General features: G+C 34.4%; 1 protein-coding gene across 49 annotated transcripts; it reads right to left on the bottom strand.

The window, feature by feature from the left end:
- Positions 1-30,058: 30,058 nt before the first annotated feature.
- Positions 30,059-122,293, bottom strand: LOC310908613 (uncharacterized protein). Of its 49 annotated transcripts, none has more exons than XR_014589889.1 (11): positions 122,029-122,293; positions 121,073-121,192; positions 110,590-110,668; positions 108,229-108,283; positions 107,233-107,373; positions 104,494-104,562; positions 88,143-88,285; positions 85,553-85,637; positions 59,048-59,177; positions 45,970-46,019; positions 30,059-31,458 (listed from the first exon to the last, which is right to left on the bottom strand). XR_014589889.1 is itself a non-coding variant. In XM_083859810.1 (9 exons), exons 6-9 carry the CDS (start codon positions 104,522-104,524, stop codon positions 31,352-31,354), a joined length of 321 nt encoding a protein of 106 aa, XP_083715936.1. In that variant the 5' UTR covers positions 104,525-104,562; positions 107,233-107,373; positions 108,229-108,283; positions 110,590-110,668; positions 121,073-121,192; positions 122,029-122,293; the 3' UTR covers positions 30,059-31,351. The 49 variants fall into 49 exon arrangements, 17 of the variants coding, with proteins under 17 accessions (XP_083715936.1, XP_083715944.1, XP_083715937.1 ...); XR_014589890.1 differs by having other exon boundaries at positions 88,143-88,202; XR_014589897.1 differs by lacking the exon at positions 88,143-88,285.
- Positions 122,294-144,179: the final 21,886 nt, after the last annotated feature.

The raw sequence follows: 144,179 nt of genomic DNA, 5'->3' as shown, positions 1-144,179 counted from the left end.
CTTAAGTCCAGTTGCCAGGGCATCATTAACCATTTGTTTCGTTGTTTAATGGTGCTGGCTTGTAATCTTCCCCAAACAAATATATAGACTGCTTGTTGAAGTTGGTATTTGTGATAACCATTTGGTTGGAGCAATAAAACAGATGAACCAAATAACATTTTCTCAGTTACATCACAGAAACAAAAGAACCACAAAAAAAATCCCAACCAAAAAAAGATCAACTGTGGTTGGAAACAATCGTCACTTGAGAAATTAATTTAATTTTGTCTTAATCTGTGACATGAAATATTGATATATCTACCTTAATGGGGAAAGAAAAAAAAAATGCTAGCATATATAAAAATGAAGGAGGCTAGGAAATTCCAAGAGCTAAATCTTTTTAAAATAGTTTTGTTTGAAGTATCTCACTTTTTTCCTCAGCTTAATTAAGTAAGATGAATCATTTATCATCATTGATTGTATCAACAATGCTTTCAAAATGATGGAATACCAGTACTAGAAAGCTTGGAGAACATGTATCATCATCTCACCATTCTGACTGAACATTAAAAAGTGAACAAGAGAATAGTAAAAATTAAAGTCTAGATTTCCAAGGTCTTTACTCTTTCACAAGGGGAATTAGTTTCTATTTTATTCTACAAGGTCACAGAACTTTCTTACACATAGAATGTGTGTTGTTGCAAAATATCTTTGTAATTTTAACCCTTGGGGATTAGAAATAGGATGATAGTTGAGTAAAAATGTTGCTACCAGTATAACATTTTAACTTCTCAGGGAACAATATTTAATGAGCATAACAGAAAAATACCTCATGAATTACCTTTTATTGTACTGTCAAGTTTAAGATATCATTCGTATATCAGTCTTGGAGTTCATTACAAATAGAAACCAAATTCTTCCAGGACCAGTGCAGTTTGTGGTCTCAGGCAAGAGAACATTATTTCTTATTGACCGTCATGGAGTTAAATAATATGGTATTCCTTCTTGCTGAGGTTATTGAGGGGAACACTGTGATCATGGTACTTGTCAGTACTGACTTCAGGATCTCAAAAGAGATGAGAAAACTTGTAAAAAGTATTACAATCTCTCTCAATTATCATTGTATGTGCAGCTTTTAAAAAGCCACATATGCATTTTCTTGTACACCATTTCAATATGAAGTTGTAAAAAACACATCATGTTTTGGAATGCAAGCTTCATACTATATTATAGAATATTATAGAATCTGAAAAAAAACCCAACTTTAGTTCAGGTGGTGCTGGGATTAAAGGGTTAAAAATGGGAGATTGATGAGGAAAAAAGGGGTTTTTTTGGAATTCTTTTCACTCAAGATGACTTAGCAGGTGGGAGATGCTAGAAATATCCAATCTGGAAATTTTTTCATAGTTTTCTTTCTGTTTTAGAAGTGGAATTCCTGTAAAAGATAATAAAATGCTACAAAAGAGCTAAAAATCGTCCTCCATAGGCCTAGGCCTCCAAGAGGGGAAAAGAGAGATGAGAATCTCAGAGATTGTAAAATCACAGCCTTGCATAGGAATGTGCATGTGCCAGGCCAAATGTAATACCAAAGCAGGGAATGGGCATGTCACATTTTCTTTTTGTCCCTGTTAAGTTTGGGTTAAGTTGATAGTGTAATGTACCTGTTTGACAGTGAAATAATGAAATCAATACTTTATTCATACTTTGGCTGTGGATAGTGACTGTCTTGGTGTTACCTGCATATATTTACCTCACATGGATGGTGCTTCATTTTTCAGGAAACTCCAGCTCAAACCCAAGTATTTTATTTAAAAAGTACTCGATTTGGGCTTGGGTTGTTTTGGTTTTGTTTTTTTTTTTTTTGGGGGGGGGGCAGGGCGGAGGTTGGTTTCCTTTATTCAGTTGGGTTTATTTTCTACAAGGTAAGACCTTTCTATTTTTTAAGCAAGACTTGTTTAGAGCATAGTTTTGCCATAAAATAGACTAAGAAAATCTTCAATACCTTTTTGTATTGTATTTGCTTTGTTGTGCCACAGCTACATACTGCTTTTATGCCTCTGCAGGAAGCTTCATATAGAGGCAGTGCTTGAAAGGTTAATGGCAGTTACTGCATTGCTAATCTATTCTTTAAGCCACTGATTAGCATTGAAATTGATTCCCAGCTCCTGGTGGCTGAAATGACATTAATCTAGTCTCTCCTATTAAAAATGTTACACCTTTCCTATGTTACCAGGTGATAACACATCATTAATTTGATAGCTTCCATTGTTCCACCCTTCATTGGAACACCTATAAATGTGAGCAATGAACAAAAAATTTAATGTATTCATTCAGAAAGAAAAAAGTAAAGTAATTTTTCATCAAGTACATTTGGGATGTGAAGGACGAGTATTTTTTGTAGCTGTCAAGTGTCCAAAGGTACTCGTACAGGCATTAAGTTGTGGTCAGATAGATGCAACATTATTATAGTTATAAAACTTGCAAATGCAATCTACTGTGACAATGTTGAAAGGTGAGTGGACAGTACCCAATTTTTAACTATTAATGTGCTGTCTCCACATGTCATTCAAACTGTAAACAAAATGGTAATTTCTTTTTTTATTCATAAGAACAAACCAAGTTGCACAATTCCACAATGAAAACATTGTACATAGAGGAACGTATACTCTTTAAAGATATTTTCAGTTTCCACACAAGCCCAACCTTGCCTTTATACAATTCGTTTAGATTCTCACAGGATGACATATCTTTTGGGTATGTAAAATCCTGTGGCTTAGCGGTCTTGTCCAGAATCCTACTTTCATTATTAAATTAAATGGCTTGTAAAGCCAGACTCTATTCAGCAAGATGGGGTTTTTTTCTGCCAATCCTGATTGGTATCAAAAGTAAAAAGCTTTCATAACAATTTATTCATGAATCTGCAGCCTCATTTTTAAGCTGTAGAAAATAATCTGTCCTTGATGGAAAGATAGGTGATAAACAACATGTTGCCTCTTTACAAATATTCACACCTGGCTTATGAATTTTCTGGCATAAGCTTTTAATCAAAAATTATCACAGAATGCAGAAGAAATGAACTTCACACTATTATGAAAAAAAATCTGCTCTAGGCTTTCTTCACTCTAGTGATCCAGCTGAAAAAAACGTGATGATCTCAGTGATGTCTCTGAGAGCGTATTATAAATATCTAATTCAAGCACTTTGATAAGGCAGATATATGTTCAACTTGAAAATAAAATAAATTATGACAATACTTCTGACACATTGAAGGTTAAAAAATTAGAAGATATAGCACATTAAAATTTCAAACCAAGCAAAATTTAAACAAATAATAAAAGCATTCATAAGACTCATTTGCATGTTATGAAATGCAGAAGAAATTTGTACAAAAAACAGAAAGAAAGTGAGCTTCAAGGTCAAGAGAGTTGTAGAAATCTCTCAATAACAAAAATGTTTTATTAGAAATAAGAGAAAGATATCATAATTAATAGTGTTGAACTATTGTACTGAAAAACAAAACTACTAAGAGTTTTAAAAATACTTAAGGAGAGTCAGGACTAAGAAAGGTCTGTAATTTAGAATGTGATATAACACAAATGTCATCAAAGTAAAGAAAGAGGAAGGTTATGAACTTTCTATAACCTTTCTTTCTTATGAAGTACTATCCCGGGAGGATCCTGTTCCTCTAAAAATGTTATAAAAATGTACTCCACTTGAGGATTAAAAATCTGAAAAGAAGTAACAAGATAGTTCGAATTTTGAGGGATAAGGCAAAAATGTCCATAAAGGCATTAAGACTGTAGGTCACTACAAAGTGTGTGAATATATATTAAGCATCATCCTGCATTCTATAAAAAGACAAATTTCCACAGATTATGGTGCAAATATGTATGTACAGAGTGGAAAATACGTAGAAGTTGATGGAGAGGCAAACAGGGAAAGATGAATCTGAGAGATTAATCTGTACATATTTGTATTATCTTTTTTTATAGAATTATGTCTTTTATATTTATATTAATTCTTTTTAATGGAATTATATTTTTAAAAAAATATTTCTTCTGTCAGTATTAAGAATCAAGAAGAATGAGAGAAAAGTACAAAATAATGTCTTTTTAGAATAAACAGGATTCATATTAATTCCAAATACACTTTTTTCAATGTCTGTTTAGTTGAACACTGTGTTTTTAACTACTCTGGGTTATGTCTATGCCTGCATGTACTACCAAACCCTTTATGAAGTCAGTTTTCAAAGATATTTAGGAACATACCAAAGAAAAGTGTTTGTTCCATAAGCAAGTTCTGGTGCTTACCGGAATAATAATTTGTTGTTTTCTTTTGACATCTATCTGTCAATTTAGTTGATATTCTCTTTTACTTGAGATAAAAGAATGCAATCTAGCTCTTGATGACAGAACTGTAATTTACTGTGTCACTTTTCAAAATAATTCCTAGTATTTTCAGTCTTTTTATTGCCTTTTAGTTTGGGGTCTGTTTTGTTGGATTTTTTTCTCCCGGATGTCTTTGCCTACTCAGAACACACTTCGCTGAACTTCTTCAGCTACTCAGTTTCTGAAAAACATTTCATGTGAACACATACTAGTGGAAAAAATATTTCAAATTTCTTACCAGAACATACTAAGTCACATTCCCCAACCGAATAGACAAAAATTCTGATTCAAATAGGAAATACAGGACTCCATTCCTACAAAATACTTACATTAAACCAAAATTAAAATTATACAGAAATCAAATGTTCAAAAATAAATGTTTAAAAATAAAAAATTAAAATTATATGTTAAAACCTCCTAATATTAAAGACAAGAGAACTCCAAGTTTACCCAAAACATTGCTATTGTCATAGAAAAGAAAACTCAAATTCTTAAAATGGGAGAGATTAACAATGAACATGATCAATGAGCACGAACAATAAAGTAATCAAATAGAATATGGTAGAAATATATGGTTTGAACAATAAATTTTATTTGTGCAAGCTTAGTACTAATTCCAGAAACAAATTTTTGAGCCATAAAATGAAGAAAAAATGGAGTGTCTTAGCAATTTAGATTTCTAATTTCCAATAAGAGATTTTTGAGCTACCTCTGAGAAATATTTTTTACTGTTTCTTCCTGTATTTCTATTTCTATGGAATGAAGGTATATAAATAATCAGACACATGAAGAGATAAAATTTCTTAGCAGATGGTGGCTGAGAGGTCAGATAAAGTAACGACCTGTTTCTAAACAGCTGAGGAAGAGGTGATAGCCCAGGGGGCATCTTTTAAGAGAATTAAAACTAGACAGATGGTCTCTGTTCTCACCCATAGCTGAGGGTGTTACAGTAATATTATGTCATTACAAATTTATAGCTGAAACTGTAGTTATGCACCTTTTCTGCTCCTTTAGTGATTCTGTGAAGAGTAGAATAAAATAAATCCAGTGTCTTTGGTCATATTACCTTTTGCTCTTAATATCTGATACCAGAAGCATCAGATATTGTTGCTTTCTAATCTTCATATTTGCAGTAAGTTTTAAAATTCATCCAGATTTGTTATAATCATAGAATATGCTGAGTCAGAAAAGACTGACAAGGATCATCTTGGCCTGCACTCCTGGTCTTGTGCAGGACACTCCAAGTCACACCAGTACCTGAGAGCACTGTCCAAACACTTCTTGAGCTCTGTCAGGATTGGTGCTGTGACCACAGCCCTGGGGAGCCTGTTCCAGTGCCCAAACACCACCTGGATGAAAAACTGTTTCCTTATTTTTAATCTAAACCTCCCCCAACTCAGCTTCATGCCTTTTCTTTGCGTTCCGTCACTGGTCATGAGAGTGAGGAGATCAGTGTCTGGCCCCCCACTTCCCCTCACAAGGAAGTTGCAGTATTAGACCAAACCAGGCCTTTAACTGAATGTGATCATGATTTTTTTTGGCAACTACATTTTCTAAAATCCAATTTTTTAGTTGTTATTGAATATGAACTATGTAAACCAAGCACTGTGATTGAAACAGCTTAAAAAGTTAGAACAAGCGTATAGAAATTGTCTTTTGTACTCTTGGAAGCAAATTTATCATCTGTTTTGGTAGTTTGAGATCTAAAAGTTCATACAAAGTTAAGGACAGCACTGTTGTTTGCTAAGTAATCAGCACCAATAGCAGTCATACTTATTCATCCTCAGCTCTCTTTAAGAAACTTCACATTTTCTGATTTGCTAGATAGGCTCTTTAATGCTGCTAGCCTAACACATATGTGTAAATTTACCACTTTTGAATAATAGTAGCCTGAATACAGAAATAGTTACAGTTGAAGCAACAAATTGTTCAGACTCTTCCACCAGGAGAAATGTTGTTTACTACCAAAACCTTACAAAATTTTACAAAATACATAGTCCCTTGTTTTTGTTTCAGATATTAGTGGTAGGTAGGGGATTTTGGCTAATTAAAATAGTGGTTTTTGTGGATCTCTCAAAATATTAATAACTTTAATGGAACAAAGAATTAAAAATAAAGAAGGCCTTTTCCCTGTGTAAGCAATTTCATAATATGGATATTATGGCAGCTCTGAGACATAAATGTCTAGAATTTAATGATTTATTTAAGCTCTATGTAGTAATTCTAAGAAAAAAAAGTATCAATGTTGTAGTAATGCAACATTCTATTTTTTCTCCTTTTTGTCTTACCCATGGCATTTCATTTAAAATATTATTATTTACTTAGTATTACCTGCATAAATGAGCAATGAAATCTCTGGAGTTGTGACAGCTTTGAACTGAATCTAAATTAGTTCACACTTGGAACAAGATATAGAATATATTGTGAAGATTCTTGAGCTTGTCAAAAGGAGATGGAACATATTTCAAACTTCAAACTCAGTGTCATTATGCCTTCATTATAAATATAGAGTGCTTTTGTGTACTCAGACACTTCTGTAGCTCACATCCTTTTTATGTTTGGTTTGCTTTTTTTTGTTTTTGGTGTTGATAGTGCAGTAACAGGGCCAGTCAATAGCAATCTGGAAAGATTGCCAAGGTCATCCACTTAAGAATAGCTGAAAGTGCTAAGAACATCTTAATTCCCATAAAAATAGATTTGAAATCGTGGTCTGTATCCCTATGGACTGAACTATCCAGGAGCATGTACAGAAGCAGTATTTTCTGCATCCAGGGAGGCTTTGAAAAAAAAAGACACAAAGAGGCATGAGTGGCGTAATGTTCTGTATCAGAAATCTCAACGTATATAGGCAAGTGTTTCCAAGACCTTGACATAAATATAAAAGAAAACAAAGAGGTAGGCTCTGAGCATTCCACACTACATACTGAGCGTTCAGTCATATAAGGAATATTTTTATTTCTGTCATTACTCAACAGCATGTGGCACAAAGTCTGGTGTTGCATAAAAGCACGGTGGATGGCATTACCTGCTAGGCATTGATTGCCATAACAGCATAAAATACAAGGTAATTCTTAATCTAGTATTAAATAAAAACAGTGTTAACACAAGTATCTTTAGCAATAAAAAACTAAATTGTTTAACCACTTTATTGATCAACATAATTGTATTTGTGTAATATAAGACATGTAACTCCATGTTTTTCTCAATACAATAAATAACCTGACTGTTTACCGGACTGGTTCAGAGATTGTCAAAGAGTACAGCTGCTGAGAGAGAAATAAAATAGATTTTCTACCTAGGGGCTGTTTCATTATGCCAGACAACACTTTGTATTGATCCCTCTCCATTTATTTCTAATTTTGTTTTCCCTGATTGTGCAGAGCTCTAAATCTTGTGATGGCTTACACAGTGTTAGGATGCAGCACTGCAACGTGAAGTGCAAGGTAGCAATGTTCTCGTTTTAATCTGCAATTTAGTCTGATTTGCAACAAATAAGACTTTCTAAAGTAGCACTTTAGGGCAGAGAGACAAATTGTTTTATATGTTTTTCATAGCAGACATAGAAATTTATTTGAACTCAGTGAATATTTTTTGTTAGTTTTGCAGGATTCTTGGGAATTGCCTAATTTTTTTTTTTTTTTTTTGAATTAGACTTCATACCAAAATTTCTCACTTTTTAAACCAATATAAAAACTATTTCACATAATTTCATAATTTTATTAAGTCACAGAGAACAGAGAAGAGTAAAATCCCAGGTTTTTCAGGGTTTTCTTGATTTTAAATATATCATCAGTTGGTTTACCAGAATGCTTTTGGTTCCTACTTTTGTACATCATGACTCCATTGCCTTATAAAGAATTTTCAAGATAAGAGCAAGAATGGAGATTCCCTTATCAGAGAAGACAAACTACAAAAAATAAAATTGTGTGATAATTCTATGGAGATCTTTATGCGTATGTTAAAAAAAAAAAAAAAAAAAAAAAAAAAAAAAAAAAAAAAAAAAGAATATGTTACTAATTTAAAGAACTGTATTTTTCCCTTAATGTCATCAGTTTTACACCCTTTCTTGGCAAAACACATTCCTAATGTACTCATGCAATATATCTGGCTACATAAGTGAAAAAAGAAAATTCAAACATTTGTTAATGTTTGCTATGAATTTTTAAAAGGAGAAAAGCCGAAGAGGTGAAAAAATTTCATGTAAGGTATATAATTTCCAATCTAATAAACCTCATTCTTTTCTTTACAGATGACACAGATAATCACCCTGGGATGAGAAGTCAGCTAGCTAGCATTTTAGTAAGCTAATTGACTTCTTTGAACATTTCATCCAAACTGAAAGAAATACATGCTTCTCAGGGGGGTAAAAAAACCAGCAGAAAACATTCTCAAAGATCAGTGTTAATAATTTTAAACAAAATTTAGAGTAATATATTTACACCCTTTCCATACATAAGAGATAGATTCATGCTTTTAACTTCATTTGCCAATCATGGCCTCAAGTTTTTCAATCACATAAAAACAATGCTTGAAAGAAGGTATTCTCTTAGTAGATAAAAGTTTATAAAAGTCTACAGACTTAACAGGTTTTGTCTTCTCCTTCTGTTGACATAGTTTAGTTATGGATGAATAAATAAATCGCTTTTTCTAAAAAGAGGCCACATTATAAAAAAATATTATCTAGCTTTATGTACTGTTATCCTTACACTGGTAAGAAGTGTAAACTTTTTTCATTTTTAATTGACCAGATGGTAAGACTCTGAACGGTATATTTGGATATTTTTAATGTGGCTCAGTTAGCTATGCTTAGAAGAAAAAGATTTCTAATATCTTGTGTGAAATTGGGTAAGGGGCAATTTACTGTCCAAGCTGTCCTATTTTACTACACTTTTACTGAAAGATTAGATGGGGAGCTAATTCAGTTCTGCCCATCCATGCCCATCCATGCCTACGGAATGTGAAGCGTCACAGTTCAGAAAGGAGCTGCCTGATGTGGCCTGAACCCAGTTTATGTGCAGGCTGTCTGTTAACACTGTTTTTTAATATATTGTTAGCTATAGTAGAAGGAGATTAAAAAAAAAAAAAAAAAGAAATCTTTACTCTGACCTTAAATCTTACTCTGACCTGTAGACTTCTACAAACTTTTATCGACTAAGAGAAGACCTTCTTCTGGCATTGTCTTTATGTGACTGAAAAACTAGAGACCATGATTGGCAAATGAAGTTAGAAGCATTAATCTATCTCTTACCTTAAAACAACAAAAATAGTAATAACCTAAGCTCATTCAAACTGATTACAATTAAAGCCCAAAAATTTTTTAATGAAACACTCTCTTAAGCATTCATTTTGACAATACATTGCAGGCTGAAATCCACTAAATCTTCCCTTCGAAGAGAGGTATAATTTCAGGTATGAAATTCTCATCTGTACACAATGATGTCTCTGTTAACACCTTCAAGATATGTGTAACTCTTTTTAAAATTATCTCTTAAAAAAAGAAAAAAAATGAAGATTTGATTGCTGCAAATCAGTCTGTATTTTATAATAACTTTGAAGGCCATTCAATTAAACAGTATAATTCAAGCACAATATATTCTGGAAAAAAGTTCTGAACTGTAGGGAGTCACAGCTAAGAGACTAGGAGTGAAACTCCCTCAGTTGGGGAGGTTTGCCACTGTGGCCAACAATCAGCATCATATCATCCAAAGCGTCTGGTGGATCAGAAAAAATAATGTAAAGGAAACTAAACAATTAGGAAAAATGCCAGCATTTTAAAATTCTGAGTGAACAGATGCTCTTGGGTCAGAAGAGATTGTTCTATAAACTTGATTTGGTTGGTGTTTCATCTCTTACCTAGCACTAGTGAGTTTAGTCCAAACTCTTTCACATATATTCTGCACCTCTTGGACTTAATTCAGCTTAAGCTTTGGGTTTTACACTACCAAGCTCAGCTGTTTCATTAAATACAGGCTTCATAAAAGAAAATAACACCGTGATGTCTAAGAGATGGCTACTGGAGAAATGGGATGGTCAGACTATGAGTTCAGGATGTCACTTGAACAAGGAACAACAGTTTGGTATCAGCAGACAAGAAGCAGAAAAATATTAAGAAATATATTAATTCTTTTTCCTGTCCCATTTTCTATTCATTCTGTGCTCCTCTTTTTTACCTTTGCTATTCTTAATTGTCATTTATATCCCTGTATTTTCATACCTTTGTGTAGCTAAGGAAAGGAAGTCCATCTCTGTCTAAAGGCATTTAAACTAAATGCTGTTTTGGAATGTAAAGATGAGGAGATTTTGATGAGTAAAGTATTTTGAAGGGATCACTAAATTTTTGAGAGAAGAGTACAATTTGACCAGCATTGGTATCTTCTTGTGGAATTCATGGCTCATGACAACTATGCAGACCTGCAGCTGGACATATGTTCTATAAAAACGTCTATTAACTATGAGATACTGCATTGTACCACCTGTTTCCAGGTTACTCTGCAGCTATTAATGCAGAGTAAAGTTACCTTGGGGAAGGTGACTTATGTTACTTGACTCTGCTCTGTGGATTTTGTTAATGATTTGAACCCATTTTACACACAGACTAAAGTTAAGAGGAATTTTGCCATAAGAGTTAGTGGGACAAGTTTTCACTCCGCCTCAGTACACACAACAAGACACACTTCCAGCATAAATAATTCCTCTTTCTGCTGGTGGAATGATCTTCCCACATTTGATTTCTTGCCAAGTTCATAAATCTTAAATCATCCATTTTTTTGTTTCCTTTTCTCTCCTAACTTCATCTTTCCATGCAAAATGTAACACACAAGGACATAAAGTCTATGAATCTTTTTCCTTCTTTTTCTAAAATGCCTGATTTTGACCATTGCTATCATGCATATGATTGCACAGCAAATACCTAAGCCTGTTCTTCTTTAATTTTCCCCAATTCCTCTGAAAACAACCAGGATTTTAAGTCCATGCTTAGAATATAGCAAAGCAAAGTTTTGATGTGTAAATGGCAATGAAACCAATGGCAGACCTGGGAAATGTGACTCTGTAGCAGACTACAAGCAATTAGACTCTTCTTTTCAGTGGGATTGCCTCATATAAATGACATTGTTTGGTTGGGGTTTTTTCTCTTTTTTTTTTCTTTTATTTTGTTTACTATTTTCCCTAACGATTTTGTGAGATTTGGGGTTATAATTGTTAAAGTTGTTAAGGCTTATGTTCACCAGAAGACCCCATGTGAAGATACAGCTGCAGGAGGGATGCCTGGGGACTGAGATATAGCTATGACTCATGGACAGTAGACTGCAGCTGAGCCAGCCAATGGATGCCCTTCTTCTGTTAAGTTTTGGCTATGTCTTATTGAGATTAAAGCTATAAAAGGGGGGTAACTTCTAGAAAAAGTGAGTTTCTTTGGATGTGAAAGGGAGTCTCTTTGTTCCATATTGCTACAGGAATTCATCTGAAAAAATTTAGACACATCTAAAAATCTTAGACACGAAAGACAAATACCACTTTCTTCTTTGCAGGTATTGCCTGGAATGTACTGTCTCTTGATCTTCTCTGATCAGAGTGAAAATGGAACTAAATTGTCAAAATCTTCCCTTCCGGTAGAGAAGTTAAAATGTAGATGTAATTTATGATCTTTTTTTATGAGACTATGCAGAATTTTAACCTAGGAAAAAGAGCATTGCAGAAAGATCATTTAAAATTTACACTGCAAAAATTCACTCAGGTTAACAATAATGTGCCAACTTATAGAGAGTGGGACTAATCACAGAAGTGGAATAATTCACAAAAGAATGTAATGAATTTTTTGTTACTGCAGTTCTTGAGAGAAATTAAGTGCTGTTTGAAAGAACATGGTCATTTTTTGTAGAGAACACAGCCTTATATAATTTTTTCTTCAACTGGAATTCCTTGTCACATTATGCAATAGGTCAAACCAAATTATCATAAAAGTTCTGCTTTATTTCTAAATCTGGGAAAGATGCCACAAATAAATTAATAAACTACTATATTCCTTAGGAATTTATATTCCGCTAAATTTTGAGCATGAATTATAAGGAGACTATTTATGTACAAAACCCAGATATACTTGTGCTCTCCTTTTCAGGTATACTAACAGCAGCATCCTAACAACATATTCTTTGGTTAAATATGCATCCATTTTGTACTTTTAATTGTAGAGAAATTTATACTAATTAATATTAATTTTTCTTCATTTGTTTTTCTTTTTAAAGAAAAGAATCCTATTGCTCTCTAAGAGTGTTTTTTCATGGAAGGGAGCTAATTTAATAAAGTAAAAATCACTTCTATTCTGCTATCTCAAATATTACTATTTTGATTATGGATCCTCAACTCTTTTATCTGTTGTGCATAGTTTTTAGCCACAGATTTACTGGAAAATTTGTAAGAAGCTTTAATTCATGATCATAAAAGGTATTTTAAAAAATGATTTAAAGATGAAGCATTTGAAATGGCTTGTAATGTGAAAGGCAAAATTTTGAAAAAAAATTTCAATGTTACTTCTATCTCCATGTGTACCTCATTGAAAAACTGAGAAATAAAAAATTAGTTGGCCAAAAAGAATTAAGTTACTGAATTTGATGAGTTCTGTGACCACTGTCCATATCTTGACCATGCCATTTTTGTCCATTGTATAAAAAAGATGCATAAACTTGCTGCATTCCTCCAAGTGCAAATATGTAATGAAAGAACACAGGACAATTAAAGAGTACAGACCAAAGGAGAGAAGAAGGTGGCTTTCATGTTTTAGTAAATGCATATAGCCTATATCAGCTATAAGTAAGCCTTGCTACTGATAAACCCCAAGATTATTTAATGTGTCAAGTTTATCACATAAAATACTGATTTTATTAAAATGAAATAGTTCTAGTGATTTTTGGGGGGCTTATATTTAAACTGCTTTACTGCTGCTTGTTTCATAATTTGGGGGGGTGGGGGAAATGTTGCTTCCATAAGGGCTTTTCTATGCCCTGTATCAGTAACCTATTCAATAATATGACTAGAATCTGAGTCAAATTATAAATAAAATGAATGATTGAAAATATTTTCAAATTACTGTAGCTGAATTAGGCATGTAAGAGCTATTAGATGTTGTATAACCTTTTGTATCAATAGGGGCAAAATCCAAGTCTAGTGTCAAACTTTGTTATGTGGGTTTCATTTTGTGGGTACTTGTATTATACTATTCTTTTATTCTTCTACTTTTTGAGTAAAAGAAGAAAGAGTGTGCTTGACAAGAATTTGAGAACTATTTATAAGAAATATTGAATTCCTGAATTATATCCCAATTCTGTAACAACTCTGAAATCTATAAATATAACTAGTGTTACCTCACAGGTTTTTCTACTGTAAGTTTTGTATGGTAAGTTTTTCTACTGAAAGTCTATAGTAATAATTGCTTAAATATGTATGGAAGCTGATCTTAAATCATGGCATTGAGAAAATGTCCATCTATAGTTCTGTAAATGGCTTAAAATGGTTTTATAGAAAGGGGTTCTATATTTTAGATTTTTTTTTTTCTTGTGAAATCTCCAAATTACTACTGTATTTACCTATAGATATATAGTTATCAAAATATAACCAAAACCAAAAATATGTACACAAATCTATATATGTATCTGAAATTTTTCTTGGAAGAACAACACAAGAGTGTACATCACTCACAAAACTTTATTTTGTTGAAAATTTTCCTCCCAATACTGACATGGCAAAGCAAAAGAGAAACATCATTTGGTTGTATCCTCAGGGACTGTTATCTATTTAAGGCTGCCTAGCATAGAAAAATTCCTGAGTAAGCATGGCAAAATATATTGGTTTTAATCTCCCAGACACCTCTAAGGCTATATAAAAGGATTATTATTTTATAAGCTTCTTTTAATACTGTATCAATATTGATCTTATCATATAATTATAGAAGATTCCCCTACGCTGTTTCTCTGGGATGGAATGGAACTGCTTCAGAGTTATATGTAAGTAGTTTAAAATTTGTTTCACCAGAATTGAATGTGCTAGAATAAACCATGAGTTCTGATTTTTTTTAGCTCTGGGCTTTTCATGTCCTCCAACCCTAGTCACAATGAAAATCTAATTTATTTTCTGTAAGTGTAAAGTAAGGACCAGGGTAAAAAAAATTGCTTTCCAACATAGTCACAGACACTGGATAAAAGCAGGCAGAAGGATTTGAATGATTATATTTGCATTTAATTACAATTTGGCAGCCTAGCTAACTCTCTGATGGCTAGTACATGGATAATGTCAGATCTCCACTTCCAGGATGGAAAACTGGTTCAGTTGAGGTGATCTTCTATCTTTCCAAGTTGAAGGCCATGACACACAGCTGAAATGCAGTTAAAACTGCATCTTCTTTCTGGAAGTCTGCCATCCTGTTGTGATCTGTTACTATAAGTTATCATCTTCCTCCTGCTGCTGGATTGTAACATTTTAGACTAGTATTCCACACAACCATGGGCTAGAGTGCCCATATTAAAAGAATAAAAAAAAAAAAAAAAAAAAAAAAAAAAAAAAAAAAAAAAAAAAAAAAAAAAAAAAAAGTTTTATTATATGGTAATATGAAAAAATGGAGTAAGAATACCAAGAGTAAAATAACGGGGTTTTGCAACAATTCTTGTTTTCCAGACTTCTGCTGGAAGACAAGGGTGTCAGAAATATCAGCCTGTCAAAGACAAAAATAGGAGGAAAAATATCTAAGGGAAAAGCATGTCTTCAAAATTTGGCCCGTGATGAAGCATAGCTGTCAGTGCCCCAGGACCATACAGACCGTTTTATGGACTGTATTAGGTAGCTTTCCTCACAGCTTTAGGAAGCCTTTAAGCTTTCCATGTACAAAACACACACAGATACAAATAAACACAGAGCTCAGCAAGAATCTATCAAAAATTAAATGATATTCTGATATCAAGTAAGCCTTATATCTGCAACTAAAATAATGGAATGCTTCCTATATAAGTATTAAACATTATAACAATACAGTTCTACACAAATAAATGTGAGGGTTGTTAGCTGTTCGTGTTGATCTCTTCAAACTGGTAAAATATAATTTTACGTTGTCAGGTGCTTAAGTGAAAGAAGAAAACAAAATAAATCACACAGCAGTTTTGTTCAGAAAATAATTTAGTTTAGTTTAGTTTAAAATAAATCTGTAGATAACTTTTTCATTATACTTTATGCTCTTCTCTTATCCTACATTAATGGAGAAGATGCTGAGTATACAGTAATTGCAGTCATGGAAATGTCAGACTTTTCAGGTTTTGATTACTGATAGCAAAATACAAATACAAATTTCCATGCATATTGCAGCAAAATCAAATTTCACATATTTGTTGAGAGAATAATTTTGGCCCATTCTTTGCTTGGTTTTTAAACATTCTATCAGTTGCTATAATAAATGTTCCATCACTCTGCTAGGTTTTCAAGTATGTACTCTATACTCACATGTCCAGGTAACTTTTAACTCATGTTGTCAAGTCAATGTGCTGATCCTATATTAATATATATTTTCAGTTGAAGTTATTTAAAAAAAAAAATTCAGGCATTTCTTCAATACAAATAATCAGAATTTTAAACTCTGAAAGAAACATGGCCTCCTAAATGCTGGTGGCACTTCAGTGATTTCCATTATTAAATATAAAACTTATTAAATATTTTAAGAGTGCTAAATAAATGCATTCAGTCTAAGAAACCATTAAAGTAAGGTTATTTGTGTAACTTAATACCTATGGATTCTTTTCTTCATTTAAAGATAAGCGGTGAATACACAATCTGTTCATTACATTGACTTTATTTTTCTCTTTTTGGCTCTATGTATGGTAACATTTATGGCACTGGCCAGGAGCTCATATGGTTATTTCCACAAGAAATTGAGAGAAATGTTAACTCACTTTATGTAAGTAGCTGAAATGACATAAAATATCATTAAACATAGGCTTCATCCCTTAATTACAGCTATAATCTTCTATGAAGAGGTGAAAATGTCATATGTGAAATAAACAAATGTCAAAAACCTACTGGAAGCATTATTTAAAATATCTATGATTACTGACTAAAAGAATCCCTGATTATTGTTTAAATTCAGTTGCAAATTTGCTATAAGCAAGTAATAATAAAGCACAGAAAAGTCAGGGGGGAAAAAGAAACTTATGCATTATTAAAAAGCAACTCAGCTTTCTTCAATTGAAAAAGTATTCAAAATCGTAACATGTTTCATGATCCAAACATTTCCTTTCCATTTTCTTTAGTTTTTTTGAGTATGGAAAAAATCAGACCTAACATCAAACTTGAAGAAGTCACCTTTGTGAAAATCATTTTGCAGCTGATACCTAACTGAAGGATGAACACATTCTAGGAAAGGACTGCACTTTGCAGTTCTTTATCATTACTCAGGAAACAGACAGTTCATTTGGGTAGGGAACCTATTGAGGACATTTTCATTTGTCCTGAGTAACTCTGTAAAAAACTAAATTACAGAAACTTGTCTGCTGTACTTACATGCAGAAGAAAGTTATGAGTCAGTATAGTTCATTTTCAGTCCCAGGCTTCAGCAGATGAGATGCTGAAGACTGTGGAGGGAGATGTCTGTTGGAAATCTGAATTTCATAAACTGTTGTTCTCAGCCTAATATTTTTAATTGGAAATATCAACATTTATGATTCTTACACTAGTCTTTGTTTCATTGCAAAATTACTCGAATATCCCTGTATTCCCTTCTGTCTCAATTTCTGTTATTTGCTTTAAACATAGAAGTTTTTACACTTATTGCATACACTTATTTCTCTACAAAATATTTTGCTTTTAAGAGAATCTAGGCGCTTGAGAAATGTATTCTCAGGAAAGGTCTGTTTAGGAGAAGAGTGAAAAGCCCTTTCCAGCATATTCAAACACCTCAAAAGAGGAGAGCGACTTTCAAAGGTAATCTCTTATGCAGTCTCCAAATCTCAGCCCCCTTGTATATTTGTCTGCAGGTTAGGATTAATGAAAAAGACTTTGAACAGCAGGATTTGCCTGACTTAATTCATCTGGGATTTTTTTTTTTTTTTTGGTTGTTGATGAAAATGTGTGCATAGAAGCATACTGGAGCTTCCTATGAAGTACAGTCTTACTCCTAAGCCTTCAAAGGATGTTTTTCAAATATTGATCTTCCACTTCTGTGGTTGTGCAGAAAATGTGATTTCAAATTATTTTTTTCAGAATATTCAAAATGTAAAATAGTGGATCAATTTTTTCCTTTCAGAAAGTTTTAAAGAAAATAACAGAAATTTTCACAGGCTGTCCCTTGACATAATAAAACATCTGCAGGCTTTGTTGCTATTTTTTTTTCTGTATGAATTATAGTTCACAAATTGAATCCTACACTATAGAGATAGGAATGAAGACACAGGCAATCCACTGTTAACCATCTCTCAAACATTAGTCCTTTAAAAATGTGAATTTATCATGTAATTAGTCAGCTTAGTCTATTTTCATGGATAGTTTATATTACAGACTCACAGAAGTTCTGCCTAGCTCTAGATATCAAGTTCACAAACATCAGAACAATTAACCCTTGCTTTCTGTCGATCTACAGTCTTCTACTCATCGTCTTCATTAATTTACCACTACCTGGAGTTGGTAGGGAAGATATCTCTGGGATTACATCATCTTAGCATTCAGTGGGCACCATTTATAGCAAAATAAGTGTAATGAATTAGCAGGAAAGGAATGAAGAATAAAATAAATACAGGAAATAACTGTATCAATCAATGGTTTACCCATACCTTAAACACTGTGTGCAGTTTTGGTCCCTTTATTTCAAAAAGGCTAAAATGTCACTCAAAAAAACCTAGATGGCATCACTGCAAGTAATGAAAGGTTTGAAAATGAAAAAGTAAGCTAGAATTCTTCAGATTGTCAAAGACAGAACACCAGATATCCATTTTAACATATTATTCTGTCATTCTAAAATATGATAAAGAATAAATCCCAGTGGGGATTATAGCTTCAATGTTTCTTCTTTCCCCAAGATGACCATTTCCCCTGGAATTTGTAAAGCCTTCAAAGCTTTAAAATATTTTATTTCACTACACCTGCTTTTCTACACATCAGTGAAATTTTGGCTGAAATTTGTATAAGCGTAGTTTATACAAACAACTCACAGATGGACAGATGTATAGAAGTGTTTAAGTGAAACAGACAGTAAGAGGTTTTTATATTTCAACTACAATCTACTCTTGAAATAATAAAAAATGCTGAAAAGCCAATGTCACCCTGGTGAGCCTGCGGAGGGAAGAGCTATTTAGAAAGTGACAAATTCCATGTGTGCAACAGCACTGTAGATTATCCTGCTTCTATAATGAGTAAATATTTTAAAATTCTCTGCATGCATTTCTTTTCTTGCATTTCTAAAGTCAGCAATTCAGCTTGTGTAAGAAGGATGAGAGAATTAGGTTAACTCCAGAATTATTTCCTGCTGGTTAGATTAACTTAATTCATTTCAGACAGCATGCTTTAGATGCTGATTTTCTTGCCTGACTAGGAATGTGAGTTCAATGACTGAAAAGACACAGCTAGGTAAATATAGTTTTTTATCTTACCTCATCAACAACTACTCTATTCCCTGGCTTCTTTATAGAAAATCTCTTGACTCCAGGACTCTTCCCTTGAGGCAGTGTGGCAGGGTATCTTTCTCTTGGAAACATTTATTCTCTAAAAAGCCTGGTCTCCTGTTTTAGTTTCCAAAATATTTACATCCCTATTTCTTTCACGTTTACCTATTATCTAAGGTTTTTCATGCCCCTTTTATTCAAGCTATTTAAGCTACTTATCTTATCATATGGTGTTCAATCATTCATTGTTAAGAGGTGGTAGTGAACCTACAATTCTGGCTACATCTGCAGGGACTTTGGGGGATTGGGATTTGTCAAGTTTTTTTGTCCTTATGAATGAATCATATTCCCCAAAGCTCTAATAAAACCTTCAGATGTCTCATCTCTCTCACTGCCTCTAATTAAGACCTATAAACATCTACTATGACTGCTGGGGTGTTATAACGATACATTAGAAATTAAAAGAAATGTAAAATCTGTTCTTTAAGAACTGTAGAGTTGTAAAAATATTCTCTATGGGAAAAATCTCATATTATATTTTTTTAAAACAGCCCTACAGCCTTTCTTGTATGCCTTTTTTGTGTCACTCTTAAAATAATGATCATCCTTAGGACAACCAGCCCCTGAGCCTGTAGAGAGGGACCTCCCATGTAATTCAGGAGGAAGTAGTTAGTGACCTCCTGAGCCACCTGTACACTCACAAATATAAGGAGATGGATGAAATTCGGTGAAGGTACTGAACGAGGTGGAGGAATAGTTTACCAAGCCACTCTCTATCATTTATCATCAATCTTAGTTAACAAGGGAGGTCCCCAGATGACTGGAGGTTGTCCAATTAAGACATTCATCCACAAGAAGGATCTGGAGAACTACAGACCTCTCAGTCTGACTCCAGGGCCAAGAAACATTATGTAACAGATCATCTTGAGAGCAATTGCATGGCAGGTACAGGGCAAACAGGTGATCAGGCTCAGCCATCATGTGTTTAGGAAAGGCAGGTCCTGATTGACCAACCTGGTCTCCTTCTTTGACCAGATGACCCACATGCTGGATGAGGAAAAGTCTGTGGATGTTGTCTACCAGGACAGCAAAGCCTTTGACACAGTCTCCCACAGAATTCTCCTGAAGAAGCTGGCAGCCCATGGCTTGGACAGGTGAAACCCCTGCTGGATTGAAACTGACTGGATGACCAGGCACAGACAGCGGCAGTGAATGGTTGTGCATCCAGTTAGGGGACAATCACTGGTGGGATTCCTGAAGACTCACTATTTGGGTCAGGCCTCTTTAATATATCTGTTGATGATCTGCCCCTTATTCCTCCTTACCAAAGAAGGAGGCTGGGTGTGCACGAGAAATTGGGAGGGGACACAGATGGGGCAGGTGGCCCAAACAGATCAAAGAGATATTCCATATTGTATGACATCATACTCAGCATATAACGGGGGGGAAGAAGAAGGAAGAAAGGCAGACATTGGGAGTGATGACATTTGTCTTCCCAAGAAACAGATGTGATGGGGCCCTGCTCTCCTAGAGATGGCTGAACACCTACCTGCCCATGGGAAGAGGTGAAGGAATTTCTTGTCTTGCTTTACTTGTGTGTGTAGCTTTTGTTTTCCCTAATAAACTGTCTTTATCTCAACCCAGGAGTTTTCCATCCTTTAATCCCTCTCATTCTCTCCTTGATTATTCTGATAGAGGAGTGGATGAGAGGTTGTGTGAGATTTGGTTGCTGGCTGGTGCTAAACCACAACACATAATTAGTTTTTGTGCTTATATTTATAATTCATGGAATTATATTGACAATGTGATAAGTAATTTTTTGACCTTCACCCTGGTTGAAACATTATACTGATGACAAGAAGACAACTTTTTCTGTTTAACCAGGACTTATCAAAATTAAACAAATTTCAAATCTAAATAAATCACAAAAAGAAATCAGTTGGTAATGTGAACCTGAAAAGAAAGAGGTAGAGAACTTCTCTTGCATTTACTTTAACTCATTATCAGTTTTTCAAAGTACAACATAGTCGGACATTATTAATTCTAGAACTAGCATCAAATTTTACATTAAAATTACCTCTAGAGGGAGAACAAAACCTGTAATTCTTCCTATCTAGGGTTAAATCATTAGTCAAATAACTCCCTCCTACGGGTACCCTAGGAAAATTCATAAATATATATGTAAACATCCAAAGGATTTACTCATCTTAAGTCTTAGTATTTTTGGGTTTTCCCCCCTTCCTAAATACATTTAATAATAAACTAATCTTGTAATTTAAACAAGTGAGATTGTATTTATGTTATCACAGGGAATAAACAGAAAAAACTATAATATTCTTGTTTCTCATGCTTTTTGGATAATTTAACATCCACAAAATGAAACAAGGTTAGAATAACTAAGCACAAACTATGTATTCCATTTTTGCAGGTTATCACTCCTTGGTAGGAAAAGTAATAGATTTTAAGTGCTAGTAAATTGAAAAAGAGGATTTATTCTTCATTGACTGATGGGAACAAGGACTGGTTGGAACATTAAATGAAAGGCCTTACCAGATCCTTTGATTTATCATTCATTGAAGAAACATAGTTTGTTACTCTTCTGACGCAAATTGATGAGAGGTGGTTTAAATTAATCTGGTTTATAATCTCCAAAATGCAATTCAACATGTATTTAAGGAGTAATTAAATGGTTCCTATGTTAAACTTATACCTGGCTACTAAACAATTGGGGTTACGTGAGCACATTCAGACAAAGCACAACTAACAAAATTAATTTTCTCCTTGAGTTTTCAAACCCAAATGAATACAATTTTCTCCAGTGCAGAACTTTTTTGTATGAGAAATGTACATAATCCACACGTCAGTGTACACAGAATATCAATGGAACAACAAGTGAGGCATTCCACACACTGCATATCACTCAGCAAAACATATTTTTTGCTTTCTTTGAGTAATAGATTCATCAGCAAAGAAGGAAAGTTGTGGCAATGAAGAAAAGTACTTGAAATGCTGTTATTTTTAGGTCCTTGAGCAGACCATGTCTCTGTAACTTTTCCCCACCTGGGCTGCGGCTGCCTGTGCTCAAGGCCAGCTTTGCTAACAGCGCAGCTGAGCCACCATGAATCAACCACTGGGTGTAATCCCTGTGAGGAGGCTGAGCTTTGTCCCATGCCTTGTGTAACTAGCACTTCACCCTGGCTGGAGCCATGTTGCAGGTATACCTGTGCCCATCCCTATCCCTGGCCTGGCCAGGTGGAACTGGCCTGACTTTGGATGCTGTCTGCTGTGATTGTGCTCTTGTCTGGCTCACACCAGGCTGTGGGTGACCTTGGTGTCCCTGCCAGCTCTGCTCTTCCTCAGGTTGTGGCTGGCTAATCAAGTGCTTGATCACTATATGATCATTAAAAATGGAGTCTCTGCCTACAAGAAAACACAATTAAATCACCAAACCAGTTATTACTTTGCTAATGATGAACTGAGTTGGAGAAAATTTATGTCTCTAGTCTTATTATTTTCAATTATGATATGACTCCAATGACACTCAAACTGATTGTTGTAGATACAAGGGATATATATTTCAACATTGTGCAACTAGGCATACTCAGGAAAAATACATTTTTGGAGATGCGTAACTCATTTGTCCACCTAAAAAAATGTTTAAAAACAAGTTCCTAAACCAATGCATAACCTTCCAAAATGGTTAATTTATCCAGGATTGTACTGCAAACAGCATATTAGTTAATGCAGAGCTAAGAACTTTCAGAATTTAGGTTTAAAAAAATCAGTGAAAATTCAATGTGAGTCTATTCTGAAATTCAAATGAGTCTTAAATTTTTTTGTTCCATTCATGTGACTTTTCAAGATCTAAATTCTGCTTTTTTTCCTAGTACTGAAACCAGTGAGATGATTTAAAGAGCAATGTTTAACTAGTACTTCCGTAAGAAGTGATACTAACTCAGTTCAATCTCTTAAGAATTTATTTAGTGAGCAGAGTCCCAGATGAAAAGATAGCTTTCTTTAAAGAGGACTTTTACTACTGAAAAGTTACCTCATGATGGATTAACCCTTGTCAGAAATCCTCTCATACATACAAGATGCTCTAACTGAATAACTAGATCTAGACCAGTTGTTGATTGAACTCCCTAATTTGATTCTATCAAAACAGGTAATTGACTTCCTAAATTAAATCAATAAACAATTAAGATCCTTTTCAGTGATGTACCCAACAAGAAATCTATATCAAAGGGCAGGCATATGAAAATCAATAAGAATTACTTTATTTTTTCTTTTATTTCTTCTCTTTTTTTTTTTTTTTTTTCAGTTACTTAATCTTTCAGAATTTAGTTGACATGCAGATTCAATTTTTAAACTGCATAGGAATTCCAAAAAAGGAATTATTGGGGAATTAATATGTTAATGCATTTGCAGTGGCAAATACTATGTCTTTTACTACTGGCATGATTTTTCTTTCTTTTGCAATTTTATAAAAATATTGAAATTTAGAGAAGAAAGCATCACTGCTCTTTATAACTTACACCAGAAAAAATAGGGTAACTCTAGGGTAACTCTGGATTCCTTTTTTTTTTTTTCCAATCCTGTTTTAAATAATACAGGAGTTTAATAAAAATTTAATAAAGACATTTTATTGTGGGGAAACGCCCACACCCCCGTTTTTCATCTAACAAACCAATATCTTACACTTTAAACTATTACATTACCAAATTCTTTATACTGATTTTACTGTCTTATTATAAAGCAGAATGAGCACTTCTGCCTTCTTAAAAAAATTGCACTCTTAAATCTAATGTGTTCTAATAGCTCTATTTAGAAAGTTTTTGATGTCTTAAGTAACTAAGTATGTTCTCACTGTAGATAATTACCACAAATCCCTCTTTCTGATTGACCATGATCAGAGGAAAGTTTTAAAGTTGCACATAGGATTTCAGTAATGAGTGTCTGATGGGAATTAGTGGTTTTGAAAACCTTTTGAAATCTCTAGCATTTAACTTGATTTAGGTAGAAGTTTCAAGGGTCCATTCTAAGCATGAACAGTTTTGTATTTCAATATGTTCTTGGCAGTCTAGAAATATTCTACTTAAATGAAAGCAATTTATTCTTTTTTTTTACTTCATTTTGAGTAGGCAAATAATGATAGTTTCAAACACTATTTAAAATTTCTTACAAAGAACTTAAGTACACATATATAAAATTTAAGTACGCAAACCATGAATGTTTTCCTTGACTTCAAATTTCAATACTAAGTTAAACATTTTGGTGAATTAGAAATGAATTTTTGTCTAAACTTTAATTTAAGTATGAACCTTTGCAGAAAATATCTCATCATAAACCAGTAACTGACCAGATGCATGGTGGACCTGTGTTGATTTTCAGCTCCTCTTGTTTTACTTGAAATTGTATGTCCCCAAATCCTGTGAAAAATCAGGTCATAGTAGGGGATGAAATTATTTCTGCTGGGTAATACTGCATCAAATATTTAATATAAAGGTATTTTTCAGAGGTCAAGATTGGGACCTACACTGTTAGACTTCTTTGCTGGCAGCATGAACAGCGTGATTGAGTACACCCTCAGCAAATTGCTGATGACACCGAGCTGTGTGGTGCATTGACACACTGGAGGGAAGGGAGGACAGCCAGAGACCTTCAGAGCCTTGGGATCTGGACCTGTATGAGCCTCAGGAGTTTCAAGGCCAGGTGCAAAGTCTAGCAAGTGGTTTGGGGAAACCTAAAGCACAAGTACAGGCTGGGCAAACAAAGGATTAAGAGCAGCCCTGCCAAGAAAGACTTGGTGGTGTTATCTGACAAGAAGTTCAATATGGCATGGCCATGTGCTCTTGCAGCCCAGAAAGCCAATTGTGTCCTGTGCTTCAGGAAATGCAGCCAGCAGCTGCTTTTGTAGGCAGTTCTGCACTCTAATCTCATTAGATCCCACCTGGAGTACTGTGTCCAGCTCTGGGATCCCCAACGTAAGAAGCATATGGACCTGCTGGATTGAGTCCAGAGAATGGCCATGAAGATAATCAGGGCACTGGAGCATTTCTCCTATGAAGGAAAACTGAGAGTTGGCATTGGTCTGACCAGAGAATCGAAGACTCTGGGAAAACCTGATAGCACCTTCTGTTACCTAAAGAGGAGTTACAAGATAACTGGAGAGGGACTTTTTACAAGGGTGTGTAGCTACAGGACTAGGGGAAATGCCTTTAAAGACTGTAGGTTTAGATTAAAGAAGAAATTCTTTACTGTGAGGGTAATGAGTCACTGGAATATGTTGTCCAGAGAAGCTATGGATGGCACACCCCTGGCAGTGTTGAAGACCAAGTTAGCTGGGTCTCTGAGCAACCTGCATAAACTGTCTCTACCCGTATTACAGGGTTAGAACTACGTAACCTTTATGATCCCTTCCAATCATTCTGTAAGATGATATTTTTTTAAAAAATATAAGATTATTTTAAAACATCCTATAATGTCTTCCTATGTAATGAGTGCTTTTTCTAAAATTATTTTAGAGTGAAATTTGAGAGAAGGAAGAAAGGTGAATTCCCTCTTTGAGGAAGATAAGTATAGTTATAGGTGATAACAGCTGAGAAACACAAACACCAGTAGTTTTCAGGCAAATTTACCAAATGGCCACTAGCACAATTTTTGTGCTTGAACAATTTGGCAGAGTAAAAAATCAAGTACTGTGACCTTCTTATCATTTTTGCATTAAGGATAATTTCTGTTGAATATAGTTGAAAATAATCAGGGTACAAAAATATAGAGTATAGGTATCTGATCTCATTTCATCATTATGGTACAAGTAGTGACTCATACGGATATTACACTTTGATTTTAATTTAAATGGATTTTTCTGGTAAATTGGATTTTGTCATGCTTCATAAGAATATATTTCGTAAAGCAAGCTGAATTGCCTACCTTTACAAATTGATATGGATCAGAAGAGAAACTTCATTTCATGCAAACTTTGAAATACCCATACAGAAATGTAAAATTTACTCTTGCAAGTCATCTGTGGTTCTAATGCCTTAAAAAATATTTTGACTTAACCAGATGCAAAAATTTGCTTTATATTTATCATCTTTGTTTTATCTTAATCTCCAACAACAAGCAGGACCTTAAACATAATCTGTGCATTTCCAAAAATATTAGTATTAATTTCTCAATTCTACCCATTGTAAATATACCTCAATTTCCTGCTTTATTCCTATGCGTCATTCAAGTTAATGTTTTTCAAAGTAATTTGAAACACTTCTTCAGTCATAAGATACTGAGTGTGAACTTTTTACAAAACCAAGCAATACAATTTACAACCAATAACTCTTTTTTTCTGCAAATTTCAATACAGCAGAATATTCTTGGTTTGTTCTGCAATTCCCATAGGATTCTGCGCGTGACTTTTTGCATGGCTTTACTCATGCCATAAAACATATGTATGCAAGTAAACATTCTAAAATTACGTTGTTTTTAATTACATATACATTAAACATAAATGCTCTGAAGAAGTAGGAATTGAAGAAGTATTAAACTTGGTATACACAGGTATCTAATTTTCCATATATACAACAAAAGCCCCTAAAAATAAAGACATTTTAGTTATTGTAGAAGTAAACTGGTGAAAAATGTTTTCATGTTGTACTTAGAAAGCCATACACAAAGAACTCACTCTATTTGCTTAAATTAGTAGTTTTTATAAACTAGGGAGTACTATTTGTATTTAAGTTCCCTATAATATTAATATATTTTAGTATATTATATTCCTTTATACTATATTTAGTTACAGTGTATCGATATTTCATGGTATTAACAGTACATTAACAATCTACTTGTAAATCATCTACTGACAAAAATATCATAATACTCCCACATGTATTTATCTGGATATATAGTCTGAAACTGTATATCCAGAACGTATCAAACAAAATTATGCTTCAAAATGCCTAAACTGTAGTTTTCAAGGTATACTTTTTTTTTTAAAAAAAGGCCAAGGTCAGTTCCATGCTGAGGCCAGATCTCACTCTTGTTCAAGATCACACGCAGAGCTGGGGTAGAATTTGGGGTCAGTTCTGGCTTTAATGATCCACAAAGCTTTCAAGTTCAGGGAGACTGGGTGCAGGTAATCATAAAAGCTATGTGTGTTTGGGTGATTTTACCTACACATTTTTTGACTTGTTTTTCTATAACAAATAGCCATACTCTAATCCAAAGATGCTTTTTCTCTTCCACCACACAAGATGATGAAAGAATTTTACAAAGATCAAATTGAGCAAACAGTCAAACATAAATTAAGGTGCATTTTCCTTATACCAAGCCCTTCCTGCACTAATAATGGTCTTGTAGCATTGTTATGGAGTAAAAGCAGGTATCTTACGTGAAGAAATTTTTATAAATATTTGTTAGTTTTGTCTTATTATTATTATATCTGTTTCCAAGGAAATTAAAGTTAATATTTACCTTCCCTTAATGAGAAAAATGAAAATGCATTCTTCTTTCAGGGAACACACAGAGCTAAATTTCTGGTCAACAAAAATATTGTGATGCTGTTGCCTAGCAACCTTCATGTAAGGAAAATTATATTTCTCAGCACAATTTACACTGTAATATATGATTGTAGGATACCTATAAAATGTCTAAAGTTGCAACATTCCTTCTATAAAATGAACACTGCATTCTATAACATATAGGTTGTCAATTTCAATTCTCACTAAGAGTATTATTTGTTCACTAAAAAAAGACAAGATATGTAAATATTAATTAATGTGGGAAAAAAAATGTAAAGAATCACATCATTAGTCACTAAGGAAAATACACTCAACTCCATAATTAACACTGAGTTCTTATTCCAAAATCTATGCCATGGTGTTTGGGATTTTTTAAATTAATGATGAATGTTGCTATCTTAAAAAAAGAGACTATTTTGTTAAGGTATAAGAAGAATTTTGTATCACTGTGTGGCAAAAAGTTCACATGTATATTTTTCAGTAATGTTAAGGCTACTTATTGGATGAATTTTCCATCCTACCCAGCTTCAGGTATTCACAGAGTGGCTCCATTAGAATGTAAACTGTGCTTGCTCTATATGAAGGCTTTTTTCATCTCCTATTTCATTTCAGATAAAAATAATTAGGATAGGTATTTGAAGAATCTTGGTATAGAAAGTGTCACAAAACTTGGTTTTGTCCTCAAGTGTAATCAACATATAGAGGTTGCCTAAGGAAATTTAACACTGCAATGAATGTCTATTCAACATAAAGCAACAATATTCAAGCAATGCTTCTTGAAAAATCTGATGATGGCCAGTGAAAACAAAGTACCATGAAACAAATTTCAGAGCATTAAAATTTAAGAGACATGATCTTGGGTGTCTGACCAGCCTAGGACTGATCATTCTAGAATTGCCACACCTGCCAAGAAGAACCTGGGCAGGATTCAATGGCTTGCTCTTCCCCAGATCGTTAAGGACTTGGGGTAGTTATTTCTTTTCAGTCTCTAAGTTTCCCTACAAATTCCTGGAAAGTTTAGGGTCTTAGATGACACCTCACACCGAAGGTAAGAGTGGGAGGAAACTTATTTTTTAATAGTATGTATAGATATTGCCTGTTTCTTAAATTTTGAACATCCACCACAGCCAAGAATTAAATTCAACTTTAGACACAGTCAGAGAATTCCATCTCACTGAATTTTTTCTACACTGAAAAGCAAAAAAGGTAAATTTATGCTCATTGAAAATATTATAAGATGCAGAAGAGAGTGGTTTCATTTTTTGAATTTTTTTTTTTTTTTTAATTTAGGTGGGAATTGTGTTTTGGTTTTAGATGGGATTTTTTTTTTTTTAAGAAAGAACAATAAACTAAATCGGCCATGTCACCAGATAGCAAAATCAGAGAAAGAAAAATATTCATTGCAGCTCCCTGCTGTCCTTTGATATAACACATGCATAGCAAATTCTCTCAAATTTCCAACGTACAGGTTCCATTTCAGAAGCTTGCCCATCGTCAGGGAAGAGCTGTTCCCCATGACTGTAAATAACCCTTCCCTCTTGTCAGTTCTGCTGCTGCAGAAATACTGCCAGAAGACATAGGCCTCAAGGTATCTCCGGTACAGAGGCAGTGAAATTTTTCACTGTGAATAATGTATTTTGGCAGATGCTTGATCTTATCTCTTAAAAGTAAAGCTGAAAGTAGACTTCCACAGAGTTCAGACATTTCATCTTTTTGAAAAGTTCCCTTTGACAAAGTAATAGATAGCTGGCTATCCTGTGTCTCTTTTTCTCTTACTGCATCAAGATATTAAGCTGTAGAACTGTGATGAGCATGCCATTCCTTTAAAAAATCCCAGAAAAATATTTCAAAATATCTATTAAAAAGGCTGTCTGCAAAGGTTACCTCCTTATATTTCAGATCTCAGCTAACTGTTCCATCAGGTTCTGTTCTTTATTTTGCAGCTGCAGAATCCCACTGGAGCTTGAATTTGAGAGCAAGACCTGAATCAATTTAGTATTCAGTATGTACAAGACTGAAAAAGGGTCACTGGAATTTGAATACCTTCAACATACAATCTCATGATCTATTCATTAGTGAAAAGGGCAATCTGAAACACAGGAAAATAAAGGAAAACGCATCTGAAGTAAAACATAATAGGAAAAACAGAGGCAGTATCCAGGAGGAAAAAAAGAGATAATATCTGTATAAATGTGTGTGTGAACTGTATGTGGAAGAAGAATGAAAGACAGAGAAATGAAGAAACGCAACTAAAGGTATTGGACGGAGAAAAGATTAAGAGGAAAAAAAGCTAGAGACCATTTAAATTAGGAAAAAAAGAAAAACTATTTTATTAGACATGGAAACAAAGATATAGGAAACTAATATACATTTAACAGGAACAAAAAATGAATAAAAAATAAATGGATAGAGACAGCAAATCATTTATAATGAGACATATTTAGAAAACAGAAGGCAAAAGAAATTTGTGAATTAAAAAAGAACACAGTACAAAATAGGTTAAATAAAATCTAGAGTAGTGAAATACTTTTTTAAAATATGGATAAGTAATAAGTTGAGGTTATTTTTTTAGGGTTTCTTTTCTGCATGTGGACATCTAAAATTTTCAGTTCTGTAGCGTACATAGACCATTCCTCTAAAAATAAGCACATTTAAAAAAAAATCCCACTAATGCACAGAAATTTTGGTCCTGAACTGTGTTTGAATTGGTCAAGTAATTGGAAAAGATTTGAGAAAATAGAGAAATAAACCCCAATAATGCTTGTGAGATCCATTTTACATCTTACAAATAATATGAGGAAAATATATGTCTAATCTTTTTGTGGTTAAACTTTTTAAACATGCTTAAACTTTTTAAATATTGAGTTTGTTTAAGTACAATCTTCCCTTCTTATTATTTTTGCTCATTTCTTCTGTAAATTATGCAGTGACATATGCTTTTTATAGCCAATATAATTTCTCATTGATATAATTTCTAGAAGCAGATATTAAACTTTAGGAGGACTCACATCTAGGTTAAAAATCCAAAATTTAGGTGTCCAAGTTTTAGCTGTGTTTGAATCAACTCTTAAGTCTCATGCTGCATAGGTGGATTTCTAAGTAGGTATTTCTACAAAACCCAATGAAGTGCACATTAGTAGTCATGGCACTATTCTTCCTAAGTAACAGTGGCCCATGCTAAGGCCATGACTTCCCCAAAATGTCTAAACATCTGCCTGCTGCTAGGGAGGAGGAAAGAAATTCCTGTTTTGTTTGGTTTGCATTGACAGCCTAGCTTCATCTGTTGAACTGTCTTTGTCAGAACCCACAAGTTTTCAGCTTTCCCCCTTTGATCCACCCCTCCATCCTGCTGGGGCAGAAGTGAGGAGTAACTGAGTGGTTACACAGGTGCTGGCTGGGATCAACCCACCACAATAAAAACTAAATAGAGCCCTTTGCTTATATAAAAATACCTACACAAAGACATAGCAGTGTTTCATATAATATTCTTTACTTTCAGAAGTCATACTGGACTTTCTGCATAGAAACTATTTCCTTATTCAGTTTTGAAACAGTTAATTCAAGAACTCTAAAGGCTTGGCAGATTTTCTGAAGGTTGTAATCTTCTCCTACTTCACTTTTTAGCATTGCTAGTCCTCTTCTTACTATTGAATATTTCACTTTCCAACTGCTTTACAGTGCTGACAAAATATATCACATTTATTTTTACACACTCCTAATGCTGTTATTGCATGATCTGATCACTGAAAACTGTGCATAGGCTGGACAAAAACATAAGTCTCGTGGGCAGAAAGGAATGCCTAATTCAGCATTTATTTATAGCAGCAAAGCATTGAACACCTCACTTGATTATGAACCCAACATTTGACAGCCAGCAGGATCTCTGAGTCAATAAGTGCAGCAGTACTTTCTGGATAGATGAAATCTTGGAGTGGACGGGGGGAGAAACTGTGGAGAGAAAGATAATTGAATGAAACTAAGAAGTAAAATCGCAGTCACTGAAATACACTTAATTGAAAATTCCTGTTAAAGTATATGTGGGGCATAAAATTACTAACACTGGAAAATTAAACTGACTTCTAGGCAGGTTAGGGTAAGAAATTTTGTTCTCAATTGCTTTAGTCAATTATTCTATTCATTGATGCAAATCAGCTAACTCTAGGATGGCTTTGACATAAATGAGGGCAAGTAGATTCAGTCGTTCAGAGAATGACTTTACTTTTACTTTATTTATTTTTGATTTTTTTTGGTAGTAAAAACTTTAACCTATAGAAAAAAATATTAATTAATATAGGAAAACTGAAATAGATGAAAAAAGAAAATCTTATGCCATTAAATCTATTTTGAATATTCTATTATATATTATAATTACATAATACACACATTAAATTTTAAACAAATTAAATCTATTACTCGTATATATAATATATTTTATATATTTATGCATAAAAAACCTCATGTACCTATATATAATCAACTTTTTTATACTTTTAATACACACAAATGTAAAGCATTTGATAAATTGATAAATAAAAAATAAATAAATTGATAAATAAATAATTTGATAAATTGATAAATAAAAGCTACTTTTGCTCCTCAAAGCATTACCCTGCTTTCGTTTTGAAAATGAGAAAAATCAAATACAGCAAAGTCTATGCTTTTTAAATAAAACAGGTCACCAATGTGCATTTTATGATAGAAAACTAGCTTGGCGGAAGTGTTTAAAACACTTAGGAACGTACCTTTTTTACCAACTGTAAATAAGTGAAATGTGTCCTTAATATTTAGCCTCCTTAGAGAAGTAATTCTTCTTGAATTCAGAGATGAATGTTAAAACCTAATCCCTATTCCTTCTTTTTTCCAATAAAAATTCTGGAGGGGAGGTGTGGCAGACTTTTTAAAACTATATAAAGTTAAAATTCAGTTCATTAAAATACATTAGTAGGGCATTTGCTGAGCATCAGAAGCATTTTTCCATACAAATGAGCCAAAGAAAAAACTTACACTGTGGAGCTAATCATTAAGAATTCTAATCATCTTAAATTCTTCACTCCATGGGTGCTGATCTGATGGGTCCATAATTCAGCACATAAGAATAGGACTACATTAGAATTTAAAAAGAACAGTCTTCATGGTCACAGAGGGCCAGTTTTAGACCTTCATGAATAATACATAGACAGTGAAGGAAAGAGATTTCACTCAGCATTTTAACCTGAACAATTATAGAGAAGTTTTGGAATAAAATGAGTTTCTTTGATTCTATTCAGCTTTAAAGATTTCACAATCAGCACATTCTAAATTTATTACCAATGTATGAATAAGCTATAAGTACTGGATAGCTTATTTTCACCAAATGACATTGGTCCAATAGAATGTTGTATTACTTCAATTTAATGAAATTAATTAAGATTTCTGCTTATAATTATTACTGTTATAATCACAAAATGAAACTGGTTATGCAAATTAGTAGTTGTGCAAAACACTACTTATGTGACTGGAAACTGATTCTGGAATATCTTGTTACTTCTCCTTGCCCCTTGAATTTCAATGAAATTTAAATTGTCCATGCTTGACCAGAGTGAGAAAGTTGGTATTCTTAGAAGCATTATTTCCCGAGTCTCTCTATAAATGTACAGCTCTGAATTACATAAAATCCTATTGAGAATTTAGAAAGAGCAGTGCTGGTTTCATCTAGAAAGGAAGAACAAGGAGAGTAGGAGCACAGAACCCCCTCAGAGACAGCAGCATGTGAACAGCTCATAAAATGTGGTCCTACCCTTTCAGGAAAGCCATTGCAGTGGAAACTTCTGAAACCCCTCTGATACCACGTCTATCCATCATCTTTCACCTTTTAAAGGAGCCCATGAGATTGTTATGAGCAAAATTACCATTGTATTCATTAACACAAGTACTCCCTTTACTTTGGAACCTGATCAGAAAAAGTTTAAAACAGCAGTTGTAATTATGTTTTATCTTTTCTCCTAAAGCTGTTTTAGCTTCTAAAATAGATACAAAATTTAGTAATCTATTTTTAAAAGAGCAACATTTAAATCAATTCATTCCTTTTATGGATGGTTAAGGAATGAACAAGAGAGGAAAAAAAAGAAAGGAACATAGTAGTGTCAATGTCAGTTTAAATACACAATAATTTATTCTCTTCAGAGAAAGAAACTTATTTCCAAAGCTAATATGTGGCAACACAACTCTAGAACTTTCTATCCAATAACAAATACCTTAGAAAAATAATGTTGGCACTGCATCTTTCTTTTTGTCCTTTCTCTATCCTATCTTAGTGCCTGCTTCCATTCTTCCATTTTCATTGGCAAAGGTGCTTGCATTTCCATTTACTCTTTGGTTTTGCTATACTTTTCAGGTCTGTGAACGCCTCTTTAAAAAATCTCCTATCACCAGTGAGAAATGTGTCTGAGAGAGAGACCCAACATTTTTTTAAGAAATAAGGAAGGTTTTTTTTATTCAATGCATCACCAAAATAATATTTTCTGTTCTTTTTCTTTCAGACCAAAGCAGCATTATATACATCATATGTTAAATGCATTATTCTATAATAAAATCCTAAATTACAAGGATAACATAATAAAAGTGATATTGAATCTTTGTCTTAACATTGTCTGCACTTTGATTTTCATTAAAAATTGCCTCAATTTTTTTTCTTTTATTTGTAATACTTGTTTCATTCACCCTTTGGGCTTCTGCTATTTCTTTGCACCATTATATTACACTCTTCATCTGCATTTCTCTAATCTCATCACTGTCTGAATATTATTTCTTTTTGATATGAAACATTTTAGGAACAAGCAAATGAGTTCAGGAAAGAAGAATAGAATAGTTCATTGTTCACATAAAGTAACATTGCTGGTAGCATCTTGATATCCCTTTGGAGCAAAACTGATAAAATAGAGAATGTAGATTAGGAACACTTTCTCATTAAAAGTAATAGAAAAATGGTTAGTTATGGAAGTCAGAATGTGATTAAAAGTTTAGAATTTACAAGTAAATTGTTTTCTTTCTAAAGAAAAATAATCTGTGGTAACTAAAGATTTGAATATAAAATATACTATATACCTCCTTGATTATCTCATTTAAAAAACAGGTAGCGTTAATCTGCTTTAGCTTCATCCCTTTGAGGGATGAGAAGAGACTTCCGTACAAGAATTTAATGCTCTTTAAATTCACATAATTAGTTAGCAGAACTATCCTAACTGTAGAATAGACTTGCCCTAAAAGACAGAATGATCAAGAACATTGAAAGTTGCACTGGGATTAATTTAAATAGAAGATTCCAGGGAATCTGCTGCTGAGACATAGTTTACCAGCTCATGTCATTTTACTGACTACTTAGGAAAGGGCAGTCTCAGCACTATTAAAACAACTTTTCAGCAATGAAAAACACTTGCTTTGAGCAAAGATAGTTCATAGAAGAGCAATTGTTCAGAGAAATGTGCATTAAGGCATTAAGGATTCTGGATAAAGTGAAGGGTGTAGCAACTGAGAGTTAAATTCTTATTAGCATTTTTATTTTAATATTTTTTCTGTTGACTACTTATAGATAAAAATAACTTTGGTTTATTGGGGGCAAGAACAGTTCAAAGAAAACAACTATGTCTTCAGAGGCAAGCATCTGAAAATAGAGGAGTGTATCCTGGAAAGAAATTCTACATAGTAATTTGTAAATGTAATTGAAAGAATTAAACATGTGTATACTCAAGGGACAATAAAGACAACTGCCCTGAATAATTCCTGTAGCAAATAATCAATAATGACACTTCAAAGGAAAGGTTGAAAAACCAGAGAAGGGTCTTTTTTATTCCCATTTGCTTTCCAGTATCTTCTTATAGACAGCACAGAAAGATTTCTGCATATTCAATACTCTCATGGTTTATTTTCAAATTTTATACTGTTTTGTCAAGGAATCTATAAACCTGAAAGGATGCTGCTGAAACTTCCAATGTACTACTTAAGACATAAAAATGTGTTTGCCTTTGCTATTTGGCATGCAGGTACAAAACAGAGCTCTTACATTTCCTACACCCCTTCTCATGGATTCTGGGCCAGCTGGGGAGGGGGAGTGGGGAAGGACCTTTTTTCATATAAATGTATTTCCATATTTATGGTCAGTTATGGCCTTTTCTGCACTCCTGCTTCTATTTCAGTCTATTTTTTGCAGCACTGTCTTTCTCCTCCTTCCCTCCCCTGTGTGCTGCCATCCCAAGCTGGTCCAACATGACTAGAGCGCAGACGGGGGTGCAGTGTCAGGGGGCCATTTGTTTCCTGGATTCCCCTAGATGGCAGCACTGCTGCCTCTCCTTCTGTGCTCCTTCTGGCCAGACAGAAGAGATTTTGTTCTCTCAATTTTTGCAGTATCCAGGAGGAGGCAGAGACAGGACTCAGAGATTATTCCATACCACCTCATGTCATTTGCCTGGGATGGGAGAGGAGCAAGGAGGGGAGGGATCTCTTCCAGGGAGAAGGAATTCCTTCTGATTGAGGTAGTGTGGCTGAGGTTGGGTTGGGTCAAGCTCTCTGGTGAGCATTTTGGATGTGAAACTAAAATAGCTGGTGTATCAAGGACCACTTCCTGCATTCCTGACTCTTACTTATTTAAATTTTTAATTGACATGAATTACATAAAATGTAATATAATTACTTAAAATGACTGGCTTTCATCCTGATTACATTCTCATTCCAATGCAGAAATTGGACAAGAGGAATACATAAAAGATATACCAGTGCAGTTAAGTCCTTCACGTAAGTAAATAGTTAAACACTTGATTAAGGAAGCCAAATTAACATCAGTAGAGCTACCCGGCTGATTTAAGTTAAATGTCTGTTTACCAGCTTTGCTGGACTATAAAGTAATTTTTAATCTCACTTTTTTTTTTTTTTTTTTTTTTTTTTTTTTTTTTTTTTTTTGTACACAGGCAAATGATAAATCTTGTGACTCAAAATGCTTTTCTTGTGATTTTATGAGCATCAAGAACAAGGTGGTGTCATCCATCACAGAGATAGTGTCCCTAACAAAGTTATTTTTTTAATGCTTTGAGACTTGCTGTTGTAAGGAATGTAAGGAGTGTCACAGGCCTAACAGCCTCTCAGAAGAATTCATGATAAGACACAATAAGTTTCCTACCAAAGTAGATAATATCAGACTATCCAATACAGACCCAGTGAAGCTACGAAGCCATGTAGTTTTACCCCAAATAAATGGATTTGAACCTCTTCCACATCCCAAACATAATTTTGGACTAAAATTCTGTCAATGTCTAGTAGAATACTTAATTTCAGGTACAAATTATTTTTTTTTTTAAATGCTATCAGTGAGTACTTACTTTTGTATTCAGGACAGTTTACTATATGCCTATTACCTAATTTGCATTACAAAATAAAACTGGAGTACTACTCAAAGTAGCAATGTAGGTAAGAACCTATTATAATGCGCAACAGTTTGCGCATTTAGTACAAAAACTGACATCTGAAAATCTTTAGGAATGTCATTTAAACCAGCATTGGGTTTCTATCTATTCCCACTAACTAATGACATTCAATTTGTCAATCTTTTGGAAGGCCAACACAAAGTAAACGATTGCAATATCTATTTAATTTTTAGGGAAATATTCACACAGTTGATCAATTGAGAATGCAGTATTGCTTTAACAGGAAGAATAGCAAGTTTTTGACTTATATTCCTAGGCCTGCCCAAATAAAACTGAATAGGGAATACTGACTTTTTAGGTCAAATTATAAAGTCTGAGAAATCTCTTCTTTTCTCTTCTGTTTTGTTTCATTTTGATTCTCTTTTTCCCATTTAATTTAAATCAGTCTTTCAGGATGATGTCCAGTTCTGCAAACTTAATTTGAATCCTGTTGCAGTTCATGTTCATGCAGTTCACATGGTGGCATTGATCAACTACAGACCAAGAGAAGTAAAAAGATAAGAAATATATTTCTTGATTTCTTATCTGTATTTGAAATCACAGTTATTCACTTTTTCTTTCATCACTAAAACACTCAGCTATAGAAAACAGAAAATTTGTCCTGCCAACCAAACTGGGACCATGACAGACAATGGATTTGCAAGATTCCACACTTGAATACACCGTTTCCCCCCCTTTTTTCCCATTAAACCTTTATCATATATCAACACTACTGTCAAAATTATATATTTGGATGACATTATGCTTGTAATATAGAAGGCTGTACAAATCCTTAAAAAACCTCCAACCAATAAAAACCCCACAAAGCCTCATAGTTCTAGTGACTTATGACAAAGATTAGGAATTGAAACCAAGTGCTTTATGAGGTTGCATTATCTGTATTCCACTTGAAGAAGCAAAAGCCATAAAAAGCCTCACAATAAATTTCTGTTACAAAAGACTAAGGTAAATCAACAACTCTCCAAAGTATCTTGCAGCTGCACAATAGAAGTCCTAGTCACCAAAAGCAAATGAAAGACAGAAGACCAATAAATATCATGAACAAGCCAGCATCTAGTACCCAGATAGTGATACTCATCCCCTAGGGGTTTAAACACAGACATTAATTATGTCTTCAGCAGAGCACTGCTGCCATTTACTAAAGCAGACCTCATTTCACACTAATAACTAAAATCTCACTTAAAGAATGGTAAGTGATGAGCTAAATTCTGTTCTGGATTCCCTGGGTGCCTACTGTCAAACACTGCCAGCAAGTATCAGACATGAAGGTCTGATGCTATGCAAGCAGGGAAAATTGTGACCAATATAAACCTAGTAGTCTGTAATTGCATTAATGATATACACAGTGACTTAAAATTCTGAATGTATTACTAGGTCTTGCCACAGAACAGAAAGAAATCTTGAAATGCAAGGGGAAAAAAATAGATAAAATGAAAAAAAAAAATACAAGAAACAACAGGGATTTGATATTCCAAAAAAGGACAGTCTCAGCTTCCATAGAATCAGTATAAAGACTGCAAAAATATTACAATCCATTTTTTTGTTTTATATTGTACTGCACTTAGTCATATCCTAACAATTCAGAGAAGTCATAATTATTCTTTACAGGAATAGAGCCACAAAGTTTTCTGTATTGCAACCATGACAAATTGATATTATCACTCATATGTAAGTATATGTTAGATGCAAAAGGCTTAACAGGAATTCATAAAGTCCCCTCTGGCTCTGTTGAATGTCTCCATATCCAGACTATGAATTTATCATCTACTATTGCTTCTCAAAATACCATATGCAAGGGAAAGAAACCAAAGATAAAGGGCATCAAGACACACACAAAAAATTTTTTCTCAGATAAGGTACCCCGATACATAGTGTTAGATACAGATAGATCATTCACAAGAGTGTAGCCTCAGTCAGGGGAACTGAAACTTAAAGTTTAAAATTTAAGGGAGACTACAATATCTGCAGTCTGCATGTATTACTGTAGCCTTTTCAATATTCTGCATTTTGTGGCCTGTTTTTTTCTGTATTTGCTTACAGATTGCTAAAACTGTAATCATGAAAAATTGTCACTAGCAAATGAAATTTCCAAAAGCTAACAAAATCAAAGGTAATTCTGTTTACTGTTATCTTTCAATGACTATATAACAGTTTTGGCAGTTATTGCAGCAAATGTGAAATGTCATAAACCTGTTATCATAACAAAGATTTTCACAGAAATTGAAAATAGTATCAACACTGTGCAATCATGACTATATTTTGAAACAAATTATTCTAGCATCATTCATCATGACTGACAGTCATGAAAGGATGTAAACCTGGACTGCAAGATTTGCTTCGGATCATATTTCATCTGTGGCTAACACATAGCCTCTAACCTTCAGCTAAAAAGTTTGACAATGTTGGATTTTAATGAGGGAGAGGAGAAGGGAAAAAGAATGAAAAGTAGTGAGAGAGAAGGGAATGGTTGTTTTGAACATTTAAATGCTTTTCTTCTCTGCTGTTAGAAGAACCATGACAAAGTAGTTCAGAACAAAGCTGCTCTTTTTGTTTCTTATACAAGTACAAAAAGACTGTAACTATTTTTGAAGATCTGTACATTACAACTGCAACAGGATTAAGACAGGATTGCTGAAAACCCCTTAGTGATTACAATGATAAATTTGAAGGGAAGGATTTTTGTTCCTTGTCAAGATTCAGTGAAATTCCCATTGTGCCAGAAGATGGGGAAAAGTTGGATACCTTCCTTAGATAAATCAAGGAAACGCTCAAATACCAATAAAATACAAACTTACTAATTAAATAAACTGCAACAGTATTGCAAAGAGTATATTAAAATGTTGGCTAGTAATTGACTGGCACTTTTTTATACAGCATCTAAATACTACATAGTTTCACAAAGATTGTTCTGCCTTTGAAATTAATGAAAGTTGTTGGGAGAAAGAAACATCTAAAATAAACTGATCAGAGAAACTGAAGCACAGATTCTTATTTTCATCTTGACCATAACTATGACATTTTAATCAAAATGCAATAATCACAGTTCCTTCATACTTACACTATTTATACCTTAGTGCTAGAAATAAAAGCTACTGTTCAGCCATGTTTAAGAAAAACAGTAAAATTTTTGACAGAAGCAGTCCTGAGAAGCAATCTTTCTCATAATTTCCAAAAAAATGACCCTGAATGCAAACTATTTTACTCTTTTTAACAAGTTTACCTTGCTCTACTGTAACTTCTTTTTGCTTGCATAGCTCCGCATCACTGTCAAAGACATCGGGAGCTGTGCTAATTCCTGTGTGTTCTATTCTGATACATGCAATTCCAGTACAAGTTCCATATTGCAACACATCAAAATGTGTATGAATAGCACTAATATATTTCACTCCTCATCTGAACCAAACCAATATTCGGCTACAAACTTTGTTCATCAGTATAGCAAGACATTGACAAATGATATCTGTACACAGCAATAGCTTTGGGTTTAATGTCATTTGGCAACTTCATTCATTTTCAACCCACACTATATGAGTTTTATTTCCTTTAGAAATTCATCAAGTAACTTTATGTTTATATATGCATGCAGCACTCTCTTAATGGAAGCTATATTATACTTTTCCATGTTCCAAGAAAAACATATTCATAAACTGATCATAATTTTAGCTTCACACTAATTACATCTATTACAGGTCAACTTGACTAATGACATGTTTATCTAATAGTTCAGATCTTTGATTACCACTTCTGTAGATATATCTGAGTTATCCTAGGGACTAATGATAGCATATCTATGATGATATAAGGACTAGTGTAGGCTGAAAATTCAACCTAGGCACCAGAACATTTTGTTTGTACTTAGTTCTGTTCAGAGTTGGCTACACAAATTAACTGCCTGTTTTCTAGTTTAAAATAAATCTCATGGCTAATTATACTCCAATCTACATTTGAATTACAGGGTGAAAAAATGTTTCAGCCAAACAAATACCTTTGGAAGAAGAAGTTACAATATTTACCTGTTTGTTTTCATGACAAAAATCAGCACAAATGCAGTGCTTTATCACAGGCTTCACTTACAACTTGTGTTGTGGGGCTTTGTACAACCAACCATCATAGCTGTATTTAAAAGAATTTAGCAGAGATATCCTAAGTGATATAAGGGAGGGGAGGGGAGGGGAGGGGAGGGGAGGGGAGGGGAGGGGAGGGGAGGGAAGGGAAGGGAAGGGAAGGGAAGGGAAATGTAGCTTGGGTGTATAAATCTGTATTGTTAGTGATTTCACCATCAAGCAGTGAATATTTTAATATTGAAATATTTTATCCAAAGTATAAAACAATGAAAATATAAATTGCTTATGAAAATTTTCCATTCAAGACTCATTTACTGTATAAATATTCCACTAGATCCCTGCATCAGTGTAACAAGATTTTTGTGTGCTCTTTTAGGATAACAGCAAGAAATAGAGAATAAGTTGCCCTTATGATCGACTCGTCACAGTCGGTGAAGACAGTATGCATCTGATGTCCTTGTTGGTTCAATTAAGAACTCTATTGATGTGACAAATGATTGGACTCCATCAGTTTCATTTGTGGGTTTGGCCTTCTACAGTAAATTTACCTCACTTCTCTAAAGCAAAAAAAAATGTCAGCTTGGTATACAGTAACTTAAGCATTCAACAAGACATAACCCTCTAGTGTTTACCTCTCATTCCTTACTCCCTTTCCCCTCTTCAATACCTAGTATCTGCTGTACAGAGTTCAAATTTGAACTCTCTTAACATAGGAAAATATATGACTCTTCTTAAGTCCTTAGATTTGAATTAATCTCTTCAGGGAAAATATCTAGGAGAGAGCAAGAGGTGGCATAAACACGGTCACAACTCTCATAGTCGGGGTGATTTTATTCCAGTGGAAAAATTCCAAACCTGAGAAAAACTTTTCACAGTTTGTTCAATTAATGACTTTTTTTCTCATGTCTAAAACAGGAAAAAATACGTAGGAAATATTAAATTATTTCAGAGAGAAATAAATACTTTTTGTGTTGCACACATTATATCTACTAATAACTTTGAAAGCAAAAATTTGATTTGCAAAGTAGAAGAAATGAAGGTATTTTACATAAAAATCTTTATGCAAAGAGTTTTTATTCCCACTGGAATGTGATGGCTAGGAGAAAAAAAGGATTTAGTCTACATAATTATCTTTTGAAAACTCAATGTAAGATTGATTTTGTACTTTTTTCTTTAAAATACATTAGATATTGACTTTTCCTCACTATGTAGAAAACAGTATAAAAAAAAGTTTCATTATTTCAACCTTGTTCACTTCATCAACAAGAAAAAGTGTACAATAAATGCATGGGTTTTTTTTAACTTTTCCAGAAATTTTTTGTTCATATGCTTGAAATAATTAAATATTGTCTTACTGCAGAAGCAGTTCAGATCTGAAATTTAGGTATTTGGCTGAATGAAGAAAAGAAGGCAATTAGTGGGATTTGTATGGGAAAAAATCACATATATATACACACATCTATATATACACACGCTATATAGAGAGAGAGTATATATATACTATATACATACTCTACATATATAGTTCGTATATATATACTGATAAAAACAGGATGTGCAAAATGTGGCCTTTTCTGTAAACTTCATGTGTAAAAATGAAGAACAAAGAGAACGATATTTTTCGTTTATAGACAATTACATCCTATCTAAAGAAAGTTGAAAGGATTAAATAGGGGGACTCCACTTTAAATATCTCAGCATTAAAATCTAAATTTCAAATTTTACCAGGAAATTTGAGCTCTTTTAATCTTACTAAGAATGTCTGAGTCTGAAGCAAAGTTGAACCAGGCCTCCTTGCGCCAAAAGGGTTCCCTTGCTATATAATTCTCAGTGATGTTATCAGAACACACATGCTGTGGAGATGCTATGCTCACACGACTAATTCCAAATGATGTTTTCTTTAGTAGAAGTCTTAGATGGACAGCATTATTAGAAGACACTTTCATACTCTGTGTACAGATATAATGAAACTCAAAACTAATTCTTCTCTTCACAGACTGTCTTACAAATTTTCCAAAGTTGCTCCACATCTTTTGGACATGACATTAGCAGAGACTATAGCAATGTGAGCAGTTGCCTAATCACATTGATAAGATTTTGTAAGTCAAAATGTAAATTTGGAGGAAGCAATAACTATGAGGTCAACTGTAATCTCATCCTGGGGTCATTTGCCAGTTTCAGGCATAAACTGATCACGAAACTGATCCAAGTATCCAGCACACTCACGATCACTCCAAGGCTTCTCTTCATATACAGTCCCAACAATGAATTTAATATCAAATGAAAGGAAGAATCTGAGGAAGCTGACTAAGATTACATTTAAATATACAATTTAAATAGAGAACACCTACTATTCAAAATGAAATTTATATACTCAAGCTTCCAAACACTCAAAAATACAGTGCGGCTTATTTTGAGCATAATGGTGAAGTCTATATACAGAGGTCAGTGTTGGTGTGCATGTATCTAAAATCATGTTAGAAAAATGAATTTAATTCTAATGAAGACTTTACGAACAAATAAACTATAAATGTGTATTAGATGCTGGGAAACTGCTTTGAAAACAAAGTGCACATTTACTCTTCAAGTCTGGAAACTTTCAGTCACCAAGAATTAAGGAGCAAAACAAAAATTTACTGTTATGAGAGCGGTATAAATAAAATCCCATTCTCTCTCTACAAAATTCATTCATGCACCAGAATCATACAAAAGCTGAAGGCTATATGTCTGTGCTTGGATTCTGTGGCTTAAAACTACATTCAGGATATGAGGTAAAAACAAGTTTCATTCCCAATATAAACATTAAGATAGAAACAATATAGATTTTTCAGACCTCTGTGGAGATAAAATGTTATATATAATTGCCTATATAAAGAGAGTGATAATTTTCTCCTGCATTATGAAATATATATATAAAAAAATTAGCTACACATTTACCTAGTAAAAAGTTGTTCACCTCACACAGCAACAAATATTATTCACCTAAAATATTTTCAAAACATATTGCTTGAAATATACATTTTCAGAACAATATCAATTTGACTGATCATTTCACTCCACCGATCGTTAAAAACCTTAGTACCATGATTTCTTTGACATAAATTTAAATAATAGTCTTCTGAGCTCATTTAGAAAAGAGTAAATGTCATTGTCAAAATAAGAGAATAGCCAGTTCTATTATTTCTGCTCCACCAGCCTTTACAAAAGTGAGACAGACATATTTTTACTTCATGAATTTAATTTCCCCTTATAGAGATCATTATACAAATAATCTTGTTGATTAAGGAAAGTGGAGGAAGGTTGATACACACAAAGCTGTATTCCCAGTCCTCTGTTAATGGGATATATCCTGTTCAAGATCATCTTGCAAAATAACAGAAATAGGAAGAGGTCATATGGGAAGTAGCAAAGGCCTTCCAATATGATGCTTCTCCTGGGTTCCTTTCTTCTGCAGCAAGAGAATTGGAATTGAAATAACATCTAATCCAAACAAGAAATACCCTGGCACTTCTTCCTCCATACAATAATACTTTCTATTGACATTCAATTTTTCTACTGATCTTTGTTTCATGGCACAGCTGGGACTAATATTTAACTAGGTAAAATTGTTGTGTATGACATGGTTTCTAGATCTTACATGTGTTTCTTATTTTCTTATTGTTTAATATATATATACTAGATATTAAAATTACTATTGTTTCTTATTATCTATTTAATTTTTGTACTATAGAACAACAACTTAGAAGTCTGCAGCCAGAATGGTGAAGGAGAAGATAGGAGCATTGTGAGAATCTGAAACTATAAAGAAACACAGAAAGAAAAATGTGGGCAGACAGGATGTCTTAGACACTGAAAGCATTCCTTTCCTTGGGTTAATCATAATGAAGACTCACAAAGCCACGGCAAAAGGATCATTTGAAATTCCTAGCCAAGGATTGATTATCCATTGCCCCAGAACAGAACCAGGATGTGGAGGTGACAGCTTTCAAGTGGAAAAACAGACTGAAAACAGAAATGGAAGTCTTCTATCAATACAAAAGTTTTTGTATCCAAACAACAATATTCATATTGAAATTTCAATGCATTTCTTTCTGGATGAAAAAAATGTGTTAGATCATCTGATTAAATTAAATCTGATTATTTGACTTGTCTCATCATGGGAATAAATAAAACTAGCCAAAGCAAAGTAATAAAGGATATCAGTAAATATGTATGGGGGTTGTGGGGGGCAGTCGGGCATGGGGGGTGGTTCTTCTGTATATTTAGATATGTAAATAACATCTCCACCTTCAAAACCATTATAGGAGTATTATATTTGAACACAAATAAAGCATGCCATTTCCACTCTCCCTAGATGGATGCCACTTCCATGACTAAGATGTTTGTCTATAATTATTCAAAAGTACTCTTAAATAAGATGTGAAGGGAATAGTGTTGGGGAGGTTTTTTTCCAAAAAAACTTAGTTTTCAGATTTTGCAAGCAGACCCACTTTGCAACAAGAAAAACACTTCTTAAAGTTCTCATAGAAAAAGAGGGAAGCTGACAATAATTTTCAGGTGCCCAGTCCAATTCAAGTTGAGTAAAGGGTGAAACTCAGGTTTCCTATGTACTAAGTTCTTCTTTTACTTAATAAGGAACAGGACACACAATAATGTTTCACATGTCCTAATCGTCATAACAATAATTTTGAATTTCTTCCTGTTTGATATGAACTCAACTAATATAAAAGTCCTTACCAATTAAAATACAATTGAAAATAGAATAGTCCCATGAAGAGTTTTAATGACAAACTTACTGAACTATCACTTGAAAACTAACCATATGGGATTATATTTATTAAATATATTTCTTAAAATATTGTGATTTCTTCCATTACATTAAAACAGATATTTGTGTTTAGCAATATTGATTTGATTTTAACTACTGATTTATTCACACTTACATGAGAAATTATGACTCCAAGTCTTTTGTAATTCTACAGTGGTGCAGTACCTGTGTGAAGTGAGCAAAAAGCATTTGACATTCATTCATCAATCATGCACATTGATTGTCCCACATGCTGATGTAATTCTGCATTTCTCATCTCTGCCTCTCTCATCTTGTCTGCCTCACTTCCTAGTTTATTTTCCTCTTTTCAAAATGTGAGTTCCAATTCATTGACTATACATGTACTAAAGCCAGTAGTATATTTCGTCAGTACAAACAAAAGCTGACTGCCTGAGATTTCGTTTTATGAGAGAGAATGAAAAATGTAAAAACAGCAGTTCTCTTACAGGTTGATTAGTATTCTTTATTCATAATCTTACTCTCCTACATAAATAATGTATACATATCTGATGTATGGACTGCTCTAAACAATCTAAGATAAATATATGACATTTTGATCTACCTTATTATCGAGCACATGGGAAAGTAAGCTGTCATAATCCACATGTATACACAGAAATGGAATACAATAGCATAAAATGTGATTATTACTTCTAAAATATGAACTTTTAATTATTACTCAAAAATATTAATATATGTGAATATCAAAAATAAATATATAATTATAGTTTAAAAGTTTATTATTGTGAGATTATTTGAGTGAGACTGTAAAGGAAGATAATTTGTAATGTGATTTTATTTGAATCACAGAATCAGAAAATCATAGAATACCAGATTGGAAGGGGCATCAAAAATCCTCTGGTGCAGCCTTTCTTGGCAAAAGCACAATCTAGAAAAGGGGGCCTAGCATCCTTCCCAGATGAATCTTAAAAGTGTCCCATATTGGGAATCCACTGCTTCCCTGGGCAGATTATTTCAATTGATGGTTGCCCTCATTGTGAATTTTCCTTTGCCTAGTAGAATGTCTTGCACCTATTATCCCTCTTTTTTTCCTTATAACTTCCCATAAAAATGGAGTCTCCATCTTCTTTGTAGCCTCCCTTTAAACAGTGCAAAATCGTGATAAGGTCTCCCCTCAGTTTTCTTTTCTCAAGGTTGAACAAACCCAGTTAACCCAGTTCTCTCAGCCTTTCTTCACATGGCAGGCTTCCCAGCCTCTTGATTATATTTATGGCACTCCTAGAGACCTTCTCTGGCCTGTCCACAGCTATTTTGAATGCCAGGGACAAAAAAAAAAAAAAAAAAAAAAACAAACAAAAAAAAAAACCACCACACCCACACCAGTCTTTCAGGCATGGACTGACCAGCACGGAATAGAGTGTGATAATGACTTGTTTATCACTGCTGGTGATGCCCTTGTTGATGCAGCCCAGCATCCTGCTGGCTTTCTGTGCTGCAGCAGCACTGTTTCCTCACATTGAGCTTGTCCACCAGCACCCCCAGGTCCCCATTTGGGAAAATCCCAGCCGCTTCTGCATTCCCGGGTTATCTTTCCTAGGCTTGAGACTTTACACTTTGTCCTTGTTGAATTTCATGAGACACTTTCAGCCTATCCAGGCTTTTATGCAGAGGGCCCACTCCTTTCCAAAGAGTCCACTTCGCCATTCAGTTGATATTAGTCAGCTGTATCAGGGTACACTCAATCCTGTTGTACAGATCACTTATGGAGATTATGAACAGCATTGAGCCCAGTATCAATCACTGGGGTATCCCAACTGTGACAGGATGCCAGATTGAAAGGGGGATATTTACCACCAACTTCTGGGATATTTAGATCACTTTTATGACTCTGACTTGTAAAACATTAAAAATTGCTGAAGTATTTGTTGTTTGACAACAGGAAAGATTATTAAACTGTAGGTTTCCTTTAATTGCAGGAGAAATGCTGCTCAGTAACAGTCATTTTCAAAGAGCAACAAATAACAAGGATCAAGGTTACAACCCAGGTAATTACTGTCCTTACAAGTAAGAAAGGAATTAGATTATTCCTCCTGTATCTTGTACAGACTTTTATTATGCAGCAAACTGAATTATGCCACCCATCTGCAATGGAGTGTTACAGGATTATTTACATGATAAGGTCTTGTCCTACTCAAAAGTTATTAAAGAATCTCTCAGACTTCCCTTTTGAAAGATATATGGAGCAGTCTATCTTTGATAAAGAGTAGCCAGAAGTGAAATATGTACACGCATCTGATCCCTGGACAAGCCATTACATATAAAGTGCAGATAATGTTTCTTTCCAATTGCATTGCAGTGCAGTCACCAAACAGAATATAAATTCCACACTAGCAACCTTTAAGTAGCATTTAAAAGTTGTACAAATATTTGTAAAACTATACCATATAAAAAAGCTTTATATTTCATTATGACAGTCGTATAGATACATGAGGGATGTTATTTTATCCTTCAACTTATAATCAAAGCACTGCAACTTATTTTAAATGTTTTTTCAGTTTTGTTTTGTTTCTTGGTTTATCTTTAGCCTTTTACTGCTCAAAGGGAGGAGTATTTAAGTTACATAGATCAATCTATGATCATAAATTACAATGAGATCAATGTATGATCATAAATTACAATGATCATAGATGCCTTCAAGAAAACTTTTACAAGTGAATCTGATTTTTGGTTGTCTGGGAAACATTTTTGAGAGTTGCATATGAAAAAGAAAAGGAATAGCACTGTGTTACAAATAATAGCAATCTAAACTAAATTAAAATTTAGAGGTGTGTCTTTTATGTTTTTAAGGTTTATTTAATTGGCATCACTGAAGCATGCATTCATCAGCTCAAAATTCTTGCATACGAGCCTAATTATATTCTATCATAAAAAGTCGTAACAAATCATAACAAAAGTGCTAAAAATTTAATGAAAATGGCAGATTTCTAGTAGAAATTTTGATGTGTCCATCTAACTAGGACATTTTGACATATTAGTTTCTTTAAATAATGCTTTAATAACTTTTAAAATAAGAATACTAGGTATGTGAATCTCTATTAAAATTACTAATAGAATTACAGTTTTAAAACTACCAGTATCAGACAATCCAGTTAGCTTCCAAAACAAAACAAAAAAAGAATTAGAAATATTAGTTTTTTATCTGTTCTAAAATTTTCAGGACTATTGCACCACCAGTGATGTCAATATGTCTAAGTATTTACACATTCCTATTGCACATTTTACAATGTTAAGGTACCATTCAAATGTTAGTTAATAACAGTTTTGACGGAACTTGGACAGGATAGAGTCAGAAAGTATTCATTTGATGCACAATATAACATTAATGGTGACTATTGTGGACAACTTATTCCTCAATATTAGTACTTGATCAGCATGCTGGAAGACTCATTGTTTTTACTGGTGTTATAAAATCACTAATAAAATCATCATATGTAACTAGATGGGACATGATTTAATAGTGGACTTGGCACTGTTAAGTGGGATGGAATGATCTGAGAAGTTTTTTCCAACCTGACTGATTCTAGATTTCTGTGTGACGGAGAGCTCTAAGCTAATGCATAGCTAAACTTAACCATTTGCACTTACCTTGGAAACTTCATCTAAAATTAAATCTTTAGGTAAAACTAAAGACATAAACCATGGTGGATTTTATGTATCTGCATTCTCCTTACTTTTCAATATCCTGTTTTAATTAAAATCCAATTTATTGTTAACTGATGTGAAATTTCGTGTGTTCTGAGCAGTATTTTGTCACATAGTGATGATATCAAATCCTAAAGCAACTCTTTCAAAACACCTTGAGAAATGGGAATGAATGTCGCTGGAAATAATATCTATGTAAACTTCTGATGTCTCATGCAGTCTAACTCTAGCAGTGCACTAATCTAAATAACAAGGTAAATTGCATTCATATATGTAGGCATGGTAGAATACACAGATCTATGGATGACACAAATAAATAACTAAATCCAGCTCAATAAGAACAAAATGGTGGCTTTAAATTAACAGTATTATTGTATTCTTTTCCTCCCCAAGAAATCTCTTCTTTTTGCATTTGTGGCTTGTTTATTTGGCAAAACATAAAGAAAAATTTAAAAAAAAATCAAAGAATGTGGTGGTGCTTAAATTCAATTCCAATTGGGTTTTCACTGCTCCAGTTTGGTTTTATAAGTTGTGTTTTATAATTTTGTAATTATTACTATTGTTTAAGATGGCCTCTCCTTCCCTCTCCTTCTCTCCTTCTCCCCTTCTCTCCTTCTCCCCTTCCCCCAGACTTTCCCGCCAAACCTTGGTTGTCCTGGTAACCCTATCCCATAATAGTTGTTTACCACTTTTCTGTTAAGTGTCAATCTTTAAGTTATATAACTTCCCCACCCCCTCATCATGTATTCCTCCTCCCCAAGTTACTTATTATTGGTTCAAAAGTTCTGCATTCCTCATTATACATTGGTAGAAGGTTGTAATTGGTCCCACGCAATCCCACCCCTGTAACCCACTCAATAAAAAGCCGTGCCATTTCGAGGCCAGCGTCTCTCTCCGGAGCGCTGCCTTGGGACCACGCATCCCTTGGTTGCACACCCTGAGAGTCCCGCCTTTCTATTCTGCGCACTATCCGCACCGTGGTCGAGTTTGCCCACGCCTCTGGCAAAGTGGCCCCTGGATGTAGTGGCGGCAGGGCTGGCCGGAACTGCACCCATTGGAAAGCCGAACCACTGCAAAAGAAAAAGAAAACACAAAACAGGACTGTGCAGATGCTTAACATGCTAGTATTTTAGGTTCCCTTTCTTTTCCTTGGATAGAACTACTCATGTTTCTGAACCCCTGGGTTTTCCTAAGATATTAATGCTCATTATCAATGTCTCATTATTGCCAGCTATAAAATTAAGACATCAGAGTGAAGAGGATGTTGAGGTCAATGTTTGCAGAAAATGTCAAGGAAGATAGAAATAGAGGGAGCCAAGGCATTGAAAAAACATCATCTGGTTAAAGAAACATAAGATTAGCCTAAGAAAAAATTCAGAGAACTGTACAAAGCCTGGGAACAAGCCTCAGGAAGGTATAACAAAGGAAGACTATCAAGACAAAATGATCACGGAAAAAAAAAAGCACACACCCCCACACAAATCCACACCCACACACGCACCCAAATCACAAACAAAGAAATCTAAGACTTCCTTCCTTTTTCTGATTATATTTTTTTTGTATTTTCTGGAAAGTCAGTTTTAACAACTAAGAAGAAGAAGAATAGTGTCAAAAAGAAAAATTAAAAGGTCAAATAACAGGAAAATTGATGTATTTTCCAGCTTGTCTGATGATGCGCATCTAAGAAATGCATATTACACCCAAATGAAAACCCTTAATTAATTTTAAAATCTTCTTTTTAAGAACATTGTTCTTTCCACATTTTTCAGTATGTTATTAATGATTTTCTATAGGACAGTTGCCTGCCTAAAATTCCTTGTCTGTGATTTTTCAGTCAACTTAACAGTCTGAGCAGTTTTCAATGGCTCCACAGTTACTGAGAACTCATTCAGGCTACATTTATTTCATCATATAAACTCTTACCTACCATGGAGAGGAGGCTATGGATACCTCTGACAGATAATAATTCTGCTGCCATATAATTGTCCCCTTGGAAAGTTTATTCAATATAACAAACTCATTCAACATGAAATCATGGAACCCGATCTATCAGTGAAATGTGAAATAGTGCTATCAAGGTGAGCTATAAGCAGATATTATTTCCTACTGTGATAGAAGCTACAACACACATGGACTTTAAATGGACCTCAAATGCTATTTTATGTGTAGTTTATTTTCATTTTAAAAGGACAGTGTGGTATGAAGAATAAAGTAGAAGTGGCCATTTTCATTGCTAAGTAAATGAATAAGAAAGAAATGCTACAGGCTATTTTAAATCTGTTTGGGAGCTTTTATCAGTAGCAAGATATGTGCAGATTGATTTTGAGCTACATTATTTTCAAAGTTGTTTTTTCCTCAAAAAAACTCAGTCAAACAACCTAAAGAGTTTTACCTGACAAGTCTTAATTAAATCCAAGGATCTCTGTTTCCTTAGTAACCACTCATAGCATCACTAGCATTCAAGAGAGAGCAGCAGGTGCAAGAAACCATAAAAATGAAAAATCTTATTTTGCCAATGACTTATTGAAATATTAGATTGAACTATTTAATACTGGCTTCCTACTGATTTCAGTGACTTCTGAGTACAATCTTCTATCAATCTTTTAAAAATTATACACTACTGAAAGTCAATTTTTTCCTTTTTTTCTTTGACATTCCACATTCTTATGCTACAGGATATTGTACTTCTATTTATTCTTGTCATTTGATACAATTGCATGATTCAGAGTCAAGTGCATACTCCTAATGTTTTTCTAATCTTCATGATCTTTTTTGTGTTATATTTTTGAGACTTGCAGATTGAAGTATGGAAGTATATAGTGCTGTAGAAAATGAGGAGACACAAGATACAAGGGCTTTACAGAGCAAAACAAACTTTACAGATGAAAGAAAAATTATGTAATTGTAGTGAATTAAAAATGGATATCTGTGAGGGCATTCTATATTTCATTTCATTTCAACATGTTTGATCTCATATTTATATTATAACTAATTTTTATGAGAATAATTTACTTTTACTTAATATTTATTTTTACTCCACCAAAACAAAGCCAGTTTACATCAAAAGAATATTTTTTTAAAAATCGGGTTGATCATTTGCATCCACTGGATGAGTATGAAAGAATCAAGTTCACCTACTCCTTCTGACTCTGAGGGATGAATTTGCCCCAAACATAAAAAGATGATCTGACTTAGATAAGGCATTTAAGCAGGAAGGCAGACAGCTCTCTGGCTTTAAATTCTTAAATGCCACAGTCATCTTGAAAGTTTCACCTCTTATCCCCACTTTTCTCTCACGAGATGTTTTCAACAAAAAGATCTTTTGCTCAGCATAAGAACTAATTGCACAGGTAAGATGCTGAAATGTAGGTCTGCTTCTGTAATGTGGCTAAACTTATATTTTCAATCCTTAATAGAGCAGAGTCCATTTAGCACATAAAGGACTGGCTTAGCAACAGTCAGTCAGACCTGCTATAAACCTATTGTAGTTTTTTTTAAATCATGACTTAATATCCTGTCACTTTTGGTAACCCGAACAAATAGATTAAAAAATTATAAAAGAATAAACAAAGGAAGTGGAGAAATAGAAAAAAAGACAGAAAATAAAACCCCATTAAGGAAAAAGGAGAAAAAATATAAAAGAACATTGGATCAAGTATAACCAGGCATCAAGGTCGTCAAAAGATTTTGGTGTCTTTGTCCTGTCTGCATAGGTCCTAATTAAATATTTCTTTAGTGTCTATTCAAAACCTCACCTTTTATCTTTGATGAAATTCTTGACATTACAGTTTCCCTGCAGCCCACAGTTCTCTCTTTGAAAGTCTTTGCAAGCACTTAGTTCTCAGCATGAGAAGATCCAAGCATCCTGTTCAAGCCTGTGACTATTTAGCATCATTCTTAGCCTGCACAGAGAAAGCTCTCCCTATATCTCGGGCAGCCACATTTACACAATGGCTCAGGGTATATAATTATCAAGTTCAGTTACTCCATTTGACCTGAAAGGAATTAAACCCATATTAAGCACAATGACTGATGTATCACTGTGCTAGACACACTTGCTCTGGCTTGTTGAAACCATATCATTAATGAAAAAAAATTACACATTTATTAAGCCAAAGTGTGAGAATATGAACTGTTTTTCAGTCACTTATTGGAACATTCATATGAGAAGGGAAGTCCATTTTCTGTTCCAAAAACTGCTGTAGTATTTTAATTATTCCACTCTGGTAGAAGCTGGAATTGTAAATGATCTGTTCCTGTGTAGTTGTTCCAGCTCTGCTCCAACCTGATGTGCATTCACTAGTAGGAGAAATTTAAAGAACCAAAAAAAAATTCACATGAAGCTAATTAAATGTGTTCACTAGCTATATATTATTTTAATTAGAATGTTAAGAAGGCTAGAAAAATTAAAGATCTGGTGTTTTCTTAGTTGAATGAGAGGTAGTTTTGTGACTTTTTTTCCTGATTTTTAATTATTTTTCAGCTTCATATTTTTAAAGCTTTCAAAAGGAACAAATGAATTTATCACACAAAGAGATACAGTACAAATTTAGAGTATCAATAGTGACTGTTAAAAATTATATGCCATCATATACACGGTTCACCTACAATTAATAGAGCTCATGATGAAAATAAAACATTTTGTTTGTATATATACATTTACACAAACCACAATTTATTAATTTCTAAATTTAGTAACCATGATCTCAATTTTTTTTTCTGTAGAGTGGTTTATTCACAATACTAAATTTAAAACAACTGACACAGTATCTCATCTTCCAAAAACACTTTATGACTAAACAAAACATAGAACACAATACAATTTTCAGCACAGACCAAACCTCAAATAAACAGATTCTAGCATCACTGGACTTCGACAAGGAGAGCTTTATGTAACTTTCCAGGAGATAAAGGCAAATGGAAGAGACCTCTACCTAATTATTCATTCTGTCCAAAGAAGAAAAGAAAAAACCTCCACAACTGAGAAACAGTTCAGTTTCTAAGAAAGAGAATACAAGTAACATCTCCTGTTTTTCTTTCATGTAACAAGTCTACTTCAGATAAACTTATTCCTATATAACCATTGGAAATAAGTCCTCAGGAACAGTTATATATGCTTTTAATTAGATGTGAACAGTAGTGAGTTATTAAAAACAATGAACATCAGGCTATTTAATCTATATTCTTAACAAGATATTTAAGGCAATTTTTCCTTATATAATCCTCTCCAAAGAAAAAGTTCATTACTATCTCATGTACTTTTTAAATTGTTTTTTGTCTATTTTTAGTTTGAGAATTTTAGTCTGGGATTTTGTTGCTGTTGTTTGTTTTTGCATTACCCTTGATATTAAGAACAGAAGTGACCGACCAATGTAGAAAAGTTGTAAAATATATTAATATTGTTTTAGGGACAACATTCTTGAGAAGTGAGAGAGAGAAAAGTTTCCAGCCTCTTCTTTTTCTCTTTACACATAACTTAGCAAAAGTAAATTATGGAGTTTTTATACAGTGAACAAATATTTAAATTCTGCCAACTGCTACATATGTAGCCATGTATTTTGATGGTAATCCATAACAAGTAAATTAGGAACAGTTATAAACTTTTCCATAATTTAAATGTAAAATTTACTATACGAATTGATTGATTAATTAATTCCATCTCTTAGGATCAGAGTTTTGGAGCTTCTTGGCTGAAGGAAATGCAAAAGACTATAGTGAAAGGAGAAACAATTGACCTGTTGACATGTTTGTAATTACTGAGGCATTATATTCACATTTTAATGGAAAGAATATTTGTAAACTGTTCTGATACAATGAGATATTTGGGATTAATATTCAGGTCTACACCCTGGCCCCATGGTGCTGTGTATGATGAAAAAATATATATGTATGGCTCATGTAATTTAAATGTATTAAACACAAAACTATAACTGTATGGGTCTTCTTCCCCATAATTTTTGTTTCTTCAAACAATTTTTCCATGGACTCAGCCACCAGATTTTGATTCCAATGCCACAGAAGAATCTATTTTTATCAGTCAGCCTCAAAAGAACAGTTTAGTCACAGTCTGGAGAAAAATGGCAATTACACAATAAAATACAGATTACCTTGCAGACTACAAATAGATCCAAGTTTTTCTTTCAATAATATATCATGGGCTTTGCATGCTCACTCATATTTCATATAGGGTCATTACTCTGGAACTGCTAATTTCCTCCAAAAGGAAGTAGAAGTTCTCAATTGTGCTCATTGCTTTAGTATTTCTGAACGATAGGGCAATTTATATGAATTGAATATTAGACTTCTTTCTGAATTTAGCTAAATAAATTATGGAATAATTAAATAAGTTTAAAAAGATTCAAAGATTTCAAATTTGTAATTACTGTATTTTCTATTGTTTTCCTAACTCCTTTTTATCCCTATATTATCTGTTAGCTTTGATTACTTATAGATAATAATCGATAATCCAATCAAACTAGCACTCCTAATCTTTACCTATTAGTTAGAACTGGTTAATATTTGTACTTATCTTTAAAAATTTCAAATGCTAAAGAAGTAAAACTACTATTTCTAACCATACCATTCAGATGTTCACTAACCTTTTGGAAAATGCAAAATGAATGTCTAATAACTCTTATAAATTAAGATTATTTATGACGCTTAAATAAACAAAAAAAAACCCAATGAGAACTGATGGAAAATAATTACTTTAGGAGTGAAATATGTAGGAATCAAATTTGTTCAGAGTGTACAATAAAGGAACAACACATAAATTAATTAAGTTCATCTGCAGGCTTGAATATGTATCAAAGTGCAGTATTTACTGTAATTTGCATTAAAAAAGCTCCAACCATCTTCTTTGATATTAGACACCTAAAAGAAAGAATCATTTGATTATGTATGCTTTGCAATATCAGAGGGGGGGAAAAACCCACTACTTGAAAGAACTAAGCCATTAAGTTGGATATAGAAACTCCCCAATAGTTTCTGGCTCCCTTTACTGAAATATTCTCATTAGTTAAAACTACCTGGAAACAGATCATAGCCTCTACTTTGATTTTTAATTAAACCAAACATCCCTTTCCAGGAAACCTAAAAGAATTGTGGAGAAGTGGGGGGTTCCATGTACTTCAATAGGGCTAATAAAACTAGAAAATATCCTTTAAAAACAAAAACTAAATTTTAAAAATCAACAAAAAAAACCAACAGCAACAACAAAAAAAACCAAAACATCATAAGCTATCATTAGAGCATCACAGACACAAAATACTTGTATTACATCTAACAACACATTGTTATCATTTTAAGATTTCTACCTCACCTGCTAAAAATGGTAGTCTTCTATGACATTTTAAATGTATTTATACTAAAAAACCCACTAAACCAAAATAAAACAAAAAGCCCCAACCAACGATCTACAAACACCTGATTCTATTTCATATCTATTCATATTTTTGTAATTATCTCTGTCATATTATATGATCTATGTCCAGTCTAACAAGGAGGCTGGCAAATTTTCAACACAAAATAGTTCTAAAAAATTACTAATCCAGACACGTGCATTTAAATTATTGACATTAAAGCTTAATCAGTGAACAGACATTCCCTGCATGTAACTGCTTATTAAACTAATTTTGGACTGAGTTACACCCACTGTTCCATTAAAAGGTAATTCAGTCTCCTAGAATAAAAGGCAAAAAGGCTCTACCTAGCTAATTTTTTTGTGTCTAATATTCCTAAGATTTCTAAGTGCCTTTAGTTGGGAAGCGCATCAGATGTCTGAATCTAATACTTTGTACTGAAGTTTCTGGAGCTGCTAAAGTTCTGCTTCAGTTCCAGATCCACCTCCTCTCACATAGCCCCTGTGTCTGCATTTCAGAACATCAGGAATGAAAGGGGCTCAGCCACCCATTTACTAAAGATCACTGTCTCCTGGGTGCTTCCTGTTGAGTAATTGGCTGCAAACTTTCGGAGGAGTTTGCACAGCATAAAATGAATCCATTCTCATTGTGCACATCGTTTTATCTGTTTACAGACACGTTATGTCCAGAGATTCCCAGACGCCCAAGACATTACTATTCTGAGCATGCACAGACATTCCTTAGTGTTCACAGTTTTGCACCTGTTTCTTCTATAAATCCAGTCAAAATGAATAGAATAGTTATTCATCAACCAGAGTAGCTTGAGGCAATCTGGTGTGTTCTGAACAGATGTAGAAGATCAGGTTTCCTGTTAAAACAGACCACAAGGGTTTTTAGAGGTACAAAATGAGGGCTCAATTATTTTCTTTGCCTGTAATGATGCAGGCTTCCCGCTCTGCTCTGGTACCTCTCTTAGCACTCCAAAATAATGTGCTCTGCTAGGAGCAGGGATTGGCACTAAAAATTTCAGACTCTTCTTACACAAATAGAGATGAACAGAACCAAAACCATCACGTAAATTACCATGGCTCTCCATCCTAGTGATCAGGATGCTTACCCAGGCTGTTCTTGTACCTAAGCCAAGCAGTATTTCGGTTTTTATATTAACTAGTAACTGTTCAGGAAAATAAAACAAAAATCGAAGAAGAATGGTAGCAGAAGTTATTTTGGTTTTTTTCACATGCTCTACACCTTCTTTTATATATCTTCTCTCATGCTTTCTTTCCCTCTTAAAAACAATTCTGTAATTAAGTACACAAATAAAATATATTTGGCTATCTCTGTTATGACCTAGTAGTCGTAATTCTTATGGATAAAAGATAAGGCTTACATCAGTTTAAAAAAATGCAGTGGGAAAATTGCATGTTTTGTAATTGCAGTTTCCCCTGAATTGTGATATAAGAAGAAAGTCCATACTTCACCTCTCTGGTAGTTGTTTGATAGTGGAAGGGAAAAACTACTTTCTGGGTAGTGGTGAATATTGGATTTATGAATTCTGAATAGAAATAAATGCTTTAGTATAAGAAAAGGCCAGGTCATCTCTGCAGGTTCTTTCTGAAAAGAACTGTATGCTCCTATTTAATGCAACAAGAGGAGACCCTTGAAAAGTATTAATTATATTTTTGAATAATTATTTGGGGTCTTGCTGCATGAAGAACATTACAACAGTTAAAGGCTTAAAAGTGTCAGCAGATCACCCATTTCTTTAGTGCCCTTCTTAATTACTTTGTTTGAAAAGAGGTAAAATTGAGCTGTTAGTTTTACGTGGTGTGCAGAAGCCTACAAAAACCAGAATTTGAAATGAGAATACTTGAAATACTTTGTGGGCATGACAGTTAGTACAATTATTTGGTGATCATATTAATAATGGGAATCAAATGTTTAGAAAGAGATTCTTTGAATCCTAAACCATTCATGCTATTTTGTGAAGGTTTAAATGCATAATTTAGAGCTCCCTATAATTTAAGATAAAAGGTTTAATTTCCTATTCATATAAAAATACATATGAAAGTTAAAGGAAAAACCTTATTGCTCAGATGAATTTTTACAAATTCTACAAAAACTGCTTTCACTAGTGTGTTTAATCTTTCAAGATTTGTCTCTACATACCAAAAGTGAAGATCCACAACTCTAAAGTATGCCGAGGTTTCAGAACCCACAGGAAGCATTTCGTGTACAGAGGATTCAGACATACTGAACTTGTTGGCCCTCGTTGGTTCAGACAAGTTGAAATGTGAGTCTGCTGAAGAAAAGTAGACATGGAAACTTCTTTAGACCTCTTAATGTTAAATAGTGACTCACACTGTCTATGTTCTCCACTCAGAAATCAATGTTTACCTCTATTTACCTCACAGTCTGTGGACATCTGCATCTTTTGAGCAGCTGTTTTAGCTGGCAATATGTAAAAACACAAAATCATAGAGCGGTTAACATTGGATGGGAGCACTGGTGGGATTGTCTGGTCCAAACTCCCCGCTGAAGCATGGTCTTCTTAGAGCATGTGACTCTAGGAAATGCATCCAGATAATTACTACATTATGTTACTTCTCTGGTGTATGTATGTGCAAAAATGACAACATTAGCTCTCAGAGTTAGTACAAGCAAAGAGAGCAGGAATTTTTGGGAATGAGGTTTAAGATATCTAGCCACAGGTACTTAAAAATGGCATTACATTTTCTTCCACAGTGTTCTATATTTATATAAACTAGGTCTTCGCACTCGTGTTTCAATTTCATAAGTGTAGCTAATTTGGCATGCATCTATAGGTTTCACTTTAATTAGAATTTTCATATACACAGCTTAAACTTTCTGTATCAGTATATAAGCGCCTCAGCATCAGCTTTGATTTTTTCTCATTATTATTCTCAAAAGCCAACCTGCTTTCAAGATCCTGTATTATGAGACCCTTTGAAGTTGTGTTCTATGTGATACCTTGTTACCCTGTCCAGTGAGTGATGCTGCATTCATCTTTCCGCTGGGGCTTTTCTTTAACTGTTAGTAGAGGACCAACATAGACAGGGGGTCAGAACAGCAGAAGTGAAAAAAATACACAGCTTTTCACAGCCATGGGTTATGAATTTAGATTGTGGGAGGTTGAACTTGACATGTTCTATTTCCAATGGGTTGCAATTGATATTTTCTGTTTAGACAGGATGCCTGTTTTCTGTTTCAAATGGGTTGCAAATGGTATTTCCTGTTCAGACTTGCCTTTTATTTTAAGCATGAGTACACATATCCCAAATTCATGATTTGACCTGAACAAAAGGTTGTCTAGGAATGGGTGGTTAATGTACATGTTAACTTCTACAGTAAAGCTGGACTGACAAGGTGAGAAAAACCCTAGACTGCCGTCCCAGAACAAAACAAACAAAAATTGCCTGTAAGATCACCAGTAATCTGTAAATACCTTCTAGATTAATATTACTCTCTTTGTAGTTTTCTAGGCTGTTCAATGCCTTTTAATCTAAATTTCAGCAGCAGAGCAGCTGTTGAAACAGTCACATATCACACATGCAAATACATAATAAATTTTATTTTATTATACTGTTGTAGATATTTTGTTTTAAAAAATCTTTGAATAAATTATTTTCTATAATTTAGGCTTATTTTTCTTAAGATTATAATATTTATTCAGATGTCATTCACTTTTCATCACACTCATTTCTTTCTTTTCTTTTTAAATAATTTTGGAAGAACATCTGCTGTTAAGAGAAAAAGTTATAAAAGCATATGATATTTCTCAGTGCGCTGATTTAGTTTGAGATGGGAGAGAAAAAATCAGTACTAATTTTCACATACAATTAAAGACTGATAAAAATTTGGGGCTAGAAAATATCAATGTGATAGTGAAGAAATCTAAAAAACTGAATCTGTAATCTATAGCACCCAAAATCTTGTAACAACTTTTGCAGTTACTATCATTGATAGATTTTTTTTTTTTCTTAATTTTTCAACTATCAGTTAGAGCCTCTGTTTCTTCCTGGAAAAAGTTCTAGTGACACTTGTATATGAGAGTTTATTCCTAGTGTTTGCAGTTTAGATGGATACAGAGAATGATTCATAGGCTTAAACTCACCTTTCTGGACCACTGCCACACTTTATGTAGAGAATTTCACTATTGACTAAAACAGCCACTTGAATATATGCAATTTCTATAACAACAAATTACTTCATAAATTAGTCAAAATGCCATTTTTCATATGTTCCACATGAAATGAACAATCCCAAGACAACTATAAAAGATTTTTTTTGCTTAGCTCAAGATAAACTATTTATCATGCTCACTGAAATGCAAGCTAGCATTGTTGTGAAAACTGCCCAAGTCATTCCAATGGTTTTGGATCACAGATGTAACTCTGCCAACACCTCTTATGCCAAATTAGCAACTGATGTACAGTCCAAACTGGTGTCTTCAATCTACGAAGCTGAAGGACTGTTCTGTGTTAAACTCTGTCATATACAATGTAGATGTTATCTACAACCCTCTGCTAAACAACATGAGCTATAGGCTGGTATACATAAATCTTATGGGAAAAATGTAATCTGTAAAGACAAAGGTTTTTTAAAGACTGAAAGATTTTGATCTATGGCAATCCACTGAAAAAAATCACATTATACAATTTATTTTATGTCCATTATAATTGTACGTTCTTACAAGACGAATAATGCAAATTAACATTTTCTGAAATATCTGCATTTTAACCCATGTTACTAAATATTACTAGTCTGTTCAAATAATTAATTCTGCAGTCAAATGTACTTTTTTTTTTCCTGAAATGGGATATATCAATATCCTTAAGGACTTACAAATTAATTTTGATAACAGAAGAACAAATTAAGTCTAATTACAAGCAGTAAAAATGGTATTATATAGAAGTTCAGAGCTTGGGTTCTTTTAATTGACTTTAAGTTTTTTCTATAACCTGACTGCTGTGGTGGCTTCTGTCTCTGATTTTAAATTAAAAAGTAATTAAAAAACTTATCTAGTATCTGTATATTATTTGGAGCTTTGAGAATATAAAAAATGAAAGATAAAATTGAAATTATAGAACTTACAAAAGACTGCATCCTGCAGCACTAAGGGTAGCCAACAACTGAGTCAGATACCCTGTCTTCAAGAACTCTGTTATTAAAGTAGTTGACACTTTCTCACAGAGCTCTGTGCAACTGCATTTGTTGTTGGGAGGCTTGAAACCTCTAATTTCAGATGCTTTGTGTCTAATTAATGCTGCATGTTCTATCATCAACTTTATTAACATGCTATTGCTGGATGAATATCGCCCCATCACTAATTTAAATTCATGAAAGCTAGTTCAGCCTTGTAATTTCTATGACCTTCCAAGAGCACTTTTTTTTTCCTGTAGTTTTTCCAGTCTTACAAGAGAGCAATCTCTTTCAGTGATGGTTTAGACCTATACCATAAAGACATTGACAGTAAATGAATGAAGTCCCCCAGCAGAGACACTTATTTAACGTATCAAAAATAAAGATCAAACTTAAAAAAAATAAATCTGTCCCCACGTGATAGATAACCCCCCCCCTTTTTTTTTTTCCACAGTGTAAATTAGCTGTACATGGGATGATTTTACCATATATATAATTACAGCTTTCCTGCACTTAGAAATTACAGGCTTAGAAATTACACTGAATCACAGGATCACAGAACCACAGAATCAGCTGAGTTGGAAGGGACCCACAGGATCATCAAGTCCAACTTTGGGCCCTGCACAGGACACTCCAAGAATGACACAATATGCCTGAGAGTATTGTTTGAACACTTGAACTCTGTCAGGTTAGTGGTGTAACTTCTTCCCTGGGGAGCCTGATCCAGTGCCCAGCCACCCTCTGAGGGAAGAACATTTTCCTGATGTCCAACCTAAACCTCCCCTGACACAACTTCAGGCTATTCCCTCCTGTTACGCCACAAAGAAGAGATCAGTGCCTGCCTCTCTTCTTTCCTTCACCCCTCACATTCTAGAAAGCTCTCAGTGTAACATGTCTTATGAAACTTAGAGCTAGCTAATACAACATAAATATTCCATCCTTTCTTATCACTCTAATTCTAGGTCACTTACTATCAAATAAATCAAAAATAAAAGCTTCGTCTTTTGACAAGGATATCAAAATTGACTATGAAAAGTCCTTCACAAATAGAGGAAGTTTCAGGAAAAGCATTTTATATTCCTACTTAGCCTCTACAATTCTAAGAAGGGGACAAAGAGGTAGCCTGAAGACATTGTTTTGAACAATGAGGATACTTTTATTCGCTAAAGTCTTGTTTCTCTGCTAAATGCCTTTGTGCATCTCTAATTGGAATTCACTGAAATGAAAGTTATCTAATGTCTCTGAAACAAGTCTATGATGAGACACCAGAAGAAATTGAGGGTTTATTTAAATTACCATCATCATTGGTAATTTGAAAAAAAGAAATTATTATAGTCTTTTTAATCTTTTATTGCAAAACTACCGCATAAATATTTATTTTCTGATTTTATTACTAATGAGAACCAAACCATTTAAAAAACAATTCAGTCTTCAGACTCATGCTACTCTTAAAGTAAACAAGGTCTATATAAAAAGACTCTTATCGTGCCCAAACTATCAGCAGAATGCACAGGGAAGTGAAAAAGAAACCTTTGTATTCATGAAAAATTACACCCTGAATGGAGAATTATATACCTTCTATAGTTTTGTTCTGCAGTTTTGTATTTCTGAGAGGGTGGAAATTCTTTTACTCCATCATTTTTTTATAATTTGATGGTGATATTAAATGCCAAGGAAAGGTTTTGAAGAGTGATTTTCTCTTCCCTCACTTTTGAACTGCAAAATGTCATTGTTCACATCAATAAAAGGATGATAGCAACTTGGATACACCCTGAAGGCAAGAGTGTTTAAAATACTTAAGATTTCTTTCTGTATAAAGTGGAATTTATGTTCTTATATTGATGTTGCATTAGAGTAGTAAGTATATTAAAGGAGGAATACTACTAAAGATACAGGAAAGGAAGACAAAGAAATCTGGATCCTCTTTAATTGCAGTGATGCTTTACACTGTCTTTTCTGCCTTATGGAAATACTATCTTTAGAGTGAATAAGTTCTATTTTCCACTCTGCTGGTTAATGTACTTTTTGCTTAATAGATAGAATAGTGTTGAGAGATGTTGTTCCCAACATTATTGTACATGCTTTTTCAGACACATACGCTTGAAAACAGAAAGTAAATGAAAGAAATTTGTTTTTTGTTCCCTAGTACACTATTAGAGTAGCAGTAAGGAATTATTCTTTTGAATATCCCATGAATTCACACCAAGAAAGAATAATGAGTTTATCTCAATAGGGAAAGAGTTTATAGAAGAACACAGAAGACTGAATTTTCATTTTTTATAGCCCAGCTACCTAAAGCATAGTAGCTCTTTTTACCTTTTCATATTTTCTTTCTCTCTCACTCCTCTTTTCTTTTCCCATTTTTCTTAATAGTAGTAATCTGCACCTATAACTGCAGCTGTGAAAAAGGTGATATTTTTCCTCTACCACTGCATGGCAAGACTTAATATAGAGTATTTATTCTCATAAGTTATCAGAGAAAAATTTGTGTCTTCATTTGGAGCTCTGAAATTAGCAGCTGGGGAAAGCATAATGCATTTACCTCATAGGACCCTCAGCCTGCAACATAATTCAAATAATCTTAGGAACGGAAAGTCCTATTTACAGGAATTTGCCTACTCCAGATCATTGTATATAGTAATACAAAATTTTTCACTTTTCAACAAACTTGAAGTATGTTTTTCTTAAAATCCAGCTGACAGTTACCTACATGAAAAGCTAATACTCCCTGTTTTATAAGTGGTTCACATCTATTTTAAAGTATTTCAGGGAACAAAGAGTTTTCAAAAGTGAATTAACAGCCAAATGTGGGATAAAATACGAAAATTTGAATTTCTAATTAACTTCATCTACATGATTTAGATTCATCTTTATAAAAATAAAATAATTATTTATATCACAGCCAAAATTGCAAAATGAAATATGCTAAAGCATCATGAGGAAAAGTGTACCAATAATGAAACATTTTCCTGAAATGAAAGTCTTTGGGAATGAAGGCTTAGCTAATGAAACTTCAGTAAATGCTACAGAACCTGACAAGGTACATGGCCTTGATCCTGCCCAAACTGGAATTGCTCCAAGGAGCAGAAATAAGACCTATGGTTACAACATCTACTGCAGGGAGCTCAAGACCCAGAAAAAAATGTATAGTTTTAGTAGACAAAGAGATGTGCAAATTCAACACCTGCTGTTAGGTTATTGCTGCTATTTACCAAATATATGTATTCAGGCTTAACATGGAAAACACTTCCCAGCTTTCTCTCTTGGTTACTCTTTAAAAGAAACTCACCTCTTATAAAATATTTCTAATCAATATCGACTACCAAGAAAATGAAAACAACTGTATATTTTGTCATGAGTTTTGAGCAAATGCATTTATTCTGATGTTATTAAGGTAATATGTTGACTACCCAAATACTGCACCTAAACTGACAAGAAAGGAAAAAAAAGGATAGGAAGAAGTATTACTATTTGTGATGTAAAGTGAAGTGTGCCATGGAATCTGCAGCACTTTGACTTCCCTGACCAGTATATATGTGGCAGAGATAAAAAAGAATCTCCCTACTCCATACAGAGTGATTAATTTACTTTATTATGAATTTTTTATTTTATCTTTTCCTGCTTTATTATGACTTGTTCCCATTGTCTCTACATATTTGAGGTACCTGATAGCATGAGAGGGTTCAAAAATAGTTCGTATCATTGCCCAATAAAAATTGTAGTATGGACAGAGTCAAAAGAGGTAAATTAATTTTCCATATCCTCTACGTGTCAAGTAACCAGGTGGTCTTTAGGTATTTTCATGAATTTGGCTAGAGGGAAAGCATGACAGTTTGTGTAGAAGCTTAGTACAGACAGGGAGCCTTGGATGCTAAACCAGAAAAGTCATAAGAAAAGACCTGTGCAGGAGCCAGTTTTCAAACAATGGATAAGACAGCTCAGTAAGGATTTTCAGTGGACCCAAACATGATACTGTGAGTATTCTTTGTCAATTGGTGCTCATTACCAGAAAATGAAAGCTTTCATTCCTAGTGAAGCAACTAGCACCCCACAGTCTTTCAATGTTTAAGAGAGGATCTTCAAAAACATCCAAAGAAAATTAGGAATCACAAATGTCTATTTTCTGTTAGAAAAATAGCCTTTTTTGAACTAATGTCCAATTGGAATACCTGTGGTTGAACTCCTGTTTCTTTTATAATGTTAGAGTTCATATCTTTGATCCCATCTGAAGACTTTAAAAAGAGATAAAAAAAGGGAAAATCAAAAATTTACTTTCTGATTATTTTTACCTCTCATTATAAAACTATTATGTATCCTTCACAGCGTTGGGGGGTTTTTAAGGTACTTGTAATGAGATATCCCATTGCCAAAAGCAATAGATGAGAGGTTTGCAGTGAGAGATCTAATCATATCTTTTCTACTCATCTTCTTGTTATGCTGTATTATAAATTCCAACAGTTTCAGACTTTTCTGCTCTCCTCCAGCCAGCTTCAGGCAATATATTTGAATTTGATTTCTTTGTTTTTCCCTGAGAATATTTTGTGGCACAACTGACAGAAAATGTGATTTAGCCTGCATTCTTTGCAATGTTTTACATTCCCCAGATGAAGTTCTATATGAATATTTTCTGTGAAAGAAAATTTTCTAAGCTAGAAACTTGTATTTGATATCAGAGTTCAGAGTTGAGGCTATAATTAGGTCAATATTTTATCAGTGTCTAACAGAAATACATATTCATCTGAAGTTAGTATTCTGGAAAAGAATCCAAAATTTCTTGTCTGCTAACAATTGAGTACCACTTAAGATGAAGAAAATAAGTTTTAGACCAGATGTTCAGATTCTATAAATGTGTGCTCTCTATCACAATATTTTTCCCATCTAAACTCTGTGTTTGGAAAGTCACAGCATTCAAATTGAGATTCTGATCTCTTTTTTTATTATTTCAAACAATATATTATTATACTGGTACTAGGAAATGCAGAACCCACATAATTACAATGAAAGGATAGTATATGAATTCATCCTCACTATTTCCAGTGCTCAAACACAAGAAAACTATGTCCTAGTAACTAATTAGCATTTTTGACTCAATGACAAAGCTGCATGAGAAGAAATCATGAATTTTACTTTGAAGTACACAGCACAAGCTATATGACATCTGCACAGCAAAATTCTAGCATAATAATAAGAAAATATGAATTTTGCATTAAAAAAAATTTCTTCAAAGGAAAGTTTCACTATCCTTTCAAATGTTTATATTGGGAACAGTTGTATCATTTTTGTATTAACTCAACCATTTTGATTTTTCTGGTATTGAAAGAGGAAAGAAGAGTTTCTGTTCAGAGTATAGAAACCATAATCCAAAACTTAGATATGAAGAAAATCTTTTTTTTCCATGTGTGCTAGATTACAGTATTCACTAAAAGTCAGAAGTATTAAATTCCTTTTATTATTTTTCATAAATGCTTCCTTGAGATCTTATAAGTATGAATTTAAAAGATATTCTGCTGAAGGAAAAAAAATTCAATCAGCACTACCCACCTATGCAGCATTAAGGGCATTATACAGATGTCTTTGCTCAAGTACTGCTCATTGCACCCTCATTTAAACTTTTAGCTTTTTAGAAGTAAAGGTACCAGCTTCCATTTGTTTCTTTCCAAGACAGATCTTCTTGAACAATTTCTCCCAGGTGAACATGATGAAGCTAGCAATAAAATACAACAAGCAGTATATTTTTAAATATTGCAATTACTATGAAAGTTTCACAATTCTTAAATATTCTTCTAGGACCTAATAAAATCAAATGTGCATAATTTTATATTATAGTTGCACTGCTTCTGTTGATAGCTACTAAAGTCCTTAGGCAGCATCTTTTTCACATTACAGAATTGGTCCCCTCAAGACATATTGACATAAGGGACAAGGAAAGAGATGATACAAGCGGTTTCTGAAAGGTGTAAGAGCATAAAAGCCATACTTACTTTTGGACCTGTGAACCTTTATATTTGTTTAAATCTCTGTTAAATCATCTAATATGAAGGTGCTCGGTAATATTAAAGTGAAGTTCAGGAAAAGCAAAAAAAAGATGATACTGTGAAGTATATTTAGCTCCATAGAGTCAATATTTTATATATTCCAGGATCTTTCAGATCTTTTCCATATTCTTTAATAAGATTCCCATTGTGATTTTTTTTTCCTGATAATAAGCATAGTCATTTATATTCTGGCATTATAATAAAGCTTTAAAACAACTCAAACAAACATAAAAAAATACATTATATAGTACATAATATCATCTACTTTTAGAATTTTACCACAAACAATTCATTTTAAAAGTCATTGTAATTTTGTTGTTTTTTGGGTAAAATTAACATAGTTTCAGTGTGAATCCCTAAAAATTCAGCATTAATTAAAACATACTTCATAGTGTTATGTTCTCAAAATTATGGTATGAAAGGATGTACTAAAAAAATTTACAGCATGGTACATTACAATAATAAAAGAAAAACCTTAAAAGGTCCACTCTGAATTATATCAGTTTCCCTATAAATTTCATTTTTATGGAAGTGACCAGAATGACAATTGTAAATCTGGCACTGAAACAAAACAAAATAAGCCTTCAACTTAGAAGAACGCAATTCACAGTATTAATATTATGCCATCGAACAAAAATAAGTTACACAAGTGGCACAAAATTCAGCTGCATGAGACCTGGGATACCAAAGTAAACCAGCAATAAGAAATAGTAAAACGAGATATATGAATTAAGTACTTTTTCTTACTTGGGTTTAGGAATGTCAGGTTTGGTTTAGGGATGGGTATGCATGGGTGTATAATTGCTGTACAACTTGGAGATACATCTCTAGAAATCAGCCTTACAGGTACTTTAGTACATTTTCAGCCATTTCAGAATGTGTAATTTTCAGGTTTTAAAGAGTTCTCTTAGATATGACCCTCAATGACGATTGACGATTCCTATTGATGTTTACATGAAAGCTTACCACTTTTTGTTCAATCAGATTTGCCTCAGAATTACAGTAACTCATCAAGACAGTTTAGTAAAGCAACCTTTCAAGCTCTCAAAGTATAATGGTGTTCCAGTTTCACACCACTAACAGCTGCTTTATCTAGATAATATATCAGCTGATTCTGAAAATACTTTAAAAAATTCAAAACAATAGGCCTGCTAAATGAATGCAGACAGACATAACTGTTCTGTTTACATGCAGAGAACTTTCCCATATCGCCAAGATTTCAAAGAACAGTGTCACCTCAAGAGCAGCTTTGCTGAAGATGATGGTGAAATTTTGCTTGTAGCAAAGAAACTACTGGTAGGTACTTAAATGATCATAAACAAGAAAGCAGATAACTTGTGCTGAGTTCATCTGGGAGAGAGAGAATTTTCTTCACAGTGGCTGGTAAAAGGCTGTTTTGGACTTGTACCGAACACAGGGTTAAATATAGACATAATACACTGGTGAGGAAGTTGGGAGTTCTTGGGAGGTTGGGAGGAGACGCAGCTTGGACAGATGACCCTAGCTGACCAAAGAGATATTCCCGACCATATGACATCATGCTTGTTATATAAAGGGAGGAAGAAGGAGGAATGGGGGAGACATTTGGAGGGATGGTCTTTGTCTTCCCAAGTCACCATTATGTGTGATGGGGCCCTGCTCTTCTGGAGGTGGCTGAACACCTGACTACCCATGAGAAGCAGTGAACTAACTCCTTGTTTTGCTTTGCCTTTGTGCATGGTTTTGCTTTCCTTAAGGTGTCTCTATCTCAATCCACAGGTTGTCTAGCTTTTTTTCACTCTGATTCACTCCCCCATCCCGATGATGGGAGAATGGGGAAGCATCTGTGTAGTGCTTGGCTACAGGCTGGGTTTAAACCATGACACTCCCATAGCTTTCCTTTATGCTTGTCATTCTGATGTGCTTCTAAGTATCTTATATATTGCATATTTCAAAATAGGCTTCTAATAGAAAAAAAAATAATAATTTCTTCCATTCTACACCTTTATCCTAAAAAAGTGTGCTCTTCATTGAGAAAAACAATAAAAAACAATGGAAAAGGAATATAAAAAACATTAATATATGCCACATGCTATTCAAGATCATTTGGTAGATGACAGTATGCAGTGCTTATATTTCAGATATGCACCCATGGTAAATACTTCCTTTGGTAACAAACCTTCCTTTGGTTCCTTCGGTAACAAAGTTTTGTCCTTGCAATAGCCACAATTATTACCTGTGTGAGTGCCTAGCTCATCATAAAAAGAGGCAGGTTTCTAAGCACTACCAGGAAGTCACTATCTATTACATCATTAAATTTTCAATGAAGCCCTGACCTACTATACCGCAAGTTTTCCCTGATGTTACATCATTTTGCAGAAACTTTAATTACAAGTAAAATGAACATTTATTCAATATTATTATGAACTTAATTCCTTTTGCCATGGGTGAAGGGTGGGAATGAAGTCCATGAGTTACCTATTTTCAAAGCATAAGGGGAAATTAGTAGCTATTGTCCTTCTAAGGAAATATTATTCTTGCATAAAGGGAAAAGAATACACAAACAAGTGACAACTTAGGTGCTATTCCTTGCCTAAATTTTGAATGCTGTACAGTGATTGTGAATCCCCCTTTATTTCTTTCCTCCAATATTAAGCACCTTGGTCTCCATATTCATTTTGAAGAAAGGCCAAGGTCTTTAATCCTCATCTATGTCTATCATAATAAACCAGTAAAATATCATTCTCCCTTTTTAGCATCATCGAGAGATGAATTTAGATGTAATGCAAAGTTCCCAATGAAAATTTTCATAATCAGTCGATAGAATTAGAAGCTATTAGGACAGATAATGATAAAGATATATATTGTGATAAATAGTTACTTTGCTCTTTTTCCACTTGCAAATATGTTGTTGCAGAGGTGCAGTCACTTGGTTCATGGTGTCTGGTATGAGGAAGATAACATTTGTACTGAATTGTGCTGCATAAAGCTGTGACACACAGCTAAATGCAAGATTGATGGCCTATCTGCTTTGCCAAAGAGAATATCAGAGAGAAATGCCACTGAACAGAAGAATAAAGTTCATTATTTTAGAATCAAAAACGAGTAAAAAAAACTTTTGAATTTTGTTCAGGAACACATACTGAATTTTAAGTAGTTTTCACTATTTCATCTCCTCAAAATATTCTTATTCGGGTTGAAATAGAGACAACATATAAGATAACAGAGGCACATTACACAACATTAAGACTCCCATAACGTTATCAGAAGTTTGGCAATTCTTTTCTTCTTCTCACCACTCCATCTTATAAAGAACAGCTTAAAACTTTGACTCTTTAACATGAGAAGTGAAGAAGAGTTCATGAACCCTAACTTAACCTTAACACAAAACCAAACCAAACACAGAACCATCACCAGAAAAATAAAAAGCCCGGCAACAAAAAGGAAACAACTAAAAAACTGAAACTATTTAAAAAACCACCCAAAATTGGCTTCCTCATTTCATGTTGTACATAAATTTTGAATGTCAATATTCTCTGTAGATGTGTTAGGTTTTCTGGAAATTTGACCTGAACAGCCACCATCTTATTTTAAAGGAGGACAAGCGAAATGACACAACTTTATAAGTATGTACTTTCTGTCCAAGAAGCAATAGTATCTTCTATGTAATCAGGAATTACCTATATTTCAAAAGCTCTATTTAAGGCTGAAGTGAAGGCTGAAGTACAGTCTACAATGCAATTTGCCTTTCCTCTTCCTACCTGCCTAAAGCAGGAATAACAAATTAAAAAAAAAAAAAAAAAAAAAAAAAAAATCCCAGTTTGGCAGGAAAGGTCATCATTCTTTCAATACTCCCAGTACTTATATGCTTATAAGATTTTACTTCTATGTTTAGTGACTCATAGTACCTGACATTTCCAGAGTATTGTTACTTTAAAAACCTGGTTGCAAGTCCCTTCAAAACCCCTTTTGTGTGCTCAATTATCAATACCCGAAGAACTTTTACATTTCATGTTCCATGGACAGAATAATATTTTGTTTCATTTTTGAATTATAAGCATCAAAATTAGGCATATCAGAGAATATTTTCACTTCACTAAACCTAGCACCAGCTTTAACATTGAGTCAAGAACATTTTATAGCTAAAGAATATATGTGGCTTCACAGATAATTTATTTCAGCGAAACTCACCATAATTTCTGTACCCTAATTTTTGTAGGATGGCAAAAAAAGGATGGCAATAATGCTATATAGGATGTAAAACACTATATTGATTTCATATGCTAAGAGTGCTTTCAGAACTGCACATTTTTAGAAATGAACAACTCACTCTTTTGGATAACTTGAATTAAGTGAGTCTGGTAGTCTACTTACAGTTTCAGAGAAAGGTTCAAGTTTCAGAGGTTATTGTGCCCTGCATTTTCCTCAAAAATAGGGAACAGTTCTGGACAATTATGCATGAAGTTGGTTCTATGTAAATGTTATGTAATGAGGCCAAAGTAATCAAATATGACAGTTGTCATGTGATGTTGCACTAGGCTACAGAAAGCACCAGAAGGGTAAAAAGTCTCAATGCCAGAGAGTCAATGGAACAGCTAAGAGATGCTCAGAGGCACATGACTAAATAAATACATGACTAAATAAATTAACTTGTTCTTTTATTGTTTAAAGCACTTTTACTCTATCACTTTATAAGGAATGCAAATGTTTGTCCCTAAGTTTTTTCTGAAATATGTGGATTTAAAACCATCACTGGGTTTATTTATAAATTACAAAACCTCTGGGAAGTCATTAATGGACTTATGAATGGGCAGTTAACAGAAGTGTCAACCCCTGGGATTGTGCATATTCACAATTTCACACAAAGAAAAAATAAATCCAGCTTTTTACAGTCTTCATGAAACTCCAACTTATGCCCTCAAGCAAAGCAAATGATCTCTGTTTTTTACTAGTTTGGTAGGAGATCTAAAACTAGATGCAATTCTGTGCAATTTGCTGTGACACACACATACATGGATCATATAACTTTTTTCAGATTTAACTTCTACCATGGCCCATATGTCTGTACCTCCAGAGAAAGTTACTGAAAAGACACCTGCAGGGCTGTAATTTTACTCATTTTGAAAACTTAAACAGATTCAGCATGTTAACTAACCTAAACATCCCTTCAATGTTGTTATGGGTAATGTCTGTATAAAATAATTCGTGCTGGGAATTAAGAAACATAGACATAAGAAATCACAAGCTGCTACCGGGAAAGCTGATTCACATCTGTAAGGGGATGGGAGGCTCTGAGGAGGAACTACAGAATTTGCAACAAAAAAAAGAGTCCCAGCCATGGAGATGGGCCATCAGGGATGATCAGCTAGGGTACACCTAGATGATTGATACCAGATGTGCATCAACGACAAAATGCCCCAGCTCTTCAAGACTGATCATATCAATATCTGCTTCTAGGAAATCTCATCAATTCCTCGTCTCTGCCCAGAAGGCTATCCAGGAGAACAGGAGTACCAAAAGAAAACGAATGAATATGCAATCTGAGTAGAAGTGGACAAAGAAACCCTGTCTCTGGGAGAATAAACTATATACAAACTGCACCTTTGGTGGTGGGATTTGTGAACAAGGGGGACCCGTGCAATAGAGGCCAGTCCGAAGTTCACCCAGCTTCGATCCTGGGGTCGGAGTTGTCCTTTTATTGTGGAATTTCTGAGTTCGCAGTTACATGAAATAATTTTTTTATTATTATTACTTTTCAATTCCAGCTATCTCATTTATTACAAAATTCAAAGCAATTGTTACTGCTCTGAGATCTACTATAAGCACTCCGAACATAAACTTTCATTCCTAATGTGTTGGGTGTCAAAGGACTGGGAATTAGCAAATTAGATACTCACACTTGCCTCATAAAAAGGATAAATACTTGCCAGAAGCAGCATTTTAGCCTGGCATACTGATTACTCTTTGATTTAAAGAAAAAGGTTTGGCCACAGAGTAATGCCAAGGAGAAACCATCTGAGTCCAAAAGCTTCTTCAAAGGATTTTGGTTTAAATACATTTCAGTCAATTTTCTTGTACAGTCTTATTTCTCAGGGAAACGAGATATACAAAGGGAAATAAACAAGAAACAATTTCAAAATATTTTTACAGATAGAAATCCTGTTATCTATTTTAATTGCCAATTAAAATGGCCTCAGTCTTAGGAAGATGTACTTACCAATGAGGTACTGGAGCAAGATTGGAAAAAAATCCAAAGATTTAAGAAAATTATCTTTGAAGAGGAAGACTCAGTGTGCCCACAAAGTGATTAAATATTATCACATACCAGTATCAGAAAAAAGTTCTTGTCTCCTTGAATATGAGAATATTTCTCAAAAACCTCTCCTCAGCCCTCAGTCCTGTACATTTCCCCCACAGGAACACGGCTAAAGAATGTTGGCTCAGTTTTTGCTGCTTGGAGTCACTAAAAAGGTGATGACAGCCTCTTGAAAAATGAAGCCATGGACGAAAATAGCTAGCAATAACTTTTATTTATTTATTTATTTATTTATTATGTACATGTACATAGATTTCACAGATGAAATCCCAGCTTGTGAAAACCATGTATTCAGTAACACCTGTGGACAATCTCTGAAAAATATAGCAGCCTTTTATTTTAAGTTATCACAGCTGAAATGAACTCAACAAATTAATGCAGTTCTAATCCATTGTGACTTTTTGTTCAGAAAATTATGTCTGAGCAGCTCTGGTCATGTTCTGCTGCAGATAGTCAGGACTACAATGTACACTGAGAAGATGAATTTTTATTCTGCCCTCATCTAAAATGTACTTGACAGCAATTTAGGAAAAGCAGCAGGGCTTTGAACATTATAATGAGAAAGGATGATCATTTGTGTAATATTTGTAATGTTGAGCACTACCACTGGGCTCTCACCATTGATTTAATTTCTTCACTTTTCAGTGAATTGTCACCACCACTCCTCTTTGAACCATATTTAAGGTAAAGTTACTATGAAAATTTTGTCATTTCAGATTTTCAAATTTTCATTTCTGAGGTTTATATTTTTATGAAATTCCTTCTTATCAGCCCACAGCTGTAAGCTTATAGACTATAACAAATCTAAATATTGTATATACTGAAAATATAGCAAATGAAAAGCTGGCACAAAGCACAGCTAGTTCTAACTTCACAAGTACTGAAATTTAATCTGCCATCCCTGGATGTACAGAACATGCTTTTCTATTCCCTTTTCCACAGATTCTCTCTCAGGACCGAGCAGCCCCACATTTCTAATAAAGCACTAAAGTACATCTAGACTCATTTGACAAAATTCACTGGTAGTGATATATATTTTTTACCTATGCATTTCTACTGTAAATTTAATTAATTTGAAAGTCTGATTGTATCAAAACTTGTAAAACTCAACATATTAAAAGAAAAACCTCCTAAGAGAGATCACAAAATGATCTTCAACTTTTTAGGCTGAGCTAAACCTAGTCTAACTTCTTATGCAAGAAAACTCCCCAAAATTAAGGCTGTCATTAATATTTTAAAAGCATAAATATCATGGGTTTATCCTTAAATTTTCATGCACAATATGTCACATAAGTCATAAATTTTGATTCTTGTAGAACCTTTCTTGTTGTGCTTGCAGAATAGTTTGCCTGTTTTGCTTAAATATTTCTGCTAATTCAGCTATTCTCCTACTTCTATTCTAATAGTAGTCTAGTTTGGATAAATTTCTTTACATTATAACAATAATAAATTATCTATTAAAACTCATACATTCTCACCAATTCTTATAAAGAATCAATAGAATAAAAAGCAAACATACAAACCAGACACAAAAGAGAAATATTTCATTATATATTCTGTGTGAAATATTTGTAGTAATTTCTGGATCCCCCTATTATTCATCAGATAAAATGGAAAGCCACACTGTTCATTTCCAGCTACTCTTATCCACTTTAAGTATATAAACCTACACTCTGTGCTGTAATAGTACAAGAAGATGGAAGATTTTTTTATTTAAGACGCATTTATACTCCAAAGTATGCTACTTGGTGTATTTTCAGCAATATTGCAACATTTAGGTATGCAAGTTGTTTGGAAAAATCAATACTTATATACAATAAGTGCAATTTTTTCTGTATTTACTAATATTATCCCAATGAAATTCAAAATGTACTCTGGTCCAAAATAGTCCATCAGCTGGACGTTTGAATGCACAGGTTTAATCACTAAATTTTACAGAAGTAGTTCTGTTTTTTTGACACTTGTGTTCTTTGGCAGATAGATTATCTCTTTAAACATAAACTTGCCTGTTTCAGCTCTACCCTTTGGGAGAATAACAGTGAAATAATAACACTGCAAGTACTACTTGGATGTGAAAAATCTTAGCAAATGTCCTTGGCAATTGTGTTCAAACAAGCATTCTGGAGACAGGTTAATTAACATTAGAAGTATTCAAAGGACTTCTCTGTAACTATATGAAAAGTCATTATGTTTTTTTATATTGCCTAAAGACATATATCAATCATATATGTTGGCAGAATTTTTAGTAAATCATATCTAATCTTTTTCTATGGTCATTCTGTGATAGATGCCCAATTATCTGTGTTATTTTATTGTCTTTACATAAGTTTCACTTTGATCCCAGAAGATGATCCTGTGAGAAGCCATTCATATGGGCATGTGAAAACCCATCTCCCTTATTTCTTCTTAAAAGATTTTGGAGACTATTTGACTATTATTGTAAGTCTTTGAGAATTTTCAACAACTAGAAAATTAATAATACACAGTGACAAGGAAATCTAGAATTCTTCATAAATACACTCTATAAAATGACAAGATCTGAAATTGATCTTTCTGCTAAAAATATACAAAGTGTATGGAAATTAAAGAATTTCTGACTGGATTTTCTTAATGATGTTTGAATAAACAGATCAACTAAAAATTTTGTCTGAGTGAAATCAAAGGGAATTTGATGTTAACATCAAGGAAGCCAGAATATAACCCTTTACTTGTGTTCTGGTTTTCTACCATATGATGAGGGTAAAAGCACTCTATTTCCCATTCCGTTTGGCTGTTTGGATTGCTTGTTCTTTAGTATAAAAATAGTTTCTCACTACACACATCAGAAGGTACTGATCTTGAATAAAGCTTCTAGTGTTACCTTTATGGATACAGTTCAGAGTATAAAAAGACATAGATAAGTGGAATACATTTTAGTCAACCTTCAAAAAGACTGTTCTTTGAATTTATTTACTAGTACACATTCACAGTAACAACAATATATATCTTTGCCTGAAGAAAAAAATCAAATATAATGCGGTGTATTCTTCCTATGCCTTTGCCCTGCTCCAAAGCCCCTTTGATGTTAAAAAATATATTATAGGACTTCATATGTAAAGAGATTCCCAAAACAAAAATGGGAAAATTTATGTTTTTTTTTCCATAAACAGTCAAGAATATTTGTGGATCTAGGTTTAGAAAATAACAGATTTGGCTTGGGGAAGTAATTTAATTTATTGCTAATCTAAGAGAGTAAGATAATGCGAAATTAAAAAAAAAAAAAAAACCAAAACCAAAACCAAAACCAAACCAAACCAAACCAAACCAAAAACAAAACAAAACAAAGCAAAACAAAACAAAACAAAACAAAAAAAAAACAAAAACAAAAACAAAAACAAAAACAAACAAAAAAAAAAACCCACAAAAAAACCCCACCTAAAATATACCTTCCTCCAACCCTCTCTTCTTCCCAAGATCAACTTAATTCCCAACTTCTCTACCTTGTCCTGCACCAGGACAGGGAATGGGGGTTGCAGCCAACTCATAACACTTTGTCCCTGTTGCTCTTCCCTGCCCCCATGTTCCTTTGTCTCCCATGCTCTTTCCCTATTCCAGCATGAGGTCCCCTCCCACAGGAAACAGTCCTTTATTCTAAACTGAATCCTTCCCACAGGCTGCAGCTCTTCACACACTGCTCTGCTGGGTCCTTTCCCTAGAGCACAGTCCTTCAAGAATTACCCTCTTCAGCCCAACGCCTGCAGAGGGTCACAAGTCCTGCTGGCAAACCTGCTCCAGCATGAGACCCTTTCTCTTCACAGCCTTCCAGGAGCCTTCTCCTGCATGGGCTGACCAAGCAGTCATAGCTTTCTTCAGGGCAGAGTGACGTGCTCCAGCGTGGAGTTGTCCCCAGGCTGCAGATGATCCCCTGTGGATCTCCATGGGCTGCAGAGGCTGCAGCCTCACCATGGCCCCCACCGCACCCTGCCCGGGACTCTCTGCTCCGGGGCCTGAAGCACCTCCTTCTTCTTCCACAACCTTGCTGAATGCAGAGCTCTTTCCCTTACATATTCTCAGTCCTCTCTCCAGCTGCTGTCGCCAAACAGTTTTTTCTCCTTAAATCTGTTATCCTGGAGGCCATTATTGTAGTGCCATTACCAATGGGCTCAGCCTGGGCCCCCAGACCGTCCACATTGGGGTCTGCTGCCAATGGCTCTGTCAGGAACAGGGGGATTTGGCATCTCCTCATCTCTCCAATCCACACTTGGAGTCCCCCATACTACCTAGAACCTTGTCACAATAGACATTAGACTTTAAAAAAATTCATTATTAACATTTTAGAATGCCATTATAGGAAAGATAATATAATCGAAGAAACAACTGATGATTTCTGTATTGTAAATGAAATTTTATTTTTGCTGTTATTTTAGAGTACTTCCTTTCTCCTTCTAAATTATAATATAGATTATGATAGTAATACTTTATGTCTAATGTTAAAGGAACAGCAGACAACTTTAAGGAGAAATTAAGAGGAGAAATTTTTGACTAGCAATGGCTCATACATATTTTGTTTCATCTGAGATAGACAGACATGCTATTATTATTCTGCTTTTTTTTTCTGTCCTTTTTTTGTTGTACATTTCTGTTACTTATTTTATACTGCTGCTCCAGTCTAATTGATGATGTTTATCAAATTGGAAATCTTTTATTCTTTCTCTGTGTCTCATTTTGGTTTTATTGCCAGATTTTTCCAGAAAGTATGTGTAATTGCTATATAGATGCCTTTCAAAGAACGGATTAGATTAAATGATCCATAAAGTCCCTTCCAGTCCAGTGCATTGTAGTTTTAAGTTTAGGAAAAAAAAAAAAAAAAAAAAAGATGTCCACACTGAAATCACCAAGGAATAGATCTAGTGAATCTCATGATAGATAAATATCAAAGCATGTCACTTCAAAACTCAAAATTTACCATGAAGTCCATGTCAGCTGGATCATGTGAATTTCAGTGTCTAGAATAAAAGGCTAGTGTTGAATTAGTGTACTATGGAAAAAAACATGGTACGATTCTCCTTTCTTTTATATATATTACATATTGCAACTGTACATGGGACAAATGCAACTGCAACTAAGGTCATGGTATGTGTTTGACTCATTAATGACTGCTGCCCTGCCTGAATAGTTAAATTAGAAAGGAATGTTCTTTGTGAATGACTAATGCCTTTTCAATTTCTGAGCATTGCAGGGAAAAAAACAAAATGAATGGATCCATAGACAGTCCTCTAATTTCTAATTAAAATAGACCTAGACACTTGGTGCAATGCAGGTTTTTTACAGCAACATTGTTTCCTGTTTCAAATGTCCTCCATAGAAGAACACAACCATAAAATAAAGTGATCTCCCCTGAATTAGTGCTTACTCTGGTAAGCAGTTTCAAAAGAGGGGTATAAATTCTGGCTCATTTTAGCACCTTTGAAAAGGAAATTATTGCAAGAGTGATGTCTAAATATGGATTTATAAGCACAAATCAAAATATCAATTTTTGAGAATCTGGCCAATGTATAGAATGATGAGGTATTCATATGTTGGCTTAAAAGATTAGCTAGATATCTATAGAAATGCATTAAAGACTGCGCAATAGAGAGTCAGGATGAGAACAAAACTGAAAATATTTTTTGCAGCAAAATAACCTTCCTTTCACACAGATACTTTCCTATTAGCTGCTGACCCTTATCCTTTAAAAATCACCTCCTGTGAGCAATGCATATAAGTCTCATGCTGAAATTACCTCAGAACACATACAAGCATGCCAGGAAGTAAGTATATTACTGACTCTAGTATTTATATTTAATAAGCAAATAATAAAGATGACATTAAATTTCTAAAATTAAAAAGACTAAAAGCCATCCATGTGATTGTCAATTATCTGACTCTGCCTGCAGTGTTGGAAGGATAAAGCAAAATCACACTTTTCTCTGCATCAATCTCCAATTTATACATTCCCTCCAGCTCAGCCTTTTAACCTCTCAGAACCAGTTCTCCCCATGCTCATTACCTTTAAAAATAAAATTTGATCTACATACTTAACCCAAATGTAAGTTCATCTCAAATATGCATTTTAGACCATGTTCCCAACATCTATAATTCTCTTCAAGAAATGTTTTCTAGTATTGCAAGAAATAGTAGGATCAAGGCTACTCAAAACGTAAGTATTGCTGTTTACCTTCTCAGACTGATTCTTTCATTCTTATCTGAGTTCATCAATGCTAAAAGCATGAGTATCTGGAATAAAGATGCAAATATCAAGATACTCTACTTTTTTTTCTTTCCCTTGAGTAATAATTATCTACATACAACTATTACATAACTGCTTCAGCCGAGACAAAACACTTTGACTAATTAAATAATTAAAATTGGACAGATTCTTAGAACTGGTTTTAGAGGACCTTTAATATTTCACCATTCAACAACTTTTCTTTTTTTTTTTTTTTTTTTTTTTTTTTTTTTTTTTTTTTTTTTTTTTTTTTTTAGGAGGAGCTGCGGTGATCAAAATTTGTTAATTCATTAAGAATATATTTTGCTGTAAAAATGTATCAGTCATGAAAGCTGACTTACTGACAAACAGTCTCTGAAAGCAAGCAGGAATTTCTCACCAAAATAGAGGGGAAAAAAAGTGAGACGATACACACGAATTCTGTTTTTAACAACACTGTCTCCCTTCTTCATCTCTTGATAAATGACCACATCCTAAAGCAAATTCCACAGGTCCAACAAAGCAGCGGCTTTCCCTGAACTTTTGCAAGTATTTTCTACTTCTATTTGAAGAGTCCTCACAGTAGGGGAATGTTGAAACATGTAAATCACTCCTTGAAAATGCCATAATCCTGCGAACTGTCTTGCTACTATGATGTGTTTACTATATCAGAGTTAATCATGATTTTTTTTGTTTACAAAGGGTTCATTATAGAAGTTTTTTTGAGAGTATCTGCTAGTCTTTAAAAATTAATAGCATAATCTCAGAGGAATGTGTCTAGCTAAGGTTAGATGGAAAATTACTAATTATCATTATAAAAAAGACTAATTATCATCCTGAATCACCATTCTACCATCTTTTATTTAAGAAGGGAAATATGATTCATCAAAAAAAAAAAAAAGAGCCTTGTGAGTAAAGTCTAAATGTGTTTTGATAGAGTACTTAGAAAGGTAATAGCAGTTATATTGTAAATAAATTTCATTTTGGAGTAATGAATGTTTTCAAGTTTCTTCTCTAAAGGTTTGTATAAGGAATGTATGGACAGAGATGGATAGATATCAAATGTTTTTAGTAACATTCCATGTTAATTTCCCCTTGCATAGGAAGACTAGAAGAAATCGAAGCGTATGTTAAACACAAAAACATTCACAAGTGGCTTGAAAGAAATTTCATAGGATTGATAGAAATTATTTGATGGCTTATGAGTTCTGCATTAAGTTGCAAGCACATATAAATACACTGTGTGTGGTTTTATTTTCTATGGAGAATTATATATAAATAATTTGAAATTTTGTTATCTGTGTGTATAAACATACATAATACTCACAGTGTGACAGGTATTCACAATTGATTCAAAATATCCAGCTCATCGAAAACTCTTAAGAGAGGCTAGGCCTTTTAAGTCATTTACAACATTATCTACAATATTTCAATCAACCAAATTATAAAGTTTACATTTTTATTTCCAGTAAGAATTTCACTTGTTTCAGAAAATATCTCTCATTTTTCTGTGTTAGTTATTCACTATCTCTTACTTTTAGCATTTTTAAATTTTATATTAAAAGCTGAAATTGGATAAATTTACTCCTTCTGGCTACTGTCTGTGGGGCTGGTGTGAGGAAGTGATGTCCCGCTCCCCGACAGTAATTAAGCACGGTTGAATAGAATAAGCTCCTGGACTGAGGCTTTGAGTGAGAGAAAGAAGTAAGAAACCTCCAGTGCAAAAGGAACAACAGAGTTTCTCAGGACTGCTGAAAGACTCATTTTTGGAAACTCCTGTTTCTCATGACAAACACCCCAGGCTGTGCCCGCCAGCAGCAGCTAGCATGGCCCAATAGCAGCAGACCTGTGGAGAAGACTGGTGCTAAGGACATGGCAACTGCAGGATATATACCTCCCCAGGATTTACTTCAGCTTAAATTTAGTCTGGTTCATGGACTGAAAGTACCTGAAAGCAATAGGAGTACGTGCTTCTGAAATGCATTTTCCAATTTAATATAAAGAAAAACAACCACAACTAGTTAGTTTTTGTGCTTGCTAAGGCTGCTTACTCTGTGCATGAACCAAAACACAATAAATAGTGGCAATGGGGAGAGCTGCTCTAAAAGTGAACTGATCCAAACTAAAATGATAATGTAAAAAAAAAAAAATAAATTTGGAGGTAAATGAAGAGGAATTTCTTTCTTAGAAGATAAAATGTGCAGTTGGTGAAAGCTGACAGGGCACAGAAAATTGCTGGAGAGATTAATCCATTCTAAAATAATAAAGAGGCAGAACACAGACAGATTTTCAGACTTCTCTATTTCTTTTTTTTTGTCTTCTACAGAAGATCTCAGTCTGTAGGCAGTGTCACTTGGTTGTGGATTGTAAATTGAGCACCTTAACAAGAACTTGAGATAAGAAAAAGGTGGTTCTATTGTCCAAGTGTTATCTCAGACCTAGGGGGGAGGTTAACAACCTGGGGGAGAAGAAACTATCACTGATAATGGGCATAAAGAATGCTGAATTTGTGGCTCACAAGGAAAGCCAACTCATCAGCTGTGCTAAAAACAGCTCAGACTGGGTAAAAGGTAATTCCAGCAAGAGGAAATAGTGACCAACTCACAACACACTGACTCAAGAAACATGCCAACTCTGAAGAAGACAAAGACTGGACATGGGACTAATTAACATTAGAAGTGAGGGAATAATTTAACCAGTAGAATAAGAGAACTTTGTAGTCAATGAGCATTAATTCTCTTACTTGCTAAAATGTATAACTAGTGAAAACTTTTGAACAACATCAGGACGCCTACCACCTACAAGCACAGGGTGAAGGACAGACAGGAGGCCACAGAATCCATGGGTGGTGACTATCTTCTGCTTGATATCTCTCTCCCTCTCTCGCTTCCCACCACTTTTCTATTTCTTTGTATTTCTCCGTTAAATAATATCTGTAATTATTGACTTCAGCGTATGATCTTGTTTGCAGGGCAGAGGTATCTCTCACTAATCAGATCTTCACAAGTATAAGTACAGGATGTTAACCAAAAGGTATAAGTACAGGATATTAACAGATTTCTTCAAAATAAAAGCACAGAAAAATATAGATCCCACAAAACTACAATCATCATCACAAATGAGTAATTACTTGCCATTAAAAATTGTAATTTTTTGCCCAGGATGAAACTGGTCTTAGAAATCAGACAGAGAAAGCACATCAGATACCCAGGATATACAAAATACCATGTGTGTAGTAAAACTTGAATGTAAAATGAAAACGTGAATTAATGAAGAGCAAGAGGATTGTTTTTAAAAAAACAAAAAGAACAAACCCAAGTGGATAAACAAATGGGGGAAAAACCTCCTTCCACAAGCATCATAATGCTCCTGATGCCTCTGACTGCATAAAAAGAATTTAAAGAATAAATATTTGAAGTCACAATGTACATTTCACATTTCTGTTCCATTTCAGGTTGATCTGTAGCAGAAGATATCTAGTTCAGCCACAAATTAGGCTGTATCTTAAAATAACAGCCTATACTTGATTCCAGGTTAAGAAAAAAGATTTAAATCATTCAAACCAGTTTTTGATTTGGATTTAGTACAAAAGTGTTAAACCAAAGTTGGCAGTGAAACTTATGTTACTGAGAGTCGGATTATCCCAGTGCTCCGTTTATCATTTGAAAACTACAGCAATGTATAATAGGTTGGGGTTTTTTCTGCTCCTCAATTCATTCAACTTATCCTAGGACTAAAAACTGAAAATCAAGCTATTTCTAGTACTGTTTTCATCCTGCTTAAAGTACAGCTGAGAATATGCCAATAGGATTGCTCTTACAGGAGAAAAAGAGAGAATGTCCTGAATAAAAAGCTCATTTTTTCTGATGGGCCAATCTGAAAGAGCAGACGGTGTTTTTCTTAGATAGTTAGGATCTGCACTACTGAAAAGTTGTGCCAAGATGGATGAGAGTGACCACTGGAGTGGTCAGTTCCCATAGAGTGCCTCCTCCTTTTTGCAAGACTTTAAGACATCTGTTTCACTGAATATAGTTGAATGTTTCCTAAAGGTCAGATGAAAGACAATCATGACTGGTTTTTTCTTTTGCCTTGGCTTGTTTGCTTACCAAGTTTTACTGTATGTCTTCGAAAGGGAATGGTTGGGTAGCAAAGTCAAAAAGTTGCTTATTTGTCTTTCCTGGCTGCTGTAATTCAATCAGATAGAAACTTCTGGAAATATGTTATTTTGTTTTTTCTGCAAATGTCTGAACTTTTCAGGGTGAGTCTTTTGATGGGCATATAGGAAATGAGCCACAGGATACCATGGGCAAGCAGAGGCTGGGAAACCATTGAAAAGAGAAGGACAGAGGTGACCAGCCAAGTGTGTAAGGTAATAGGCAGAACAGAGATCAGGAGTGCATCAGCTGATGGCACTCAGCTGTTCTCTTATATTGTTGTAAAAGACAAAAAGAATGGAGCAAATACTCAGGCTGAAAAGACTGAATTTAAAAAGTAGAGACTGTATACATATCTCCCTAGTTCCACTCTCTTAGCCAGCTGGTCTGAGATTTTACAATTAAAAAATATCTGTTTGTCTCAGTATTCTAAGAAAACCTAGCTTTATAAGTTTCATGTTGCCAATTTCTGATGTATTTTACCAACACTGATAAAAAAAGATGCTCAAGGAGGAAATAATGGAATAAAATGAATGAAATTTTTAAATTAAAAAAAAAATGTGATGAAAAAGGGAGGCAGAACATACGGCAAGAGCAATTCTAAAGTATTCCAGATTGCCTTGTTCGCATCTTGAAAAACTGAGAAACCTAATTTGCTCTGAAAGGACACATTATGTCCTCACACTCCCCAGTATACATATTAACCATGCAGTTTTAGAAAACTACATCATGCCATCATGTTCATCCCACATTGGCATAGACTGACTACCTGGGAAGATGAGTGAGCATGATAAACATTACCTTCATCTGACATTTCAGAGTGTCAGTACATCAAGATCATGGTTGAAAACTAGTCAAACAGCAACTCCTTTTCCATTCAGACAACCTCAAAAATGAAAAAGAAATATTTTTATTATTTTTCTGTGCTCAGTTTTTGCTATATAAAATAGAAGCACAAAAAGAAGTCTTTTTCACTTTGTCTACAGTTAAATGCTCAGACACCAAGTTAGATAGTACCATAAAAATTTACATGGGCATCACCATCAAAAGCTACTCTCATATACAAGCAATGTTATATGACCTCAGTCCTCTGATTATAAACTAATTCATAGCCTCAACAGTAAATCTTCTTTATAAGTTTTCAGCAGACACACAATCCTAATTCCCTTTTCTTTTCTAAGTCATACTCTTTTTTATTTTTTCCTCATCCCTCAAAATAAACTCAAATAGTTAAAGTAGCCCTAAGACATGATACCTTGGTTGAGCTGCATTTGTTTTATGTCCTCTCATTATTTATAGCACTAGGCTACAAGTACTTGAAGCAGCAATGTCATTATCTGAAAGCTAGTCACAAAAGCACTGTTAATACTTCTTAGTTTGAATTCTAAGACTTAGACTCTTACTTATTATTGTCTGCTGTTTGCAATTGCCTCAAGATAGTGGTTATATTTCATAGGGTCCCCTTCACGACCTTTCTCTTCCTGTTTATACTAAAGCATAACTAAAGATGATTTTGGAATATTAAAAACTTCAAAGGTAACTAAGCTGTATTGACTGAGCTATAACAAGAATGGAAGAATTCAGAATCATCACTCTCTTTTTATTGTTTTAATCTTTTCTGCCCTATTGACACAATAAAGAGGGCTTCATAACAACTGCTATCTGAACTGCTGTGGTGCTCCAAGCTACGCATTAATCTTCAAAGCTGAAGCATTTTGAGTTGTATTTCCAAGAATGATAGTGGTATTAGTAAATCAATGGTTCCAGTTATGTAAACACCCTTATATAATACTTTTTATTTTTGTCCATGACAAAGGAACATGGAAAAAAAATATTTGTAATTTTTGTCCTATGCTTCAAGCTTCACCATCATCTGGAAATTGAGATTTAAAAAGATAAGAAGCATCAGATATTTACAGCCTTTTTGAAGTTCTAAAACTGAAATAGCTATAGTTTTATAAATAAAAATTCATGTCATGGCTCAGTACATTTTAATAACTGTTATTTATAATAAGTGCAGTATAGTATTAGACTATTAATAATTTAGATTCATGTTTTCCTGACAGGAATAGAATTGAAACTAACAATAAAACAACAAAACCCACTGCAGGCTGACAGAATAATTTATTGTAATTTTTTTAAGCAATAAATATTTTCAATTATTACTCAGATTCCATTAGTAATTAAATATATCACGATTAATTATGCAGAATAAAACAAAAAATGGACGATCTCATCAGCAGAGAAAAAAAAAGATAAAGAAAAAATCTAATCATCAGAATCTAAGAAAGAAAAAAGGATTCTATATGAATGTCATTCAAAAAATTATAGCAAAAAAAGAATGGATGACAGAAAACTAGAGAATCACAGCAATGATGACAAAAAATGTAGGAATGAAAATTTTGAAATAGCTAAATTTATAGAGCACATATTCCTCTCTAAAAACAGGGTAAGAAACTTTGTATTTACAGCATAAGGACTCTGGACTTGTTTGTTTTTAGGATTTCCAGAGAATCCCAGATATCCTATAACCAGGTGACAGCTATCAAAGTTATATTAGCTTTTGCTTAGCTTTGCACAATTATATATTTGAACATTTATTTATTTATTAACCATCTATGCCTTTTTGTATCTATTATATAGTAACTACTGTTCTGTGGAGAGTGAGTTATGTTAGATAAAGAAAGTGATATCTAAAAGTACATGATATTAATAGTGTTTGAAAGAACAAACATGGCATCATGCCAGAGACCCTAAGGGCTCTAATAAGAAGTTAGTAGTAATTGCAGAAAAACAGCCTTGTGAAACAGGTTAAACTTGACTTAGGGATAACGACAAAAACAAAGAATTATCTCATGCATGTAAAATACCATATACCCAAAAAAAAAAAGAAAAAAAAAGAAAAAAAAAATCAGCTTTGTGATTAAATAAGAAAAGAATAATAAATTAGACCACGTCAGCAAACTTCAAAGATTAGCTCTAGTTAAGGCCAAAGTGAGGGGAAGGAACCTCTTCCATGGATGCAACACCTCTTCCAACAATGATTTCATGACACTGACAACTGACTGTGACTATACTTTGGAATGAAGGCCAGCACAAGGCTAGAGAAAGGGGTAGAAGGTCAGCATATAACAGTTTTACCCAGTTGTTTGTTTGTTTGTTTATATTTGATGAGCTGCAATTGGATAACTCATCATTAAATGCTCATATCACAGTAAGTGGACTGTTAGCATCTTCTTGGCATTTTTGTTTGTTTGGATTTTTTAAAATTTTTTTATTATCTAACAATAAATGTTATCTGTCTCTGCACATCAGCTTTGTTTCTTTATTACAAAAATTCCAATAATTTTCCTATGTGTAGTGTAAGAGGAAGAAAGGAGTTATGTCTCACCAGTGGGAATGCACAAGATGGATTTGATATGTTAGGTATTTCTCTCCTTGAGTCATCTGGCTGAAAAAGTTTTCAAGAATTTTAGGCACAAGTGATGTTTTCTCAGTCCTACATGAATACAAAGTGAAAACAAATTGTTCCTGCTGAGACAAAAAGCATCTCGGTAATCTCTTCCATTCCCACTAGAATTTCTATGTATAGGTGATATAAAAAGAAGGCACCAGCTTTAGTTCTTTCTAATATGAACTGACCTACAATGATGCCCAGTACACCCACATGCCTCATTAAAAAAAAATCTCATATGCAACAACTGTCCTTGTGGATATGTGAAGAAATGACCATTCTGCCACAATTCCCTCATTATTTAAGGCATCCTGAACTTAAAATAAAAACCCACAAGAAAACAACAAAAACAACTACAGCGAAACTTCTCCAAAACAAACAACACACACACAAATTAATTTGGTATCATAGCACACAGATCAAATTCTATGCATGTAGACATGCGTTCTATGTTGTAGACAGAAAACACGGTCCAGGGTAAAAGATGAGGCTTCAAAGCAGTGACACTGACTAAAATCTTAGCTATCCAGTGTGTTGAAATGGATGAAGTTGTTTGAGATATTCATGAGATAAACTTTAAACACAATCCTTAGAGTAGAATCTGGAAACCCAGTTTCATGTATGATTCCTCTAAAGGTGATTCTGCTTCACAAGTGAAGAGTAACAGACTTCAGCCAATGTTTGATGGATGAAAATCAGAAGTTGCTTGTTCTTTTGGACACTTCATAAGACTACTTCTTGCTTTGAGCACTTCAAGCGAGAAAAATAGAAAAGCAAGAATTTGGAGAGGTTGATGTAATCTACTTAATATGGGCAAGACTGTGGTGTTTCCAAATAGTATTGGCTCATAAACGGTGACTTAGTGGATTCAGGAAACCACAGCTATAGAAAAAAAAAATTGAGAATTTCTGTTTAAGACTTATAGGACTATATGGCACCTGCAAGTCATTTTGGGATCCTCAGTGTGCCTGCCATTCTGAACAATGTATAAAAAGGAGCTGATTTCAAAAAGAAAAAAAGATCTATACAAAAGGATTCTATAGCTACAGAAATAAAGATGAAAAAAGAGGCATAAATAAGTTTTGCACTGAGGATAAGGCTACATACTGTTAATTGCATTTTTTCTCACAGATTTTATCAGGAGCATAGTGGAATATAAGTGGAACTATGTGAAAGTTAATGAGAACAAATATATGGAAATAGATCAAAGAATTTAGTAAACCTAAAATGGAAGGTTTTGATGCCTTAAGTTTTAGCTTTCCTGTTTTTCGGACTCTGTGCTGCCTAGGGGTGTAGTTCTGAGCCTCATATTAAGTGTCAGTCAACTCTCTTCACAGAGTAGGCAGACAAAACAAATCCTTTTCCTGCTGCCCACCAAGGACAACTTTCAGGCCCAAAAGCATTAACAATGGTGGACTGAAGGGAGGAACGAGAAGGATGGGACGTCACAACCCAAAGCTGTATTTGGACAATTAAACCCCAATATGCAAATGGACTAAAACTTATAAAAGTGTAAGACTTTGTGACCAGTGGTCCATTTTTGTGACCATTTTAAGTCCACTCTGGGTGTAGCCCTGGTCAGGCTCTGTCCTGTCCAAGGTGTATCGTAGGAGCCTTTCAATAAATACTTTATTCACTAGCTCTATCTGGTCTCTGTTGCAGGTCAGCCTTCTCAAGGCATCAGCTGATACAAGAATAAAGAAGCTAGAGGTGGAACCTATGGTAAAAGCTTAAAATATTTACCCAACCAAAATTAATACTGATTGAAAATATATTTCTTAAGTATTAAAAAATACTTAAGAACTTGAATAGTAGGGAGGCAGGATTACTGTTCAAGTTCAAGGACAAAGTTGTCACAACAAATGGATTTAAAAATGGATTTAAGTTGACAGTAAAGAATGTTGACAAAAAGTGAGAAGGAGATTTATAATTCCAAAAGAGAAGAGTAACCTTGCACTCAAAAACAGAAAAAAACACAGTAAAAGTGAATTTAGCTGCCCTATGAAACAGACTTAATTTTACATGACATAATTGCATATAGGCGCTAAGCTCTGCTTTAGATGTTTCCTTTCAAATATTTGTACTGTATTCTTTAAAAAAGAAATTTTAATATATATGTTGACTTCAAATGTGTCATAAAATATCTACATTACTTCTATTTTTTCTGTCAATCACTCTTTTACCCTACTTTAGACAGCATTTAACTGCTTCTATGTTTTTCAAGGTTTACTGCTCAGCCTAAAAAAAAAGGGTTTACTGTAATTGAGCTGATGCATTTGTCATCTTTATATGCCTAACGAAAGTTCTCATTAGGTACGTGTAAATGAAGCAAATGTACTTGCTATATTGGTCTGATTATCTTTAAATTTATAAGAATATTTATACCAGCTTTCATAAACAATAAAAATTTGCCTAAAGATGTATTTAGGGAAAGTGTCAGCAGGAATTCACCTCAATATTTATATTGGAATTTAAAAAACACTCTGCGCCCAGAAGACATCTCTTTTATTCCTCTACAAAATCAAGACAGCAGTTTTCTTGTAAGTAGTGTTTGGATATAGACAGCAGTAGTTTTCCTTCATTGAGATGTGTTATCTATGTGACAGTCACAATGTCAGTGCGCACCAGTTGATACCATTGGAAAATATCTGTATTAGTGTTGTCCTTCCTGGTGCTCCCCTCTTTGAAGCTTAGCCATAAAGACAGGGCATATCTTGTCCTTTCTTTTCAGTCCCTCTTAAAACATACAGCAAATTAGGTAAGACTTTGAAAGAGAGAGATGGGAGTATTGTAAATGTCTTTGAAGTAATTCTCTGTAAGTTCACTCACGCTGCGGGCGACTGAGAAGAGGAGCAACTAACAATTACCTGGAGGAGGATCCTTAGAGTTCTTAATTAAACAAAGATTGAAGGATAACTCCCAAAGGCAGCATGATCACAGAATGCTTCAGCAAGTGCATAATGCTTAGTATAAGTATGAACAGATCTCCAGGTGGCCTCTGCAAAAGCCAAGTGTGCAACGTTCCACAGAGAAGCCACTGCCACTGCTTAAAATGGCCAAATGAGCCCTTGCAAGAAGGGACGTTCCCTGCCAGCAGTTTGATAGCATTCATTTGCACGTTATGATAACCAGGATGGCAACTTTTGAGGGGACACTGACCCCCTCTGAGGTCTTTCAGCCTTCACACAAGGACATTGAGAAACCTCCTGAAGGAGGTGTAAAAGGACAATAAGAATTTGTACTCTAGTGTGTAGAGTTGTATTTGTCACCCTGATTTTTCAGTCTTCTGATGTTTTTACATTCTTGTATTGGAGTTCTCACAATTGTAACGTAAACAAAGTAAATTATTTTTGCATTCCTCTCTGTAATGGACTTCTAGCTTGACCAGTGGGGTCAAAGGGGTGTTAACCTTCTCCCCCAATTCCTGGTCAAAGTCCAAACTCTATTTAAACCCTGAATCCAAAAATAAAGTTCTTTTTTTCGCTCTCATGCTGACAGGTCAATGTGGTTCTTTTCATGTCCTCTTGCGACATTGTATTCACTGAGAAATCATGAGACTCAGGAGAGGCATGGCAGTCAGAAAACTCCTCTGGTAAAACCTTGAAAAGCCTGTTAACGGTTGCTTTTTTCCTTCTGGGAATGACACAAGGAGAATTAGCCTTAAAATCCTGTATCTGATCTAAGCTTTCCTGTAGAAATCATGGCTACTGAAAATTCTTTTAATAGTTAAATGAGAAGATATAACATTTAACGTTAGCAGAGCCTGCACTTTTGAACTGAAAGAGTCCATTGATGTCATACTGGAAAACAGATCTTTGACTGTAGGTAAAAGCCTATTAGACCCTTCAAAAATTTCTCCTGGGGAGTGAGAATGCTGATGAATCTTTTACCTGAGGACATAAAGCCACAATGTCTTCTAAATTGACTGTGACAGAAGAAAATTACAGGCTGCACATCTCTAGTTTTGAACAGGGAAATTCACCGAGTCTGGGAAACATGACTTATGACAGCACATGTATACAAATGCAACTATTTAATGTGGCAAGTAGATGTACTAAAATTGGCAAGTGGATGTACTAAAATTTCTTCTACTGTCTATAAGTGTTCTTCTCTAAAGAACAGATATGCTCTAAATTCACCCAGTATTGTACTCTGAGACAAATAAAATTTTCCTCATGAGAAAGAGGTCTTGAGAAGGACAAAGCCAGGGTGATGAAGAGGTGGTATTTTAAATACGCCAAAAAAGAAAGGTGGCAGAACCCTTGTCTATGATAGCCATAACTCAGTCACCAGAAATTATAAATTGGGAAGTTTAATGTAAATTTGACATTTAGTCCCTTAAATGAGGCTGGGATGAGAAATTTGATAGTGACTCTAAGGGAGACAACAATTATGCACTTCACCATACCTTCAAAATATTGTTCATCAATAATTCCATCAGCCTTGCCTCCCAGATAGTTCATGTAAAGGCAGACCTGTAACTAGACCAGGGTTTACCCGGAAAAGAATTAGTGTGTAAAATAAATAGTGTCTGTGTGGTCATGGACTTGAATCAAGACTGAAGCAAATTTAATATTCCAAGATGTCCATCAAATGTTTGTAGTTCATGCCAGTATATACATTAAACATGACTCTTGCCCTTGGAACCGCAATTCCTCAGAAATATCTGTGGCCACAGCCATGTGCTTTTTCAGGACGGTTCTCACCAATATGAACCTAGCTGTGATATCCAAAGCAGCAGCATCCTACATAAAATTTTCTCAACTAGGATATTTGTATTATATATATCGTATATATAATTATTTATATTTTCTAGTTGTTCTGCATGGGAAAAAATTCACACATTAAGTTCTATAACATTTTTAACTGGCTGTCTTCCAGATTATAACACAATCTCAGATTCTGAATATCATCTGTGAATGGAAACAAGGTCAAGGCCTAACAGCTAACTTATTTCACTTTTGGATGATGTGCTTCACAATTTTAATAATTATAATCAGAAGTAGGTATCATGGCATCTTTCTCTCACTGCACAATGGAACAGGAAACACAACACTAAATTATTTTTTATTTTTTTCTGCAGAGTAGAATGGTTTCAATGTCTGCACTTTGGGTGAGTCTACATTTGAGATTGCCAGCATGCTTTCAATAAAAATTTCTGAATTTTTGTGACAATCTTGAGCCCCAGACAATAAGAAATGAAATGTAACAACACTGATCATAAAACAGAAAAATACTAGCTTGATACAAGTTGAATAGAAAATGCCTCTTTAGAAAACAGTAAAAAAAGCAGTATGAATAACAAATATTTTAAAAATCATGGATGTACTTTGTCAAGGTTGAAGGTATTTGTTTATTGCTAGTGAATGTATATCAATGAAAGCAAGGAAATGTGGATATTTTGACTCAAAACGGCAAATAACAATAGCAGAACTATTCTTTCAATAGTTGCTGTGGTGCAGTGCATTATGAACACAACAACAGCTGTTTCCAAATGACTGTTCATTAAAAGTATATGTACAAACTTCCATTTTCACCTGATGTGTGCATTTGAGTGAAGAAGAACTGATACCTCCTCCAACAGCTAATATATACTTCTGTCTTTCCCATAAGCTTGTCCATCTCCAAGCATTCACAACTGCAGGAAGAAAATTGTAAGTTTGACAAAATATTAACTCTACCACTGGAAAACAAATGCAGCATGGTGGACTTGGGACAGAAATACAACAATAACCCACAATCACCACAAAATATCCAACAATTTTTGGTTGCACTGCTGGCATTGAGCAGACCTAGACTGAATATATATTTTTAACTACTGACAATAGCTATTGACTTTAACTAATTAAAAATACTTTCACATTTCTTGTAATTTGTTTTGTCCACAAACATGTCTTGTAAATTTCTTAGAGAATTCAGAAAGTTACTAGCAATCCAAATAACAAACAAATGTGAAACATTTCAACTTCAGATTTTCATGCATCAATAGACATTAAAACCTTTCTGTCTCTCCACAACATAATGGCATACTGTGAGCAGCCCAATGTGAGCAGAAACTGTCGACTGGGAGATCTTTTACTAAATAACTAAAGCCACTTTATCTGTCCAGGAAATTGCAGAGGCTATTTTGTGAGGTAAGATATGCCCCACAGGTTTAGAAGCACAAAATGCAGGAACTTGTTTTACAGAAGTATTTCTTTTTGTGTTAATTTGCTGGGTTTTTTTTATTTTAAGAGAGCTATGATGAAGATTGAGAGCTCTATGAAAAATAAAAATATCATGGAAAAAATTGTTCGATATAGAATTTCAGAGTTGAGTCAGAATACACTTGTTTGATTCAACTTGCCAAATAAATTGAATGTAACACAAAATACTGCGTTTGCTAAAATAAATACTCATTAAAATGGATATAACTATAGATAGCTACAGTGCTTAGAGAAATAAATAGAGCTCAAACTGAAATAAATGTAGCACATTGGAAAAAAAGAATGCAACTCTTACAGAACATGATAAAATGAACACTGCATCATTTAAAACTGATTGACAGGTAATGAACTATAAAATCTATATTGAAATGGAAATGACAGAGAAAGAATAGCACAAGGCATCAATTCAATAGTCACAGAGCTGAAAGATTGGAAAATTTCTGTGACAACTCACTGAAATTAAGCAAATTAAAAAATGATGAAAAATCTTTGTGTTCTGATTGAATTAACCAGTTGCTGAGAGACAGAACAGCACTGTAATTTAACATGACTCTTAAATGGTTTCTCCTGCTTCTAGCAAACTTCCTCTACAGCTGAAAATGTGACACAAGTAAAACACAAAACACATTTCTTCATATCCAGCCTTTCCTTGATTGTAGCAACATAGCTTCACCATGTTATCAGTTTTCTATCCAAATATCCAAATGGCAAGTGCTAAATGAAGCAAACATCAGTTTATTCTGGACTTTCAATCCAGGAACTAATTTGCTTTAGAAAACTAAAATTTTTTAAATTGTTTCAAAGAAAGTCTCCCAATCTATTTGATAAACAAAATTAGATAATATAGTTATATTCACTTGTAACATTTTCCGGGAATCTGGAATGGTTTTTGGTTTCTTTTTCCCTAAGGGTTCCTGTGGTTCCTTTCCTGCACAGAATATCACCTTTCAATATTTGTAGTTCACATTCAATGGACTGCAATCCAAAGCTTGCAGTCTCTAGCTAATCTGAAGAGTATATCACTTCGAAAATGTTTTCCAATAAACACTGGGATAAGAACCTGAAAATCATGATAAATTTTGTTACTTTAAAGTAATCTATAGTCGTCTAAAAGTCTGAAGATTACTGTATTAAACTCTTCAATTTATTACAACTCTGCATTAAATCAAACAAGCAGTCACTTTTTTGTTTATTTGTTGTTCTTTTTTCCATCTAAGCAGGAAAAATATCAACTTGAGAAAAGACCTACCTTCTGGAAAATCAAGGAAAATATTTCCAAATTGATCAGTTCTCTAGACGTGTTCTCAAAACATCCAATCTGCACACAAGTTAATTTTTACATGAACAGTTCTACATCCTAATATACTGCCTCTAGAGAGAGTCAATAACAAAATAGGAATTTTCCTGAAGTCTTAGCAACAATTTAAAGAATATGAAATATGACATTCTAGCTATTATATTAGAAGATTTTCATTAGAAGATTTTAATAACTTCAGACACTATTAGCTAGAAGGTTCTTTTAAGTTGGATGTTCATAATCTTTGTGCTAGTTGGTCATTAATTTTTGCCTTGCATTGTGTTTGCTTAAAAGGGTTTCAAAATGTAATTTCTTCTTGATTAGAAGTCATCAGTAGATATCCACTGTATTTTTAGGGATGTACTATACAATTCCCATGATTTCTCTATGCTCACAAACATGCTCAAAAATTCAACCCTTGAGTTTATCATAAATTAATAGAGAAATGTAAGTCATCTGTATCTTCTTAGCATAGTCTAAAAGTCTCAGCTAAATAGGTTCACCGACAATTTCAATTTATCAATTAACGAGATAACTTTTTTAAGTATAGACCTGGTAATCTTTGGCTCTTACATCTGAAGATAACAGATTTCCAGTTTTCTTGGCCCTTTTCCCCATGCATGGTATGTGGGTTACATGGAAGGGAGTTAACTACCCTCATTTTTAAGCTCCTCTACTTTTATTTTCGAAATCCTGAAGCTGTGAAATCATCTGGCAACTATTAATCTCTGAATCAGATATCATAATATTTTCTATGTTTCCTGTATGATTTAATTTTATATTTCTTTGTCATGAAACACTCAGTATTTTTGCATTTTATGTAATTCTCAGAGTATTTCCCCATTTCCATTCATCCTGCGCACATTTAATATTTTTAATGTTAAGCTTATGATAATTTTTCTACAAGTTTAAAGTTTAAACCAATCTCTACAGTGTTTAAATAATTTCAGAAAAGTAGCTATTTTCAATAATACATACTTCAAATAAGAATAGAAAAATACATTTTCTTTGTAATGTCTGCCTCAGTGTTAGTCATATTAATTTTCTTTGAAGAATTTTACCGTATTTCAATTCAGATTATAAAGATGGAAGTACATTTTCTTGAAGAATAGGACATGACTCCAACAATGCTGAGAAAGAGTAAAATCCATCTTTCTGTCACTATGTAAAGGGTTATTTTTAACTGCCTATTTTTTTCTAGTCCTTAATAGCCTGAAAATACGTGTATCAAATAAACCACAGAATAAGGAGGAATGAAATGGAACAGATCTATTAAAAAAGGTATAGTGAAATGTGTTTGCCACTCTAGTAAAGAAGAATTCTTCTGAGAAGTATTTAGTTTGAATTAGTTTTACTACACTGTTGTGCTGGAATACTAAACAAAAGACTGTAGGCAATTTTAGAAAGAACTAAATAATGCACTGAGAGAAATTGCAGGTCTGTATTGCCAGGTCTCCATCTTCAAAACACTCCTCAGAATAATAAATAACAGGATCTTCAGCTGCTAAAATACCCAGATAGAGACAGTCCATTACTGAAGAAATAAAATGGTTTGTATCACCGTGTGAAATGTAAATGCCTGAAGTTTCTGTGTAACAAAAACTTCACAATTAGATACAGGTCTAAGAATACTGTCAGGAAATGTAAAAATTTGGAATAGCTAAAATGTTCCTTCAGTTCCTTCATATATTAGGGCAGTCTGTGCAATGTTTTTTTTCAGGAGTAATTAACTTTGTCAAGGACAAAATTAAGAATGTGCCTGCTTGGAAAATAAAATTTATAACACTTTTCAAGGAAATCTGAAATATTTAAAATATTTCTAAAGGAAAAAGAAAGATATTAAAGAATACACATAGCCACACAGCTAAACTACATTTTGATTTTGTACTCTCTAATATGCAAGTTGAAATTCATCCTGAAGCAGTCACTATAAAAACAGTGTCCTACCTAAACATTAAGTTATAAAAAATTCAGAAAAACAAAGAAAAGTCAAACTGGTACAGAGGTGATACCAAAAATATCTAAGAAAGACATTTTTCACAGACTAAATTTGAGCTAGAGTTGTGTGATATGGAACTGAACTAAGATATGCTACATAGAAATTTGGTATCTTTTTTTTTTTTTTTAGCAAGCCTTTAAAAAAGAAAAGTAACTAAGCCAAATCTTACTTATTCATCCAGCTTTAACAAAGAATCTCAAGATACAATGTTAAGATGGCACCTAAAATGCCAATTATTTGGGCTTTTCAATCAGCAACTGACAAAGATTTTGTTAAAAGAAGAAAGAAAGAAAGAAGATGAACTTCAGACTTTAATATGGGGGTAATGGAATGGCAAAAAAAGAAGCCCTGATTTCCTATTGTTACAGTATCAGTCATTAACTGCTAGAAAATTACCTAAACTGCATCACATAGAGAGTATGACATGCAGCCGATGTAGAGAAATAGTGCTTTTTATATTCTTAATTTTACATGATTTATAAATAATGCCCTCTGGGATTAATATTTTCTCAGAGTTAATGACTTTGGGGCAAACTCCTCTGGATTGTCATTAATTGTCAAGAAATGCTGATCTCAGAGGTCATTCTTATGAAAGTGCTGCATAATGCATATAATAGTTATGTAAATGCTGAGTATCACTGCAATAAGTATTCAAATTAGGTGCTTACAGATTGCTTATAGGTTATTCTATAGGTTATTCTTGAGCAAATGCTTTGGCTGGGTGTGGGAAGTGGGCAAAGGGAGGGTGTGTGACCACTTACACTCAATGGCAACCAAGCATAAATGTTTTTTATTCTCTGATAAAATGAATATGAGATTAAGGTTTAGTACTAGCAAATATAAGGGATACTGACACTGCAGGATAAATTCCAGTTTGGAGTTCTGCCCTTCATGTTATTTGGCTGTAGTTGGAGGAATTTTGCATTGCACTGCAAAATAAATAGAATCCACTGCCAAATATTCTCAATGTGTCACAGAGGCACATGTTCAGAATCAGAGCATTCTGTCTTGCTCATCCTTTTTAGATGTGGATGGCTGGTTCAGACACCTCCCTTAGGAGCATAACCATTATTGTCTCTAGCGAAAGCTATGCATCACCAAAGAATATCCCTGAATTTTAAGCACTGAGCCTCCTTGAGTTTGCCAGTCAGACATATTGATGAAGGAGGAAGTTTGCCCTCATGAATTTAGACAGCAGAAAAAGAGGTTGCTATCAAGCAACCTATCTACTCTGAATTCAGAGCTCTGTACTGTGGATAGACATATAACTATCACTACTCAGAGTGGGCAGCTGTCACTCTTTTTGAAATTATGATCCACAGTGTCCACTTTTTCCGTAATAATAGCCACTAAAAATAAAGAACATACATAGGAAATCAGTGTTCATGGATCATTTGCTTCTTAAATATGAGAGGAATTCAACTTACTTTGCCCTCTTCCCAACTGTCTTACCTTATGGATGATAGCATAGACAGGACTACAATCACTGTCCACAACTCTTATGGAAGTAGGAATCCTACTTCCTGCATAGGCAAAACTCCCAAGAAAAACGTCCCCAGAAGTCAAATACTTAGCCAACTCTTCAAGCTTTTAGGTAGAACATTACTCATGGAAAGAAATGTTTGCTTATCTGATCCACAACCCTGGTTCTGTTTTGGTTTCTATGTAAGATCAATCACTAAATAAAAAAAAAAAAAACCAAATGTTTGGAAAGCTCTCCCTGTCTCAAAACCTACATTATTTAAATGCTATTTCTGTGAAGAAAAACACTGTCTCTCTCTAAGAGGTTGGTTGTCTGCTCACTATTTGTCTGAAATGAAATGAAGTTTGAGCAAAAACAATACTAACTTCTTAGAACTATGCACTTCTGTAAAACATTAGAAACTATTTAACACCACAACTGGGCCACTGCATAGTTTAGAAAACAACTGAATATCCAGTCCTTCAGGATTAGGGTGAAAATATCCAAGCCACTAAATTACTTTGATAAAGGCACCACAAACTTGTTTTATGCATCAAATAGGCCACTTCTATTACAACTTCTTTTGTTAAATTGTTAAAAGCAACAGTAACAGCAGACACCACGGTTAAGAGTGCAACTTCTAGTCTATTGTATTGTATAGTCATAGCTAGAATTAGAATACAAATGCTAAAGGATGACAGTATTGTGTTTGTATATATATATATATATATATAGGTAAACATACCTATTGTATATATATCAATAATGGTGCATTGAACTGATAATAAGTACTGATGAATTTACAAAAAAGATTGACTACTTATAAGTAGTGTGTCATTAGTGGTTGTATCTCATTTTATATTTGAAAACTGATCTGGCTTATTAGACCTCTAAATCTTCCCATCCCAGTGATCTTTGATTTCATAACTGATGCTTATATATGTTGCTACTCTACAAAGACTTACATAAGAAACTATGCATATGAAAGCAGAACAGAAGTAAAATTTAGAGATACTTACCGTGAGGTGGCCATCACATATACATATACAAAAGATGGTCATTGCCAGAAAGTAACTCAGAGATGGCAAGTATAATTAAAATCTTTGTTTGAAATGCCTCTAAGAATGTATCTGACATGAACAATTACAATTAGACATCACACCTTCAAAATAAATAATAGAGAAAAATGGGTGATTTTAATTGTGACTAAGACAGATGTTTGTTGTTGTTATTATTGTTGTTTTATACATCTTCTAAATAGATCTAATTTTGTGTCATGTTTGCAGACAAAGCTCTAAACTGGCTGATGTATACTCCACTTTTGAGCTTTGACAGGAAGCAGGAACTCTCTTAGTCCAAGGCAAATGTCTGGGATATATTTGAATGTTTTGGACTAGAGCACAGAGACCACATAGCAAACTAAGTACAAATAAAAATTATATAATTAACCAATATATGGTGTTTAATACACAGCACAGACATACAATCTCACAGCAAGTAAATACATATATACATATTTATATTCCATATATATATACTAGAAATTCAAACCCAGAGAATTTTTTCCAGTTTCAAGCCTTTTTCCCTGCATTTCATAGAGTTATGTAGGGCAATGTAAGTACCTATCATAAGCTGTAGAATACCACAGGAAGTCTGAGCCTTTCTGGGTAACAATAATTTTTAACCATCAGGCCCTCAGTGTGGCTATCCTACTGAAAAAGCTAGTTAGTCTGAGTGTAGGAGATCTAGAGATGGAAATAGAAAAAAAAAAAAAGCTGATAAGAAATTTTTGAAGAGGAAAAATATTTGCTTCACAATATTAATTTGTTTTTATGTATTTAGGAATGCTGTGTTCCAGCACATATTTGTGAAAGTAATGATTTGTGAAAGTAATGAAAGTCACATATGCAGTTTCTGTTATGCTTTTTTTATTTGTGCTGCTAGTGGGCATTATTAATTCTTTACGAGTTAATTTTATAAGACTGCATAAAATATACTGTTAGAAGATTGGCATAAAATCAATGTGCAAAGGTGATTCCAGTCTGAGGTTGTCTGTTTTTATTTTTAATTAAGTATAAAACCCGAGAAGAAAGTTGGTTAATAAAAGGTTCTTCTCTGTAAATAAAAGCAGAGGTTTCTGAAAAGAAACAAAAATAGAAGAATTCAGAAAAGAAGTTATTTCTATTACAAAGAAATTATGTGTGCTACGCACTTCACAACTGCCCAAAGCTATAGAATGAGATGCTGAGTTAAAAACAGCCTGTTTAACCATAGCCCAAAAAAAGTAAGAATATCACTTTCTTTTTTCAAATTAGAACTCCTTGAGGAAAAGATGATATGGCTTCCTCCACATAAAATCTTTAACTTTCAATATTCTTAGCTTCCTGTAGAAGTTACCATCACTTTATAAATATTTTACCTAATCTACTTTCTTTTCATCTTCCTTGGAAAAATATATTTGAATTATGTATATCATTATCCATCTGTCAAGATGAAATGTCACAAAGAATGCTTAGAAATAATGAATATCCATAAAAATGTACAAGGATCTGTCCTGTAGAACTGCACAACTAAGCAAAACCTATTTTATCCCCTAGTCCTGTTTGTGGGATATCAAATTTCAGTCAGAACTAGAAAGATTGTTTTCATTGGGATTTTTTTCCTCAAAAACATTATAAGAAGACATGGGATTTTATGGGGGAAGATTTGAAATTTTGCATTAGTTGGTATTTAAGAAAATATGAAAAAATCAATTCCCATATTTTGAGAGCCAAAAAACCATTATTGATTTTAGAAACAATAACAACATTAGTGAGTATAATAAATAACCTCAATGACTAGCTTTTTTATTCAGTCTCTGAAAACACAATCTCAAGTTTGATATGATTTTTTAAACCTTTTGAAGAAACATTCTGTTACAGAAACTCTGAAACATGGTACTGGTATTTAGGAGATAGCAATAGCATTGTTCCAATGTCAATAATATCCTTATCACAGTGCTAAATCCTTGTAACACATAAACCAAGTTATATGTCAATGTGAAAAATTTCATTTTTAGATATTAGGAATAAGAATTTTGCTCACACGCATTTACTATTCCAACGAGTCTACATATAAATCACAGGCTTGTTTCAGCTTCCAATTTCTTAGAATCCTGTTTTATTTAGCAAATTGCATAAATCCACTAAATACTACATCTGAAATAACCTTATCTGAGCTTATATCTTAATTCTTACATGAAAAGAAAACCAGACAAAAGCGATAAGTAAATCCTTCAGCATGGTGTTTTTAAATTACAGAAAATAATATTGTCCTCTTAGAATTTTTGACTTGGAATGTTACAGGTATTTTAGCACAAATCTAAGAAAAAATGTCCAGTTTTTATTAAAAGTACTCTTTCAAAAAGTACATTGACTTCATTGACTGATGAGAAACTACAGAAGATACTTTACATGCATATATATGTAGATACATATAGTCCTTCATTTATGCTTTAATTTATAAAATAGTTGTCATAAACTAATTACCTAAATTTCAGGGAATTTCTAGTGATAAAAGAATCAGATGGAAAGGTTTTTGTATAACTCAAAACCTGTTAAATCTCTGTCTAACACAGCATGGCTTGGCTGTGTAACCAAATGCTCACACTTACTGTACAGATCTGACTTCCCTTGCCCCCATAAGAGCATGCTACTCCTCTAGCTGTAGTACTACCATATTAGTCATCTTTCTAGTAAAGTTAAAAGCATTATTTACTTTACTTTCAACCATGCAAAATTGGGCAGAATGTATCTTGTCATTTTTTTCGTGTACTATCAAATCTTACCCAGTAGAGCCTTAATCTGTGCTCAGTGCTATCACCATTGTATTTGACAGAAACGTATAACACATTCTATTATGTGAACAGTTAGAAATGCACTGAACTATGTAAATGAGTCTCACTGCAAGAATTTTTATAACACATTTAAATTTAATGGGCACATACTGAATCTAAAATTCTGCATTAATATACATTTCATGAAATGATTTACAGAAATGCAAATCAATCCACTTCCATAAAGTGATTATGACATTTTCTAATCTATCTTTACCAAAAAAAACCACCTATCTTCCTATTCACATTCCACTCTAGTTTAAATCATATCTTGGTACTTAACAGTAAAGACAGAAAGAACTGAGAGGCATCACTTTGTCTTCTAAAGGTTAACAAACAATTTCTAGAAAGACTTGTGATATTTCTTCTGAAAGAAATATTCAGAAATAAAAGACATTCCTTAAAAAACATAATTTATCTAGGGAAAAAAAAAAAAAAAAAAAAAAAAAAAAAAAAAAAAAAAAAACACAAAAAAAACACCAAAGCAAACCAACCTTCTGCTTGAAACAGAAGGCTTTTTAAACCAGGTGGAAGAAAAATGTCCTAAATTCTTTGTAAGATTTTATCTTCTACTGCATGATCTTACTATACTCTTCCCTAGACAGATAACCTAACATACACGATTTGATGAGTTTAAGAACTGGTTTCTCCTTTTAAAATTTAGATCATAAGGTCTCCAAGAAAAAAAAAAAAAAGTTTTTGAATATATTAGAGTGCCTGTAGAAGAAATTCTGCATCTCTAAGAACAATCACAGCAATGTCAAGATTTTTCTGTTGTTTAAGTGCTCCCAGCTTTCATCTGGACACAAATCAAGAAGTATAATTCTAACATCAATATTTCTTTGTGTGTCCAAAATCTAAACTAGTTGCAGTTTTGGAAAAATATTTAGGTTAGAACTTCCTCAGAATAAGTAAATTTGCTAATGATCTTTTTATGGCAACTAACAGAACTAATTAAAGATTGAAGAAGCAATAAGTTATACAATTTTTCTGACCTTTCTTTTCAGTGAAATTAAAATATTCACAGATTTTAGAAGTTGCATGACAGTCTGTATTAAGCCAGAATCAGAAACAAAATTTCCCTGAAGAAGGACCAGTGTCAAGTACAGATTCCTTTTTCTTTTTTATTTTCCTTTTTTGGGGAGGGAGGGTTGGTTATTTGGCTGATCTGGTTTTCCTTGTTTTCTCAAAAAGTAAAAAAATCCTTGGCACAAATAGGAGTATCCAATCATCCATAAGTAAAGCACCAACAGGTTAATATTAATTTAATTTGGATCTCTCCCCAGCCAGCCTCAGGAACAAAGTGCCAGCCAGCTGCTCGTTCACTTGCTGGGATGAGGGAGATAATCCAAGAATAAAAGTGAGGAAAGTCTTATGTTTAGATAAAGACAGTTCAAGACGTAAAACAAAAGTAATATATGCAAGCAAAGCAAAATAAGGAATCACTAACCACTTCCCATGGGCAAGCAGCCTCCATCCATCTCGAGGAGAGCAGGGCCCTATCACTTGAAATGGTTACCTGAAACACAAATATCATCAATTATAATGTTCCCCATTTCTTCTTCTTCCCCCACTTTTATATGCTGAGCATGAAGTCCTTATGGCCATATGGTCCCTTTGGTCAGTGGGGCCAGCTGTGTCCCCTCCCAGATCCTTGTGCACCCCCAGCCCCCTCGCTGGTGGGGCAGTGTGAGGGGCACAAAAGGCCTTGATGCTGTGTGAGCTAAAACATCCCTGGTACATCAACACCATATCCACCAAAAATCCAAAACACAATCCCATACTAGCTCCTCTGAAAAATAACTCTTCATCAGCCAAAATCATCACAGTGTCATAGATTTCAAAATCTATCCACGGTAAACACTGAGAAGAAGGATCGGCCTTGATTACTAGGTTATTTTGCTTTGCCAAAGTGAAATAACCCAAACTTTAATTGGATCAAACAAGATCTATATTGATCTTGTTTGAGTTTCACAAAACAAAATAGGAAACTAAATACATTTTTATTTAAACATTTTTGAATTAAAATAAGATTACAAACTCGATGTGATGTATTTAATTGTTACAAATGTAAATCTTTTAAACATTGCCAAATATTAAAAACCTTATTCACTATTTTATAATTATTGTGTACTCTGCTTAAATATATAGACAGCGTGTATAAAACACACAGTACATCAATGGGGATATCTCATTGCTAAAACCAACCTAGTACTATTTTATTTGAAAGATAAAGTTGTCTGCAAGAGCATAGCCTAGTTGATTTATCTGTGGAACTGTAAATGATGCTTCACAGAGCAAGAGTCACTCCATGAAAAAAAGCAGTAACAGCATTCCTCCCTTTCCTTCTGATAAATAATTTTCTGCAGCACCATAATTTTAAATGCATCATGAGAAATGATGTTCCACTGTCCCATAAAATTCACCTCTCATAAGAAAAATAATTTAGAAGAAAATAGGACTGGTGTTCTGTTATTCTAAACAATCTTGTAATTTTTGTGAAGATAGATTACTAAATCCGCAAATGAATAAAATATTTCAACTAGAGAAATAGCCTTGAATTGCCACCAAGAAAACAGTGCATTCTCTTTAAAACACTTTCTCTTTTCTTTTTTTTTTTTTTTTTTTTTTTTTTTTTAGAGGATTGAGTCAGATCAAGTGACAAATAGTAGCGTGAGAAACATGGACAAGTTCTGAGAGTAGGTCTTGATTAGAAGTTAGTGATGTCAGATATTAGAGAAGCTAGCAGACTTGAAGTGTCAGAGATTGTATAGATTTATGCAGATGTAGAGGAATCAAGTTACTGATTAAATCAAGGGGTAGATGAGAAGAAGGGAAGATCTCTACATTCATGTTAATCCTGAAGAGGACTTAAAACTTCAAGCTCTTTGAGACTGAATAGAACAGAGCAGTTCTGGGCTTATAAATCACTGCCTTATAAATGCAAAATTTTATTATAAAACCTTATCTTTCATGCGGAAGTCATCCACTTCCATTTCTTGACGTGAGACAGCATTGCTTTTTTCTGTTGGACTATATTTCTTCCAGTTTAGAATTTTGAATCCATTTAAAAAAGGATAAAAAAGCACTAATACTAGTACAAAAAAAGGGGAAGTTCTTGTAGTTGGAGTTGGAATTGCACTGGGGAGTGAAAGTAGGAAGCAGCTCAGACTGATTTATATGTAATACTTAGTATTAGTAATACTTAGTGGAAGTAATACTAACTAACCTAGTTAAAATTATGTGACATTTAATAACAAGTAGCTTCTTCCTGTGGTTGTAAAATGTGTTGGAATTAATTTCATGTTTTATGTTACTGATTTGAAGGAAAAAGCACTGAGCATTGGATCAACCTCCAGTTAAACAGTAGTTTTGAACTAGTCCACCTCCCAATTCATGCTTAATCATTTTGTCTATGAGAGTGCTAAAGGAGAGATCGTGTCTAGATAAGCAACATTCACTGCCCGCTTCTCATCCAATGAGTCTCTCATCTCATTGGAGAAAGTTCTACTACTTGAGCAAGTCCATACGAATTACTCCAAACAAATTCTTGTCCTACATGTAATTAGAAATGGTTTCTAGGATTTGTTGCTCTGTCATCTTTCAGGGATCAGTGAGACTGACCTGACTGTAGTTTCCCAGACACTTATTACTCCTTCTTGAAGGTAGAATATTTATTTTCTTCCATTTCTGAAGAACCTCACCTATTTGCCATAACCTGTCAAAGACAATCAAGAGCAGGCTCACAATGACATCAGTTGACTCCCTCAGTACTTAGGGCCATCACATGTCCTGTGAATTTGTGTGTATCTGGTTTGCTTATGCTTTCTAAGCTGATAGTTTTCCCACCAAGGGGAAATTTTCCTTGCTCTAAACTCTCAGTATCCAGGGATTGCTTAAGGCTGTCCTGGTTAGTAAAGACAGAGGTAAAGAAGGCATTGAGTACCACAGCATTTTCTGTGTCATTTGTCACTGTTGCCTTCCCCATTTAGTATCAGGGCCACATTTTCCCTTCTTTTTGCTGTTTGAGTACTTGTGGGATCCTTTCTTGTTCCCTCCATGTTCCTTGATAGATCTAACATCACACGGGCCCTGGCTTTCCTAATCCCATTCCTGAACTACTGGACGCCAACATTATCTCTGCATTATTCCCAAACCAATTGCCTGTGCTTTTTTTCACTTCTCGTACACTTCCTTTTTGTGGATCCTGGTCATCCATCCAGGCCTTCAATTGCCTTTGTTTGATCTCCAGCTCATCTACATGCTCAAATTCTTGATCTTGGAGGATGTCAATCTTCAATATCAAGGAGTTGTCCTGGAACTCTCTTGCCTGCAAGACAATCTTCCATGAGGTTCTTTCAAGCACATCACAGAAGAGACTAAAGACTGCTCCTCTGAAATATGTGATCCTGACTTTAGTCCTGCTTCTTCTATTTAGGATCCTGCACTTCTGCATGATTATTACAGCAGTGGTTCCCCGGCCTTCACAAGACAAATAATTCCTTATTGTTTGTACATATGAGATCCAGCAAAGTCTGCCTTTGTTGGCTCCTCAGACACCTATTTAGAAAGTTGCCATCAAGCTTTTCTAAACCCCTTGAAAATGCTCATGCTCTGGTGTGTTTTCTCTCTGCCTGAAAACAACTGAAAGGCAGATTTGACTAAAATGAGAATTTTAACATTGACTGGTGATATGGTTTTAGACCTCAGTCAGTACCTGTTAGTGCATGAAAAAGAGGGGCAGATAGACAGACGATTCTGGTAAAATCTTGATGCTGAACATGTGCAAGGATAGTGGAACAAGACTGCCATGTAAAGAATGCATCACAGAACCCTGTAACTTTTTTACCAACTTTTATCATCAATATATCAGGTGTGTATAATATTTCCTTGTTTTTTGAAATTCAGTTTTCTGCCAAAAGTGATGGAAACAGTAATAAATATTTTACTGCATGACTCATCCTGCCTGGAACAAATTTTAAGGAACTATATCTTAATACTGTAATTCAAGCATCAAAGTTAAGATTAATAGAATTGCATTTTAACGAAGGAAAAAAGTCTAAAAAAGAAAATGTTTATTATTACAATGACAGTAGCATGAGAAAGATATTGTATCATCAAACATTTTGTAATAGTAGATATATATAGAAAATATATTTTATGGAAATAGAGCTGAACCACTTACTTTTGAAAAGCCATACTTGATTCACTACACAGTAACAAATGCCTTACTATTGCCACTGCAACAAAAAGAAGGAGCACCAAATATCTGCATTAAGTACATAGAAGGTCTACTTGTTAAACAAAATACCAGTTTTTAGGGCATAACTGAACTACACAGTAATTATTTAAAGAATATCAAATATTTAATATATTTAAAACTTTTTTTTGTTTTGTTTTCAGCATGAAAACCCAAACCATTAGACCCAATTGTTTCCATATTTGTTTCACTCAGCCAATGAACCAAAAAAATCAATTAGTTGCACAGCCTTGTTTTGATGGTACTTTTCTTACTTGGCTAGTCTCAGGGAGAATAAACAGCATAATGATCCAAAGAGTATTCTACTATCAAAGCCAAATAAAAGTTCTCAAACTAAATGCATTAACATATACAAACTATCATTACTTCAGACTGATATTTTCTGAAGGTTGTTTTTTATGTGTATATGACTGTGGATCAACTGCAATTAATTTTCTTTTCATCGCTTCTAGATACTGTAAAAAGTTAAATCACAAATCAAACTATATTCCATCTCCAGCTTAGAGAAATAATAAGACTTATATTTCCAGAACTTCAATCAAATATCCATAAAATTTATTTGTTGTACTGAAGAAAAAATAGAGACATAGAAGTGAGATTTGAAGTATTTTATCATTTATATCTAAAAGACTTTTCTCAGGTTGTAAGTGTGACTTCAGATTTGTGCAAGACATACTTGAGAATTAGTTAGCTGCCACCTGAGTAGAAGTACCTCTCTAATGTGTCCTGGTTTACTCTTTACTTTGTGATCTGGTATAAATCTTATTGTTGTGATGGAGTTTGGAGAAGAGTAAACACACAAAGACGCAGACAAAGGCACACTCTTTGAGTACTAATTTACTTAGCCTATTCTCCTGGGTTGCAGTGTAGGATGTACACAAAGTATTTATTCTATCACCATCTTCATGAATTGTTAAACCAGGTGGGGCAGTGTTCTTCCCAGGCCCCCTGCCTTTGGGCTGTCTTCTGCTAATGGCCCATCAACACCTGGCCCATAACTCACAGGTAACTCCCTCCAGGAGTTATCTCTGTTTAATGGGCCATCAAGGACCCACTTCACAACTCATCATCCCATTGGGAGATGATCCACCCAGAAGGAGGAACCAAGAATTTTCACCTGGATATAATCTGGGATTTGGGACAGTACAAGCATCCCTTACCCACTGGATTCCCAGAGGACCAGAGCTACCAGACCTTTCTACAGGATCACTGCTTCAGGAAGAGCACCTCATCTGGACTGCTTCCACCATCCTGCTCAGGTTGTATTCTGACTCTGTCAGTGGTCCTTTGTGTTATTGCATTTATTTTATTTTTACCTTTTTACCTTTCTTCTTATTAAATTGTATTTCTGACTTGGAGCCTCTCACTTGTTTTGCTTTCAAACCACGACACCTATAAATAATTTAACACTTATTTACTTAATAGCAAAATATAGCACTTTTGATTTTACTAATGAGTTTGCAGTAATAAAATGTGTTTGATTGCAAATTAAAAACAAGGGTTTTTTATTGACAGAATGCGACATAGATCCTGCTACAAATAAGTAGCAACATTGCTTTTACAATCGTTAGTAAAGTTAAGGAGCAAGAACTAGACTTATTACACTAGAGTTTACCAAATAGGAGGCAGGTATTTGTATATTGTTTAAATTAGTATTCATGTGAAATAATTGTAGAACAAATTTTGTATTTTAAAAAAACCACAAAGAAGATCACAAAGACTTCTTGTTAAGTTTAACCATAAAGTGTGTAGCCACTTTTCTCAAGAACAAGACATGAGAGGGTAACAATAACTGAAGACAACTTTGACTCTCTCCTAGGGTACAATGCAAACCAGTGTATTTTTCTCCATATTAATAAACAGGGCTCAGAATCACTGTAAAATATATTGAATATGAAATGCATGTAAGCAATTACTCTATTGATGAAGCAACATCAACAATGCCCACTTGCGGGTGTTGGGAGCTGCTTTCCAGCTAGCTCTGGCACCGAGCTTGCATGTAAGGGTACGGCTTGGTACCTTTTCCATCCTGTGGGTCTTGGCCTCAGGCTGAAGCGTGGTGAACGGCAAGGAAGAAAGGAGGAGTTCACGTGGGTTTCAACTGGGGTTTATTTCACCCAGAGTAAAGTGAGATTTTCCCTCTGGGTCTCACCTTAAGTACAGGGCGGGGGAAAGGGTTGGTGGACAGCCTAGAACCAATCCTGGGGTGGGAGGAGTGACCCAGAACACAAGGGACAGACAGTAGAACAATTCCATGCATAAAAAGGTGAATGGGGAATTGAGAACCTGCCAAATTACTTGACAGTCTTCCAAGAAATTTCCAGGCTTCTGGGCAGGGCTGCAGAGTGATGGACAGGACCTATAACTAGGGAAAAACCAAAAAGGGTTTTAACATGGGGGTACAGGGACAAATCATTATAAAACAAATAACAGAAGCATGAAGAGAACTGATAAAACCCAAAATGCCCCACTACACCCACTCATCATTAGCATATCAGTTCCTGATATCTTAAGGTCCTGACTCTGTTTCTGTGCAGCTGAGCTCAATGCTTGGTGAAGAAAATCAAACTCTAAGGTTTTTGATAGGTATTTAGCACTGATTTTACCCATTTCACAATATTAAAGCAATATATATACCAAACACAGATGAGGGAGATCAGTAAATAAGCATCTTTCCTGTATTGTTCCATAAAATAAAAGAATCAATTACCCCCTAAGCCTAAAGTTACATTTACTAACAAACCTCTGATTTCCTGAGAAAGAAAAAGCTCCTGAAACCACGTATATATGTATGTATATAGATATACACATACATGCAAACAGATATATATTGTTTTTGCAGTACAAAATTACTATTAAGGTCTCCAGTACCTGTTGGTATTTTTTAGGGGGGAAAAAACAAAGATCATCTGCTCTGCTTTGTGAGGAGCATCCTGCTTGGGACCTGTTTCATGCACATATTAATTTCTGTTAAAAAAGCATTATTACTTTTTACAAGTCTTAAAAATATTTACATCGAGTTTCACTCAGTCAGAGGATTTTTCTTCTTTTTACTTTTCTTCTGTTTTTTTACTTCTCCTCCAGTTTAATGCAGAAATCTTAACATAACATTGTAAATGACTTTTTGGTAACTTGACTAAAAAGATTGATACCATACTCATTGCCTCATTTCTTCAGATCCTACAGAACTTTGAGTATATACTATCACCAAAATTAGAGACTTCTTGCTGACTCATTCTTGAAATTACACAGTAACTTCAGTGGAGTGAATAAAAGCAACATTGTCTTTAATTCTTTCTCTTGAAAAATGCACATGGTGGCTGTTAGCTCCATACCATAACTTCTTTTCATAATTAACACAGAGATTTTAAGTACTTTGGATTATTTGACAAAATATGTTAAAAAGAGGACTGTTGCCATCTTGCATTTTCAATTATCCTGAAAGATTGGCATCACAGACTTGAAGACACAGGGAGTTTGTTGTCAAGATTCAGGTTTTTAAGGTATTGCTGAACCCATATTTTGAGCTTCAACACAGAACATTTATCAAATCGTCATGCCATGCATAATTTTTTTTCCCAGCAGAAATCTTTAACACAATTAAAAATAAAAATAAGCCAATATAAGAAAAGAAAAAAAAATCAAATGCATGTTTGTCTCCCAGCTGATATTTTTGCCTTGCGATCTACATTTTGCAAACATAGGTTTCTTAAACTTGCCAAGTGATGGATGAATTACTCAACATCTTTAACGCACATATGGCCAAAGTGATGAAAAATGAAGAAGCAAAAGCACTTGATTTTAAAACATGAATATTTACAACAATCACTATTTGAATGTAATGAATTTTAATTTAGAGCTTCCTGCACTTAGCACAATATATTATCCTTTACCCAAGCTTGTCATTCTTTTTTTTTAAATGATCTTTTAAACCAATCAAGAAGTTTAGAAAAATCTAAGATTAATATTATCATTCACATTTCTTTATTTAATTTATTTTCTTTAAATTTGGTAAATATTCTTGCTGTTAGCATTATAAAATTTTAATTAGTGTATACTCATTTACTTATAACAGTTGCACTGTTCGAAGGATTCTAATTTGTATACATTAAAAAGTTACCTTTGAGGATAAAACTGTCAGCACATAATCACATTGTTGTTATAATAGAAGTATTCTCTATCTTACATTTCAACACAGTCAATGAAAAATGTTGCCAGACACCCCAAATTAATGGCTTCATTTATTTTGCCTCATTTTAAACAAAACACAGACTATGTCAAGCAAATAATTCTAATGTTTGAGGAGTTTCCAAGCAGATACAGCAGGTGAACCTCAAGAAAAGTTGCAAAGCTTCTTTCTATCCTGTCACTTGGAGTTACTCATTGGAGTTAGTCATCACCACATTACATTCAAAATAACTTCAGAAGCAGCCTATATTTTTCATTGCAAAGCAGAAAAATGGAAAAGCGTTTCTAAGTTTGTTGGGTTTTGTAATGTTGTAGTTCCAGGTGTGCCAGCAGGAGCCACAAGTACTGATTTACAAATGTCCTTTCAAGACTGGCAAAGACATTTGGCCAGCTGCCTGCTTTGTGCAGGCTTTGTGCAGGCTGGAGGAGGCACTTGTTCCTCTCTCCTTGCCTCAGCCTCCTGTCCCTGAAAAGGTGCATTTTCAGTTTGAATGCTCCCTTGCTCTCTGGCATTGCTCAGCCTGCTTTCCTCACCATCACAAAAGAGGCCCCTCTCACACCACAGCCATGCTAACGTATCAGAGCACTCGTAACTCCCTAGTCTTGGGCTCAATCATATCTATGGGACAAGTTCAGCCTGTCTCAATGTCACTTGGGGTTCCTCAAACACACTGGAAAATCAACTAATATGAAGTTACTTTTGTGTACAATGGTTAATTACTACCAAACATACAATTAATAACTGGCTGGTAAATTCAGCATTATTATTATTATTACTCACACATTCAAGGTAACTGATTCTGTGGAGACAGTCAACCACTCCCTCAGGTAATAGCTCAAATACAGAAAAAGGGAAGGGGATGCCATATTGAAACAGTTTGCACTTCAGCACTGTCACTGTTATGTTTTAGAAACCCTGATATATAGGAGATTTGAAAAAAGATTTATAGCATTATACAGGTGTGTGATGTAGGAGAAGGAAAATGAAAAGATTTTTTTTGTCAAATATCTCTCTGTGGTAAATCTTAAAAGGATTTGCAGCAAATTTATGTGGTCTTTGCAAGACAGACTTTTTTTTTTTTTAAGATTTCTTTTACCACAGACCTTTGAAAGCCTAGGACCTCTCCAAGATTTATTTGTGCAGTTTACCAGAGTCTACATGTCCCTAGACAAGGACTACCATCTGTCCTTCACTTTATTCAAAAGTTACCATGGTGGATTAACGTTGTGTGGCTGTCAAGTGCCCACCAAGCTGCTCCTGCACCCTCCTCAATAGGACTAGAGATTAAAAACATGTGGGTCAAGATAAAGGAAGTTTAATATGGAAAAGGGAGGGGTGGGGCAACAGAAGGCTGAAGCAAAGCAAAGAAGATTTATTCTCTACTTCCTATCAGGCAGCAATGTCCAGACAGCTCCTAGGAAGTGGGCTCTCAGTACAGTGCACAGTGTTTACTTTTGAATACAGAGAGGATATTCCCTCTGCACATCCAGTTTAGCACATACAGTTTTGATACCAAGAGGAGCTTCACTAGAAGTGTTTTAGTAGAAATAACTTCTGAAATGGCTTTAACTCTCTCATAATGTGCTAGTATTTTTCTGTTGAAGTATATTCAAAATATTCCTGCCTGATAATGAAGGAATTGAAAACATATTTTGTGTACCTGTGAGTGATAGAGGGCTGTTGGAATGCTAGAAAAACTTAGGTTTAAGATTTTAGTATCTAGTAATATGTGTGAGTCAAGATGGAGGATTTCGGCTGTTGTCTAAGTTCTTCTTCAACATTTTCTTCCTTCTTCTTCATGGGTTTAGGAGGTTTTCTGTAATTGGGTGAAAAAGGCCTTGAGTGGTCATTATTGGGTCAAAATTATAAATAATATAGGTGTCATCTTGTTATTGGGGGATTATTCCTTAAAGAACTTAGAAAGAGTTAGAAGCACTCCATTTTACCTTCGTTTTCTAAGACCTCATGGTGTAATGTCTATAAATACTGTAAATAGATAAGAGATAATAAACATTCCAAGTCTGAACTTGAACTTGGTGTTTCCTCTGTATTCATCCTGACCTTGGCAGAGAAGAAAAGAAGCCAAAACTGTCACAGAGGGCCATACCAGATCAGAGAGTCCCATACCCAGGCCTCAGGGAGGCAGCAAACTTTCCTCTGGATGTGTCCTATCAGTATGCTGTGCCCCTCAAAAGGGGATTGCCTATGACAATTCTTTCTTTTTTGCTTTTAAAGCTAGTTGCAACATGTTGGGGTTGTCTGACACACCCTAGGCAACCTCCAAAATGGTCTTTTTCCTACCTTATCATTTTCCTAGCTTCCATTTTCCAGAGTCTCAATATCTTTTCCATGGGGGCAGCCAGTGTGGGAAAGAAGACCAAGAGCAGATTTGTCTGCTCTCCCAAGCAGGGACCTACCTCCACAATTCCATGTCTCTTAGGCCCCTTCCTGCCCGTGAGGGAGAGCGTAGGGTATTCTCCACTCCCTCAAGAAGCAGCTTCCAGGGCTGCTACCCTGCCTCAGGGTTGGTACAGAGCAGCTCCAGTAGTCAACCCTCCTCTGATATCCTGGTGCTCCTTAAACTTTCCACCTCCTCTTGAAGTTGTACCACCAGACTGAGTAGAGCATCAGCCTGCTCACACCTCACATAGGTATTGTCCCTGCTGCCTTTTGATACCAATTATATATATAAGAAATATTATATAAATAAGAAATAGTTATATACTCAAGAATATACAAGAATTAACAAGGACCAGCTGTTTAAGCCATACTATTACATAAGAACTCAAATCTACCACGGGATTCTGTGGGAGCAGGCAGCCGAGTGACTAGTCTCACTGAGAACAGTGTTCTATGCCACAAGGGGAACTTGATCTTCTGAACTGACCTTCTCAATCTGTGAGGAGCATCTCTGGCATTAGGAATCATGAACAGCAAAAATCACCACCTTTGGCAGGAGCCAGCAGCACTATTGCTCGAAAGCACTATTTAGAAACATTTCTTTCTTGAAATCTTTATGTATTTCAAACCAAGTTAGCCAAACTTTGTCTTCTTTGTATTGCCCATAGATAGGATTGGAAAAAAATGGATAAAAATAAGCAGCAGAGATCAGGAATCATTTGGCCTCACTGAAAGAAGGAAACAGGTTATGGATTTTCTGAACATATACATTTAACATGTGCCTGCTGACTAACGACTTAACTCAGACCGTTGGATTTATGTTCCACTCATTCCTTTTCCTTGGGGAAATATTCAGTAAATGTAGCCCATTTATTTATGGAAAACAATTAAATTGTTTAGAGGAAAAACCAAAGTATTGCTATTTTGGTTGATTGTTTGGAAATATTCTCACTTACAAATTCAAATGGCATTAATACATGGGTGACATTTGTAAAGAATAGTCACTGTTAAACATGTTAACGTGCTAATAATCATTAGCACTATTGTGTGGTATCACAGAATAAAATAATGGTGACTTTTCAGCATTTTGTAGAAGAGTAACACTTTATTTACACCTCCAAAGGACCTTTGAAGCTGCATATCATGCAATTTACTCAGAAATCAAAGGACATGATTTGTTTTTATTTCTTAGTAAAACATTTCCTGCTCATTAGCAATATAGTGCTGAATTATTCTTACTGAAAGAGATGTAAAGGTTATGTCTAATAAACTCCTACCTAAAATCAGGACAGTAATTTAGTGGTACATAGGTATAAATGTAGAAAAAACAAATAATTAGAGCTAGAGACATTGAAACCTAACTGCATGGGGCCTGTTTACTTCAAAGAAACAGTGTCACTAGAGCGAGGGAGGGAAAAGAAGATGGCAGTCTGCCAAGGTTAGTTTCTGCTGGGTGACAGTGGTAGAAAATCACATTGTTGTGATTTTCTAGTATTCCAAACTAGAAAAAAGCTTGTTATTTAAGCAAATTTGACAATGTATTTCTTTATTTTTGATGTATATTTGGTGTATATTTGACAATATATTCAGGTTAAAAAGGTATCCCTCAGTAGGATATGCCTGTGTCATTATAGGGACCATAAACACTTTCACATTATTAAAAAAGGTTTCCTGGTTCATAAGTTCAAAATATGATATAAAATGTTTCTATATTTTGGAAAGCAACTTGAACTGTGTTTCTTTTGAAAGTATTTTGAAAGAGAAATGTTGTGCTTCAATTTTTTTAAAATTTTTTTTTCTAACACTGAGGTTTCTAATTTTGTTGGACTTTGTGAGAAAATAAGAATGTATTGGTAGGGAGTACTGAGTTAATGAGACATCTACAAATCTCTCCCAGAGAGTTCTTCCTCTGCTTTCTCAGCAGACCATGAAATTTAAGGAGTTGAACAAGATCAACATCTACAAAAAGAAGTCTTACTTCTTGCAATAAATATTAATATTATTAAACAATTAACTAATATTTATTCTTACTATCAAAAGATTTTAAGAAATACTAACTGCAGAAGTTATCCCCACACATTCTACAGCATTCAAGTTTTAACATTAAAACATACGATCATAGAATGGCCTGGGTTGGAAGGGACCTTAAAAATCACATAATTCCAACACTTTCAATTTGAACACTTACGGGAATGGGGCATCCAAAACTTCTTTAGGAAACCTGTTCCACAAACCTCACAGCAGAGAACTTCTACCTAATAACTAATCTAAACCTATGCTCTTTCAGTTTGAAGCCATTCTTCCTTGTCCTTACTACATGGTTTTGTAAATAGTCTCGATCTTCCTGGTAGGGTCTCCTCAGGCATGGGAAGACCACAATTAGGTCACCCTGAAGCTTTCACTTTTCCAGGCTGAACAAGCCAAATATTCTTAGCCTTTCCTCATAGGAGAGTTGCTCCATTCCTCAGCATATCTCTCTGGCAGTCTGAAGCAGTCAATACTGTGCTGTCAAACCACTGGTACCTATGAGAAGAAGTACAAAGGCATCTCAGGGAAATGTTTCCTAACTTTTTATGAAGGCAGTCTAGCCAATCTGAGTCTAAATTACCAAATATTAGACCAACAACTGATGAGATGAAGAACTGAAGAAGTTCTGATACTTGTAAAGGAAGAAAGGAAGCAGAAAGAGACTGAGGCATTTGCACAAATTCCCTGAAATAGGACCTCAAAATTGTATTTTTCTTAGAAAGTTTATGCACAGGAAACATTTAGAGGTTGCTGAAATGAGAAAAGCAGACAGAAAGGTCAACATATTCCCCATCAAGCACATAAACTAGAAGGAATTGAAAAGTTTTGAAAAGGCCAACATAACGACACTGCCTGTTAGCTTCTCATATGAGGGAGACAGAACTTCGAGAGTCATTATGGAAGCTTTGTGCATATACTACTGTCCTACCAAAGCTGGAAGAAGACAGGAAAATACAGGTCAAGGAGAAAGCTGAAGAGAGAGAAGGAACTTCTGTCCAACAAAGGATAAAGAAAACTTCTTGCAGGGAAGAGCAAGAAGGGACTGGAGTACAAATAGCCAAGGTGACAGTTTGGTATAGATACTGAGACACAGTTAGTAACAAAAAGCAACACCAGTGCTAGGTATGTTTCCAGAAGATACTAGGTGGTAAATCTCGAAGGCTATGAGCACAGGCAAGCAGAAGAAACGTGTTGGAAAGTTCAGAATGATTTTTCTGGGTATATACATGGGAGTTTGAATTCTAAATATTTCTGGTCACATTCAGAAAGAAGGGTCAATGAAAACCTTGGAGAGGTGTCGTTGCTGTACAGAACTAATCATGGCAGGTTTTATAGAATTTACATTTTTTTGATTCTGCGTTTTAGTTCATAGTCCTTGAATTATACATCTGGCATCCCACTTTCCTGTGGAATATTCCATGGGGTTGATTTACCATGCTTTTGGAAATATATGGAAATGGTTGCATTTTATTTCTACTAGTGCTGAACTGCTACACTATGTTTGTTATTTCTGAATAGCAAACAGCTATCACTTTCACTCACACACACACACACACACACAGAGACACATATATATGTGTATTTCTGTTAAAATAAATGCACAGCTACTTTTGGTTTTAGTTCATATTATCCCTCACTTCTTGACAGTATTTCTGTATTTCTGTGTTTTCATACCACCTTGGTCAGAGTGCAATAATACATTACCAGTGTCCATTACAAAAGGACTATTTCTGTTAGGTTTGTTATTGAGCACAAAAAAATCCCATGAGTAACAGTAAGCTAAAGTATCATTTATTCCTCATAACATGGAAATGAGTGCTGAGCAAGTTACTTAAAACTCTACATGAATAAAGTATTGGAAACAGGCCCTAAGGGAAAGCTAAGGTTTAATGGTTATACGTATAACAGTGATACATTTCCTGACACACAGCATTCAAAAGAATAGATTTCATTATGAGTGTTTCTAAAGTGCTAGATTAGTTGGAGCTAAGCAAAAATGGGTATCTTTTTATGACCCTTACATTTCTTATGGGAACAAATCCTACCTTGGAGCTAAGTATTAATCTATGCTCATAGTAATCATCAAACCTGTAAGTGAGAAGGAAAGTGAATGAAGGCTTAAAAAACCCCCTGTCTTTAATTTCTCTCTACTCTAACTATAATTAAATAGTATCCTGAAATTTTAATAAATAAATATGATGAAATTAATTATTTTTCAAATAGTACTTTGGTGACAAGAATCACAAGAGCAACAGGCATATTAGAAACTAAGGAAACATAATTTATTTAAATTTTTGCTGTTAGGTTTTATAGAAAGAATTCTTTCCTTCAAAAGAACTATTAAGTAGTTGACCAAAGGCTCCTATTTAGCATAGGGCTTCCATTACTCTCCACTTCGCATTTATGCATGTCACACATGGAAATATGCCTCTACATTTATAATTTAATCTTTAAATCCTGTTATATAAAGATCTCTCCATCATACCTTTTTTCCCCCTACTGTAAGAAAAAAAATATTTAAAAAGGCCAAGATTTTTTTCATATAAAGTGTGATTTCATTAACAAAAACTTTTTATGTATAAGCTTATTCTGTTTCAGCATTTGGCTAGCCCAAGCTGATGGAAAAATTTTTCCGAGTACAGAAGTGGAAAGAAAATCTTAAGAATATGTTTGAATTCCAAAAATTCTTTCTAAAATCTAATCTTTAAGTTTTTTTCTAAAAATACAGATTTATAATGACTGAATTAATTTCTGCATTAAGAATTGGCAGAACTTATTTAGTAGTCATTTTACACTGATGACAAAAAAATTAAAATGCATAATTTCACTTTTAATTATGTGATAAACTGTGTTAACTTGAAGTTTCAAGTCATAGAGTCATGGAATATTCTGAGTTGGAAAGGATCCATCAAGATCATTGAGTCCAACTCCTGGCCTGCACAGGACACCCCAAAAATCACACCGTATGCCTCAGAGTGTTGCCCAACACTTCTTGAACTCTATAAGGCTTGAACTCTGACCAGTTCCCTGGGAGCCTGTTCCAGTGCCCAGCCACCCTCTGGGTGAAAAGTGTTTTAATGATATTTAACATAAACTGCCCCTGACTCAGCTTCATATTATTCTAGGGATTATTATCCTCTCTTAAAAGTAAAATTTTCATTCAAACATGAATGATTTTGCTAAAACCACTACAGGTATAAGTGAAAACTGCGAGTATAACATGAGAAGCTCAATCAGGAGATAATTTTAAAATACCATTGTACAAGCAAGATATATTTCCTATTTATTTTTCATTTATGTGCAAAGTAAATAAGTGAAGGACTGTTATTAAAGACTATTCCAAAATTTGATATTATTTCTGTCACAGCAAGAAATGTTAGAATCAAAGAACTCACATATTTTGACATTAAAAAAGCTACTAAATGAAATGTGTCCCACTGTTTCATCTATTTTGACTGCATGTAGTATAATAATCCACTTTTGTTTACAGATAATTAGCAATTATATTAAACATTCCAAAGCCCAATGTCAGCAATCTGCTTGTAAATAACTCTTTATTTTCCATGTTTCTATTTGAGCCAGTCAGTATGGTTTCTAAAAATCTTTATAGATCAAGAAGACACAATATTTAGGCATCACCTCAAAAAATCATAAGCATTTTTCTTCTTATTACAGAGGAGGTATCAGTGAAGGCTTTTTACAAGTAGTGCAAAGCAGCATCACAAACGATCTCTTAAATATTTTCTGAAACTGAGTCTGTGAGTGGAAGAGATCCAAAATGTGTTGTCAACATCAGTACCCTTACAATTCCTTTGGACCACTAAAGTAGGGCCATTTTGACCCTTTCAGAGAATTAGAGGTTAAAAACCACACTTTTTTACAAAGAAAGTCCAAGAGAAGCAAGCCAAAGTGGTCACAGTACCTCCCAACTGCTATGGAAAGCAAGCCAAGTTCTAGGTTTAGCATGGAATATCATAATTTTGCTCCAGATTTAACTCCCCTTTGTATCTTCAACATGTTTTCTTCAAGATGCTGCCAAAAATATCTCCTCACACATTATGCAAAAATTCCAATATTAGCAACAAAAACACAGTATGAACAACCATCAGTATGATTCCTTGAGCAATCACTGAAACAGAGAATCAACCTTACCCTGTGATATGTTACATGAGTCTTCAGTGTCAGCTTCATCCTGTGAGAAACAGTAAACAGTTTTTCCTTCTGACCTGAGCACTTGAAGGGCTGCTCTGCAGCACAGCTCAGATGAACCCTCTGTTGGGAATAACATAATAATTCAAATGTGAGAGCAAAGTAGCTGCTCTCTCATTTATAAATTCCACTTCACTTATGCATTAAAAAAAATTCATATTCTGGAAAAATATGTCTGATATTGAGGGACAGGCAAAGAGTGAATTGATAAATATCAGCACAACTGTTTTATTTCAGTGTTTTAAGTTAGTTCCATAATAAATACAAAGTGAACACTGCAAGACGTTTGGCAGTTAAGATTTATCAAAGGCAAAGGAAAATGAAATTTAATCCTTTCTCAGTTTTTTTTTTTTTTTTCCTTGTGGTCTACAGCATGGATTCTAATAAAAATCTGGTTATAAATGTATCTGACAATGGATTGCAATACTGAATTATAAAGAAATTCTTTAATTTTTCACCTGACTAAATTCTATTTTACATCTCAGTTAATCTGAGAGTTCAACGTTTGCTGCTGTTTATTTTTGTTCCTATGTAATTTTTCCATTTGCATATCCTTGAACCTTTTTTGATGGTACTCTAGCACTCGTCAGTTCTTTTATTGATCTGAACCAACCCATTAGGATAGGAGGAAAATAGCCATTGTCAGGTTCCTTTTTGATAACTTTAGCAAGCTCTTTCAGTGCAGGGTCATAATCCCCTTAGAGTAAGAAAAGGAGTCATAATGGCAAAGACAGAGCAAGAAGAAAATATTTGATATGTCGATAATCTGTTGGATTTAAAAATGGCATGTAATTTTATCCTGAATACTTTCTTCAAAGTTGTTTTGCACTCTGTGAAACAATTACATCTCCATCTGTCTAAAGAAATAGGTGAATATTCCTGGCATTTAGGGTACTTACTAGTCCTTGGTTTCTGTCTCCTTTCTGATTTTTCATCAAAAAAATTTCACCTGCAAATTAGCAGTTCTTGTCACTCATTCTCCTCCTTCCAATACTGTCAAAGTTCTCACATACTCCCTTTTATGATGTACCTTATGTCCATTTCTCTGTCTGGTTGTCTAACTCCTAGACCCTGTATCACTCATGAGCCAGAGCCTCACAGTAGCCACATAGCAGCTTCCAAGCATAGCCCTGCTTGAGCGCAGTTTTCCAGATGACTGCAGCCACATTAAGATGGAAAGTTTTAACACATTTCATTGTCTCAAGCTTTGTTTAAACATTAACAGCAGTCTTCCAACCAATTGCCAATAGCCAGAGTCATCCCTGAGCAAAGTCTGCTTCTAGGTTAGCAGCAATAACCACTAAAACCATGAACCTCTGGAAAACTCAAAGACATACGTCTGCTACAACATAACTTAGAGTGACTCACAATTAGTAAAGCACTGACAATCTAAAACAATGATGGAAATATAAATTACTAATGCGGCAGTTTTGCCTTGGCAACTCATGATGGTGCACCACTAGCTGAAGTAAGAAATGTACACAGAAGGGAATACGGTTCATAAAAAAAAAAAAATCAACATTAAATCATCATTATTAAATTGGTTTCTATAAGGTTTTTTCAGGAAAATTGCAGAGAACAAGACCAAATACAGAAACAAAGTTTTATTTTACTATGCTACTTTTTTTTCTCTTCCTCAGTGATATGGCACTGACTAAGAAAGTACTTTCAGAACAGTATTACCACCTTAGGCAGTTTAACCATGAACTAATTTTCAAGCAAGCTCCTGACTAAGGACTGAAAATGAGTCAAGAACTTAAGAAAAAAAATCTAAAGCTAGAAAATGTTAAGTATCTAGAACAACTTCCCAGTTGCTGAATATGAAATGCTGAAAGCTTCTGAAAAAGGAAAAAAGTAATAAACCTGCTTCAGAAATGTGCATCATTAAAACAAACAAACAAACAAACAAACAAAAATGAAATAAATTAAATAGTTTGTGTTCTATATAGCATAAGGAAGTCTCATAATTATAAGCCACAAGGAAGAGCCAGGAAATTTACACTAGAATTTTTGTTTGTAACATTAATTTTAGATAGAGCTCTTCTAGAAAGCCACCCAGAGGGTAAGAATTAAATGGAACAGTCTGTCAGCACACTAAAATAAAGAGACAAAACCTGCACTACTTATTGCAAAAAAACACAAAACCAACCAGAAAATCGAAATAGTATTCAGCTTCAGGTAAAAGAAAAAGTTGTGTAACCAGGAGAAAAATGTAAAAAAAATGCAAACTGTAAATGTAAAATGTGAACATTAGGGCAGATAACTTTGGCAACCGAAAACAAATGAAAACAATCTAGTCTAGTTTTAGCAGAAGTTATACAAATCTATCTAAGCAAATTAGCAAGCTTGTTGATATACCTTTGGTGTCCTTATTTTTCTGCCTTCTGTATTTAAATGTTGTGTCTGGTTCTTCCCTCTGCTGCCTAGATATGTCATATTGCTTTGAAACATATCAATGTGTAAAACCTTACTTAATATTTCATTGAAGTCTTCTGTAAAAACATGTATCCTTAAAAAATGTTATTGTGACACCAAGATGGTTTTCTGCCTTTTCATTTATGTATCCTCAGTGTTCTTAGCATGCATATTTGTAATCCCTTAAGTTGATAACTTAGCATAGTCCTAATATTCTGTTAGGCCAGAAGACCAAACATCCCAAAGGCCTCGTGGTTGGAGGCCAGAAAGCCTTGAGGTATCTTGGGAAACCAAGATCCTCTCTAGAACATATCCTGTAAACTGGAGATTTAGCCTGTCCAGGGGAAAATTCCACAGAGGGGGGAATATCACGCCATTCATCCAGGTCTCCCATTGGGGCATCCTTGTTAGATATGCTAATTTGTAAGGTCTATAAATTGTATATGCAATCTGTCCTGTGCGCATTGTGGTGCATCGCGCCTTGGCAAAGTGATGCACCAATAATGATCCTTGTTAAAACACTAAGGCAAAAATCCCCTTATCCCTTTACCGTGTCTGGCTCTCAATTTTTAAGACCAGGAAAAGGCATCAATACAACTATTTATACACCTCCTATAAATTTTCTCCATGTTTATATGCTCAGCCTTATAAAAAGGTGTGGTAGGAATTCTGTGGGAAACTGCGTTAACATTGTCAGACAGCAGAAGAAATTCGTTTAAGGGTTGACATTTTAGATAGAGTTACTGTGGTACCTACAGCTCTTAAAAGGGATTTCCTTTCCTTTCCTGCAGGGTAGCTTACAGAGAATGTCTGTATAAACAAAGTCTGGAGGACTCCAAAGAGCTAGAGGGCCACGAGATACTTTATAAGAGAAAAGAGGGCTCAGAGAACATCCTGATCACCGTAACTTGGATAGTACTGGAAAGCTACTGAAATATGTTTTTACTGTCTGATGCTTTCCATTTTTCAGGATTTCATTTATTCATTCAGAAAGAGTATTAGTTTGGTTGACATGTTGCAGATAAATCCACACCACCTCTTTTAATAGTCTCATTTAATTTTAGCGTCATATGGATTATTCATTGCTTAATTCAAAATTATCTTGAAAAATCACTGACACAGGCAATTAGGACTAATGGGTTAATGTTCTTGGAATAACTATTAGCATACTTAGAAAAAAAAAGGAAGTACTATTTAAGTAGCTCTGTTGGAGACATGGAGATACTGGACAGATTCCAGGAAATGACCACAAAAATGATTAAGACACTAAAGTATCTCTCCTATGAGGAAAGTTTATCTGGGATTGCTCAGGTTGCTGTAGAGAAGGCTTTGGGAAATCCTATCAATGCATAAAAGAATGGAGGGAAGGTGAACTGTAGTCTGTCGGGTGTTGCCTAGTGACAGAACAAGGGACAATGGACACGAACTGAAACACAGTGCCCTGGTTCATCTGAGTTAGAGTAAATTTTCTTCTTAGTAGCTGTGGCAGTGCTGTGTTTTGAATTTAGTATGAGAATTATCTTGATATCACTCTAGTGTTTTAGTTTTTGCTAAGCTATGCATATTCTGTGTTAAAGACTTTTCAGCTTCTCACCTGTCCCACCAGCCAGTAGACTAGGGAGCAGAGGAAGCTGCTGGGAGGAGACAAGAGTTGTAACAGCTGAACCCAACCGACCAAAAGAATATTCCATACCACACTCTTTATATAAATTAGGGAAAAGTTGCCCATAGAGCTGCTACTCAGGGACTGGCTGGGCACTGACCAGCAGGTGGTGAGCAATTACATCGTGCATCATTTGTTTTTTATATTCTAATTATTTTATCACTGTTATTATCTTTTTGTTTTCTGTCCTATTAAACTGTATTTCTCTCATCCCATGAATTTTACATTTTTTTCCTTCCAATTCTCTTTCCCATCTGACTGCATGGAGGAGTGAACAAGCAGATGTGTGGTGTTCTAACCACCTGCCAGGTTAAATCACAATACAAAGAGGTTCTGCCTGAATGTCAGGAAACACTTTTTTTTTCACTGTGAAAGTGAGTGAGCACTGGCACAGGTTGCCCAGAGAGACTATGAGCTCTTTCTCCTTGCTTCAAAAATCATCCAGACACAGTTCTGGGCGACTACTTATGGTTGACCTTGCCCAAGCACAGGAAGTTAGACCACATGACCTCCTTAGCCCCTTCTAAACTCATGCATTCTGTTATTCTGTAATTCTGTCTTTCTGTATTATTATCAACTAAACATATATTAAACCTTGTTTAGCATATTAGTTCTTGTTGTAACCAAAGCATTAATTCACCAAAGCACAATTTTTTTATATCATAAAATACACCACTACTCTTGTATATCCTAATTCACATAGTTCTCCAGCATTTCAATTCACAATTTATTCTTCTGCTGTTAGTTATTTATTTTCTTTTATATGCAAAACTCATGTTGGATTTCTATCAATAGAAATAGTTTCTATCAAAACTTCTCCAAACTATTCTTGAAAGCTATCACACATAATGCACTTCTTTGGCACACAACCTTCAGAGAAAAGGATTAGATCTTCTACTGCTTTTCTATTAGCAATTCAACTACATTAATCAACCCTAAATGAAAATTAAAATTTCTAATTTGAACTGAAATTATATGAACTAATAAGTTTGTTACAACATGACATTTGAAATATATCACAATTTGAGAAACTGAAGTACCTCTGGATTTGAAGGATTTGGTTGTAATCGCAGGAGAACATGGAGAAGTACCATTGACAAGTAACATTCACAGAATAAAGAACTAGTAGATTAACTTTCAGATGGACCTTGTCTTTATTCAAAGACTAGCCATTACTTAGATTTCACCTTACTTTACTTTTATCACTTGCAAGTCAATGAAATACTAAAAACTATCAGTAACCTGATGCTGAAGAGCAGGTACACTGGTAGGAAATCTTTATTTTTCCAGAAGACAACTAAATAATGTTGTTCTTAGAATTACCAGAATTAGGAATCATAGAATAGTAGAGGTTGCAAGGAACCTCTGTGGGTTATCTGCTCTATCTTCACTTCTCAAGCAGGGACATGTAGACTGTCCTTAGGATGGTGTCCAGATGACTTTTGAGTATTTTCCAGAAGGGAAACTTCACAACTTCTTTTGGCAACCTGTTCAAGTGCTTAGTCACCCTCAGAGCAAATGAGGGTGAACAAGGGAACAATTTTTTTAAACTCTAGCTTTCACAGAATGAATATTTCCTGGATACTTTTGGTATTTCAAGTTACTTCAAAGAAATGTTTCTATTTTTGTCACTCAATAAACTTTTTTTCTGCTACTTTTCTGCTCCTTTTCTGCTAATAGCCAACATAGTTATTCACTATCTAACCTCCCTCTCAAAAATTTCACCTATCCCACACCCTGACAATTCTAAGAGAAGTTTAATTGGATTTCTAAATCTTAAAGGCACTATTTTCAGCTGTCTAACACTATTACATCTGACAGAGGCAAGCCTTGCAACTTCAGATGGAAAAGAGTTGCAAGTCATATAAACAAAAGTCTTCAAAATAAGTTGTAAAAGAAGAAAGGTTATATTGCTGTGGTTTACTCATTTATATAGTCTAAAAAGCAGTGAGATTGTCAGAACAGCAATTCTTAGAACTACAAAACAAAAGTCTTGCTTTTTGTGTGTTTTTTTTAAAAAACAGTCAAATTGGGAACAAATATATCAGAGGAATTCACTGGTAAAAAGGGAAGGGAGACACCAAATAATTGATAGCTGATTACAAAACCAAGATTGGTACAGGATTGATGTTTTTTGTTTGGGTTTTTTTTTTTTTTTGGGGGGGGGTTGTTTGTTTGTTTGTTTCATTTTGAAAGATATTTTGTTTCTATTATTGAGCCCAGATTTCTAGGCCATTGGGTGATTTTTCTGTAGAACACAGAAAAATTGTCTCACTTTTTTTGACAGAAATATAGCAGCCCTGACTGTTGACAAAGATGCTTTCTCAGGCAGCCAAGATCAATTGCATTTGTGGCTGTTCCAGTCATGAAAGCAACTGGTTGCCATTATATTTAGAATAAAAGAAAACCCAAAATAACAAGTATCAAGGATTAGCATTTTTAATTCTGGCCACTAAATCAACCAAACATGATTTGCATTTCAAATCCTCACCAGTTGTCATGAAAGACATCATGGTGTTTCTGTTTGGTTTTTTAGTTTGTTTTGGCAAGTATGAAATAGTTAGTTCCACTCCTTTGGTTGAATTCCAGTTTAGTAATTAATTACATTCTGTCCCCTTAAATGATCTTAGAAATTTAATGGGGAAAAGCCCCTCCTCCCTTCTTTCCCAAATGTAACATATTGCTGCTTCCTACTGTTCAAATACCAAACTCATTATATCCCAGTTCCATGTCTGAGTAAACAGAATGAGTTCTAAATGGAACAGTTTTACATGAAGTGCTTAAGGATTTCTTTGAAAGACAATGTTCTAGACATACACCATGAAATTGTTATTGTTAGAAAAAAAACAAAACCTTTACTTTCAAAAACGTCTTGTTAAATATGTTCAGACTGTCTTCTAAAATATGTTTTCTTATTTATTAAAAGGTGAAAAAAAGCTCAAAGTGTTCTAAAATGCAAAATGAATTCTGATTTCTGAGTTTTCTGACTTTCTTATTTTCTCTGTGATATGTCAGGTTAACAAAGATGCAGGTGAACATAAACTTACCCAATTGCTCTGGCTCCAGGAAGTGTTTTGGGTTTTGGTGGTTGTTTGGTTTTTTTTGTTGTTGTTGTTGTTGTTGTTGTTGTTGTTGGTTGGTTGGTTGGTTGGTTGTAATTTATCAGAAAGAAATCTTTGACTTTCAGTAGTAATCTGAGTTGAAAAAAAGTGTGGTGAAGGAGATTGAAGTCAACAACAAAACAGATCATTGGTGCTCTTGTATTTTTCTCTCTGAGAGTTCTGCCTCTTCAAGAATCTTGTTCCTCTACTCTGTTTTGTGTCCCAAACTGAGATGAGCTGTCTTTTAGATGCAAAAGATGAAACATCTAAGATACAACATATTTCCAATATCAAACAATGAATGAAAACCTTCTCATTGATGAGAGAAACATGTTTTGAGACTATGGAACTGGTTATGCATTATTTGGTCTCCACAGTACAACAGAGGCAAGGACATAACGAAAGAATCCATGAGTGTGATTCAAAGACTAGAGCATCTCCCCATAAGAGGCTTAAAGAGCCAGTACAGTTCAGTATGGAGAAGAGGGGGCTCAGGGATCTCATCAGTGATTATGAATACCTGGAGGGAAGGTGTAGAGAGGACACAGGCAGGTTCTTTTCAGTGTGTCCATTGTCAGGAGAAGAGGCAATGGGCATGAAATGAAGCACTGTAGAGTGTCTCTAAAAATCAGGAAAAGTGTTTTACACTGGCACCTGTTGCCCAGAGCCTCCATCAATGGAGATATTCAAAATCCGTCTAGACACTCTTTTGGACAATCAGCTCTGGGTGACCTTGTTTGTGGCATCCATTCCTGCTCAGGTGTCTTCCAATCTCAGTTATTCTGTGATTATTTTGAAGTTTTCACTATAAATAATATATTCTGATAAATCTGAAATACAACCTATGAGTTCATACAATGGCTATTATATTGCCAGTTTTTCTGAACACTTTATCAATTGTGATAAAAAGCATAAAACAAACCCCTGCAATTTCACTGTTTTTCTGTTGTGTAGTATTCACATTTATATTTAACAACGCTAAAACACACATGAATGTCCTTTGTTAATTGTAGGCAGAAGAACTCCTCTCATATACGTTCCTTTTGACTCTTTCAATTCCTTTGGACTCTGCCTTTCTGTTAGTCTGTTATCACTCACATTTCGTTTTTCTCTGCAAAAATGTTTAAGGTCATTCTTTTTCTTTATGTTCTCAAGTACTTTTCAGAAAGAGAGAAAGAACTGAATTAAATGTTTTTTCATCTAAAATACAAAGGGGTTTTATTAGAGAGTGGAATCCTAGCTCTTTCAGATAGCACTAAATGCTTTTTAGACATCAACTTTAATTGTTTTTTGGTCCTTGCTCAGCTGAATAATGCACATAAAATAAATGAAAGAGTAGAATTATAATATCCAGTTTACTTCATCACTTTTCCTATGTGACATAGTGAAACACTTTGCTACATATATATATTTATAGGTAGAAAGATACAGATATAGATAGATAGAGATATAGATATTTGTACCATCCATAGGATTTTTTATCTTCATTTCTTTGCTGAATACTTCCATATATACACATTTCACCTAAGAACACCTTACTATTCAATTTTCTTCCCTCTACTATACCTTCCAATGCAGTCAAACCGTAAATACAGATGCTCTGCATAGTGTTCTCTGTTCATATACATTCTATACATTCTTCTTGTTCGACTGGTGTTTCCACTCTTCCTACCTATTTTCCACACTATTTCCCAAGGGTTCTGCTCAACTGATTTTTTTATCACATACATTTTGCTTGGTGTCTGTTTTCCTACCAAGATAGGAGTCAAACAATCCATTCCTGTGCTGAGCAGGGAATATAATGCAAAACAGAGTCCACAAGGGAAGGTCCTGATGGGTGAGTTCCTACTGCTGCCTGAACTAATAGAGAAGAAGAATGTGTTCAGACAAGCAGAGAAGATAAAATGCAGCAGACTTGTTCAAGGATGAAGTAGCATCAAATGACTGCATCAACTGAAACAGAACAGAATTGAAGCTGCTGGGAATGAGACAGTGGATGGCAAAGGAGAGGAAGCTGATGAGATTTGAAGACATTATTTCCCAAAACAGAATCAAGAGGGCTTTCTTTTAGAGTCCCTTATAAGAGCCACAGTTACCATTTAAAAAGAACTACTAAAAACTCGTTTCATTCTTGATTTTCAGTACATAATGCAGAGTTGCTACATCTTTAAAAGATGAAGTAGACTGTGCAGCCCGACTGCTGCACATTTTTCTAAATATTATCACCATCATATTTTGTGAAACATTACTATGATCACTTTCAAATATTTGATAAAATCTGTCCAATTTAAATAAAGAATGAGTGTCTCGGCCATTTTGGGCAACTCATTAAATTTGCAGTGTCATTAATGTGCTACACCTTAAAATGTACTAAAATAGAGACAAAGAAATGAAATTTTCAACAATTGGAACCTTGCAGTGACTCCGTCCTCACTTTGTTTCTGAAAGCATGCGAAAGCTCTGTCCCTTGTGTTGGGTGGCTGAATGTCTAACCAAAAGGGTCCTTAGCCATTTCTGTATGGTGTTGCACTGCAGCAGCACCAATTCACTGCCACCTTAGTACAGTGGCATAGTTTTTCATTTGGAATTGGTTTACAGCTTGCTCACATCTACTCAAAAGAAAACCTTAATGACAGGATCCATATGGGGTAATGCAAATCTAAACCAGTAGACTCCCTTGTAAAGTAATTAAAGCATCTATGTACAGGCTGTAATTTTTTTTTCCCTACATACAGAGATACCAACTGCAACCATCAAATATATTTAACATAACAATTCAATGTAAATTGTGCCAAGGAAAATATGAGCAAAGGAAGTGGCAATAGCTAAGACAGCTCAGCAGCAAAAAATACAGAGGTACAGTAGAACTGTGGACAAAGGACAAGAGTAAATGTATCTTGATTTTAGAATAGTTGTTCCTTATAAGATTACTGTATTCTAATTATTATACACTAATATTCATATGTATATATCTGACTTCCTATTGAATCTAAACTTTCAACCTTTCAACTTAATTTCTCCTTAGAAAATTTATTGCCTATTTGTTTTCTTGGAACATCAAATGACAGAAAATTCAGATCTAAGTTTTTTCTGCAACTTCCATAATCATTGTATTGCATACTTGATTTGTCTTATGCACCACTGGGATAGTGGTTAGCTATTATAATATAGATAGCTATTATAATTTTCTGCATTTTTCTTTCAACATTTCCAACAAATTTCTGTTAAATTTACCTTTTCCGAAACATGCAGTTATTTCATACTTCCTGAACACCCCTTCAACAGTCTAAAAAAAAGTGGGTCAACAGTTTAAAAATTATCCCTGTTTCTGTTCAGTTTTGATTTGGAGGGAAAATCTAAGAATGCATGTGATCTATCTTTAGCTTGCAATTTACTTCAGTGTGGTTGGTAGTTCAGTAAAAGACAGAGATAACTGGACATTTTGTTGCCCAGCTACTGAATCTTTTTCACTTGACAGAGTGATAACTCTCAAAATCTTTTCTAGTGTGGCAGAAATAGTTCAGCTGGATCATCTGAGTTTTAGGAAAAAGGAAGTGAAAATAACCCGTCACTTCTGAATTTCACCAAACATTATTTGTCCACTTTTAAAAATTCTGCACAAATATTTACATTTCAGATCACATACAGTCATCAGTTTTACATTATAAGTTACATTCAAACACCTCAGACTGCCTTTACTAGCTGAAATTCTTCATGTTGACACAACACATGACCTCCACAAGCTCAGCAACCCAGAAAAGATTCTTTGTTATGCTCACTCACAACCCTGATTGAAATTGCACAGATGCGATTCTTACTGTTAACTTTTTCTTCTTCATGATAGAAGCATTGGTAATGCCAGTCATCTGATAATGCCAGTTTTCTAGCATACACTATTTTGAAAATGAGTGGAGAGATTGAAACACCACATGCTTCAATTTATGCAGCAGCAGTAGAGATGGCCACTGCTCGAAGAAAAAAGGACTGGAATATCCTAACAAATTATCCTCTGAAAAATTAATGGACTCCTCAAGAAATTGCAAGGAATAAGTTATTTATAAATTAAAACTGCTTAAGCTGCCAAATATTTGAGAGGAGATGAAATTATTTTATGAAATCTTCTGCAAAAAATGGTGAATGAAGTGGGTTTTTACTATGTTCCAGCTACAAACCAGCGAGTTTTGTTGTCTATATATTACCACTTCAGTCACAATGTAAGTGCAAATAGGATCACTCTAAAGACAACATTCAGCCACAGAACAATATAAAACACTTCCTCACAGTCAAAATTTACTTACAAGACCTTTATTTTTTTCACAGTGTGATTTCCTTGGATCAAAGACCAGCTGTTTTGAGTGTTTTCAAAATGTCTAGTTTGTAGAAATATTGCTATAAATAAAAGTGTTTTTGCCTTGCCTTGCTGAACAGCAATTGTACAAGAATGGCTTTGGCATGCCAGTCAATACATCTCAAGAATGCAATGAAGAACTGCAGAGTATCCCAAAAACGCTCTGTGGAATTCTTTATATTAGGAGTGACAATTATTTTTATGTGTCCAAAAATTCCAAGGTTTTAATAAATTTCAGAGCAATGAATGCAATCTTTCTTTTTACATCTTATTATACTAACAATTAAAATCCAACTAAAGAACCCAGCTATAAAAATCAAAACAAGATTTAATTTTGTCTTTTCAGCAACCTGACTTATTCAGTATTAGATTTTACTGGCAATATTTTCTGCTGGGATAAAGGTTTCATAGAAATGCACTTTCAATATGTGTCAAAGGGTTCAAAAGTAAATTCGGTGTCAGAAAAATTTCCTGAAGATATTCATTTGTGCCTTTTAAAAGAGTAACTCGCACAAATATTTGGATATTGGCTTTATTTTGTACTGGACTCAGGGAAGTCCTTGGAGTTTGCAGTCATAGATATAAAGACTACTTAAAAGTTTGCATTACTAAAAGTCATGACTAAGAAATAAAACTTTCAACTGCAATGATTCAAGTGTGCTTTAAATCATCAAGATTTTGTATCTGTGGGAGCAGAAAAAGAGGTACTACCACCTCTCCAGATTTTTTTCCTGCAGTGTCCACAAATGAATTTGATTTTTACCTGGCATTTGCACCAGGCTTAGCAGTATAACATGCTTTTCATTGCTTCTTTGGGGATTCACACTAGGAAATGTGTCTGTGCTTTTCATATATAATTTGGACTACGTCTCCTTTTTATAGAAAGAGACCTTATCCTAAGTTTATTCTTTTGACCTATGCCATATGAAAGTAATACAATTAGTGTCAGTATTTTTAAGTAGTGGAAAATACAACGGTGCACAGCCAGTGTGCATCATTTAGAAAACAATATGAACAAAATAGCTTGCAAATGTGTTAGCAAATATTTGGATGTTATACTTTATTATCTGTACCATAAATGTGTCAGCTCAAACTAAAAGTGCATTGTATACTGCTTCAGTGCAAGGACAATGAAAATGAATCTGTCTTAATTTTCATTGTCCAAATGTGCAATTAAACCCTGCTGATGTGGTAAATATAAAGCTGCTTTGTTGTTTCAATGTGAGTTGGTTATTACAATGAAGCCTCCCAGTTTGAGTTTAAATGAGAAATCAAATTGATTAGCATATAATTAGAGATAAACAGGCTCATATAAAAATCTAACCTCATGCAGGCATTGTCTGTTCAGTTAAGTAGGGCTCAAACTGAGCTTTCCATTTATAAACATAAATTGGACTTAGCTGAAAATTGCTCTGTCTCCTGGCTTTCAGTGATATGATTCAATGTATTTGGTAGTCTGTCATTGTGGAATGACATTTAGAGCACTGAATACCAATATGCACTGCACCAAAGACTGCTGAACTTCACATTTGTGACTCGAGTTTAAGCTTCACATCTGCTATTTAGGAAGAACCATGATGGCTTAATGGATAAGATGCTGATCTTTCCCAGTCTACTTTCTAAGCAATGAGCACAAGTAAAGTGTTATTTGTGCTTAATCCTACAGAAGCAGAAGGCTGCATCCTGCATAATCAGCAACAACTTCTCAAAGACAAGTTGAGTAATGTTTGCACCACGTCCCGCTAAACTATTTTAATGGATCATAAACATTGATTTAACCATAATAATCAAATCCGACAAGGTGTATAAGTGCACTCTTAAGTGTGTCAAGAAAAAAACAGGAAGATTTTAAACTTTATTTGGAGACCTTTTCTCTAAGTGAACATAACCAAAGAGGTGTAAATAGATTTAAGAGACATTTCCTGTTCAGGGGAAGCTACAAACAGAAATGGATTTAAACTGTTACAAAGACTGATCTAAGTGTTCTTGTGACTTGCTCTGGAAAACACTTTTTAAAAGAATCTCTGCAGATCTTATTATAATATATGAACAGCATGAGAAGTAACGTTTTAAGTGAAAATATTTTAAAATAAAATTGCTACTGCTTACATGGGTCCCACTAGATTTGCAGTCTTATATTTAACAAGAGACAGAGAGACAGCTGAATCATTAAGCATTTTAACTTGACCATTTTGATTCCTTAAAATAAAGATAATTAATTTTATTACACCAAGAACTGGGAAGGAAGATTTTTTTACATTCTCTTTTCCTTAAACATGCTTCAATCCTTCGCTTGTCACACACAGTTACTAGCCTGACACAGATCATGTAATCTTTTTTATCGTTTTTTTTTCGCAAGGAATTAACTGCAGGAAGTATAACTATAGCTCAATATATCAAGCAAGTAGCATAAGTACCCTGGGTTAATACTCAAGGTAGGAAGTCACTACATGGATGATGACTTAAAAAGATACTGGATATTGAGGACCATTTCCATTACAGGTATTTTACTTGCTAAACATTATATCTTATTCTGAGTCATAATCAAAACTTGCTTGAAAATTGATAAATTAAGTTCAAATTAAAATTATTTTAGAGAGAGAAATGTAAAATATAAGGAATATTCTTAAAACCTCTGCATAAATAATTTTAAAAAAGGATATTGTTCTAGAAAGGTTTTGTAGAGGTGAAAATAGAGGCCTTAAGATTAATTTAAATGAACAATATAAGATTTTCTTTGCCAGAAAGATTTTTTTATTCAAGACATGTTTCACCCGAATCTTTCTTTGTTTTGCAACAGATTTTTCTGCATCTCCATAAAGCATTTTAACTTTAGTGTCTCTACAGACTGCCCTAAGAGCCAATGCAGTCTCCATTTTTATAGGTTTTTAATATCCTAAAGTTCCTTGCAGCCTGAAGGAACATTCCTTTTATGTGGACTATGGGGACTAAAAGGGACAATTCCCTTTTAATCATAGACCTGATGAGAATTATAGGATCGACCACTAGTGGTGGGAAAAAAAGTACTTGAATTTCTGTTAGCTTTTTAAAAAATGTTAAATAATAAATGAACAACAACAAGAACTTTTATCTTAAGGTTTCATCTGATAATTGCTTTTCTGGACAAGTGAGATAAAGCTGGCATCTCCTTGCTTGATCATTTAGATCCTTGTGGTGGTGCTGTCATAACCATGAAGCCAGACCTTTTCCATCAACTAGAAAGGCCAAAAAAGGCCAGATTCTCTTCTATATCCTTTGGAAAACACCAATTCATTGTGAGATCTCAAACTGAGCCTGCCTTTGAACACAGAAATGCTTGTCTTTCCCTTCTATTGAAGAGAAAGGCATTCCCTTGTCTTCCTATAATGTTTGCAATGATTCCAAGTTGAAAACTTTGCAAGGTCCTGTTCAAATTCATATCTATGTGGCAAATAGTGGGGCAATAAAAGAACTGTGTTCAGCAGACAAGGCAGGCAGGGCTAGTAAGTGAAGCAATGAAAACATGACCCACCTCAACATCACAGACACATCCTAATTTCCACTCTAACTTTTTTTGTTTCCCCTCACTAATGGCATTATTTTAAATTATGAGGAGACAAATATTTTTCTACTCTGAAGATATACTCTGAAGATATAAAAGCAAAACTGTTCATCACACAAGTTTGGTTTTTATTTTTTTGAAATTTGATCTAATGTGAAATGATTTACCTCTACAGCTTAGTATTTAATATGAGCTCATGATTCAGGAGGAATTAGAGAGAAAGGTAAGAAAATAAGGGAAAAAAAATCTCTCATAAAATGGAGAGGCTATTTCTATCTTTCAGAAAATACAGAAGGAGATTTATATCTATAACTGGTAGTAACATTAAAGATATGGAAAAATTGGATGAAGATGACCCTAAAATTAGAGAGAATAATCTTTTGGAATTGTTTTTATCATTTATTACTTGATATTCCATTCCAGGATTTCATTCAATTTCTTTCTAGATTTCATTTAAAAAAAACCAAGCCAAATAAACAAAAAACCCAAAGAAAATAAAAACACAAACCAACCAATAAAAAACAAAACAAACAAAACAAAACAACAACAACAAAAAAAACCCCAAACCAAATAGCCTATGTACAGCAGGAAATGAAATAAGAAAAGACATCCTTTTGTGAAACTGTTGTTTCCTTCTCAATCACTGCAGAAGTTTCTGAAAAAGCCTGGTAGTGCAGTGAAAAAAAGCTATCTCATCTGAAATAGGTGATAGTCTCCTTTTCATTGGGAGAATAAATAGCCAGTAAACAACAGGAGACCAATTTCTGAGCTCTTGCCCACTGCCTTCAAAGGCGATTTGGATTCTAAGGGACTGTCTTGTAATAGAGAATGCTGTGCAACACAAGGATTGCTGAGGAGGTGGCCTGTGCACAAAATAGTGCAGGAGAGTTTTGAATCACAGTGAAAAGAATCTAGCACTGATACTCTTCAGAGCAGTACCACTGAATCAGCATAAAGGGACACTTGCTAATAAACCCTGCCAAGATCAGCTTAGTCCCAGACCCCTGACTATCAAAGTTTTTGCTAGAAAATTCATTCCTTGAAAAGATCCTCGTGTAACTAAAACATTGTCTGGATTTCTTCTGGACCAAGCTCTGACATCCAGACATAATTTCCACTTTGCTACTTTTGTAGGCAAGGCTTTGAAACAAATTTCACTTGCAGAACTTCAAGTCCTAGATATTGAAGAATCTTCATATTTAAATAAATTTCCTAGGTTTCTGATAAAAAAATATTGTGCATTGTAGCTATATATGAGCTATCATTCAAAATGGGAGAGTGTTATGAACATCTATTTTGTCAGTAGGAGTGCTTATTTTTCCCTTAGTAATTAACACTTCGGTAGACCACATAATTTTCCTTTTTCTTCACATTATTTCCCCTACAGTCTTAATTTTAACCAATACTCATCGTATCAGTTGATGTTTTAGTATGTGTAAATTCTCCCCAGGATATGTACTATGAAAATCACTGACCTCTGTAAGACTCAACACTTGGTGACAAAAAACAACAAAGCTGTTCACGTAGGTATTCTGTAACAATTTATCCATTTAAGTTACCCAAGATACAGGAGTCAAAAAGCAATGGTGCAGGTCATTCCAAGTTGTGCAACCCTTCCTAATTAAAACGAAACACCCCTCAGTTTTTGTGTAAGTTGCTGTCATGCCTCATGAGGGACAGGTTAAAGGAATCCAAACAGAAATGATATTTTATTCAGCAGAACTGATTATTCCAGTGCAATAATAAAGATTCAGCCAAAGTCAATCAAACAGTAAAATGCAAAGGTTTAAAAGCTATTTCTGGGGGGAGTTTTGTTCTTTTTTTCTCATTTCTATTGGGTTTGTTTGTTTTGCACTTCCTTGAAATATATGTTGTGATAGCCAAGGAATAGACGACAGTTAAGAAATCAGTTTTATTTCAGCAAAAAGTGATTACTTAAGATTTATAGGTGATTTTGAGTCCTCTTTCTCTCCTCCCACCTTCAGTTTTCTATTTTTAAAGGAAGCAGCACTGAAGAGATGCCTATTTGTTGAATGCTGTTGTATTACTGAAGTGAGAAAGAGCAAAACAAAGCAACTGCTGTCGCGTTTCTGCATAACGTGACATAGCATGGTCTGTATGCCTAGAACAGAAACCAGGCATTTTATCACTTTGTTCTCCAAGTCCTGTTTGCAATGACAAAATAATATAATTGTAAAATGTTTGCCACTGGGATGAAGTACTGAAGATATAATAGCTGAATAAAAATTCAGCACTTCTACACTTATGACAGATGAGTCATTACTGCAAATTCTTTAGCAAGTACTTACGGAATCTTCATATCCTAAAAAAAATCTGTTCCTGAAGTACTCCCCTGGCATGCATTATTTCCTCTTCTTCCTGAAATTCCTGTACAGCCTTTGATATCACTACCTTGCAAGCAAATATAGAGAATAAAAAAGTGAAGCAGTGCAAGTCTCCAAACAAGTCTCCACACCAACTAACATCACACTGTGGTATCCATTCTGGTTCTTATTTTAATCCATTTGAAAACATACAATTTCTGGCCTTTTGTTAACAGACAGTTGTGCTCTAGTTTATTTACTTCAGCCTGTTGTGCAGGCAAAACTCCTAATCACATAAGATTAACGGCAAACTGAATTATATTATTTCCATGGATTTCCAAACAAAACTAATCAATCCTAGTGTATGACAGTCTGACAGAAGTGTGAAGATCCTTGCATACCTAAATATTTCACTTAAAGGCAGGAAACAGGTGAGTGAGAACACATTTTCAATCTCCCCACAGTCACCAAACAAATGTCACTAGAAGAACTCTGCAGAAGTCTGACCTGGGATCTGAATTAATCCCCACAGCCACATGTAACAGCAAAAAAAAATAGAAGTTAAGTCTGCTGGTAAGTTCATCTCACATAAAAGATAAAGTTAGATATTCAAGAATTTTAGAAACAACTTCTAAGATTCACTGATTGAGCAATAAAATGTTGTATGAAGTTTAAGGTAAACAAATTTAAAATGAGTTATACGGAATGATCCCAGCATCACATTTTATATTCACAAGAGATGATGAAATTACTCATTAACCCAACAAAGAATCTTGGCAGGGAGGAGGTGGAGGAGTGATTTTAGTCACAGGTAGCGCCATGAAACCACCAGTTCAGTAGTAGAGACCCATTTCTAGCATTCAGTTTGCCTTTTTAATTAGAAAAAAATGAAAAGCCAAAAAACTCCTTTGTTATTCCGCAGTACAGATCCATGACTTGCTTACACCTTGAACACTGTGTGCAGTTATTCTCACTCTCCTAAAGAAAAAATATAGCACAGATAAACATAAATTGTTCAAATAAGGGTGATAAAGATGGTCAAACATCTTCCAGATATTGAAAAGGATAGTGGTCAAGTACTTTTTAGCTTAGAAAAGAGGTGACTCACACAGTATGTGAGAGAAGTTCAGAAATCTCAGAAAGGACAAGGGTGAATAAGACTGACTCCTCATTCTGTATTACTCATATGATCTTTATGTCTTCCATTTGTTCAGACAAATCATTCTATTACTGCTTGAGAAGTTAAAGAAAATACCTTACAGCACAATACTATTGATCTGTTGTTTTCCTCTGTGTAATCACAGCATTTCTATGCATCCTTCTATATTGAAAATGTTGCTCAGGTTTTGTTACATAGTTCTTCTTTAATTCATAGCCCAGAATGAAAGTTTAGGAATTGTCTGTCAGAAATGGACAGAGAATTACAGGACATAATCAGAAATCACAGGGTCAGAGAAACAAAAATAAGAAAAAAAACTACTAGCAGTCACAAAAAAATTGTATATTAGCATTATTTATGTAATTGTTAAAATTTGTGTATTTTCCTGGAAAAAGTATTCTGCACATAACATGTTTAATCAAACATGTGGAAGGAGGTTGCATTGGACAGAAAATAATTTTCTCTATGAAAACCTGAGGGAGAAGAAAGTCAGACTTTTTTATAGCATTTCAGAGAGAATTTTACTGAAATACAACTCTCTAGTGAGGAGATTTAGGAAGAAAATTATAATTTTTTTGGTTGTTAATTTTATTCCGAGGGTTTTTTACCTAATAGACTCTACTACAAGTCTTTACTAGAGCACTTATCATAGACAGATCTGGAGTCACAGAATAACAGAATCATTGAGGTTGGAAAAGACCTCCAAGAACATTGAGTCCAAACTTAGTCCGATCACCAACTTTTCAACTAGACCATAGCACTAAGTATTTTATCCAGTCATTTCTTGTATAATTCCAGGGATGGTGACTCCACAACCTCCCTGGCAGTCCATTTCAATTCTCAACAACACCTTCTGTGAAGAAATTCCTCCTGATAGCCAGTCTGAATCTCCCTTGGCGTATCCTGAGGCTCTGTCCTCTTGTTCTGTTCTTGGCTGCTTAAATAAGAGGCCAGGTCCCACCGGGCTACAACTTGTTTGCAGATGGTTGTAGAGAACAGTGAGGTTCAGTTTTATCATAGAATATCCAGAGTTGGAAGGGTCTCACAAGGATCATTCAGTCCAACTTCTGGCCCTACCCAGGAGAACTCCCAGAATCCCACCATGTGCCTGAAAGCATTATCCAACTGCTTCTAGAGCTCTAGAAAGAGGCCAGAGAGATCCTAACTACATTGATCTGGGTTTTGGATTGCAGCCTGGACCCCAGAGAATGACAATCATCCATAACAGCTAGTGATAAAGGAGAGATGGAGTTGATCCTTCATCCAGATCATCAAAAAAGATTTTAAACACAACTGGGCCCAATACTGAGCCTTTGGGAACAGTAGTGAACATCTGCAGCTGGATGTAGTTCCATTCCCCACTGCTCTCTGGGCCTGGCCACCCAGCCTGTTTTCAACCCAGCAGAGACTACACCTGTCCCAGACAAGGCTGTCAGCTTCTCCAGGAGAGTAGCATGGGAAACTACATCAAAGGCTTTGCTGAAGTCCAGGTAGACGACACCCACAGGCTTTTCCTCCTCCACTGGATGAATTATCAGGTCATAGAATGTAGTAAAGCATCCCCTACCCCAAGTGGGTATCTCTCTATAAGGAAAGAGTTTCAGTTTACCTTTAGACATTTTAGGAAGTTGAACTAGAAAGTTCTGTGCCTTTCTCATTGTAATTGGCTCAGTGCCAGCACAGAGGCATTGATTGGGCTTGGAAAGTTTAACTCAAAGCCTGTTGCTGATCCCATTGGGCCAAAAGCCAAATAGCCCACCTGAACTATTGAGTACTAAAGAGAGAGAAAAAAGAAGCTCAGGGCTTTTGAAGGTGTTGTAGCAGGTATGGGACCTGTCCCTATATTTTGCTCAGCTTTACTCTTTGCCTTTGTATTATTTTCTTTCCTTATTAAAACGTTTTTACTTTTTCAAGACACACTTGATCATGCTGTCTTGGTAATTGATTTTTTGCCACTTCTCTGCAAGAGCTGGACCCTCAGAGATATTTGGAACCCCAATGATAGAATTGCAGGCTAGTTAGACAGGATCTACCTTTCCTAAACCCCTGCTGTCTAGGCCTGATCCCCTTATTCTTCTGTATGTGTTGTGTGATGGCACTCCAGATGATCTGTTTCATAACCTTCCCAGGCACCAAGGTCAGGCCTGTAGTTCTCCAGATACTCCTTCCAGCTGTCCTTATGGGTGGACATCACATTGCCTACCCTCCAGTCATCTGAGACATCCCTAGTTAATCAGGGCTGATGATAAACCACGAAGACCTGCTTGGTGGTTTGGAGGTGAGCTTTTGCATCAGTTCCCACAGTACCCTTGGATAAATCCCGCCCGGCCCCACAGACTTGTGAGTGTCTAAGTGGCTCAGGAGGTCACTACCTTCTTCCTCCTGGATGGTAGGAGCAGGAGCTATTCTGCTCTCCATCCCTATATACCAGCTCAGGGGGATGGTTGTCCTGACTTGCATTCTCCCATATGAGTTACTGGATTAAAACCTTTTCTGGAAGGGTTTTAAAAGAGAATAGGTGGACAGCACAGAGATAACTAAAAATTTATGAAGTCTTGTTTTCTATTATTATTGTGAAATCACTCTATATATCTCAGTAGGATGCTACATATACCATGCCTTCTGTAAAATTCTTCTATCATATTTTTTTCATTTTATATTTATTAAAATGCTACAGGCAGCTGCTACACAATAAAGACTGAAAGTTACCATTTTATTTCCTGCTCACTATGCCTTCAGAAATAGGCTCTGTATAGAGACAGGTACAGAAACCTGTAATTTATGACTCCCACTGCAGTTTAGACAGGAGAGAACTTCCAAACAGATTAGTGTTGTCAGAATTTCAACTCTCTGTTCATACCCTGCAGGAGAAAATTAGATATCTATAGGATTTTGCTAGGAGAAATTTACATGCTCAAGGAATTGAGCTTCTTTCATGTCAGACTAAGATTCTGAAGATCTACATTTTAGACCTTATTGCCAAAATCCCCCCAGTAAATCTACCCATAAAGCTGAACTGCTATAGTGTTTCTGGGTTAACAAAAATCATATTAAGTCAAGTTTCTATAATTTTTCAAATTCCAAATTGACTATATAGCTAAATATGAAAAATCTCACTAAAGTTTTGTAAAACAGACCAGCAATATTAATTTGCAGCAGAATATATATTTCATTAACTCTTGGCAGATTTTTTTTCTTTATTTTCATTTTATTACTTAGCCTAAGAGCAAATCCTGGAAAATACTTTTTCTCACTTAACAGTTATGGTAAGAATTTTTTTAGGAGCAGCTGTGAAAATACTAAGAAATGCAGTAGTTTTTCTCTCAGACAATACACTGACTTTCATGTTAAGGAGAAAAAAAGGTTGATCTTTTTATACAACTCAGAATTAGAAATGTATTTTAAAGGACATTGAAGCTACTACAACTTTCTGTAAAGAAGGTAATAAAAACACTTAATGTAAAGAAGATGGTAGATTTTAATTGAACAAAATACAAGTAATTTTGATGTACTATAAGATGCAGATTATGCTTGTAACCTACAATTCAATTCCAATTGCTATTCACAAGATAAAATACTGTGTAGCATCTTTCTTTTTTAAACTGCTTAAATGTTGAAGGATGAAAAAGTAATATGGGTGCATAGCTGGTAAGGCACCAAGTTATTTAATATTCAAGAAGAGATACTCTGCTGTCATGAAAATATGTGTAAGTTTCTTTTATTTTCTAAGAATATATTGAAATTTATCTGCAATCATATCTAAAATACTCACTCCTAAAAAACACCCAGAAATCTCGGCTTCTTCTGAGACACTTGTATACAAAAGTATTATTTCAAAGTTATGATAATCTACTGTAAAATACTGAGAACCTCAGGTCAATTCCCTTTCACTTCACACCAAAATAACTGAGCCACTTTAGTAATGGCATGAAGTTTAGAAGAAATTTTATCCATTTTTTTCCCAGTATATTCAAACTCTTCAATAAAACATGAATTGAAACAGGTGCTTTTGAAACATAATAATTTTACTGTACTTAGACACAGCATTAAAGAGAACTGGAAATAACCAGTATAATAACAAACCCCACTGTGGCAAAGGTTTGAGATTCTAAATTCTGTGGCTTGACATCATTCTTGCAAGGACATTTTATTTACTAGATTTTTTCAAATGAAGCTGTGATATTGCATGTTTTGCTGTTTGGGAAGGATTATTACTCAAAAGAAAAAAAGATATAGCAAATAGATGGCTCCTTAAAAGTGCTTAGTAAAGGCTGCATAAGGCAGAGACACTGTTGCATCAGTTATGAAAATTTTTCTATACCTTACAAAGCCTGAATTGCAAAATTTCTGCTAATTCATTAATTTTAAACCTGACTTCTTTCAACATGTCAGGAGAAAGAGAAAGGGGAATTGCTGCAGACATTGCTTGACTGAACTTCAGTAAATAATTCCCATATCCTTACTATTCTCCTTATATTTAAAGTGAGGATTGCATAGAC

This window comes from Zosterops lateralis, assembly GCF_965231275.1.
Source record: "Zosterops lateralis genome assembly, chromosome: 4".
NCBI lineage: Eukaryota > Metazoa > Chordata > Aves > Passeriformes > Zosteropidae > Zosterops > Zosterops lateralis.
This window is presented reverse-complemented; position numbering and strand designations above follow the sequence as displayed.

What these genes read in the sequence shown, in the direction of transcription:
- LOC310908613 (XM_083859809.1), bottom strand. Translation starts at nt 122,064, where the DNA reads ATGAAAAATCAGAAAGGAGACAGAAACCAAGGACTA. An exon ending in GAGACAGAAACCAAGGACTA is followed by an intron (nt 121,193 to 122,028) that starts GTAAGTACCCTA and finishes TATTCCCAACAG; the next exon opens with AGGGTTCATCTGAGCTGTGC. An exon ending in GTTGTGGATCTTCACTTTTG is followed by an intron (nt 31,459 to 59,047) that starts GTATGTAGAGAC and finishes TTCTCTCCACAG; the next exon opens with TTTCTCCCCCCGTCCACTCC.